A 144,179-nucleotide genomic window follows, 5' to 3' on the forward strand; every position below is an offset into this window, starting at 1 on the left:
TTAATATTCCCTACTAATATTAATGATAAGGGAGATTTAGCTGCATGAGTCTTCTGCATGAACATCTTAGAGGAATGTCAAAATCGCTATCCATGCATCTGCATTCAGTAAGACACACATTTGAACTGTGCTTTAGGGTGTTTTTTTTAAAATTATGCTGTGCCTTAACAAAAACGACACTGCAAAATATTGAAGATATCTTATGTAAAATATTTGTGTGTGAACAGTCACAAACATTAAACACACTAAACAACCCTGATTGGTAGTAGGGCAAAGCGCTCTTATCTATAAGACGCTGCCTCTGATGTCTCATCTGAACCCAACAGGAGAGAGCCAGGAGAAATCCTTCCATCACACACAAATGCAGTCCTTTGCACCCCTTCAAATCTTCACTATACGCATACAGCAAAGAGAGATATAGGTTACACAAATAGCCATGCTGGTTAGACTGGTTTATATGGCAATTTCTTAGGTAGGTAATCTCGGGGCAATTCAGGAGCTTTTCTTAAGGCAATTGTTGAGACATGCTGAGGTACACCACAAACTGTGAGTTATTGAAATACTATAGCAGCAATTTCCTTCTCATTTGGAGGCAATTTCATCCCAAGGAAGTAAATGTAGATGTAAAATACATTATTGTACACAAAGCCTTATAAAATCAAATCAGAACTGAAATGAGTTGTAGGTATTTTCGAAAATCAGCCAATGTGTACTATTTTATACAGAACAAAGTCAGTCTGATGGGAAATAGAGCACATTATTACAATTTTTCAACTTGAAGTGCAGTGTGGGATTCATTGTTGAGATGATTTGCAGGTATAAGACCATCAGACAGCAAGAATTGAAAGCTGCATTGGATATTCATTCCATCGGTAGCCTCAGATAGCAACAGGAGATACTGTTTGAATTTCGACAAGCACAGTGGTCAGGAATCATGCAACGTGATGTCAGTAAACAGTAAAAGCATTATTCAACCCAGCGACCCTGTGATTCCTTACACCAAAGTAAACGACAAGGGAGACAAAAGCGAGTCCAGCTTACTCGGGACGGAAACGCCTTGTTGCCAGGAGACAATTTGTACTATTGTTAATTTTAATTATTTGCTCCTTGATGATAGGCTGACCCAATGTGACAACAATAATGTAGCATAGACCTCAAAGTACCATGAATAATAAAGACCTACCCGTAACTCAGTTCAATTAAAATGCTTTGACATTCCTGATGAATAATTATAACATCTGTTGTTGTCAACAAGCTCCTCTGTCAGTTATTCAGCACATAAACACGACAAGAAAACAAAGAAAATACAGACAATTTATTTCAGTCAGCCAACTCATGTGGAGCAGCTGTATCATTTGAATACAGAATAGGTACAAGGTTTAAACTTCTACATTCTGACCTCATCACTCCCCACAACCATACAATAAGAGATTGGGGAGTGACAGCAGTAAGAGCCTTTACTGTAGAGCTCGGAAATATATGTATATTGTATTAATATTGTAATATGAGACTAGATATCCTCTTAGATTTTGGATATCGTAATATTGTGATATGGTGGTCTTTTCCTGGTTTTAAAGGCTGCATTAGTGTAAAGTGGTGTAATTTTCTGAACTTACCAGACTGTTGCAGCCAATCTATTATTTGCCTTTACTCACTTAGTCATTATATCCACATCACTGATGATTATTTATCAAAAATTTCATTGTGTTAATAGTTTGTGAAAGCACCGATAGTCATCTCTACAATATTGTCGCAATATCAATATTGAGGTATTTGGTCAAAAGTATCATGATATTTGATTTTGTTCATATCGCCCAGCTGTGTTATACTGTAAGCAGCATCTGTGTCCCTTGTGCTGGGACAAATGCTCAAAAATATCTACTATCCTTTAATGGAGATGTTGATCACCTGCAGAAGAATAGTTTGTAGTGGTGATATAAATCATCATTTAATTCAGCCAGATATACTCTGCACTATTTCACCAAGTGGGAAAGTGTTACTGCACCCCTTTGTGATTTAAGATGAATAAATGAGATGATTTTAATATTCCTGCATAAAATAAAACGGTTTAAAGACAAAGCCTTGTGCATACAGTCAGCTGCATGTGGGAGGAAGCTCCTCAAACTTTGCCAAAGTATTCAAAGTAAAACACCATTTATTCTGGCTATGAGACTTAAAAATCTTTATTACATGATCTTAACTTTTCATGAAATATGGGGGGAAATATGCAAAGAGGAGCCTCGTTTACATTTATTGTCATGTTTTTAGGACATCATTAAAACAGGTTAAAAAAAGAGAATTTGAGAAAATATTATCTCATTTTATTAGCAGTTCAGTTATGAGTTAAAACCTTTTTGGGACAGAATAATGGCAAAATAGTAAGCCATTAACCTGGTGTGCTGTATATTGATACAGAGAAAATATAAATCTACATAACACTGATATAATACATATTTATTGAAGATACTATTTTCCCCAACGTTGGACACAGATAATATTTGAAAACCATTATCTGATCTGAAAACATGCTCAGCCAAGAGATTACACAGTTGAGACAGAGCAGGCAAATTAATGAATATTGATTCAAGCCTTATGTCAGCTTTCACAAGGTGTTCAGTCAGCAGCTCTGTAATTGATGATACTGTAGCTGTGGAACAGTTTCAACATGAAAGTCCTTCGGGGAATTGAATGTTGACATTCCCTGTTTGTAATAAGGCATTAAGCCTCGTCTTGTCTGGCTCCAGTCATGGGGTTACACCATTCAATACAATCTTTGTTTGCAGAGCCAAAGATTGAACCACTAGTTCATATTCAGGGTGACAACATTTTGATTTTATTCTTGGAGGAGAATAAAGGTTTTTCAATTAATATTTTGGTGAGTAATTTAAAAATAATCTGTTAAATAAATCAGCCATCTGTTAATCACTTGCCGATTGTATTTTTACAGAATTGATTTGATTTGACAGAATTATTAAATTATCAGATAAGAAAACATATTTGGGCCATACTTCTCCAAGGTAAAACTATCTACACCCTGACTTTTAAAGTGGACCAGATTTCATTTAGATGAACCCTCAGATTTAAATGTATGCATTAGTGAATCTTCCTCTTGTCCTATTTTGCTTCACATTTGTACAAAGTTGGAGAGAATTCCCAGAGCTTTGACTTTAGCGAGAAAGGATTTATGTAGTCTGACCTGATAGAAAGTCAAACATGGACAAAACTAACCTGCTCTGTAAAGGTCACTGAACTTCATGGATTTTTTAACCACCATCGCCACTAATTTAGCAACATAGGAGAAAAGCCTCAAGTATTGTTGTGGTAACAATAACAACATTTCTTCAGACCACACAATCAAAGAAAGTGCAGCCTTCTGTTAAGTGTCAAATCTTCAAATAGGACAATACAATGTTGAGGCTCTAGGCAGCTGGGAAAACTGAATGGATAAACCAGAGGCAGGTTTTTGTTTGATTCTGGATATTTGCAGACTGATGTTTGGAAGACTAAACACAGTAAAAAGTCTAGTAAAATAGAAATGAAAGCAGTCATCTATCCATTTTGAGTAGATCTTTCTTTGGTTACACTTACACATTTATTTTATTTCTTGATACAATTTTGTTTATTAGTTAGGAACAGACTTGGATAGAATATTAGATGATTTTTTTAAAGATTTTGACCTTTTTTTATAGTGAGAGCAATTTCTGGCAATGACTGAGTGGACAGATATGCAAGCATGAAAGGAAAAGTGGCAAAAGCAGGCAGACTGTGAAATCCATTAATTTGCATAACATTATGCTTTGCTCCCCAGTGAAAATAAATTTGTGTTATTACAGAATGAAAAGGTTTATTTTATAACTTCATATTGTTAAATCATGTTTTGTAGACACTGTTTTATTGATTAGTTTATTGAAGTGCAGCTACTTGATGATTTTGGAGCATCATGAAAAGAATTCAAGCGAACAGGGTCAACAAGTCCAATTACTGTTTAACTAAATGATGGAAATGGTAGAACATGTAATTTAAGAAACACTGGAGCAATGGAGATGGATGGTGCAGCAATCTCAGAGAGACAGCATCTGGATTTTTCATGCAAAAAAGACCATCTTCGAAAAAGTGAAAAATAACAGAACATCCACATATTCAGACTGTTCATTAAGCTTAAAGGCAACACAGTTTGCAGGTACAGATGAAACAACAGTGATGCCACAGAGCAAAAAATAAGTTCTCCTCATCTAAGATTTATACCAAATGAAAAAGATTTCAAAGAGTAACTAATACAGTTACAGTAATGGAAAGGTGATAATTTAACATAAGATAACTGAGTTGCCGAATCACCCTAAAGTTTGCTAAAGTTGCTTTACAGAAATAAATCAATGTTACAGAATAGTGGTGTATTAAAATAATGCATGTTTTGTTATCACAAATACAATAAATGTGTCCCACATGGTGCATTTTATAAAGTTAAAATACAAAACAGGCAAAATATAATGGCAGCAATGAATTTGAGATAAATTATGATAATGATTTGAAGCAGGAAGGAAGAAAACAAGAGTCCCCAGAGGACATCAAAACATGGCCACCAGGACACAATCTAAGTCCATGACAACATCCTTTTAAGGGGAAGCGAAGTTTTTGGTCCAGATGTTACTGAACCAAATGTAATTATCACACCACTCTGTTTAAGCAGATGTTGCATCTGTTTCTGCCTACTCAACAGTAAAACCGTAAATCTGGAGTTACCGATTGATGTATTCAATCAACTTCAGTTTTTGAACCAAGTGTGTGTAAATGCCCTCAAACTAGTGAGTCAGCTTTCTTTGAACAATAGGTTTGATCACTAAAACATAAAGGGCAAATATAGAGGGGAAGGACACTAGTTGCACCATTCTAGACTGACAGGATACAGTTACATCAGGGTTTATCTGCTATAATTAATATTTACCATCTTATCATCCCCCCTTTTCATTAATGACCTTATTTACATTAAATGTCCTCTTCAAAGTGAGTGTATGTCCTCAGATAGGCCATTTTCCTAAATCATCAAAATCTTTGGCCCATATCCCAGAGTTCAGTTCTGTAAATGTTTACAAAAAACACTCATTCAGCCTGGCTGTTGCTGAGCCTGAGGTGAAACACACTGCAGTCATAAAAAAATGATTGACAAACAAAAACTAATAGGTCAAACTGCTGCAGGTGCAAACTGGCACATAAGAGTATGGGGGCATCAGTTTAGTTCATGGAAAAAACAGATTTTAAAATTATTTTTGTGTAGGAAGCAAAACAAATTCAGGAAACAGAACAAACTTTTCAAAAAGTTATTTAAAACTTCATTATATTAATAAAAAAGACGGTATGGCATTGAAAAAAATTCTGTATATATTTGGACATTGCCTGATTAGATTTTAAATGTATTGTTGAACATGTATGTGTATGTCACTCAACAGAGGGTCACTGGTCTCATATATTCTTTTTTATGAGTTTTGTTTGTTTTGTTTGTTTGTTTTAATTTGACAGCAGACAGTTATTGTTTATTGTGTACAGGCAGTGAGCGGGTGTGCTGTCAATGTATAAAACGTGCTCTCAAATTACAAATTCATGTCCATTTGTAAACCATGCCCTAAAATCGTAATATTATTTTTAAATATAATTATAATGGTATTATTAATTATTATTTTTCTTTTTTGAAATACTTTATAATTTTCTCAATTGTCTTCACCCTTTTTGACATACATTGTCTTGAACATTATGACACAAAATCTGGCTAACAAGCCTAATAAAAGCCTGGGAAGCTAATGTTAGCTGCTTCCCTGTTAGCCTCAAACTTTAAAGGTTGGTTTTAAAGTGAGAAATACAATAAATAAAACGTTCGGTAAAGAAAAAAAATGGGAAACATCCAGATGTTGTATGAGCTCATGGATTGCAAATCCAAGGGCACACTTTACAAATCCATGGGCATGGCTTCCTCATTCCAGGGCACGGATTATGAGTGTTTTATAAACCGTGTGCACAGATTTCTAAACTGTACAGATTTAACACATAGATCCTTTTTTTCTCAGCTGACCCCAGGACGGCTACTTCTCTATCTACAGTATTGTTTCTGTCTCACTGTCTTTTTGGTAAAGATGTTGCAGTCGCCATAAACCAGTTAGCTTAGCTTAGCATAAAGACAGGAAACGGGGGGAGTATGCAGCTTGGTTCTGTCAAAAGGTAACAAAATCTAACAAACCAGCACCTCTAAAGCTCATAGGCACATAATAACAACACTGTGACATTTTTACACTTCTGTTTTATACGTATTAAACAAACGTGTTAATTAGTGAGCTTGTAGAGGTGTCAGTGTGTGGATATTATTAACTTCAGATTAGCCAGGCCAGCTGTTCCCCATCTTTTTGTTAAGCTTAGCTAAATGGCTGTAGCTTTATATTTAATAGACATATATTAGAGTGGTATAAATCTTCTTATCTATTGTATTTCATAATAATAATAACAATAATCAAACTATTGTTTCATGTACACAGCATTGGAGATACATGGCTTTCACAGGTCGGAGAGTGTCTTAGTAGAAGCAGCTCATTTTTCACAGTTAGGGGCTGAGTGTATTTTTGTTCAAAGTGACACTACATCTCTAACACAGTGTCACACTTTTATCTGCAGCAGATAGTTTGCTGAAGTTTAAGGTCTAAATTCGAAAAGTATTGAGACGAGTCTATAAGTTGGGAAACTGCTCTTCAGACTGTTGGTTTTAATTTAAACCACCAAGGTGTTTTCAGTAAGCTAAAAAATTAATAACCAGACAAAGTAAAGACTTTTCTTCAACTGCGAGCAGACCTTGATACTGACCTGAAACAAATAAGCTTCTCAGACGGTTCTGTCAATGTCTACAGCGTGTGTCAGGAAAGGTTTACTTCCATGTCTTCTGCTGTGAAAACACCAATTCACCTTCACAGCAGATCACTGCTAACGCTTTTGTCTACCTGAGATCCACTGTGTGTGTGTTTTTTTTACTATACATCCTTCATAATATATCTAAAAAAAAGCCTCCTCTTGTATGTATTTCAATCTTTAGCCTATTTGATTTAAAGTTATCACAAAGGGACGTTCATTTAGACCTTTGTTGAGAAAACAGTCTTCATAAGGCGCTAATTGCCTGCTTAATAAAAATCCTTTGTTATATCCTGTGTGTCTCACCCATAAATAGTATATTTTGTGCTATCACAGTTTAACTTCAACCTTTCATGTTTCATCTTTTGTTTCACATACTGTAATGCATCTATTTGTTGGCAGATTTACTGTAAGTCTTTTTGTGGTTTTTGTTGCCCCACTGAAACGTTTTCAGGGCTGGGATCATCGTTTTCGTAGACGTAGAGATGTTTGAGGAATATTCGTAAGTTCCATTTTCATTCTCATCTTTTTATTTTATTCTATTTACTCTGTTTATTATTCATCACTGTCATTTCATTATCAGTTTAATCATATTTCTTTTCTTTTGAAAACATGTTATACATTTGCCTTGCCTTACCTTACATAATGTAATTACACATCAACCTTTGATTTCTCAACAATAACATTTGCATACACAGTTGTTATAATCACATTATTATCACATTATCTTCACATTATTATCTTTAATATTATCCATCTAACCAATTTTCTTTCAGTGATTTCCGTTTGGAGCGATGGAAGATCAAATTCTGGTCAAACCGTGGACCCTGCAGCTATCTTGAAATAAACATTGATGTTCCTTGTTCACAGCAGCAATTACGTGTTCTTCACAAACTATGATGTTTTGAAAAAGCCAGAGTTTAAATTTTTCCCAATAGCCAAAAAGCCAAATCAACATACTGTACAATTTAGTGCTGAGGACACTCAAGATCTGCAACTTTATAATGCGAAAATGTTGTTGTTTTTTTCTCTTACCTGCATTTGTTTGGTTGCTATGTGAACCTCTCTGTTGAAATGAGCAGGAATCTACAAATTGAAGTACAATTTCAGTGTTTGAAACTTGATCCTTCATCAACTCAAGCAGCATCTTGGTTCAGACTTATATTTTAATCAAGTAACTGGTGTCATTAATGCAGAGATTAATTAGGCCACATCTAACACGTACATGTCACCTATTTGTGCGGCGTACCTTTGAGTGTGAATCTGCACTTACAAAGCACAGCACAATTTTGCATTCCTGTATCATTAATAGTACTTGCACCTGCACACAGATATAAAAACATCTCCACATCCCTGCAGACCGAACTTGTTGACTATAATTTACAGCTACAGACTCCAGGTTTCTACTGTGACATGAGCACGATGGGTGACACCCTGAGCACACAGTGAACACAGCTCCATTAAAGATCCGAAAGCCATTTTAAACTTTTAAGTAGCACTTGAATCAGTGTGTTTTGAATTCTAATAGATAAACAGTCAGACTATCACACTGTGGATGCTTCAAAGAACACAACGTAACCGTAGAAAGAGCTGCAGTTGTTTTTGTAAAAACTGACAATAGCAGGAAAGAAAACATGTGCATTTTGCAAAGTCACAATTCTGTAATGCTTGATATTCAATCATGCAAATGTAATAACAGCAGGGAGGCATCACATTATGAAATCATGTAAACAACTTAAACATGCATTTGGACCTCATGCAAGAAACACTGGTATGAACAGATTCATTAAGTGGTATGTACAGGGATTAAGAAAATGTGTGACATTCACCAATTTCCTTGTACTCTTATTTTATTTTAGGTACAAACAACATGTATCTGTCATATGAGTCATGTACAGACTGTCAGTCTTTCTTCACAAGTGGAAAAACACTTAAGAGTTATAATGTTTTAATCTGAATACATTTCGAATATGATACCAAAATCAACCTAAATGTCATCGTCATGGTTTGCCACTTTACTTTACAAGATTTTATGATTATTATCAGCATATTTTGCAACTTAGACTTTTCAGTAGTCGTTAGGAAGATTCTTATTTCGACAGCTGCCTCAGTGATTTCACGCCAGTCTTGTGTTGAACTCCTTACTCTTTTGAAATGTTTTCCTAACCCGTTAAATTGATGCTCCCCCCTTTTGTATTTGGGGTTAGAGCTCAGTTTAGGTTATGGTAAGGTGTAGCAGAGATAACTGCTTGGGGTGCACGTTAATGTAAGGGAAACACATACCGACAGAGAAATAGTCTTTGACACATCACGGGTCTTTTGCATCATCCTAAGTTGCATCTGACAGTGTAACATTATCTACTGGAGGCTATAATATTCTCTTGTCTATTATCTCCGTGACTCATCCCCTTTGACCACCTTCCATCATGGACCACTTTGCTTTAAAGAGATTTTTCTTTTTTTTTTTAGTATCCAACTTCATGTCAAGCCAGTCCCTCTTTATTTTTCTCACAGAATGGCGTTGCTCTAATGGCACATTATTTGCAGTTGTACTAATATTTTCTAATTGTTTCAGGTCCATCAATTGGCACAGTACTAAATGTATTATTTGTCTGGTGTGCTGATTTCTGACTTCTTTTTTCCACAATTTTTCCACTCTTTGGTACATTTTTTTGAGTTAAACTTAACTCTTACCACATTTCATGAATGCACACCCACTAATGATAGGTTCTCACTGGACTGAAACGACTGATGTGTGCAGTTTAGAGAGTATTGGTTGAGTTTTGGTAAATCCGACTTGGAACACTTGTACAGGTCAGGCAAACCTCACAGAAAAAAGTAAGATTGATTTAGTATAAGAACACAATGTCCTTGCATGAGTCTTAATTTAAAAAAGGCTTACCCTTGTGCTATAAATGCAAATAAATATATAAAGTATCAATTCAGTTAAATAAATTACAAGCAACTAATGAATGATTTCTGATTTATGTTTATTATACAGCTAAATTAGCTGTAACATTGGTTTTCTATTAGGAAAAGCAGGTGCAGTGAGAATGGTCTCAGTCTTTCTCACGCTGCCACATTACCAAAAAAAATCTGTTGGTCCGGCTCAATCTGCACCTTTCTAATTCATGAAAATAGGGCTCTGCGTGGAAGAGGTTAGTGGTTAGTTATGCACATATGGTATATTTAAGCCCACATCAAATAAATCCTGCAAATTTACAAACTGACAAGTTAATACGCATGTTCTGACAAGAACAGACACGGCAATGTTATGTGAAGAAAGCGTTTCTTGCTGTGATCACGATCAGTGCCTGCCTTTGAGCTGTGTAAAAAGCAAAAATACAGTACAAACCATTTTGGCTTTATGGTTGCTCAGTTTAGGGGAATATAAGCATGAAAATGCATTAAAATGACAGTTGAATTTGAGTTGCTGTTTATCAGTAAGGGAATACTGCTGAAGTGTGACATTGTCAAATACTCTTCATACTGTCTGCTCAGTTGCACCACTTAGTTCACCTGTCTGTGGTTCAGATACACACTATTACGCTCTGCACTGTGTTGTACTGATGTGATGGCACTTCCTCTTCAGGTTCAGCCAACCTTCCTCAGACAAAAGAAAACCCTGTGACCCTGCAGTACCGTCTTCTTTTCTTTTGTCTTCTCCTCGCAGGACTCTGGGAGGCATCCAGAAGAGCTGTTGAACCCAGCTGAATACATGAGCTACCAGCGCGTCTGCAACATGGAACCCTTCCCTGAGTCTCAGCCCACTCAAGCCTACCCTCCTGTTACTTTCCTGCCTCAGCACTCCTACACGCAGAATCCCTCCAACGAGCCCATGTACTCCAACACGACCTTCTCCGCCCCTGGGCCACGAGCTCCGTTCACGTTCCCCAAGGAGCAATCTGTGTGACATGCCACACAACTGTAAGCTCTGCAAGAGGCAACATGATAGTGCCACAAACGCTTCATGGAAAACAAAGCTCTGCTGAACGGATTTCCATCCATCTACACCTTGCTTTTGTTTATTCTGTAAGCTTAAAACACGAGTGGCGCCCCCCCCCCCACCTCCCTGCCATGATGAAAGTGTCAGTAATTTGTGGCCCTCAGTCCCCTGTGTATTGTGCACTGCTTGCTCCACTGACGATGTCTTTAGGACCCCGCTCACCTTGTAATGTTAGCACAGCTGTCACTGACTTCCTTCCCTCACTACGAGTAGAACTCTCCCCCCTTACCCCTCACGTGTGCCCTTCATCCTGTCTGTTTTTTGATTGCTTCCTCACCTTTGAATACTTTGCTTTTTTTGCCAGCCGTCTAAACTGTGTACAGAATATGCCATTGTATCACTCAAGATGTTATTTTTCTTCTTTTTTTTTACATTTCCCACAGTGGTAGTGACCTTTTATAGCATTGTGCTTCTTTTGTTTGTTTTCTGTTTGTCTGTCAATCAAATGCTTGCTTCTTTGAAAGTCATATATACTGTATGTGTGATCGGGTGTGTTTTGGTGAAAAGTTTTTTTTTTTAAACTTGATTTTTAAGGCTAACTATCAATCTTTAATGACATGGACTACCCCTTTAATGACAGGGTTATTATGTGAATATGTGAATTGGCAGTCTCTCAGCTGAATCCTTCATAGTTTTGCTGTTATTAGGTTTGACTGGATATTTCAGATTATTAGAAGTGAATGTTATCCTGATTAGTTACGACAAAAAACAAAGGGCTTGAGATCCAACAGTATCTACTTTCTATTTATCTATACATTATTATCAGTCAATCCCGGTCATTATTATTATTATTATTATTATTATTATTATTATTATTATTATTATCTACATAGTTGCCAAAGACATTTAGTTCATTCAGTTTTTTTTTTCTCCATTGGCTTTCATGCCAGCATTTACATTTAACACTGTCTTGTTTGATGGGAACACAGTTGATTGGAAATGTGCTATACCTTCCCAGTTTACATTATCACTTACCATATACTGTATTTTCCATATCTGTATGTGAAAACTTGAGTTCCTCACGGAGGTTGGTTTGAGGTTCATTACATTGTGGGTTCTTTGTGTTTTGTGCAGCGTTATCAACCAACAGGAGTTGTTCTTTATGCAGGTGCAATATAGGTGAAGACAATCACATACCCGGGTTGTGCTGGGAAAAAACATAAACTGTTAAAATATTTTTTGAGTTGCTCTCCTCATAAATAAAGGGACAGGCTTTTTCAAGGACAGCCTACATGTTTAACATATTTAAATATTTTTTGAATATAATTTGTACAATTCTACTAATATAGCATAAAGAGTTTCAAATCAGTTGAAGAAACACTGAAGAGAAAAGCTTGCTACTGTATTTTTTTAGATAATGCTTAGTTATATATGATAGCACTCCACTTATTTTTAGAGTCAATTTTACACTGTGACTGTTCATTTCAGACCATATATAAGCTAATGTGCTTGGCGAACCAATTTCAGGATACTGACTCCTACACACAAGCCCTCTACACACAGCAAATTTGCATTAACTGAAAGTTCACATTTTTTGCCATGTCAGATGTATGTTTGGGGAAAAAAATAAAATAAAATACTTGTGGTTGTGCTCAATGTGAAAAAAAAAACAAAAAAACCTTGAGGTGTTGAAGGTAATTTAGTGTTTACTCTTTATGGTGATGGTTAACGGGATAGAGTAAAACTTGTGAGACTTTCTCCTGTGCTCACCTTGTTGTCTTGCAATGGCTTGATATGTGTGGTAGCATTTAGTTTAAGCAGAAGGAGTTTGTTATTTCTGTACCTGCTGTGTGAAGAAGAAGAAAAACACAGAGACACAACTTTATCTTTTGTGACACATTTACTATTCAGTAGATCCTTCCTTTCCATTATTATTAATATTATAATCATTATTATTATTATATTGTATGTAAGTGCTACATTTTAAGCAAGGTAAGCTTAAAATGCCATTTACATGTATTCATTTTCACTGTTTCCTCCTTATCTTTTCAGTCACATTGAATACGTTTGAATGTCCTGAAGATAATTGCCATGCTTGTTTTCACCCATGACCTTGTTTTGTGTTTTGTAAAACATTTATTTTTATTTTTTTAAACATATACATATATATGGTCCTGCAGAACATTTCTTTGGACATTTACTGTATATTTGTGGAAGGATTATACCTGAATAAATATTAGGGTTATATACTCTTTTTTCGTTGACCATGCTGGAATAATTAAATGATGTGACAGAATTTAACCTGTTTCTTTTTTTTTCTTTTTTAAATTTGGAGTTTCATTTGATGTAAATATTAACAATGTAATTTGATGTGTGAAAAAAAAGTCATGCAGTTTAACATTAAACTTCACAAACTACCCATGTTATATTTGTTATTATTCTATCTTCCCTGCAGTCGACACATACTGTATAGTATGTAATGATGTGATCCAGAGAGATTCATGCCAAATATGCGCCAAATCTGTCCTGCTGGCATCAATTATTAAACATAGCAGAGAGGCCAGCAAGGGAGCTTCACTGTGATGATCTGATACTTTGCTTATAGCAGCATTAATTCGCTGATGTTCTTTTCTAGTTTATGGGCCACAAAGGGAAGCACAGTAATTTGAAAACACAACATTAACACATCATAGTGAAGAATATGTAGTGCAGGCAAACTGTTGCTTTTTTACTTAGTCAGAAGACAGGGAGCAACACTGGCATAATGAAGATTCTTGTTTGACAAATGTAAGTTCAATTTTCACTGTCCTTTCACTGTGTTTCAGTCTCCATCAACTCCAGAAAAACTACCTGGCTCCTTAGTGGTTCACCACCAACTTGCTAAGTATGTCTATCTAATGTTTAATGCTATGAAGGTTAGACATAATCGCTTGATTGTAAATATGAAAATGTTAATTGATGCAGCTTTAAAGCCACAGTACAAATAATAATCACACTGCATTTTTAACCAAGACAGGGCCACAGATGGTCTTTCATTGCTGTTTTTACTGATAAAAAATTAAATGTAATGCTTAAGGGAAATGAGACACTAGAGTGCTTGTTGTGAGCTTCTAGCCATGTTAATAACTACATTACAAGTTAAATATGTCAACTTGTCACCTTCTCACATCAATGCTAAGTTCCCAGACAAAAGAAGTCCATTCATCAGTCATATCTGATTTATACTATATAAAAGTGTAATATCTGTTGTTGTTGGCCAAAGCCAGAGGAGTTCAAGTTTGGATGCCAAGCAGCTTGTAGCCTACAGCAAGCCCCCAGGAACAGAGCTGCACGAAGCAAGACCTGCATGTAAAAGACACCTTCATTTCCAGAGAAAATTTTTGTCCAGTTAAAGTCTATTACAGCGGAAATGGCAGTGAATTTCCTGGGTATTAAGCACATTCAAAACAACTCTGAATATTCTCTTTTTGATCTATTACATCCTTCTTGCAAAGTTCTACTATTCTCAATTACTGTAAATGATATAGATGTTTAAAACTGCAGTACAGAACTTTTACATATAATTAATGTCTGTTCATTCAAGCCCTTGCCAAACAAGTCCACACAATGCTGATTAAGCCTATCACTGCCAGGTAAATCTCTCTGAATTTCACAGTATACAAAGTTTTTAAATTTGCTGTTGGTGGCGACATTCCTTCGCTGGCTGAATGAATGCATACTGCCCTCGCTCTATGGACAAAGCACGTGAACCAGAGACCACCGCCAGCCAAGCAGCTAACTTCCGGTGAGCCCTCTGCTAATTTTAATGGGAATAACATAATTCATGCAGACTGTCTTCCAAATGTAGTCAGACCAAATTGGCCAAATTCAAATAGTGAAACAAGGAATTTTGCAACCGTAGTGACCAAATAGGCTATGGTGGTGTCTATGATGCAAGCATGTTGACAGTGTTTTTATAATTACTCTCACTGCCAGGCGGGGGAGACAAAAGTCCTGCACTCCAGCATTAAATACTGTAGGTGATCAGATAAGGATAATAGGCTTGCATTATCTCACGTAGGTGCACGAATATCATATAATTAAAATATCAACGTAAAAGGAAAAGTTGACTAAGTTGTCTCTAAATTTCTCTCATCAGTGTAGATATTTTCTAACATGTCAGCCTCTTCTAGCCAATGAAACGAGAAGAGAAATGTCTCCCTGCTTCTTGCCTTTGGTAGCCATGATGCATTGGTATTAGTGTCTCTCTCTGGCTGAGACAGCTGCCTCCCTGCACACATTGTTGGTATTAAAATAATATATATGGCTTTTGATGTGGCTATTGGTGGCTTTTGGACCTAATGGTTCAAACTGTGATAAATCAATGTAATAAGCCTGATGTTCAGCTCCAGTCATGGTGTGTGACATCTTTCTGGGTCCCCGGGTGTCACATGGCGTGTGCTTGTGGACATGTTACCACAGTGTTGTCCCTGGGAGTAGGTGAGTGGGATCTGAATCAAACAGGCTATTTTCTTTTAATGTGTATGGTTCTGTGTTATAGGCCGGATGCCATGCAGTGTGATATTGTAACTAAATGTTCTGCTTGGCTGAAATATGCTATTTATCTAGCCCTAAGACTGCACCTACAGTTTCACCCTGAAGAGGCTTTCCACTGTGCTCATGTTACGCCCTGAAAACAGGGAGAAATAATCACAAAAGTGATAATGCACGCACGTGCTCAGCAAAATACTCTTAACTGAACTCAAAATATTCCATAAACATTCTCTTAACACACAAAACATATTCTAACATTCTCACAACCATTTTAACAGCGTGAATCGCTGACAACATACCTGAAAACAGGAAGAAATAATCACAAAAGTGATAATGATGTTTCCTCAATAAGAGCATTTACTGATATGAGGAAACTACCGCGATTTCTCCTGGGTACTGTGGGCGGAGACCAAAACAATCGATCCCAGACTCGCAGATCAAGATTACCATGTAGATCACTGATAACACTATTATATATTTTACTTTTTTTACAATAAAGAATGGAATACTCAATGAATGAATTAAACATTTGTTAACATTTAACCGTTTTTTCCATAATATCAATTTGACTATTTTAACAATCTTTTAACACAGACAAACAGAATTTACTATTACACCCTGTTACACTCACATATGGCGCTTTTCCACTATACAGTTGTAGCACGACTCGGCTCAACTCGACTTGGTTTGGCACAAGGTACGACCTTTTCCATTACAAAAAAGTACCTACTCAACGTGGGCGGGGTCGTCATAGCACGGCTCCGCGAAACTGCCGTGACTTCGTTTTATACACGACACAAAACACATAAACAATGGTGGACATTGAGGCAGTGGTGAACTTGCTGCTATATGTGGCTTTTTGTGACACACAAAGCAAGAAAATTGAGCCGTATAGCTGTAATTATGGTTGTAACGCTGCTGCCGGTATTTAAAAATGCCGGACGGCTCATGACTCTTCCAGCGACAACTCTTCTGACCAATCAGTGGCCAGCAGTGTGTCGACATCACATTTTAGTACCGGCTTGGCTCGCTTGGAACCTCACCACAGCAGGTACTAAAAAAGTACCAGGTACCAGGTACTTTCCCTAATGGAAACGCAAAAAGAACCGAGGCGAGTCGAGGCGAGTCACGCTGGAACTGTGTAGTGGAAAAGTGCCAATATATGAATGTCCTTCATACCCAAACCACTCAAAAACTTAGAAACTGTGCCTTGTTTCCTTTTGTCTAGTGAACAAATATTAAGACCCTTTTCCATTAAGAGGTCAGTGCTATTGCATTATTCTGTAAAGAGCATTTTCATGTAATGCAGTCACTATAAGAGTGAAGAAACAATTACTCCATTCAAATCTTTAATTGATAATCTGATGATTTTATTATCTTTATTATAGACTTACATGTCTATGGGATTGAACTCATTGCCAATATCATTTCATTATTCTATTGTCAGGTTTGTATCATTTTTGGCTTGTGTTATGTCTCGTCAAATTTGTTAATGTCTTGTCTTGTGTCATGTGTTGGTCCTTTATGTTTTAATTTAGTCAAGTCACTCATGTCCCGTCCTGTCATGCACTTCCTGTTTTATTTTGTACTCACCTTTTCCCTCTTGTTTCAGATCCTCACTTCCTCCCTTTGTGTGCCTTCCCTCCGTTGTGATTGTCAACCCCGCCCCTGATTGGTTCCACCTGTGTCCCCTTACCTCATGTTCAAATAGTCTGAGGTCGTTACAGCTTGTTTATAAGTTATGAAACACTGTTTTGTGAATCATTAACCATCCTGACTAAATTAGTTTGACTCAGGGTGGTGTCCTTGTCTCCCTGTGACAAGTGATCTTTCTGAATGTTTGTATGAAAACTGAAATAACCATTGTTTGAAAGTTCAAATAGCTGTAGAAATCACCAAGTTTCCAGTTTAGGTAGCAAATAAGGAGATACTGTAGTTTGGAAAAGTGTAACAGTGTCTGAGAGGAAAATATATATTCAATTGAACTCTGGGGAATATTAAAAAAAGATATAGTACAGTATAACCATGAGTTGTGAGTGCTGCAGCAGTTTTACCCGAAGTGAATTCATTTAGTGGGAATTCAGGGTCAGTAAGAAGGGCCGTGTCAGCAACACCTACTGTACTGTACTGTACTGTGCACAGTGTTTGAAGAGTGATCAAAATAAAACTTTGCAAAATAACTGAACATTTTATCTAACTGCTGAATATTTTAGTTCTGTGCATTGACTGGTTACGTGATTGATTTGTTTTCATTTGTGTGTCAGTGGATCACAAAACTCAGTCATCAGGTTTTAAATTATATTATCTGTAGCTTTGAAAATATGGAGGAGTAAATGAAGAATTCAAAGAACTACTGATGAGGATGAAATGTTGTCACTGCCATTTAACTGTACATTTGTAACATTTATTGGAAAATATTATTAGTTGAACTCAGGTTTGTTATCATTTTTAGAAATACCAACAAAAACATGGAGAAATAAAAAGACAAGGGCTTCAGAACAACATATAAAAACATTGTCTTCATGATACCTGAAAGACTTATGTTGTTAAACTGGGTTTCTGTAGAGTGCACTGTGCTGTGAAGATGCAGCTTCTGTGTGTTGAAAAAGTTTAGTTTTAAATGCATTCTGGATTAACATGAAAATTTAACATGTTAATCTCTAATGTACCATGATCCTTAGTCAACATGTACAGACAACATTTTGCATTTTGCATAACTGATGTTTTCTCTACTTTACCTCTGCAACCTCCATGTTATTTCAAGAGCAGCTACACATTGGTAGTTTTCTAATGAGCAATTAATGCACATAACAAATGTACACTATTTCTGTAAAATGAGAAATTAGTAAATTGCTTCTGTAAAAGTAAAGAAGCAACCAGGGTTGAGTTTATCATTTTAATATGTGATTAACTGTGCTGTCTTGTGGAATGTGTTCATTACTATTCTTAAGCAGTTTATTGCTGCTTCCTTGCCTTGATCCATGTTAAGTAAGATGCAAATTCTGGGTGAATATGTGACCACTGCTTTAATCCTATATGCCTGTGTGTCCTGAGAAATGCTCGTGTTAACTACATTAAGGGGTCTGGTGGTCATCAGGTTCTTAACCTGTGTTGAGATAAGGTAAAGGTTTGGGGTCTTGGAAATAGCAGGACATGTTTAAGTGTTAGTTGATCATCTGTGGTGTATGCTATCTCCTTATTGTACAATAATATTTGTTTAATCTACAACCCAGCAGTGTTTTGAGTATTATTTCATCTTTGTGTTAAGTGTTTTCAGACAATTTCCACAACACTTCATTATTATTCAGGGTCTGTTTTTCTATATTGAAAACATTAATAAATACATTATACTTAGTGATTTACTAATAACTAAGAGGGGCAGTCAGAATAAACTGAACAACTGTACATTCTAATTAATTGTTATTAATCTACAGCCTAAGAAATTACCATAGAGTTGAGCATTACAAACAGTATTTGTTGCTAGGTTGTTTCCACCTCCTGTAGATTTTTTTCTTATCATAATAAAATATGTCTTTGTGTAAGTACAAACATCATGTCGTATGTTTGGGCAACTGTGGGCCAGCAGGTAGAGCCGGTGTCCACTTATCAGAGGATAGGTGCTTCGATCCCCAACGACTCCAGTCTGCATGTGGAAGTGTCCTTGGGCAAGATACTGAACCCCTAAATGCTCCAGATGGCTGCACCATCGGTGTGTGAGTGTGTGTGTGAATGGGTGAGCACAGAAACATTGTGAGCCGCAGTAGGAAGCGCTGTATCGCTCCTGATGAGCAGGTTGGCACCCTGCAATGAAGCACCTGCCATCAGAGTATGAATATTAGAGGTCGACCGATATGGATTTTTTATGGCCGATGCCGATACCGATGTTTTTGATATCAGCCTTACCCGATGGCTGATATGTGCTGCTGATTTTTTTGAGCCGATATTTGGAGCCGATATTGCTTTTTCTCCATCCATTTACATGATAAAAATCACACATGATAACAAATGTTACACGTCTCAATGTAACCAAAAAAAGAAACATTTATTTACAAAATTGACAAATGTACTTTAAGCAACAAGTTGTTTAAGTTTCTGCTCTAAAAACAAGCAACATGTTGCACCTACGTTTGGTGCATTATCAACATTAGCACGAATAAATATTCAACCACGCATAAACCATTTCTCCCATCTTACTTCAAGCTCTTCTTGAGGTGTAGCAGCACACACACCGCTGTGATGGCTGCTCTGCCCCACTCTCAGTCAGAGAGAGAGAGAGAGAGAGAGAGACCACTGTGCGCTGCACGTGCTCTCCAGCATCTCCAACAACACAGGGCTGCCTGTGTATGAGCCTGTCTGTAAATCAGGCCGAAAAAAAAAAACAAATATCGGCAAGATACATCGGCCGGCCTTAATGAATATGTGTGTAAATGTGTGAATGTTGGCACGTGTTGTAGAGCACTCTGAGTGGTTAATCAGACTAAAAAAGCTTTATGTAAGAGCAGTCCAGAGCTACATGATTGTGTGTACCCCATCAGAAATGCACACAACATCTTGTCAAAATATCTACTGTAAAATACGTTTCCAATAAAGGTCTCTGTGCAGAATAACACCAGTGTTTGACTTGATTTACTGAAATTGGAATAAAAGTCCCTGCAGAGGATGCTGTACACAGTCAAATGTTCTATATATAACAATGATAAAAATCTAAATTTGTAGTGCTGACCACAGACAGCACAGACAAAGACATAGGCCTACAGAAAAACGCATGTCAGCAATGTAAAGGCATGTGCTGGTGACAAAAAACAATCATAGCTGCAACAAATTCTCCTAAAACCTATACGAAGAAAAACATGACCATCACTTGCAGCCATCTCGTACGATTCTATTGAAATCATATAGTTGTGTTGTATATATTACTACAGAAAGTCATACGGATGTGTAACTAGAAGCCCTATTTCCTGATTACCATAGAACAGGTTAACGTGACTGCTTTCTCCTGAGATATGCAAGAATTGCTTGAGAACTCATCCAGAAAAGCCCACTTGATTGGATTGGGTGAAGTCTCCTGGAACAAATCCTTTGTGTCACTTTCATGTAACACGTAGCCGTGCTTCTCTTCCGCTCTTCCCTAATTTGCTTTGTCTTTCTAATATCTGTGTAACAGACATCTTAGTAACTCAGACTTTGGCAATACCAATTACAGTATGACATTAGAATAGTGCAACTTTCACAGTTAGATTAGCTGGTGTGTGTTATGGCATTAATATCAAGACAAAGATCTGCTGTAAATGCAATTTCTTATTTTAAGGTGGGTTGCTAAATCAGTGTCTGCAAGGTAATACCACACAATAGCAGGGATATCTGTTCAGTAAAATGCAGTCTCATACAACAACCCCTCAGAAATACTTGGACAGCTGATTCACCACCTGTATAACACATTACAAGCATCACAAGGAAGGCATATCCACCCACCAGTACCTTCCATGAGGACCCCTATGAGTGTTTTCTGCTTCTGCATCTTTATTGTCAGTGACACTGTTTGAAAGTGCCTTCTAAAAATGCAGATAACTATTACAAGAGTGATTCATGATTCTCATCTGCTACCGCTGTGATTGAATGTCAAGTTTAGGTAATTAAAAATAAATGTTTCATGTTAAGGAAAGACTGTGGTCATAGTGAAAAGAAAAAATATAGAAAACGACGGTGTGCAAATGTTGTTTCAGGTGTCAAGCCGTCCAACCATTTCCCACTGACCTCCTAAGTGCAACACATACCAGCCATGTCATGGGGAAACATGTTATTTGACACCTGTGTTGCACACTGTGGACATGACATACATACAGAAGAAATTGGGAAGGCACAGTAGCCAGGATGTTCTGATCTTATGGTCCAGTGAGATAAGGTTTCTGCTTGAGTGTTAATGCACTTTAAGAACAGTGGTGGCTCCTGACACTTTGATCATCAACACAACAACGCACTACCATTATGGCCTTACATAAAAAAATAATGGTTGGGGGTAGTTCTGACCCACATGCGTCATACACTGCATAAGTACAATATAATGCAACCTGACACAATTGCAAACTAGCCTCAGAAATAACTGTGTCTAGTCTATGTCACATTACAAGCTTCACAAACACTGGATACTATCGGCCTTTTATATTGGATTGTGTAAAATTGAGCAGGTTCCAGTTATGTTGTCCACCTCCTGTACTTCAGAAAATAAATAAAATTGCTAATAAGCTCCCTGGTTACCACACAAGGTGGCATAGCAACATGCGAAGCAAAGCTCAAGCATGCTGTATGGGAATTATGAGCACACCTGTAACATGTCTGTGACCAATTACACTTCTGGGCTCGAGGCACCCAGTGTGTGCACAGGCTTTAAAGAGACTTTTGTCACACCCCGAATCAAACACACATGTGACCAGGAGCATATTAAATGAACGTGAAGTGATTTCTCATTTTCTGTTACGTATTAGGATAACCGGGGAAAAGCATCAGTTGTGACAAGTGTTTAGCAGATGCATAAACAATTCCATCTCATTACAGTCTCCAATAAGCTGGACCAAGCAATTTCCTTTGAACACTTGACCTTTCAGACAAGCATATTAAATGCATCTGTTTTGCTCTGTGCACATATGTGTGTGCATGTGTGTGTATGTGTGTGGTGGACTATTAAAAAATAAAGAAAACATCATACTGTTGATGTGTTTTTTGCTTTTACTTCAACTTTAGCAGTCAGAGGTGATGCAGCTCATCTAAGGATGCAGGAAACAGGGACAGACAGTAGAAGCGGTGGCAGCAGCTCAGATGGGCATCAAGCTCATTTTTTCTCATCTGCTCTCTGCCATATTTTAATATTGTGTTAAGCTCATTGGGATGCATAGAAGAGAAAAGGGAAACAGAGATGAAATTGACTGATTCGCTGCCTTGCACAAATGGAAACAAATTCCATGTGACACTCTGCAGCAGAGAAAGATGGGCCTTTTCCTCACAGTGGCCACAATAAACATTATTCATCCTGCTATACATCATACCCAATCCCTATAGTAAAGCCCTTTTCCTTGCCCTAATCACATATTGTTGTAGAGCAGATATGGTAGACTGACTTTGGCTGAAGTTTATTGATACTGTGAATTAAGTTTTGCAAACTGATTCATATTATTTGGAAGTGTTTCTCTTGTCTGGCAATTCATATGATATGACAAGCCAAATAATGAATAGGAGATAACATTTTTTGGCCTGGAGGGAGGAAGCACAGAAGCAGAACAGTTAAATATCAGTGCAGCATGGGCCCATCAACAAGAATTGAAGTTACTCCTGAGGATCACGGTTACGACCTCTATTTAATGTCTAGGGGGTCACAGGGAGTAACATAACAAGATTACCCAAACCTTTGCAAAAATGTAAGTAAAACGGTAAAGTGGCTGCTGAAAGAGTAAGTGTAACAATGGATACAATTTATTTACAAAAAAAAAGATTAATGGAGATAAACCAACTAAAAAGGCAGAGATGTATCACCGTCAAAAACAGAGATTTTTAACAATAGCAACAAGCTTGTGCATCCTCAATTCCTTTCCTCGCCTCCTCTCCCACATGAGATGTGAGTGGATGATGCAAGGAAGAGAGACAAGGAGAGATGAGTCAAGGCAACAGGCATTTCACATGAAACATCCTTGCTTCGGAGCCGTCATTTTAAAGCGTCGTCAATTAAATTTGATGTGTGGCATAGCTGCATCATCTGTCCATTGTTTTGTTATATCCTATCGCTGTATTTCATGATCTCTGTCAGATGAGCATAACAGTGTTCATGACAATTTATACATTCATTTTCAATTTAAATCACAGTGTGGTATGATGTGACAGGAATGTACGGATGTCATACATTGCTATTTTTATTAAACACCCACACATGCTGATATACAGTATATATATATATATATATATATATATATATATATATATATATATATATATATAGGCTGATATACAGTATATATATATATATCCTTTACATATTTCATTGTGTGAAAAGTATGAAAAATACAATACAAATAAAAAGCACACCATGGTTCATATATTCCAGTTGTGTGTCATACCTCTTATATGTCACGGGTGCCGAAAAGACTTCCACAAAGGATACATCTTAGCTCTTCTTCTCTCTTCAAGATGCATGATAGGAATTGAAAAACTTTTTCACACTTTGCAGTAAAAAAAAAAAAGAGACACATTGTGCTTTAGGTTTTTTATATATCTGCTTCACATCATCGCCAATAGAAACAGTGTTTGATTATCTCCTCTATCACAGTGGCCATTGACAATCACCATTTGCTTCAAGGTAATCACGTCAATCTGTCAATCTTAATTTTTCCCAAAATCCACGATGAAGAACATATGTAGCAACATGTAGTACAGCTTGTGCCAGACTAACTAAGCTTTGTTTCTCTTTGTTGATGATGCGTACTTGTTTTGATGAAAATGCAACTTATAAAACTATGCCACATGTGATTTGTCTACATGACTCATGTTTTAATCAAGAAAACTACAAACATTTCTTTGGTGGAAAAAGAAAAACATGATGTGTGCAAAAATACAAGATAGTTACTTCTATTGATTAGAAGATGTTGGTCATACCACAAAATATGGTTTCAATCAGATAGTGAGTAATTTTCAATACTTTTTATTATTAACAGTGGCTCATGAAACAGACACTGTCCTTACTTCCCACTATCATCTGGAGGGGAGTAACGGTTTATAATAATGAGGAGAACACATCATTAGGTTACTACTTCTGAAAGTGTTTTTATTACCTCAGTGGTTGGCCAAACATTACAGTTTTTCTACTATCCTCTGTTACTCACTTAATCACATGCATGTTAAAACACAACCAATTTTCTAATTTTAAACAGAAAATGTCTGTTGTTTGGATTCTCTGGACAAATGGGTGTTCGTGTTGCCAGGAAATGATTTAATGTGAGACACGGGTATCAATTCGACCAAGGTACTGAGCAGCTGTGGTTCAGCTGTGATCGCAGGGTCGGTGGTTTGATCCTTAGCTCAATCTGCCCATGTGTCGAAGTGTGCTTTAGCAAGACACTGAACTCCAAGTTGCATCATTGGTGTGTGAGTGTGTGTGTGTGAGTGAAATGGTGAATGGAAGGCAAAAATGGTAATGCATTTGTATACCAAGTTCAAAGAAATGCTTTTAAAGTGCTGTCCAACACCTAATTTAATAGAGTACGTTGGACTTCAAGATTGCACAATGATGAGCTTGAAATTTCAGTTGCTGTCAATGACTGGAGGACAGTGCATTAAGCTTCATGAAACCACTGAAGAACTTTTTCCAGCTCTGCTCTGAGCAAATGAGCAGAACCTCTCGGTCTGCTCTAAACTCAGACTTAAACATCTAACTCCTGCGGACTGCCTATGCACAATCTGCTTTTTCATTCATGACCAGTATTGGATGATGCTTCCAGTGGAACTTAAAACCTGCATGTTAATTATTCTTTTTCCCATGGTGCAAAAAAAGGATATTGAGTAACCAGTCATGTCAACATTAAATTGATCAGATTTTAAGATGTTATGAGTTGTAATTCCATAGTTGTACTGGATGATTGTGCTGGTATCTGTATGTTGGTGTGTGCTCTTAGATCTGTCTGCATGATTGTAAGTGTGATAGAAACTATGTAATGGTGCTGCATGTAAATGAGTGTTTTATTATCTGGTAATTGTTCTGTGTTTACCTGCCCAGGGACTGCAGATGGAAATGAGCTAATAGCTAAATATGGCACAAATCATCTCCTCTCGTTGTGAGATTAATGTTTTTCTGCATGGTACTTGTTTAAATAAGACTAAAAAGAAAAAAAATGCAAAGGTTTGTCTTTGTGCCATTGCTAACAGATTGGGGGTAACTTGATCTATAAAGAGGCTGATTATGAAAAGGTTTCTTTTTTCCTTGAGAGGCAGAATGGACAAGTACTTCACGAAACAGAGAAATCTCTTTAATGGCTCTTTGTTTGGCTTTTTTATTTCACATGATATTGTCTCTGTTTTTTTTTTATTGTATTTAGTGTAATTCACTTCATATTTTTACATTACATTTTTATTGTTATTGTAATGTAAAGTTTGTATGCTTTACTAATGTTAGTTTGTAATTTGTGCAATCTAGTTTTGTACTGATTTATGTGTTGATTATTTCTCATATTTAGTGTATGTTTGTTGATTGAATTTGGGAATAAAAAATACAGTTCAAAATCCAAATAAATAAATGATGTTGGTTTTGATCTCTGTCAATGATGTGTTACTGTTGTCAGCTCTTATAATGAGTTAATTGTGTTTCCTTGTAAATGGTCCTGTTGTGTTTTATCTCCTAAACTACCCTCCTTAAGATTGTCAATCAAAGTCACAGACGCAGACATGAAGGCATCAGAAATGACACTCCCATAAATTTCTGATCATACAATCACCATTGGGACTTTCGAGGATTTCGTTAACAGAAAAGCCAGAGAAACTAATTTACACAAGATCAAAAGCATGAAAGGGCATTTCTGTGGAGAGATGATAAGCCTTCAAGGCCACTGCCAGAGCCCCAGGACAGTGCTCTGGTCTCAGCCATGTGGACATTTTCTCTGACCACCTGTGTCCATCATTGTCCAAGAGACAAGCCACGGGGATGCTTTAACAGGAATGCCAGAGCAACTGATAAACGGAGAGCACCGGTGAGGAGGCAGATAAACAAAACACAGTCTGAGATAAGCGGTGTGGGTAGGGTGCTGCATGCTATCGTGTAGAGAGAAATTTTCATACATTACACTTCAAAAGGTTGAAGCCCTCTGTATGCCTGTGTGTGTTTGAGTGTGTGTGAAAGCAAGACAACAAACAAGAGTGATTTTTCATAAATGTTCATGAGGCACAGAAATATTTTGTTTACTCTATTACACCCAATCTGACTATTATCAGACTGTTGAATAGGCATTCGGGGCATACTTAACTTACTAGTAGGTTCAGGAGGCTGTTATCACCCATTTATTTCAGTGAGCCAGTGCTGGTGGAGCCCAGTACGCACAGAAAGCCTGTTATCAGGCATGTGCTGTCACTTGACTGTCAAGTTTCTTTCTGTGACAACAAAAAAGGCTGACATTCCTTTTATTCCTAGTGAAAATGTAATATTTGAAGATAGTTTTGGAATTAAAATTCATTTTGACAACATTTCTAGCAAGGCAATTGCATTTTATTTTCATAATCTTCATTCAGTGAATGTATATGATGTTTAGTTTGTCAGTTATTACTATAGCCTGAACGTAGCTATTATGATGTCAACCACTGCATTGTGGACATTCATTTTGAAGTTTGGCATTTAGACCTTCACCATCTTGTTTTTTTGGTGACCACATTTGGAGTCAAGCATGGAGATGGGGAGGAACTCCACAGGGTTCAACTACAGCGCCTCATACACCACTGTGATAGTGTAACCGATGTATAAATAGGATGGTTTATATTTCACCAAAAGCCAATGTTGTATTTCTGTTCACGTTTTGCGGTTAGTTTTCATGTAAAAATCCCGATTTTGTATTTCTTTTGGGGAGCTTTTTTTTGTTAGTTTTATTGTTTTATTGTGTGACCTTTGAGATTTCGGCGACGTCACTTCCTGTTGTTTCGCGGTACTTTTCCTCACTCGGCTTCTAGCCTTGGAGAGGAGAGGTAAGACTGTACGAGTGTTCTTGTTAATAGTGTGTAAAAATGTAAAAACGCTAAATATAAGTACAAATTATATTTTGTATGGGTCACATATGTTATATTTTATTAGTATAATTTTTGCTCTAGTGTGTTTGTTTATTTTATTTGTCATGTACAGTACAGCACTTCAGAGTAGCGGGTTAGGTCGCTGTTTTTAAGCTAGCCTACCAGAGCTTGGAGATCGTTTCTGATGCAGTTTGTTGTTATGTACCTTTCTTTTTAAAGGTTTGCATTTCGAGACTGGTCATAAGAGGTCGCTGTACTGACTTTTATGTGTTTTACACAGGTATGTGAGTTCCCCTTTTTGTTATTTTGTCATGTTAAAAAATATAAAAATATTTCTGCGATTGCACAATTGATTGTATTTTGTTTTATTGATTTAATGTAACTGAATATAGTAAATGCTATGTCTCACTCGGCTTCTAGCTCTGGAGAGGAGAGGTGTGCATTTCGAGACTGGTCATGAGAGGTCGCTGTACTGACTTTTATGTGTTTTAGACAGAAAATAAAGCAGACCAAGCAGACCAGCTGTTGTCAGCATCTCATTCCTCAACACACAAACACAACGCAGAGAGTGTAGCAGACCGAGGTATAGGCCAGACCGGCTACAATAGCAACTTGTCAATCACAAGGTAGCCACGACCTAAATCATACCCTGCTTTATCGTCTATTTTACCCTAAATGAGACCAAAATTTACACAATGAACATCATGCTGTATTGAAGACTTAGAACTAGCAATTGAAACCAACAACTCGTAAGGTTTATTGAGGTAATAAATCAAGTGAGAGATAGAATAATTTTCTCATAGACTTCCATACAATCAGACTTCTTACTTGAGCCAATGGAGACGCCCCCTGTTGGCCATTAGAGATAATGCAGGTTCAAGGCATTTTAGCATTGGCCTCACTTTCAGCCCCGGAGCTACCTGTTTGATTATTACAAAGATTCTTCAGGTCTTTGTGTCGTTGCTATGTTGGATGCTATGGACACTATTGCTGAAAACACGTAGCTTACATGTTTGAATCATTATCTTTGCATTGTGTAGTTATCTGAGCTGTTTGCTGCTATTTGTGTTATTTTATGTAACTGAAATAACTTCACACACAACAGAGATAGCGGCATTTGGATTCAGATAGTTATGATTGCAGCCAACCAGCTGTAAACTGAAATGAAATGAAGCCTACCAATGCTGGATAAACCAAAATAACAGGAGCTGAATGCACCAAGTTCACCCACAGCACAATCCCCTTCCCTAACCCTAACCTGCTTTTCACTTAATTACATCAAATCTTGACCCATGGCCATATAAATGGGATTTAGATGGGGGTTATCAAAATGGACTTTACATTTCACTTCCCACATTTAATCCATGCACTTGTCACTTTCATATATTTCACCACACACTAATTTGCATAGTTAGAAATGAAACTGCTTATTTTTAATATTCCAGCTAAATACTAAACTTGAAATTATTTTAAGTTACCTGAAGCATGATGTGCTTGCATGGTCAGCAAATTTCGCCTGCTTCCCTAGGGATTCTCTCATGAGATTAGATCAGATTAAAAAGCTTTATTAATCTCCAGTGGGCAAACTCATTTGCCACCAAATCAACTAATACAGACAACAAACAATATAGACATTGCATTTACAGTACACAACAAATAAGTAACACCATAAAAATCAATTTGAGAGAAGATTACAGTTAAAAGGTGCTATGGATCTAGACCACAGCTAAAACTGTTCATTATAACAATTGGTCCACTGCAAGAACTACTGAGTCATTCAGTAGAGGAAATACTAGCAGCTTACTGAATGAGCTTCTGAATCCATTAAAAATAATGTGCAATGGATGGCCTTCAAAATATAGAACCACTTTTAGTTTGGCGCTTGTTCTCTTTTCTACAGTGACCTCACGTGAGTCTGGGGCAAGGCCAATCACTGAACCTTTTTGATCATCTTATTGATCCTGTTTTAATCATCCTTAGTGATGCTGCACTCCCAGCAGAGCACAGCATGAAAGAGGACATTGGCAAAGATTCCCTGATAATAATAATTAAAAAAAGACACAAAGAAGCGTCTTGCTTATAACAAAGGATAAGAGCTTCCTCAAGAAGAATAGTCTTGACTGAGCCTTCTTGAATACAACCTCCATGTTCTTGTTTTCAGTTTAATTTACTGTCCAGGTAGACACTGAGTTATTTGTAAGACTGGACAATTTCTATCTGCTGACCCCTCATTCTCACTATGAATACCTCTTTCTTTATTTGTTTGGTTTTCCCAACATTCAATTTGGGCCCACTAGAGCCAATCTGAAAACGTTTGGATTTGACATGACACCTGACTATGCCTATAGTAGGTAAAAAGTAGGTAAAGTAAAAAGGGGGATAAAAATGTGCCCTGTGGGGCTCCTGTTTTAGTTAAGATAATGTAGGTGTGTTATCAAGCCTGACAAACTGAGGTAGAGACAAGAGATAATCTATGACCCAGGCGATAGTTGTGTTGTGCAGTTTAAACTTCATTAATTTCTTGGCTAAAAGGTGAAAGATATTAGGGCTGAAAACAGTGCGTCATGAAAATAAGGTTAAAAGTAGGCCAAGTCAGATCCTTTTACCTTGAATGATTTTTTTCAATATTTTCCCACAAACAGAAAAATATACATGAATAAATAAATAAATTGAAATAAAATATCCAGCCTATTGAACATTCAAAGGGTTCTGTGAAGCTGTGTCTGGGCAAAGTCGTGTCCATGAAACTTACTTCGTAAAGGTCTTAACCTGGAGAGTAACATCATGTCAGTCTGGAGATGATACATGGCTCCTGCTTTCAAATATTAACCTCTGAACCTTGAACCAGATGCATATTTGAAGGCTTATCATTCAACAACAGAAGGGGCTACAGGCATAGGACAAGCTGTTAAAGAAAGCTCTTGACCTCAGATGACTTTTAGGTTTTAGGTTTAGTAAGCCCCTACTAGTCCATATATTTGGAACAGATGTGTGATGATAATGCCTTTTCAATAGAGCGACAACAGTCAATTGAGAGTCTATTATCAAGTCAGCAAGACTCTGACCTTTGATCCTTCTTATTCTTAGCTGCCTGTAATGTTGGAGATTGAGATATTTTACGCTAATTTACCTCTTTAACTAATTGTTGTGCAACTCTCTGAAAAATAGTAATAGCTAAAAGCCCACAATGTTAATGTGAAGTTAAACAAGCATTGAGCATCTCATTATCATCATTTATCACTTGGAAATAGGTGATTTCTTGCACAAGTCACACCACAGCAGTTATGATTTGAGTTGTGACACGAGTTTAGCTGTTGTTGCAGCTGTAATTGCTCTTTCAAATGATGGCTTTTTTTCTGACAGCTGTTTTGCATCTGTATTACTACTTTACTCAATGGTACTTTTATTGAGATTGATTTGTACAATGTACATTATTAAAATGTATTGCTGAATCATGCAGTGGAAAGATTGTACTAGTGAATCTTTTTAAATAAATATTTATCATATTTTCTTCTGTGGAATTTATCACTGATGCAGTGAGTGATTGTCAGGCTTTCATGTACAGCTCATGACAGGGTCTGCAGGGAGCCCAAAGAAAGGGAACATGCATCATTTCTCATTTTAGATTTTCTTGGGTTCTGTCCATGTTGTTGACCTAACTGAGGGTGTTCGGTACTGAAAAGACAGTGAAAGAGCAACCTTACAGGGAAAGAAATGTAAAAACCACACAAGGATCAGATGAAACTGTCCCCTTAACTCTATCTGTTCTTTCGTCACTCATCTTTTTTCCTCGGCACTCTGAAGTCCAAGCTAAGCCACCTTGTGTAAACTCTGCAGGAGCTCTAATTCGGATGACAATTCCACAAAAAGCTTTTCATCAAAGTTAAACTCCGAAGGTAATATTTTAAAAAAGCATTCATCCAACTATGCAAAAATATGAAAATCAGCTATACTCAGCAGCAGCAGTGGGGGAAAAAAGAAAAAGAATTAAAAAAAAGGACTGAATACTCTTCGCTTCAAATAAAATTTCTCTTTGCATCCAAGCCATCTAATGGACAGTTTACTATAAATATTGATCAAGATATTTGGCTCAGTTGATTAGTTCTAATGAAATAATTTACTAGCTTAAAATTAGTGATGTTTAAATAAAAGTGAAATCTCAGAACAGTTTTTTTCATGCAGACTTATAGAAGGCCACAGGAGGATGTATGTATAAATCCGTCACCAACCACTGTACCATGACCTTGCATTTCAAATCTGAGAACTGATGAATATAAATACCACACTGCACTTTATCACCTTCACATGACCTGGCTGTAAACCTGATGTAACTAACAAATGTCAAATAATGGTTATTTTCCAAGTCTCAGTGCTCCTATCACAGCTGTACTATATTTCAATTAACTTAATCTAAGAACCAGTGAAAACGTGATCATAAAAGTGAGGACTGTATCATTATAATGAATAAAAGTACTACTATCCAACTACAGATAATTACTAATACAAAAACCCTATCACGTTGCAGCTCTTTCTACACTATTCAGTTATAAAATGTTGTTTAATTTAATTTAACAGTCAACTGACTTTGATTTGTCATTTTTTTATTTAACTAGTTTCAGAATGTGTGTATCTTTCATTTTAGTATCCCCTGAAGTGAGGATATTGTACATGAGCATGTTCAGTATAGAAGATATTGAACCTGACTTCTACCTGCAAGGTTGACCTCTGACTATAGCTGTGAAAATTCAGGTGTAGAATGAGAAATGGTGATCTCTCTCATAGCTGCTATATCAAGGTTCCCTTAAGCAATGCCACAAGAGTTACGTTGCACCAGTGGAGCTCAGCAGCAGAAGAGAGATTGCAGAACGAAAGGCTAGGTAGCTGCCAGTGATGACAAATAGGGTGCAGGGAGCAAAAAGGATGCTTAATCATTGCTGGCTCGATAAGATGTTGTAATTTAATATAATTTGACCACATTACATGAACCACTGGAAAATGAAGTAAAATAGGTTTGATTGTAATGATTGTCAAATAAACTGCAGAAACAAACAGATCACCACAATATTATGTTTGCAACTTAGATTATTCATTCATTATTCATAATTACATGTGTAGATAATTATTTTTTATGTTGTCATACTAGCTCAAAATGTGTCATTCAATTACTTTTATATGTCTCAAAGCCTATCATGTTTCATAATTTTTTTAACCATGCCACAGAACAATACTGAGGTGATGCAGTTTTGTCTGCCGAGCGATCTCTCTGAACACGATTGTATGCACAGCTATGAGTCAGAATACAACAGAGCAGTTGAATGTGATACTGTTTAAGCATTAAAAAAGGAGAAAAAAAGGCTTGGGTAAAATGAATGGAGGAGAGGGCAGCCGTCTGTTTAGAGGATCAGCCTGGGTCAGTGAGGTGGTGACACTGGTCTGCAGCTGGTCACATTGTGGCTTTCCTCAGGTCAAATGAAGGTAGGTCATGTATTTAATCAATGAGCTGACTGAGGCTACTTTATGGTCAATAAACACTGTTATTGTCCGAAGGGAGAGCAAGACACTGTGATGTTAACCGATTGTGGCTCACACAATTCGAATGTGCTTCATGACGAAATACTTGTGTGATCATGAATACACTGAACATGCATTTAAAATGCATGAAACATTTACATGCACTAATTCTTTTCAGTAACATTTGATGTACTGTATAACTTGTACTTGATGGCCAGCATGATACATTAGGACACATTGGCTGCTGGATAGAGGTACAACCATTTACTCAGCAGGAGGCATTTCCACCTGCAGACAAAAAGCAGGTTCATACCTGCAGGTTTAGATGTTGCATGTGCGTCACTTTCTAATGATCCTTGTGAGTATGATATTATGGCCGGATGACCTTTAGCTTCACCAAAACTATCTAAAATGAGTCTGTCATGCCTTCCAACAGGGCCTTTGAATTTCTAACATTACTCCTTATTTTTGGGTATATGACTGTGCCATTCTTGCAAAAATAAATATTTTAAAGTTAAGTTTTCATTACACCTTCTATCCACAAATATGCAAACAGAAAAAAGACAAGCTTTATGATTCCATCTTTTCTATTCTCTCAGGGCCTTTTTGAACTTGAGTTTTCCCACTGTAAAGTTGTGGTTGAGAGCACTAAAAAAACCAAAACAGCTGCATACTGTGGGAAAAAAACAATCCCGCTTGCAACAAATGTGTTCAGGGCTATTAGAGACAGAAGGCTCATGTAGGTGACTCATTGTGAGGAAATCAGGCTGTTATAGGCAATAATATTTTATTGATCTAATATAAGGTGTTGGATAATGTCACTAGCAGCCTGTGCTCTACGACAGCTGCAGCTGTTAACTGGAACTGCAATGGAAATTTAAAAAACACTTTTAAAAAACAGAGGCTACTGTGCAGACAATAAAATTATCATTATTGCATTTTCACTGACAAACTGTGCATCATCTCAAATATGACAAAAAGATGTGAAAATCTTTGGCATTGTGTAACAGTGAAGAGCAATGACTGGCAGAGCAAGACAATAAAAAGGTTACTATTCTATTAAAAATCTGTCGGAACAATATCATCGCAACAGTGTGACATGACAGTGCAGCATAAAACTCACCACCATGACGGTGCTGGGATTGTTGTTGGCAAATCAATTCAATCTATACGTAATTCAACCCTAAAACAATAAAATAATGTTCAGTAGCATTCTTAATTCATTGGTGAATAAAATGTGTTTAAAATGTTACCATTATTCTTTTTTTCCATTGTATTTCATTCATGCATTGTGTCAAGCAGCACACATTAAGTAAAAGTTGTGACAGCCAAATGGGCATGTACAGCACACACAGTAGGATGGGATTATATACCCAACTGAAACTTTGACAAAGACTCCCTTCTGACAGCCACTGCTTTAAATCAAACCACTAGTCAGTAGCCTTTGGAAACTTAATTCATCATCCCCCGGATTAATCAATGAAACGAAAGTAGCCAATTATCCCAGTGCTGACCTGTTACTAACTTGTGTTAGCTTACGGTTAACTTTGGACTGATGGACAAGCAGCAACACGGAGCTGTTGCATGAATTTCAAGCCACATAATTGGTGATACAGTACCAACAATGCAGTATGATTCACTGCAAAAGTATCTGACTTTCCAACTGAGGCATCATCAGTGTCCCAGTGCAGAGGAGGCTTTTCATTACATTAACTGTAATATTATGAAAATGTAGCATAAATATATTATGCTGCAAACATTTTCACAGCAATGGTAATGTGTTTAGAATCCACCTCATATTTTTGATGAATTGCACAGATTATGTGATACAACTCATTTTGTGTCCATGATTTTTATAAATTGAACAGATGACCTGGTGATAAATAATAGAAAGTTTTCTTTGTAACATTCAGTTATTCAACATGCATACACTCATTCTAGTATTCGAGTATACCCTTAAAATTATATATTCAGTGTATCCCAAATATTCCTCCTCCTTCTTCTTTGTCTGTTTTTCTAAAAATGTTTTGCTTTTCAAACCTTTCCACCCTGCAAACCATGACAACCCAGTTATCTTATGTCAGTTAGCTCACCTCCTAGGCTGTTACTTTTCCCATTATTCTTGAGTTGTGCCTCTGTCATTGTCTCCTCCTGGCCACATACAAAGTGCCTTATGTCCAATCTGCAAAGACAAGAATTGTCTGTGTAACATATACTTGTGTGATGCAGAGCAGGTGGTGTCAAAATCAATATAATCAAGATCTTTTCAAATTTCCTCTGAGTCATCTCTGCCCAAAGAACTTGATTTCACACTCACAAAGCCAGTAACACTGGCAAACACTCACAGATGATAGGTCAGAGGGAAAAATAAGCAATATTGCCAATTTCTTTTTTTTTTCAAGTACATACTGGAAGCACCCAAAGGCTTCAGACACCAGTCACAACATGATGTCATATTGCAACACTGTTATTATCACCATAAAGGTTATTTTACTTGCAAAATGAGAATATGAGTGGGAGGGAGATTAATTAGTTATTCAAATGGGAATTATACAAACTACGTCAGGTGTGAGGAGATAAGAGAAGCAATAAGAAAGCATCCTGTGATCTGAAGGTCCATTTTATTGTAATATTAGTTGAGCATGTTAACTTAGTAAGTACAACTAAGGCTGATGGGAATGTAAGTAGAATTGAATACTTTTTTTTAAATCTCATGATGATACCAGATGAAAAGTCATGGGGTCGCCAAAGTTATCACAAATAATCCTGTGGGGGACATGTATGTTTGGATTCAAATATTATGGCAACCCATCCCAAAATTATTGAGATATTTCAATCATAGCCACAGATGTCAACCTCTCAGTAGCAATAAAGGAAAAATGAGGGGGTTGCTTGTCTGGGGATTGTGAATAACTGCACCAAATTTAATAGTAACCCATTTAATAAGTTGCTGATAGATGTTAAATGATGCTGCAACTGAGAGAAAGGTGAAGAGGAACTTTTCAATCTTCAGCCAGAAATGTCAATGTAGGTCTTAGAGGGCGTGATCCCCACAATGCTGAAACTCAGGCCCTATGGGCTGACAGTAGTACAGTTGAACTGGGTACAATATGTTCAAGAGGTCCATGTTAAACCCATGTGGACTGACTATATGCACTTATTATCCAGCCTTTTTCCAGTTACCACACTGAATTAGATGACAATAAGTAGCATTTCAGGGCACATTTATAATAAATTCCACCATGCCCTTATGCTCTTCCTAGCACCTTATATAGATTTGATATGTTGATGATGTTGAAATACATCTACTGAAATAACAATGATATCAATCAATGGTAAGTTATACCCAATGTAGTCAAGACCTCCATATTGACCCAATATTTCCCCTTTGAACACATTAATAAAGGATCGATGTTATTATTTCAATGGTGTTCAACCTGAGTGATGAATTCCTCCCTCTGCAAGACCCTGAAGCGTCTGTTTTGTGAACCCTGTAAAGATATTCTGACGGTATATAAAGTGAAGCGAGAGCTACTATATGAGTTAAAGGACATCCACTTCTTTCTCATAACATGGCCAGTATACTATATAATACCCTATACTCTAGCAGATTGACAAACCCTGCATTCGCAGCTACCCGTATCTTAAAAGGCACCTTCTCAGCACCCTGATGTCTTCATTCATGTCAGTCTCTATTGGCAACAAAGGAGCTAAAACAACATCACCAAGTCTCTGACACAGCTCATGCAATTAAATACACATTTTAACAAGAGATGAGTAAGCCATAAAAATAGAGCAGAGACCAGACAGTAGAGGACCTTTTTAATTAGCTTTTTGGCATGGGAACAAAATGTGTTGTGGCACAGCGTTGCTTTTAGCACCAACCCTCTTCTTCAAGCAGTTGGGAATGGAAGAAGAAGGAAGAGAAACTCTGAAAGCCAGAAATTTCAGCACTTAGCAAAGTAATCACTGACTCATTGGTATTGATCAACATCTCTACCAAGCATTGCAGATTCTAGCAGATATATTATGGGCACTTTCACTTAATGCACTTTAACAAACTCTGTGACACACTCAGAAGACTTTTTTGCAGGCCGAAATCAAGAGCTGACAGATCTCAGTGTTAGTCCAAACAGAAAGTTTCTACAGAAAGTCGGAGACTAAATGATCTCAAATGTATGACTGGATAAATGCATTTTTAACCCTTTTAAGGTATTCGGGTCTGTGGGACCCGTTTTCAGTTTTTAGCTTAAGAAAAATGATACAAATAATAATTTTTTCAAACTAAGATTCATTGGCCTTGGCTCATTTTCTGTGAGGAACATGAATCAGAATTTTTTTTCGATGACCCCCCCCCTGTATGCCCCCCCTACACATTTATATTACATACAGGGTCTTCGGGTATAGTCAAAGTGTGTAAAAGATCCTGTGCACCCTCATTTTCCCTTTCTTTTTCCTCCTCTCTGGGCCTGTGTGTGTGTGTGTGTGTGTGTGTGTGTGTGTGTGTGTGTGTGTGTGTGTGTGTGTGTGTGTGTGTGTGTGTGTGTGTGTGTGTGTGTGTGTGTGTGTGTGTGTGTGTGTGAGAGAGAGAGAGAGCGAAGGAGAGTGCGGGAACAGGTGCACCCTCCTGTTCCCGCACAAGGTTGCAAAATTGTTGCAAAATTGGAGTACCCAACACTATCTGCACCCACATTCCCACACATTTCACCCTCTGTCTTGCGGGAACTAATCTTGGGGACCTGACACTATGAATAGCTGTGTCAGCGTGGTTCCATACCGCAACTGATCAAGATTCTCTGTTCAGACTGCCTTACAATTGATTTTGGAAGAGAAAGAAGGTTTAGATGGTGATGCAGAGGATGAAGTTTCAGAGTGTGAGGATCACATCTCTGAAAATTCAGAGTCTGACACTGAGTTGGAAGAGGAGGATGAGCATCAGCCAGCTCAGAAGCTTTTCATTATTCTAGATTGTGGCCAGCAACAAAAAGAAGTGCTGTGAAGTGTGTGGACCCAAGATGGACAGAAAAAGTCAATATACATGCACCCAGTGCAAGAATTACATTTGCAATGCACACACGGTGAAACTCTGCACCTTTTGTATGGTATAGTCTGGTATGAAAATGGCCGTTTTCAATGGGGCTTATGTGTTGTTCAGACAGATTTTAGGTTAAATTTCTAATAAAATTCAAATAAACACTAGTTTTGGAAAAACTTCCTTCATTTGTACATGTACGTGTTGATTATTTTCTAGTTATGCCTGCTTTGTGATGCATTTTCTTATTTTGTTGCATTTTTTTTAAAAACTAAAAAAAAATGAGCGACATTTCTATTCATAAAGGTGATTTAACAAAGGTAAAGGGAACAAATTTAACATATGTGTTGTTTATATTACTTGGTATTGGGATGAAGTAAAGATCTGCTGAGTATTTTAACAAAAAAAGGTTTGATTATGTTGAATTAAAAGCCTCAAAATGCAATGGGTCCACCAGACCCAGCAGGACTCCCTGTGTAACAAAAAAACGAATACCATATAAGGGTTAAAGCCTGCCGGACACACAATTGTTCATTTTGATGCAGCAGTCTGTGGGCATATCAACTGTGTCGGGCAGACAAATGTGGTCCAGAGAGAGTTTTTTTTCCCCCTCCTCCTTCTTCTTCTTTTGTCACTGATATCAGTGATGTTGGACAAAGCGTTTCATCTTTTCTATCCTTAAAGAATGTATTAGTGTATTCCATTGGTGACTCTTTTCCTCAATAATATGTTTGTCAAATGTATCTTTTCTCTCTTTCCTCCTCTCACTCTGTTTTTCCCATGGTGGTTTGTAAGCAAACAGTGCAATACTGTGAATGTTTGCTCAGTGCTCCAGGTTAATGTACTTCATTAGAGGTTCAGTTTTGCATGTCTGGCTTAATTTAACAGGGCCGGAAAGCCTTGGGACAAATCTTCTGACATTTCAAGAATGCCAGGACCGGCATAGGAGGCTTATGTTTATGTGAACCCACTGAGAGAAAAGAGAGAAGGGGGTTTGAGAGAGGCTACGGCTTACTCTGCCTGTTAATGATGGTTTAGAGCCTAAGGAGACAGGATGCAGACGGAACCAGGGAGCACACAGCTGGAGTGGGTAGGTGGGTGGATGGGTGGGGGGAGGGGAGGTATTGCAAGGTAAAGCACTGCCAGGAGGGGGGTCACATCTCCCCCATACATGACAGCCGCAGTCATTCATACAGAGCCCCCTTTAGGTTTTCTAGTTTCCAGTGAATAATTTTTTTTTCCTTCAACAAATGCAGCACATTAAACATGGATATGTGTGTACAGAAATGTATCATATATACAATAAATAATACATTTAACATTCTGCATATACAGCAGACAGTACAGTACATAGGATAAGGCAATATGAATATTAGATGACTTGACAATATTTTCATGACATAGATTTTTTTGATGGGGCTCATTTAGCAATGTAATTTATGCAACGTAAAGTTATGCATGGTGTTCTTTTGATTTTCCTGCTAAGCTGGCATGAAGTGAAATAAGAAGCTAGGATAATTTTGAACACCTAAAGTCCTGGAATGTGTGGGTTGAAGATCATTTCTGATTGAAAAAAACCAAACAAAAAAAACACCAAAAACGAAACATTTTCTATTTCCTGTGATATTGGAATTAATTAAATGACTAATTGTACAATAAAAATCCTTTAAAACACACTGTGGCATATTTTCTCACAGATATGATTCCTGTGATATTGGAATTAATTAAAGGACTAACTGTACAATTGGCATCCTGAAAAAACACACTGTGACATATTTTCTAACTGACATGATAGCAGTTGACATCATCTCCGCATATCAGCCTTGACATTATACAATCTGTGCCGCTGGGGCGTTTTCATTATTAATACAAATGAACCACACTCACTGTTGCTGTTAAAAACATGCAATAAAAAGCTGTCATTATTGCATTTTTCTTTCAATGACTGTAGTGACCACAAAGCAGAATGGACAAGAAACAGCTAAATAATGGGCACGGTCAGTACAGAAAAAGGGCATCTTAGCTAATGGACAAACCTGGCTGCATAAAGATGCTCCAGTTACTTAATGTGGTGATGTCTTACAAAAGAGAACCTGCTCATTATTTCAACTGAAGGCAAAGGTTATTATTGTTATTATATGGAAATGTCTACCAGACCAAGCAACCCTCTCATTATGTGTTTCAATCCATCAGTATTTACATTACAAACCAAATTAGTTTTTTGTACAGTTTCTTTTTTTGTTGTTGCAGATCATAATGTGATGATGTTATGCTGTATATGATTAACATTTGGTTTGACTAAAGTCATAACAGTGGGAGTCCAAATCACTCTGGATAATACAGACATTAGGAAATCAGGTTTTATTGTTTGCAATGTTTCCAACATACTCTGTCAACAGTGTTATTTTCTTTTAGTGTGCATGTTAGTCTTAATTTTTAGTTCTCCAGTTCTAATGTGTTATCTGTTTTGATTATTAGTTATATTCTAATTTATTACTTTCATCTGATTTTATTTTACTCTGAGTATACTACTACTTATCTTATTCTCACGATTTGTAATGTTGAAGCAATATTCAAGGTAATGACATAAGCAAACTCACGCAAAACACATTGAAACCTTGTGTTATGATGATGACTAGTGGCGATTTTAGACCCTTTTTATGGGTGCTCAAACACCCCTAAATTTGATCTCAGCACCTAAAAATAACTAAATTACTATTGTATTATACTACTTTAATTATTTTGCGAGCCTGTCTGTTAGAGATGGGAAAACAGTTATGCTACAGGTTCAAATGGTTTTATTTTAACAGGTTTAATGTACTTTGGATAGTTCTGTCATTATTATTGTTTTTCCCTCAGGGTTCATTAACTATCTCAGGGTCCTCACTGTAGAAATCTGAACCCTTATTATTATACACTATAGTAGACCACTCTACTATGTATTAATATCCAAATTCTCCCACAGGTGTTCAATTTGCCAAAACTTCAGATTATGCCACAGAGCGTGATTGGTTAATTGCTTAATTGTACCATACAGTGCACTTGTGTGGAAATATCTGCATTCATTATGTTTCTCCACTCCTTTATTCAGGTTTATCCTTTAATATATCACCATCAGTGTATATACATATATATACAAATATATTGCAGAGTAGAAAATGAAACAGGTATATTTTAAGAAGCTATTAAAATGCAGTATAATTATTACAGGCACTAATCAAAGCCTAATAACAACCTGACTAGACTAGATTCAGCACATCACTGCAGGTTTTATAAAAGCGCCGCCTGTTTAAACTGTCAGTGCCCCTCCCACTGGTTTGCTCTGTGCTCCAGTGCTGGTTTGCCACCTCTGCTGTGGCACTGATAAGTTACAGGACATTTGTAGCTACTGTTGCTTTTCATGCTGCATGTCACAAACAAGCTGGCTGCCTACAGTCGGATCATTTCGCTGGGATGCACTGTGCTCAGAAACCTCCTACTGTAGTTACTGAGAGAGTCACTGCTTCACTTCAGTATACATGTAAGCACAAGTGTGTGTTGGCTTGTGCTTACATGTATATTGTGAGTTGATGTCTTGGCTGTGTTTGTGTTGTCAATTTAATCAGTGGGCTATGAAGCTGCAAACTATAGGCTGCTGTTTAATTGCTTCAGTGGAATTCTTTTTAGTGACTTGGAATTTGCTGGCTGCTCACTTCACATGTCTTTAGCCAATATTAGCTACCTGTGTACAGTGTTTGTATTGTGAATTAATCTCTTTCCTTTGTTGTTTGGCTTGTGCATGACAATATTTAATTCTTGTCTTTATTTAAATTGTGGAATATAGTCGTCATATTTGTATCTTCTCGGCTGAATTGGTTTTGCAGCTTTTTCTCCTGCAGATTGATGCCTGTACTATGTTCTGTAGTTCACAGTCAACAGGTGTGTAGTTGAGGATAATATTGCATATTAGCTTTAAAAAACAAAAGGGAACCAAATGTTGCACACAGTCAATTTAACACACCTGTAATTGTTTTCCTGGGCTTTACAGGAAACAGACTGGTAGTTAAATTAATATTTTCAGCACACGCTTCATATTCAGGTAAGCATTAAAGAAATTATTTCAAATCAAAGCAAGTTTATGTGATTGCTTACTTTATTATTCTTAGCATCATAATTACATCCAAACTGCTGAGTTCCTGTTCTGTAGTGTAGCGGCTGATAAACTCGGCTGCACTCATTTCCACCATAAGATATACTAACGGTCATCTGCTTTTTACCAGCACACCATCAGATTTTATAAGCAGAGATTGTCTGCTACACGCCATGAATTCTGCTCGTGACGTGTATTCTTGTGATGTGTGTAATTATCTCCTGCATTGCTGTCATGTTTTAACCTTCTGCTGTATATCAGGGTTAGTGCCTGATATCTGCTCGTGACGATATGTCTGGACATGCTTTACTTTACTGGATGGGTGTGGTCACATAGTGGCTGGGACTGGTACTTGGAGCAAGCAACACTATAACTATATAATAGTTGATGTCAAGCTGTGTTTCAAATTTAATTTTGGAGGTTTAATTTATGATCATCATTCACCAGCAAATCCTAAGCTTGTGTCTGCTTGCTGAGTGACAATGTCAGAACCCAGACATCAAATATCAAGTGTGATATTCACATAATAAATCTGTTCTGTGCGAGTTCGCTGACTGAAATTTTCATGAATAGGTATGACATGATAGAATTGCTATTATAAGGTCTGTTTTTTTTTCTTGAACTAAAAAGTGTCACTTATTTTACTTCATACTTGGTGAATTTACTTGGATATATGTGGGCGGCTGTGTGTTAAAACAAGTCTGTGATCTTACAAGACACAGTTGAGGGGATAAAAGCAGTTGTGTGAGTGGACGTTTCCCAGCCACTCTTTGATATTGGCTCTGGTAATACACGCCATTTGAAAGCATTTTTAATCACATTACGGCACACTGGACACACAAAAATCAAAAAAAAAATTCACACTTAAAACCAGTTTTGGCAGTATTCAACTTCCATTATGACACAAAACCATTATAAAGACATATAAGCAACATCTTGACATAGATACAAATAGGAAAAGGCTTTGAATGATGTCAAATATGTAAAGCTGTCATAATTTTTTTAGATCAGATGATTGACATCACTTCGACACAGTAACCAGCGCATTAAATGGTCCACTGTCCTTCTTGATGGCCATGAAGAACTGTAGCTAATTTGTAAAAAAGCAATATTCAAATGAATTTCACATTCTCATGTCCACTCAGAATGAGAAAATTGCAGCTTTCAGCCTTTAGTATGCAGATAGAGATGTCTGACTTTTTGAATTTCTCATGTTTTTTGTAAGCACCCATGGATCTCTTGTTAAGTCTCTTCTGGTGCCTGAAAATGAAGAGTGTTTACTCTGTATGCCTGCTACACAGCTGCATTTGAACAACAAGGCTGATCCTGATTTCCATTTTCCCCCTCACACAATGTAGTTGATTAGTATAGTTAGTCTCACATTACACATCCAGTAAGTGTAGGTGTTGTACCACATTTCTTACTTATAATATCTGATACATTTCTAATTTTGATTGATTTTTAAAAAATCTTATGTTGCTATGGAGTAGTGTTCATCATGATTATTAGATATTCTTCATTGCATTGTGTGACTGTGGTATCCCAGATTAGTGCAGCTACTTTTCATTTATTTACATACAACTTCATTTTAATTATGTGTGGTTTTATGGCGCTAACTCATGCAAGTGTTTGCCTAAACCATCAGAAGGTTGTTTACCTCAATCCAACCGATCGGGGTACCCGCAGACCCCAGAGGTTTATTTTGTGTCATCTCACAGGTGCTTCATTCTAATGACTTAATATTGTTATTTTCTGTTTCTGTTTTAATTAGTGCTTTTTAAAAAATCCAAACCTAACGGGGCCTTAGGGGGACCCCATTCCAGTCCAAATTATCCAATTCCACCTACATAGTTTTAATAGACAGGACTATTTATTGAGCTCATGTTTGTCATGGGTAATTCAAAGTGTCACATATTATCGGGGGGGCAGGGACAGTCTGTCAGTCATTTTGAAGGCTTTGTGGAGAGATTACTTGAGATAAAAAGCTGCAATCGGCATTAGAGGAAAGTGCTTATTTATGTTTTACACAATATGAAAATAAACTATAACTATCCTAAAATAAGAACAGTATGTTGAGGTTTTTTTTTTAGATTACATTAATTACATAAATAATAATGTTTTGTGTAGAAATAAGGGACATTTTTTTATATGACAGTGGTTTATCCTTCGGGTCCCCAGGGACCCCGGTCGATAGTCCATGTATGTTAAATATGTTGGAGCATGAGGGTTAATATAGCACTGGAATGAGGAGTGATTCATCTTTTACTGCTCAAGACCACCCTGGGTTTCTGCTGAATAACCTAGTACATTATATTTTAGCAATGGGTGTACAGACATCCCAAATAAATATTTCACACCTATAAATAATTCTATTTATTTCTTCTGCCTGTGAGGAACTGGTGCTACCTGCTTTGCAAGCTCTGCAGGCCTCTGTCACAAATCCTGAATAGTATGTGTGACACCTCAGACTGCATCTCCAGTTTAGACTGCAAAGTCAACAATGAGAAAACAGACAGCTTATTCTGCGGTAATACAATGGAATAAAGATTACCCTCAGGGCGTTCTCTGTTGTTTATTTTGCTTCAGTTTCCATAATGTGCCCATTACAGTAGTTCATCATTACGAATAGTAACTTAAATCTACAGAATACCACCTCCATAATGCTATATAAACATGAGGATAATATTCTCCATGCTGTTCCTGAATTAATTAGGTAATGCATTATTGAGGAAGGGGGGCAAGGTTTACCATGAGGGCTTTGTTTGATATTTTCTTAACCAGTTAGACTTTTGTTGTGTCCTGCAGTACAGTATGTTTTGCTTTTCATGTGGGCAATGGTGGGCAATGTTTTTGGCATGCCTCAGGGAGTCGCTTTGGTCCCGCTCTCCCTCTGTGGTTGATGATACTAATGAGGCAGTTTGTGATGATTAAGACCACTATTCAGTCATATTGTGGTGCACAGAGTGTGTTCCAATTACTTTATCTTACCTCTAGCTAGAGTAGAGTTAAATGTTGTACTTACTTTTCTCAAAGGAGTGGGAAAAGGGGGATAAACAATTCCCATTTATTTGTTTAAAGTCAATTGTAGGAAATGATAAGGAAACATTGAAAATTCTTGACTTATAGCAAAAGTCAGCAGGATTATCATCATTATTATTATTATTATTATTATTATTATTATTACATAATTATATAATAAGTATTATTGCCTTCTAAGTAAGCAGTGATAAGGGTGTATCGAGATTTTATAGGTGTGTATACTAGTTTTTGATTTGCAGCAGTCAAAACCAATGAGAATAATAACCATAATTAACAACAATGATGATGCAGCATTTATAATAAAATAATAACTTTGTCTTTCATTTTTATTACGTTTCATAATGTAACTACACTGTTTAAAGGGTATTAAAAAACATAAAAGGGGGGTTGAATTGTACGACCAAATTAGTTGGAATAAGTAAATTAATTATGAAATTTACTCAGCTGCAGGCAGGCCATTTTGAATTTTAGAAGTTCCTGGTGGTGAAGGTACCTTTCACTTGTCTACAACAGTCAACAGAAACCTGCCTAAGAATGTCAGACAGGTAATATGTCAACAGGAATCCAAAGATCTGTGATGTAAGTGTCTTGAAACCTGACAGACCAAACTTTCAAAACTCAAAAATCAGATCTGAACGTTGTTGTTTCTTTTTTCAACAGTTCCTTCAGGAATCTGATCAAATTCCGCTTTTCTTTAATTTATGATGACAGAAAATAATTCAACTGATATCCATCATATTTTGAATCCCATGCTTGAAAATCATGGCAGATATTCGAGTGGATACTAAACTGGTTAAAAAATTACAGTTCTAGTATATCTTGAAAGAAAAATAACAAGCCAAATTTTTAAATGGTTTCCTCAATACAAATATCTTTGAGCCCTGTAAAGTTCATGTAATTCAACGTCTCTTTGACAATAAACTACTGTGACTGTGAATAAACTGTGACAATGTTGTGTTGTACATAAGACACTGTTATTGTAAACATCATAGTGGTACAAACTGGGATACAAACATTCTGCCATTGCTCCTTTTCTGTCCTTAGAGATGTATCATGGGAAAAGGCAGTACAACCCTCCTGTTTTTATATTTAGTTTGACTCGAGGTTCTTTGTTTGCAGATTGTCTTGGCCTATAGGGCATCTGTGAAATGAAAGAGAATATAGCTTTGTAACACGACTGAAGTAGATTACAAAATATAGCAGAAAGTCATCTCTTATGAATGCAGGTGGATCTGCAACTGAACAGATGATATCTTGCTTATCATTTTCTAGTCAAACAGCTTTCTGTAGATATGAGAAAGGGTCCAAGTGATGTCAATCTAAGTATCACTTAAAAAAGAATCACTCATTTACAGATAGCACCAACTCCCCCAACAGAAAGTTAAGCTTTAAAGCTGCAACATTTAACTGTCAAGCACTGTATTTTTGACCTCTCACTTTTATTCCTTGCTAATTGAAGTTCAGAGCGGAGTCTCACAGACTCGCGGCAAATAACAGCAGGGGTGTAAGAAAACAGGAATGAAATGCCATTGCAAACTCCTCCAAAAATAACTCCCATTGTCTAGGTAATTACAATGGATGTGCTACAACCTTCAGAACTAAACACATGTACTTAACTAAGTCAATGTCTCCATTACAGCAAGCAATGATGAGGTGCACTGAAATAGATGTCCTACACATTGAGTAAATATCCTTTGTCTTCATCTGTACATTTGTCTTAGGCATTGAGTTGTGGAGCCTCACGCTATCAACTTTAATTTCACTGGCCTGTGTGAGGTTATGATATGGCAGCAAAATGGCACATGGAAAGAGAATACAGTGTCTTTTGAACTGAGTTTTGCTCTTTATCCAGTCCTATATTTTTCAGCCATAGTAGCAGAGGTTGTGTAACAGGATGTGGAGTTATAGGGTGTGTTGACAGCTGAGGGTCACAAAGAATTGTACAAGCTCTGACAAGTGTCGTGGGAAATGAGAAATGAACCTGAAAAGGAAATTAAAAACTAAGTGGGTGCTATATTCTGTGCCAAAAAACTCCAATATCATGAAGTGCACCACTGACATTCAAGGTGATTAAATCTTTGCTAAATAGATGGTGAATGTGAATGTTAATCACCCACATTTTTAACCATTTCTCTAGCAGTCCCCCGTGTATTCACTGTTCCTAAATCAATAACATCCTCCTGATTGAAAGCAGACTGTCGTGTGCTGGTGCTTTTGAAGCTACTTGAGGAGCTGTCCTTGGTGCTGAAAGCAACTAATGGTGCTGTTCCTCCTGGCATTGCTTTATTGGTTTTCATACAAGTGCATTAACTAAACACACACAACATCATAATAGTGTAGTGTGATTAGAAATGCTTTAGCGAAAAAGCTCTTCTAACAAGCTTTTTTTTTTAGCTTCAGTTTAATTGGAAAAAATAGCTGGCATTCCACACAAACATCAACTGGTGTTTTACCATGGCAGAGATGTTCTGTCTCGCACAAATGTTGAATGTGAGGATTTTCTGACTTCTCAGTTTTATGTTATTGTAAGTTAATTATCTGAGTAACAAGCAATTTGAAGACAAAAACTAATGCTAAAGTTGCTAAAGCCATTTTTTAATTACTATTTTAACATTTTATGACAATAGAAAAAATGCACTGTGTCATTTGTTCAGTAGTAAATTTGATTCTTTTTCATTTATTCAGTGTCAGTTCAGGAGCCAAAAATGAGTCTCTCAGACAGATCATCATTAGTTGTGTTATGTGACCTCAAATATTTGATGTCACTAAGGCAATATTTAAAAATGTCAGAGCTGGTTGTCATCATTAGACTTCAAGCAAATGTAATGTGTCTTGTCAGCCACGCAATGGAAAGAAAAAGCCTGGGAACATAAAAGAAATGGATGTCTGTAATAAGAGAGAATGGAAACGTGGACTCGACTGTGAACCTGTGTAGTAAAGGATCACAAGGCATGAAAGACCTATTGTGTTTATAAAGAAGTATTACCTTGCTGTATTCACAGCAGCATTGGAAATTACAACATATACTTTATTTTTTTTAATGTAACACAAGGAATAAATGGTCAGCTGTGATGCAGTGATATTGAAGGTATACCTTAAAAAAAATGTCTTAAACGGCCTCACTGACGATTGCACTTACTAAAATCTGTCTGGCCAGGTTGAGTTCAGATTGACAGTCCTTGTTTATCCATATTCTCAGTTGGGAGTTTTGAATGTTGAATTCCACTATGTTTTTGATGCAGCCCAAAACCATACTTATTATTTGATCAAATGTAGATCAGTCCTAGCCTGGGTATACCCATGCTCTCATTCAAGCGAGATTCTACTTCGCTCTGAAAGTTAGCGTGGCCACCAAGACAAAATCTTCGCCTGAGATAGGGAACCAATCACAGAACGGGGAGGCGGGCTCAAGACGATGACGACCGTAGAGCGACCCTGTTTACATCCAGCATGGCGGCCACGGAGGAGCAGCAACCGCTCAAAGCAGAAGTAGATTGTGTGCTGAATAAATTGGAAGGCAAGTTCACTTTGAAAATAGAACAACAAACTTGCGTTACATGATTTTTCCTTCATAAAAACGATGTGTTCGCGCTGCTCCCTACAGGCTCTGAATATGTCATTGTGTATCGTTGATATGATTGGCTTTAAGTTTGTCCAGTAGCGTACAGAAGCATTTGATCGACATTCCTTGATCCCGCCTCAAATATGAGGAAATGAATGGCTCCTCCCCAGACCCTACCTCAATCTCACATGAGTTTGAGGTAGGTTCAATCTCATGTGAGATTGAGGTAGGGTCTGGTGTTAGCCAGGCTAGGTCAGTCCCTGATTTAAATACCAATTTTGGCTACTTCAGACTGTATTTTCTGAGACAAACTTGTGACTGCTTGTGTTTGAACAATATTTAACATTTGAGAATGTTGGCCTTTGAGGACACTTTGGACCCCGAGTCCCACTTATTCCCTAATATCTGTAAGACAAACAACTACTTTAAAGTTAAAATGCATTAAAAGTTGTACAAGTATCGTTCCTTGTGGAACCCACTACAGGAAATGTATACATGCTGTTCGTCCATATTTTTATGTCCAATTTCTATTTAATTTTTCAAGAGGAACAACAATGCATGGTAATTACACAGTATACTTACAACAAACATAAACAATATACTTAATGATACATATTTGTACATGCGACTCGGATACATGCATAAATATTTATCTGTTCATGATGTCAGTATGTCATTTTCCACTTGGCCTATAACCTTGTAATCACAACTGCTGCTAACATATTGTCCACATTATCTGAAAAGAGTAAACCCCAACACATTTAGTGCTTCAATACATACCAGTGTAAGAGCATAACAGAGACAGAGCTACAGTATTTTCTTGATGTGGGAACATGAAGGCGAAGGAGAAGGCGTTGGGGCTTTGTACAATTACAAAGCCCCTGCTTTACAATTGGATGCAGACAATGAGTAAATTCTGCCTCCAAGGTTAGCTTTTGTTATTGATTCTTTTATTTTTGAATTACCTTGACAGCTAATAATATCAATCTCTGCAATGTATTTAAGACAAGGCAATACAATGTTAGTGTAAGGCAGCGACAAAAAGATACTGAATCACCTTATCTTTACTTCACAAAATGAACATATCTCGTGAAAACAAACTTTTCTCATTATAACATAAGTTGGTGAGTTGTTATTATGAGAAACTTCCATATTTTGTTAAACCAACAAAAAGATCCACTCAGTGCTGATATTGTACCCTATGATGGATGGAAAAAGTGAAAATGACAGGAATTTTGCTATCTATGCCCTTCAAAGAAAGACAACAACATAACCAAAACAAAAGTAGTGTTTTGTTATACAAATGAAATTCAGCTAATGTTTAAGGTAACATTTCTAACAATACCCAGCTGGCTTGCTACAGCTAGCTAAAAACATTTTTGATCCAATTAGTAAAATACTAGAAGCGAAGAGTCTAACAAATCTTTCTATTTCTGTTGGTTTTATCAGTAAAGAACAGATAACCACACATTAAGCAACTTAATCAACTAAACAGAAGATGTGGCTATCTTGTAAAACTTGAATTATATTTCTTCATGATTAGATTATTTATTACATTTGTTAGTGAAAATAGAGAGCTAAACAGAAATTACTTTGATTAAGGACCCAACAAATGATTCAGATTAGTTAAATTGCTCCTGAACTCAAACTGTGATTCATTTACAAGCATGAAATACTGTATATTATGTGTACTGTAACACATGAGTGGGCTACATCACTATACTCCATTTTTCAACATTGGCTTGACAAGTGTTACAATGTCCAAGAGTCTCCATTTAGTGGCTGCTGTCCCCCGATTCTATTGATTCCTACACGAGGACCGTCGACATCTTTGCCAAAGCCAGTATTGTAAGTGTTGACAATGGCCTTACTGTCCGCTCGGCTGAATGCTATGATTAGTAGACTCATTATATTGTCATGCTCTGATGCTCTTTTGCTCCCCATCTGCTAATGCACACAAAAAAACTCACAAATTCACAGGCTTGTTGGCACTCTTAAACGTGGCCAAGATATAACAACAAAGGAAAGGCAAAAGGGAATCATCATAATTAAGAATTTCTTGGTTTTCATCAGAGGAACCCCCCCCCCCCCTCACACACACACACACACACACACACACACACACACACAGACACACACACACACACACACAAAACAAAACAAACAAACATAAAAGCCTTTCACTGTGAGCATCTGGAAAACGGGCATTATTCTCGAATCACAGTCTATAAAGAAGCAAAACAAAAAAATTAAGAAAAATGGAAAATGATAGGCTGCCTGACTTTGTAAGGGCTGTTCAGTTTGGAAATTGTTGACTCTGACAAGGCCTTCGCTCTCCATTTCACCCAGTGGATCATTTGCTGTCTCTTCAAAAACTCTTACAGTAGCTGTTGTTCACACTCACCTCCACTCCCACTGCCTTCTTTCTTTCCGTTTTTTCTTTTTCTTTTTTTCTCTCTCTCTCTCTCGCCCTCTCTCCTCTCTCTGAGTTTCCGGCTATGTGAAGCTCATCACATGTTTTCAGGATGCTCTTCTGGCAAGCACAAATCCAATTTCTGGTGACTAATCTGCATTTTCTTTCAGCCTCTCACTAAACACTTCTCACCATTTGCTGGACAGAGATGGAAATAGTGCACACAGAGGGCACAGCTGCAAATGTTTAACCTTGCTTGCAGGTCCAATTGTTATGCTTTGAGTTTTATTAGCTGCATTTGCAAAGGAAGATAAGGCTTAGATGTGTGGAATATGCGCAAACTGCTAGTTGCATGGTGTCATTTGCATAGCTTTACATTTTTACCTGTAGGGTAAGAAATATATCCATCCTTTATTAATGGATGTCTTGAATGAGTCACAAACGTTATAGTTAATGTGAACCTATTATTATACTATCAGTATTTAAACCACAAAATTACAATAAGTGAGTTCACAGTGACTCTTTCATGCCCTCATGACAATAAAATGATATAATGAGACAAAATCAGTGAGATTAATATTTAGTAGGAAAGCAGGGGATTTTCTTGGCATTAACCATCACCTGACTGGTGGCTGCACTGCTGTTTTTGGTGGTGTCAGTGCCAATGATAACACACGTACAATGAGAGAATTTCAAGTGTTGAGAATCATGTCAGCTGAGCTTGGGGCTACAGCTTTTTGCTCATGATTTATTACCAAAGCGCTGCCACATTTGCCAATAGGAAAACACTTTCAGTAGAGTCATGGGGATATACAGAGATGGATGAGAGCAGAAATTGAATAACATTTTTCCTGTGCTTATACCTTACAGTCTCTCCAGCCGTCTATTATTTGTGACCGGGAAAAGAAAAGCAGCTACATTTGATTGATTCTTTATGCATGTTTGTTTTTGTGTGTGTGTGTGTGTGTGTGTGTGTGTGTGTGTGTGTGTGTGTGTGTGTGTGTTTTATTTGCACAGCATTTATTTTATAGTTAAAGTTCTGTTCTTTTTCTTTCAATTAGCTTTTTCTTCTATTTGATTGTGTCATATGTTATTGGCTATTGCTCTCAGATAGTATCAGAGCTGTAGCTTTTACCCGCTCTGTAGACCAGTATCACTTCCTTTGCCAATCTGAAAAGAGTGCGGTTCCTCTGTTGTCCAGAGACACTATTGTTATTCCTTGTGTTTTCATCACCACCCCGAAATTCTGCTTGTTACATCTGTCAGGCTCTGTATCATCCATCCCCTTTGTGTGGCTGTGTGTGTGTGACTATACAGTATGGGATGTTAGGTTATTTGTTGAGCTGTTCCTATCCTCTCTATAGATAACAATCTACACAACTCACAAACCACCAGTATTCATCCAGACACAAGGTTATAAAGACATTTATACAGTGGCAATAATTAATTTATTTCCCCAAAATAATAAAACATAATTTAAGACTTTCAGTCCTTGGATTATTTGGAGCTTTTGTGCTCAGCATGTCTGGTCAGCAAGGAGGGTGTTAAATTAAACATTTGATCTATCTGAAAGATTCTGCAGTCTTTAATAATAACTGTCAATATTTCCTTGGGTTTTTTTTACACTCCTTAGATGGATGATATAATAGTGATAATAAGAAATACCAAGATTATTGAATGAATGAATCATTGAATCCCTTTCATATATGCTGAATAATGCACTTACATCTCCTTTTACAGACTAAAATCAACCATAAAATTAGGACAGTAGATATGACTTGCTTTTTGTGAGTAGAGATAACTGTATAGGGTGTGAATTAAACTAGTTTTATCACCGTGCCACATTTGCAACACATGCAGACAAACTTGCTGTGATACCAGTTCCCAAATGCTGCAAAGAGACACAAACTTTTTTTTTCAGGCTTTGTGCAGTTTGTATTTTCCATAACTGTAACTTTGCATGACCATAGCACAACAAATCCTCTGAGTTAAATCACAAGATCTGTTGTTTGTTATTTCAAACACGCAGATTTCATCTAACGCTTGGATCAACAGAACAACAACGCTGCTTCCTACTGTATTCCACAACAGTTACGAATCAACGTTCCACAAAATAAGAGCATTTTCAGACAAGGTCATGGTTCAGATTTAGTTACTGTAGAAAATGACTTGGTGAGAGTCAGGATAAGTTCATGGTTCAGGTTAAAAAAACAACATTGACTGTCTAAAATGGACAAACCTTTATTGGTCTCTGATGTTTTGCACTGTTGGTTGCACAAAACTTGTAAAAGGACGACAAAACCTTTGACTCTGAGAATCTAGGACAAAAATGATTCTGTATTTTTGATATTTTATCAATTAAATGATAGTTGATTTGTGTAAAAATAACCAATAGAATCATCAGTAATAAAAATCATAATGAGTTGTAGCCCTACTTTTTCTCTTGTGTGTACACTGCCATGTATTTTCTGCCTTCAACAGCAGGAATAAACGAAAGAAGAATACGGTAGCCCTGATGGCAGCCAGGACTGATCATTAACAAACTGTGCACCACTGACAAAAAATTCTGCTCCTATCAAAATAATAAGGATATTATGGATTGTGTTGATTACCACTTCAACAAAATGAATGTGTCAAGCTGTTAAAGTTATTTTGCTACACTGGCGAAAACAAGCCTTATTTTAATTGATTGATTTTCTTCTTGAATTTGTTCAATTGTGCCTGAGTAAGGATAAAAATTCTGATTCTGTCGCTCTCATAAATAAATAAATCATGGTGATTAACTGCTTCGCAGACTGTGTTGAAATCTAAGTTGAAAACTGTATTGCATCTGCAGAATGTGAGCACAAATTGATTGATTACTGAGGTACTTTTTTCTCATCTTTGTCAAAACAGCTCCTTCCTGTGGAAGAATGGTTTGATTTGATGTAATCATTCCTAGATTTAACTGTAGAAACGAAGGAAATAAATGTGTGCAACTTAATAGTCAATATTTCAATACAGGAAACAAACACTATCCTGTGTGGGTTCTCAATTTGGTAACGATTGAACTGCCAGTTGTGAATGTGAGGATGTTGGTATGAAGCATTTAGACCACAGAACACAAGTTATTAAATTGTCTGTATGGATTTTATGCTGGCCGGCTAACTCTCCACTATGCCACACAGCAGCACTCCTATGGAAATGTGACATTTGCTTTGTTTCCCACAATCTAATGAGCCAGTTAACATTCAGTTGTTCACCCTAATTGACTCTTATGCTAACCGGATGGAGGCACAGGACTCCAAATAATTACGCTCTTTATGAGCCGATGTCTAATGAATTTAAGTGGCATATTTACCAGTCGGCTGGCTCTGCGTAGAAGCGACGGAATAACATAATGTCTGCTTTCAACTTAAGAGAGACACACAATATGTTACAGTGTATAGGTAGACTCCTGACGTTTTGAAGGCAATAACAGCTGTTACAACACATCCTGATAATGAAGCTCCTACACAGGTCGATTGTACCAGCACTCCAGAACGACCCATAGTAGCGTAAAATTCAACTTTCCGTGACTGCTACAATTATGATGTTTGATGGTGTGACAACGGTGTGGTTAAGGTTAGTGGTTAGTGTTAAAGAAAGATCATGGTATGGGTCAAAATTATCACTTGAAATGTAGTTAGTTCTTTTAACCTTCATCATCATCATCATGGCAAGAGTAATTAAACTGTAAGGTCATTAAGGTTTTTAAAAAATAATGTGGTTATAGACTAGAAGCAAACAGTAGTCTCCTGCAGCAAAGTCCTAATTTTGCCATCACACTAACTATCTGGCCTGCACCCCTGTTGAGTGTCTGTGGGATCAAATAACATCATTATGATCCCATAGGCATCCAGGAATTGAGTGAAACTAAGCAAGTAAACTAAGGATGGGGAGAGTATAGTGCATGGGGTTTTACTTTACTTTAGACTTTACTCAGTAATTAACAACAACAAAAAGTAACTTTCAAAATAAGCATCATATTTTATTTTAATGGTAATGCTTTTAAGTCACACATCTGACACATTTTAATATCAATGATCATTTTGACAGCTTTGCAAGTTGGCTGCAGAAGCTAACTTTAGCTTCAAAACACTGAAAAAGAAAGAGGATTTGGGTTTGAACCTGCTGCATGCTGTTTGGAGGCTCCCCATAACCTGTGTGGGTTTCTTCCCACAGTCTGTCTGTATTGTGTTAGCTTGGTGACAGACTGGCGACCTGTGTAGGCTAACACCACCTCTTACCTAAGGTTCAGCTAATGGATGAAGAATATAAAACATGCATCATCAGCCATTAATTCCATTTGTCGATCTATCAAATAGTCTGTTTGCCTGATTTAAAATATCTTATCAAATCTCTCTTAGCATGTTGTACTAATAAAAGGATGATAAACTGAAAATTTTGACAATGAACACAGTCCGGGCATGAAGGGACACTGAGATATCACCCTTCAGTCACAGAGACAACATTCCCTCACCTGTGACAGCAAGCATCTGCTCTACTGAAGTATCCTTGAGCAAGACAGACAGTGACTACCAGGCTCAGGGACGCTGTTATGTTTCTATGGCTATTGAAAAGATGAATTTTCTTTAAGAGTCCATAAAGTTGGGGATAAAAAAAGGAAAATCAGAACATCCAGAATGACAGCAAATTTCTCTCTATGAAGTAGAAGGGCACATTCATGAATGCTGAAGTAAAATGTACGCTCAATAACGTCCTTGTGTTTATATTAAGGCGAAATAGTACTTCATCTGTATTATTTTAAGCCCTTTGCTTGACATCCCTGTGCTGAGATGTCTAACTCACAATACAAAATATGCATGATCTATCTGAATTTAACACTTAATTTTCTTTTATATAACACCACTCCACTAATTCCATCTTTTTACAAAAATTAAAAAGAAACTTTAGCACGCAGGGCGAAAACTAGTACATTAGCTTTGATGTGTGCAACTATGAATAATAGGCTTTAAAGTCACATACATATTCCCTGCAGTAGACATAATTAAAACATTACTTTAATAAAAGCCATACATTTTCCACCCCCTGGCCAGCCCACACAGGTGAAGCAGACATCAGAGCAGGCCCGATAAATTTCACAAATATCTGTGCTGGGGCCATCTGGGGACGGCCCTGCACACTTGGCATTGCTGAGGTGGTGAAATCTTGGATGAGCTCCTTTAAGCATATCAGAGGACCCCATAAAGGCTGAGCAGAATGCTGAACACCTAAATGCTGCTTATTCCCTGCCTGCAACAGTCCGGTCGAGACGGACGACTGACAGCCGATTATTATCTGCTCTTAGGTCTCTGCATGCTAATGAGTCCATCAGTCGCTCATGAGGACAACTTCCCTCTGAATGTGGAGTCATTTAAAAAGGTGAAAACAGCCGAGGATCCTGCAGGGAAAATGATGTTTGTGAAATAAAGTTTTACATGTAAAGCAGCAGTCAAAGATCCAATAACCTGATCCAACAAACAGACATTAATCACACTTGATCTGTACGCCCCCAAAATGTGCTTACTGTAAATTCCAGAGAAGGTTGCTGTTTTCCTCTGAAAGTAAAGACAAATTACATAATCCAATATATGTATTGCATGCAACATTACAAACCGCAACACAGAATTAAATTTATCCTGTAGTCTGGCTGCATCTTTCTTCAGTGTTGATGAACTTCACCCTAACAGACCGAAACATCACATTTTCAGCAATAGCTACAGTACAAAGTAAAGCCAGTTAGATTGGACATTTAAGAAAAGGTTATCTGTATTTCTAAATGTCTAAATATTAGTACACTAAATAATGTAATGTCAACAATATACTCACAAGCTTTTTGGGTTTGTGGTTTACCAGCTTTAAAGCTCTGTGATAAATGACTGTGTGCTTCAAAGGTCACCAGGATGCAAAGTATTGTGTTGACAAAAAAGCAGCAAGGCTAGCAGATAGTTTTTATGTTACAGCTTACACTGCAAGTAATAGTCCTCACATGAATATAATCTATAAATTCTCCTCAAAGCTATTGTTCCCTATAGTGCCGGTCAGCTGGTGCTGATCTTACCTTAATCATGCAGCACTGTCTTCTATAAGTGAAGAATTGAAAATGTGAACAGCTGAGGGTTTGAGATGTGGTTTTGGGGGCAGGTGGACGGATCGGGAGCATCCTGAAGTGCCCGTGGGCATGATGTATTTCTTGCCAAACAGACAGAATGGTCCAGAGAGTGAGTTTTCAACGCCAGAAAGGTCAGCACCTACTGAAGTAATCATGGAGTCATTGGTATTTATCAACAACTCTATCTGTTCCCTCCAGATATATTACAGATTTTGTGCTATGGAGCAGTAAAAAAAAAAAATCTTATTGCCCCTGTAAGGCAGACTAATAGCAAAAGTTGAAGTAATGGTATTCGGCAGTGGATGCTAACCGTCTGAGGCAGCCGAGCTTCCTCCCTCACCTAATTACTCAGAGGACCTGTCCAGGACTCCGTGTCAGCAGTGACCTCACACTGATCCAATCTGACCCTTGGCCCACACAAGGAGGTCTGCATTGTCCCTGCCAGTCAAGAGGAGGTCAATGAGTCCCACCTTAATAGTCATCAGTTTAGACCGTCTCCAAGGGACCATGAATAATCCCCATCATTTATCTCACAGACAGGCCTTATACCCACAGCACAAGGATCCTAACGGCTTATTTAGCTATAAAGCTCTTATGTGGCCCCAACTGGCTACGCTAAGTGCTTAAGTGATAAATGAAGACATATTGTTTCATTCATATCAATCTTCACATTTTACTGATGTATTATCACGATCACGGTCAAGTGTAAGAAAATTCAGACGTTTCGGTTTACAGAGGCAATTAAAGGCAATTCCCATTAATGATTAATGTGTTGATTAAAGTTAGATTGAAACAATATATTCAATTTACCATGAAATGAACCAGATGCAAGCAGAGGATATTTATGGTTTTCTGTCAAAGCAGTGACGTTTGGGTCAATTGGGTCTTGAATTGTTGAAATTCATTATGTCAGTTAAGTATCTGACTACTTGGTTTGACTTGGTTTGGTACCAGGAACGACCTTTTCCATTACTATAGTACTTACTCAACGTGGGCGGGGTCGTCATAGCACGGCTGTGCGAAACCACCATGACTTTGTTTTATACACGACACAAACATATAAACAATGGAGGACATGGAGGTGATGGTGTACTTGCTGCTGTATGTGGCTTTTTGTCACACACAAAGCAAGAAAATTGAGCTGAACGTCTGTAACGCTGTTGCCGGTATCTAAAAAATGCCGGGTTTGATTCTTGTGTGGGACGGCTCATGACTCTTCCAGTGACGACTCTCTGACCAATCAGTGGCCGGCAGTCTGTTGACGTCACATTTAGTATCCGCTCGGCTCGCTTGGAACCTCGGCATAGCAGGTACTAAAAAAGTGCCAGGTACCAGGTACTATCCCTAATGGGAAATAAACAAAAACTGAGTAGAGTCGAACCGAGTAGTGCTAGAACTGTATAGTGGAAAAGCGCCATGAAGCAGCGGAGCTTTGGCAGCTAAAATGTGAAATACACTTCAGACCTTTGGAAAAATGGATGAAACTGAAAACACTTCGAATAGCCCAGGCTACTTTGGACTGTCTTTAGACTTTGAATAAAAAAACAACAATTCCGACTGCAAGGTCTATACTGTTCATACTCTATATCCATATTTATTCTGCTCTTATAATGTAAATTAATAAATAATGTTACTGTTAATACACTGCACACATCCTTACTGTAAACCATACCACCATTAACTGTATACTACTGTCTACACTGCACTATATGTCATATACTGTAAATTTTTATGCAACCATGTAGTTCAATTTTCCATATTTATTGTATATCATTTTGTCAGTATCAGTATTTGCTTTCTACCATGCACCAATAAAAATGTAACTGAACTTTTGTTGTGTAATTGTAACAATGAGCATGCACGGGCACTGCACTAGTTGGGACGAATGTTAGACGTTAAGCTCTTGAATCCAAAACTCCTTTAAAATTCCTGCCGCACACTTATATAAATTCACAATAGTTCAAATCTTTAGATTAAACAAACATCAAAATGATAAGAAAACTTGAGAAGTAATTTGGCTTTTGGCCAGTTTCCCTTTGAGTTGAAAGACTTTGAAGCTTTTGGAGCATAAACAGAAGCGAGCAAACATTCAAGGATATTTTAAACAGCGGTTCAACTTGTGAGACTTTGTGATTAATGGATAAGACTATACGCTGCCCTCTCAAGTAGAGCTCTGATTGCCTGCTGGATTTGAGAAGTATAAAAAAGAATATATTTGAACCTTCGTGTACCCTCTTCTTGCTTTCCGTGAGCCTTTGCTGTTATCAGTGCCTATCAAGGGCTTTCCAATGAAAGGTGTGATTTCATTTAAGAATCCTCTACATGTGTTTTAATGAATAATCAAGGGCTGCAGAGTGATTTTTGCTCTTTGGAGCAACCTCTCATATTTAGAATCCAATGTTAAACTGTATGTATAATCAAAGATGTGTGAGGGTTTGATGCTATCGGTTGCCCCAGCATCATTTGCTGCTTCACTAAACTTCCTCCATCTCAGAGCTGTTGTCTGCTTCAATCTTTGAAAAACCTAAATTTAGATGTATGTACTTCTCCATTTGATCCACGCTGTGTGACTTCTGTGTCTTTGTTATTGCAGTGGAGCGTGCTCGAGATTAATGGCTCTATTTCAGACAGTTATTGTTGTGTGTAGGATCTGTGTATAGGCTGAGTCATCACAGATAAGTGTGGACAGGCTGATGCAACGTTTGTTCAGACGTCCGTGCTAATTTAAATGTCACAAGATGGGTTTCAAATACAATCAGGGCCTATGTGTGTGACCACTTAAAACATGGAACTGTCAGAAAGAAAACAGTGTGCGTTACAATACCTTCTTTACATGCTGCATTTATCTTGGTGTAAATGTTGTATTTCTGAATGCTTAATATCAGCAAATAAAAAAAGTCAATTTGTGCATGTTTAGAAATTACAATGATAAACACTTTACATGTTAGTGAGGGATTTATCCGATGTGGCAGAAAACTGACAACTGAAAAATTCATATAAAAAGTATTGTCATCAAAAAGTTTCACTCAAAAAAAAAAAGAAGTCAAAATATTTCAGTGAACAAACACATTTTGATAAGCAATGAGTCAGAACAAGCCTGCAGCAGATTAATCAATACATTGTTAGTTCTAGTTGGTCCTGATGTGCAGTGCTCAAACAGAAGATCCACCTTTAATATTATCCAGCCTACACTCAGCATCAGTTTCTCTTTTCTGGTTGCACAAGAAAAGACATTTTAAAAATGTGACACAAAGGTCTTTGATGAAACAGGCAGATTCTGAGCACTCCTCTCGAGAGCCATTTTATTGCTCAGTAAATTGTTGTGATCATAGTACGGTCTGTGTTTACTGTGCTGGAGCTCACGATGACAGCCGGACAGTTAAACAAAGTATATAACAATATGATTGTGTCATGTAAGGATAAAGATAATTAAAGGTTTGTTTCCCGGGTAACCTGCTCAGGCAGTTAGTATGAACAGAGAGGAGGAACAATTGTTAATTACTTCCTTAATTGTAAGAAACAGCAGCTTTTTGGTGTGAATTAGTGCTGGAAGGATAAGTTGATTAATTGACAATTTATCAAGCCAAATGCCAAGAAATTTGGACATACAAAACTTCATTATACAGTATACTAACCTGTGTCAGACTGTAGCTCAAAAGGCAAAGAAAAAAAAGTAGTTCTGTGTGAGCTTATATTTAATTTTGTCAGTTACATTTAATGCATTACATTTTTGTATTAGTAAGCTGATCAGTAACTTAAAAATACTATAATAAAGAGTGACTTGTTAACTTTTGCACATTGTACTAAGTATGACTCTGAAGTGCAACACACCGACTGAGTTGTGTCTTTTGATGTGTGTCAATTGATACCCACAGCAAACACTGAATGCGCTGCTCAGACCGAAGTTATCGGGGTTCAGTAGCCGACACATCCGACCTGCAGAGAGAAAGTGATAAAATTTCTACTTGATGTGTTTCAAGGCTGGAAATAGGACAGCGGTGTATCCTGATGAGTTGAAGCGAATCATCCTGCGATTCTATGGATCAAGATACCACAAGTGAGCAGGTGCAAGTAGAAAATACTGAATGCGGGTGTTTTGACGTTCATCAGACACCACCAATGTTTGTTGCCCTTAAAGGGACCCTGTGGAGTTTTCTTGTAAACAAGTAAAAGTTATGTTTACATTGTGTTTCTTGCCAAACTTATTGTCTGTGTGTCCTTGAGGTCAAAAGTCCAAATTGTTGAATAATACATCTCCTTCCTTATAAAACATTTACAAAGCCAATATGTTAGTGTCTTAAAAGGTAGAGTTAGTCATTCTGGAGCAAGATTGTTAATTTTTTAGCTAAACACCTAAACAAACAGACCCCTCCCTTCTTGCTCATTCAGAAGCTTTGCCCCCCACCCCCCACCCCACCCCAAATTCATGGACGGACATTACCATGGCAATGACCACAGATAAATATGGTGGAATCCAGAGCAATGAGTCAGCTGTAGAGTCACTTCTGCCTGAAATATCATGTGAGCACCACAGTCCATCCATTTATTACAATTTATGCCTCTGTGAAAGGTTTCAATGGTCTCCATGGTAACCAGACGATTTCCTTCAGCTGACTTGTGTAGTTACATTATGTCATACTGACTGTGACTAATTAAACGTGGATGTTACAAGTTATCTAGAGTTACAGACCAAAATATCTATAAGGAAGTTCAGTGAAAACTGGAATCTCTATGGCGACGTTAACAGCACTGCCCAATCACATTACACGACAAAATAATTAAGTCTGCGACCTAACAAAATTCTCCAGTTGCACTAAATGAAAGGAAAGTTTCGAGCAATACAAGATTCATATCTGTCAAGTGACCTGCCATAAATCAGCCTTAAAAGCTGGAAGGCACTGAAGATGTCACACTTGGTTTAAAACGCAATCTGATCCTGTAACTAACTCCCTTATTGGAGAGTTTAATACCTTCGACTATTTATTTGAATTTTTTAAGGCTGTTTCAGTTTTGTTTTTGGTTATCACAATAATTTATTGAATTGTATTCCAATTTTAATTGTGTTTGATTATAAGCTGTTTGGATAAGTATAATGCAAAAGTCAGCTATATTTAGTACTACTATAGCATTAGAAGTTGTTTAATGTTTCACTGAATCCAGATGATGTTCACTTCATATCTCATACAAGTTTGTTAAAGGAACAAAGAACACAAGGACCTGTTTGAGTTTCACTCGTAAGTCAGAAAAAAAAAATGTTTCAAGTATTCAAACAGCTTTTATTTTAATATCTGAAAGAACAGACAATCAACTCTTTTCTCAAGCCTCGTATCTCTTCCATTTTGTTTTGGCAGTACAACAGATCCATACTGTATGATTTTCTTCAATCAGGGAACAGTACAAAGTTTACCCCTGGTGAGTAAGCACAAAGCCTCCAGCTCCTATGTCTATTTGCTCCCTGTGCTGTGTTCCCCTCCTTCAACCTGCTCCCACCGGCACGCTGCTGACGAATTTCATTACATTTAGTACACAAGTTTCACTTGCTTCTACGGTTTCCCAGCCAACATGTCCCTCTATTTTTCCACCAACTCTTTTCAGTTACACTCACATTGCAGACCCCTAAGGTTGTTTGGTCAAAACTAATTGGACAGTAAAATCCAATCCATCCAAAAGCAAGGCTAAAGATTAGGAAAATCCCATTAGCATATGGTCAGGGGTGACTGAATTTCAGTCCTGTTTGAACTTCAAATGTCATCCCACTACCAATTACATTCCAAATTGCAATTTACCTCAGTTAATTACCTTAATTAATATTCAATGGAACACCAAAAAGACTCCTACTAGATTTGTTCCAGTTTTAATTTAACATATCACGGCTCATAATCTGGCCATATACGATATGCATCTCCGTCACTGCACTTGTCCACTTGAGCTACCCTTACATTAACATATTCTGAGGGTGAATTAACAAAAAGGAGAGAAAAACACTTCATGCACGTTCATTTTATGACTGAAATGAGTACGAGATCCAAGACAGACGAAAGGAAGAAAATATAAAGATTATAATTCAGCACAGTTTCTCAATGTATCATTACATTACGGCTTTAAATACATAGTTAATCTGAATCTGTTGAGACTGCGATTAGTAAGGATCTTTTGGATGATTCTAAGAGACGGTTGGGGATGAAAGAAAATCGTTTTTTTAATGAAAAATAGCTCAGATAAACAAAAGCAGACATAAAAAATGCAGGGAACAATATACTGTAGTGACATCTGTAAAATAGCTGCTGCCAGAGCAGCTGAGTGTTCGTTCAGCCTTTTTACAGGTGACATCAGTAGTCAGTTGAAAGCTCTGCCACTTTAAAAACAGCAGTTCTCTCTGGAAATTAGTTCAAACGAGCAGTACTTCCATTTCATGCTCTCCATTTGCTGCCTCTGTCAGCTCTCCAGACACTAGTGCATTTTCTCTTTCTTCTAAGCTGATGCTTCTGCAGGTCAAACCACTGACCTTCACCATTACTTGCACTCGCCTCCACTCGCTGAAAGACCGGTCATTATTTCAATCCATAACGTTGGCACATTATTGATTGCAAATGCTATTAAAAAACAATGCACTGTAAACATACAGTACACTTTCATTTCAAACTGATATTTTTTAACAATGATACACACTTAAAACAACTCAACATGGACTATTTGGCGGGTGCTACTATACTGCAAGTAAATCCCAGCTTCCAAAAACCCCGGGTTATGGGACTAAATGTGTTAAATACATAACACACATTTCATGACTTTAGGGGGGTGCTACAACCTGTCAGCTTAACAAATAAGGGGATTATGATTAATACATTATTGGGAGCTCTATGTATCATTCAGAAAATAATTTGTTATTTTGTTTGTGATAGTTATTTATTTAGATTAGAACTAATTAAGACATAAAATATCCCAAACAGGTTGGGAACACATAAAGTTGGGAGCTAATCAATGTAAATAATTTTTTTTTTTTTAAAACTACTTTAATCTGCTCATTTTTCATGTGTGTGTGTGTGTGTGTGTGTTGTTTATACCACCTTCAGTGCTCGTTTTGTCTGCACTAATAGAAAAAAATCGTCATAAAGTCGTCATAAAGTTTTTTCCTTTCTTTCTTTCTTTCTTAAAGTTAATTTGACCCAACTACAATTGTGTGCTGTAATAAGAAAATCAAGCATCATAAGTTATAGTCACATTGCTGGTGGAAGTTAATAAATCATACTTAGGGTCCCACAGAGGCTCGTTTCGGACCTTTTATGATTAACATCGCAGTGGGTGGAGCTAAAACAACTGACTACGGTACAACTCTGAGCGGTTCTTGACTCCTTCAACAAAACCATTACTGACAGGAGATGGGATTCTTTTTAACTTGCCATGTCTATCTGAATAACATTTTTAGTCAACACAGTATTCCATTACTGCAGGCTGGTTTTAATCTTGACATGTTGATTGGTCAAAAAGCATTCATATCTCTTCTGCTGCGATTTAATTAGCTGCACTGGAATAGAGGTGTGAAGCAAGATTAGCAAAAAAGGGAATGTTTTGATAACTATAATTGCGGTGCATTTAGTGAGTGAGCTCTTAATTGACCGGTTCCTACTTTCAGTTATCTGTGGTGTTTAATTTGAGGCCATTTAATTATTGCCCCCACACAAAGTGTCCACTTAAATGTGTCAAATGAAAGAAAGCAATCTCACATACCAATCATTCCAAGTGTCATTCAGATCTTTAAAAAAAAGGTACATTTTGAATCTAATTTTGTAAACTTGTTATTCATTGAAAGTGGAAAAAATGTTTAGGGTAGTCCATTAACCAGGTGTGGTGACTGACAAGATGAGCAAGTAATGGCCATGGGTCAGGCTGACTGATGAAGGAGGAGGAGGAGGAAGAGGAGACAGGGATTAAGTATAATGACTATGTGATATTTTACTGAAAACTGATTGTGTACAGAAGAAAAAATAATAAACAATATATCACCTCATGTTCCATAAAACAAATAATGACAAGCAGTGAAGGATGAATATAGATGACCAATTACTGAAGTGCAATTACTAGTTGAATATTCATAATGTAAATAATTTAACATAGTTAATTCAAAACTCAATCATTCAATTCAATAAATCAAAATGTGAAATCAAATAATATATTGCATGTAATAAAAGCAGGATAATCAAGCAACTCATATCCCATACTTCATAACTGTTATGTGTGAGTGAGTAGACATAACCATAAATGAAATTTTGCGAATAATTTCAATGGCAGAGCAATGAACGACGATTGTAAATCAGAGGAGACTCGTCCAAAGAGGTAGACGAGGTTTTTCCTCCAGTGGTGTTTTTATATGTAAAAAATTGGTGGGACATGATCCACTTCAAATAAATGAGCTACATACCAGGAGAACTACTGATGCATTTTTTAGAGCTTGACCAATATATCGGTCAGCTGATATTATCGACTGATATTGGCCTATCGCAGATATATCAGCTTGAGAAAAATAGGCAGCATTTTATGTACATTCGATCCTTTTTCTTAATTCATGTTTAGTATATATACTTAGCCTACATTTTTCCACTTTAATGTTTGCTGATTATTATGTTTGATGTACTGTTGGTGTTTTATGTGTGTCTTGTAAGGTGTCCTTGAGTTCTTTAAAAGGCGCTTATATTTTGTATGTTCCTTTTTTATTTATAGTAATTTATAATTATTAAATACCCAATAAAAAAAATCTCAATAAAGTTAATTGTTAAACTGCAAAATATCATACCTCCATTACATATGTTTGTCACAAGTGTTTGATAACCACATTTGAGGGATCACTGCAATAAAACTGTTTAGGTAGGCTATACATTCTGTATAAGATCATGGGCTGATTGATATCAGATTTTTTTAGTACTCCCTAATATTGGCATTGGCCCTATAAATCCCCAATCAATACCTCCCTAGATTTTTTAGCACGCCATGGATTCATGCATTGCTCCACAAAACACTTTTAATGACTGACTCGTAGCATGTCTTGTACACACACACAAAGAGAGAAAGAGAGAGGGCAATTACACAAGTTACATTACCACTGTCACAAGCCTAAATTAAGAATGTAATATTCCATCATCATAAGCCCACACAACCAAGCTCAGAAGAAATGAGCCATAAGCAAACAGAAAAGAGCTAAACACCCCTGAAGGCCATCATTTTAGGGACACTAATTCAACCTGGGACAACAACCTTAACAGATAAGCTTGGACACACTGACTCATCACCATCTATATCAATCAATCCAGCACACCAATATGGCCAATGCACCACAAAAGCAGGATGATAAAGTATGCTTTCACTCACCAAAGCTGATGACTCACTGGAAGAGAAAGACAGCAAGCCAGTTCCATCCATCCACATCCATGAGCTTGATGAAAAAAATTAGGCCAACAAATCTTCTTTCTGGGAACTGCCATCTTGCTTGTTTGAGCTCATGTGGAGCCAGTTGCATGAGGCAGTGTGATGGCGGCCTGCAGGACAGCCCTTCATATGGTCCCTTATTAGAAAATAAATTATAACTTGCAAATTGTGAACTGCTTTTAAACACATAATTAAAAAATTGGTAGGCTACCAATGTATGTAACGTTGTTACTGTGATGATGAAGTACCGCCAATTTTTTGGCGATTTCAGTCAGGTTGAAAATCGCCCAGATTGCTCTCATGTCAAATCAGTTTTTTTTTCAAATTTCAGTCGTTACAATGCAATCTCTATGGGTTCCAGGAGGGCTCACCCTAACGTGCCTTTTGTCATATGTAATGTGAGGACAGCCGGAGTAGCCGCCGCGAGCTAGTCACATTCAAGGTCAGCATGGCATGTATATGGAGCAACTCCATCATTTCAGTGAAAGAAGTCCCTTTCAGTCGTTGTAGTAACAAAGATAAATTGGCAACAAAACAATTAGGACCTCCGAGACCAAATTTAAACATTAAACAAGTTTCTACCGGGGGGGGGGGGGGGGAGTCATATAACCGGGATTATTGCGTAGCTGGTACAAGCGGAAAACATGGCTAGCAGGCTATGAAGCAGCAAACGCTTTATTCTGCTACCCCTGCACACAAACATGAGTTCTCTAAGACCCACATGGACAGTTGCCTGAAGTTTTCTGCGTTTGGGCATGTGAACATCGCATTGCGGCTGGATGAGAACTACAGGCTAGCGGTTCGTCATCACAAGGATGAGGTGAGCAAGACCCGACACATCCTAGCCCACCTCATTGACTGTGTCAAGTTTTGTGGAGTGTTTGAGTTAGCCTTAAGAGGCAAAGACGAAAGTGAGGGCTCCAAAAACCCTGGCGTTTTTCGTGGCTTGGTTGACTTCTATGCTCTGTCCCTCGGCTGTCCGCGCTGGATGGTGGCGTGCGATGGTGTTTCGGTTTAACTGGTGACCATGTTATCTGGTGACTTGGCGAATGCGTCTTCTGAACATGACTTAACTTATATAAATGGTTAGTGTAACTTAGATATTAAACACAGATGAGCATAAACTACAGTTAAAGACTTTTAGGAGGACACCTACATGAAAGTCACCAGTTAACACGGTCACCAGTTAAACTGAAACAACGGCGGCCTTAAGGTTCATTAACAAACAAATAAAATGACCAACAACTACAAATGCAGTGGGATGTTATTTAGATACCTCATCCCCATGAAAGAAAGACAACATCAGATGGGGTGAGTCAGAAATACCTTCTCTAAGTCTCTTTGGTGCTAATTTCTTCTGCTATGTGAATTATCTCCTTAACAAGAATGCAGCAAAGAGATCATATAATGTGTAGGTAATTTGGACACTGAAGCTGTTGAAGGTGGTTGTTCAGTCACCTGTTGATGATGTGTGATTTGTGAGTGCACGAAGTCTGTCTGCTTGCTTGCTTGCTTGTGAGAATGTATTCATTGTTTGTCTTTAAAATAAGTCTATATTGAGCAATAAGCTTAAAGTAACTAGAATAGCAACAGGGTTAACACTGTCAGCTTGGTGGGCTATTTTTTTTGTATGTGGTGCATATGAGTGTGTAAGTCATGTATTTGATACATGCATTAATACTTTTTGATGTGAACCTACACTTATAGATCTGTGATTGTTTATGTTCAGTCTTTTTAGTATTCAGCACTGATCTGTTCCTGTATCAGATTATAAGCTCTGTTGTGCGTCATATTTTTCTATATACTAAGAAAACACAGGAAACACGTGTAAATCATGTGATATGTTGTCTGTTTTTTGGGTAAAATGACATATCTAAACCACTCCTGGGTTAAAATGAGCCCTTCTTTGTTTAGAAACAATGGGCCAGATGCAAGAATATGTTCGTATTTTTCTTCTTAAATCGGTCGTACTTTTTTAGTGAGGTGGAATTTACGAGTGTGCCACGTCGGATTCGCCAAACACTCGTATCACCAGGAAACAGTCGTAAATTACCTTCGTAAACATGATGAATCCCACCTATTCTAAATGAACGCGCGTTCCCGAGAATAGTAAATTAACATGAATGACGCCCCAAAAATACCAAACAAGGTCAGACGACCGGCAGGTTGTGGAGAAGTTCCATTCATGAACTTTACGAACTCTCAGACTGAGGTCCCGCTCTCAGAAATAGATCAACAGACACACATATTATTATTTAGTGTTAGTGGTGGAATTAAAGGTCCTGAGAAAGACAAAGAATGAGGAAAAATTACCCTTGCTGTGAACGCTGTCTCAGCTGTTGCTCGCACCATCACTGAAATAAAAACAAAAATGCCAGGAATTATGCCAGGGGATGTCATCAGCCAGGGAGTTAAACTACAGTATTACTTTGATAAGCAATATTTCAATTAAATGAATAAAAATGATTAATAAATAGTCAGTTTATATTGTGGAAAAGAAGCTGTGGACAAGTCGCTTTGTCGTTTCAGCCGCCAATATTTATATTGTAAGCTTGCATTATATCATAGTTTCAATTGTCAATTTAAATGACTGATATATCTACCTAAATTGTTAAATAGCCTACTTCTTTATACTAAATAGCCTAATAATTTTACAAACAGAGTAATGTCATCATGAGTATGGATTCAGAAGTGCAATTTAATGAACAGGACATAGTATATTACACTTGCTCATTGCCTACATCCCCTGTAGTTCGCACCCATTACTCAGGGGTCTCTAAAATACTGACAATATAATAATCGCTCAGCCTGCGGATCGACATTATTCATTTCTCTGTTAACAGTAGGTAACATCACTCTGTAGTATAGCTACCGTATCGTGCTTGGCTGTATTGTATCATACAGTTTGAGTTCCCCCAAAAGACATGATATCGTTGGCACACTGTCATTAGACAATTAGACAGTAACAGTCATGTTTTATTGCTTTGGAGGACTGCAGGTTGGTTGTGTGTGACAGGTACAACAGGTCTGCATCACTCATAAATTTTGTAAATCCAAAATACGATAAAATTGGTGAATGCGGCAAATCCTCGTAAATCACTCATACGCATGGTTTAAGAACGAATCTGTGTGTACGAGTGGTTCTTGCATCTGGCCCAATATGTGCTGAATGTCTTTAAAGGAGATAACTCAGCAGGTCATGCTATAAAATATATTGGTGTATGCTGTTTTAAAATCTTCTTTCATGTGCCTCGTTTTTAACTTTGAGCATCTGCCTCTCTAAAGGTCTCTGCACGGCCTGCATTTGAGCATAAGAACATAATTTGAAACATAAGTAAAATAGAGATAAGTATCCAACTAGTGTAAAATAACATAACATTGTGAGTTGGTTTTCCTTCTGACCTCCCCAATTTTTTGAGTCACCAGTCACCACTGTTAAAAAGACATACTTCCAGTGTCTGTTTTCATTTATAAGTTCACACAGTCTACATTTTGTGCTACTGTCCATTGCCTTCGTGTAGTAGAGTGTGCACTCACTACATGCTGCACTTGTTGTGCTCTCCTGCGTGCAATACAATTTCAGTCATCCAAACTTTAAAGGAATTGTAGAGATCTGTGGACTTGTGTTTTATTCTTGGATGCACACAGTCTCTGAGTTTGCAGAGCAGTGAGGTTGAGAAGTCGGGTAGGTTTGGTTTGTTGAGCTGATCAGCAGACATGACGGACACCTGTCTAAATAATTTCGCCCAGCTGTGCCACATAATAAAAGGAAGTTGGGTGGTTTTCGTGAGCTTTTTGACAGAAAGAGTTTGTCTCTTTAACCAAAAAGAAACACAGATATTTTTCCACATACACAGAAATTATCCAGGGTTATGATTGATATGAAAGCTAAATTATAATGGGAATATAACTGCTTTCAGTGATTGCAGCAGAACTACATCTGATTGGAATGGAAATATTACATGGTAGGCTGTATTTCAAAACTGAGTTTACATTTTTTTGACAAAAGACTATTGACTAAAATGCATTACACAAGTGCTCTCATCTGCAAATGCTTTATAGTATTCTTTAAACTTCACACTTAATATTTTGCCTGATAGGTATAACCGTAATACACCATGGATTCATGTCAGTGTTGATGAATAAACTAATTTCTGCTGGATTTAATTTGCCAGCCATGACTGAAAAAAGTAAAGCCACTTTAAAGTCCCTTTGATTGGCCACCTTCAACTGTTTCAACATCAGTAATGTACTGTGATAGTAGAACATTTACTGAGAGAGAATTTTGGAGCCAAGAGCAAAAGCGTGAAGCTTTTATCCAGCACCTGTCCAGCAGAACTGCCATCAAACAGTGAGAGAGTTGCTGCCTTCATCAGCTTGTTTAAGAAGAAAGTGAACCAGAAACTGACATGGACATTCATTAACAAATGGCAGTTTTTCCCCAGTTAATGAGTAGTTGGTTTACCAGGGGAAGTCTTGTGTTCTCCCACTTTTACTCTTGAGTTTGTTAAATTGGTAAAGAGGGATTTTATATGGTTGCACTCTTACCTTGCCTTCATAAAACCATGGTCATACACTCAATATACCTTTTCACTTATTCGTACTCATGCATTGCTTGGTACAGTTATGTTCCTCTGTGGCCCAGAAGGCATGGCGTGTGTAAGGCTTCCTTATCTCTTGGGAAAAATAGTGCAGCTCAGGCCTCCAGGGGGTCAAATACTGATATAGTATAGCAGAATAGGTTGCACAGTGACCTCGGACACATCAAGAATAGAAATGCAGGTAGGATGAGGTGAGAGTACACTGACTGTAAATCAGGAGGTCCCACAGATGACCAAAATGCTGTGAGCAGAGCGTCTCTAACACCGCAGACAGATCCCAAAAGTAAACAAAGCCAGTTGTACGGCAAAGTGCTGAGATGGCAGCTAAAAGCCAAGATGATCTCATATCAATTTCCTGCTCAAAAAATAAATCCCCTCCCTAGTTCTGAAATTGAAAGAGGCAGGAGTTTGACATAAAAAATGTAGTAGTAAAAAGTTCAATTTCCACCTTAATGTTTTTTACTCTTCATTTTGACCAAACGCTGTGATGCTAGTGAGGTGTCCCAGTATTAGAAGATAATAGATGGATCCAGCTTCTCGTGTAAGGACTTACTGCTTTTCTCTGCTCTATATACATTTTAATAGAATATTTTTGGTTGTACGGACTTTGTAATCAGACAAAACAAGGTGTTACTCTGGGGATTTTCCCCCATTTTCGGAACATTTAAAGACTAATTGAACAAGTGATATTTTAATCCCAAAAAAGAAAAGAAACAATAAATGAACTGATTGTGAAAATAATTGTTGGATTCAGTCTTGGAATATCTGTTTGGCTAGTTGTACCTCCTGTTCTAAAGCAGGGCAGATCATGTCGCTAGGACCTTTAGTACAATACTTACTGCAGGCTATGTATAATTATAACACAAAAGGTACATCTCAGTAAGATGTAACACAACACTGTGGAACAATCAGGAGTGAATTGATGTCTCCATCTTAAGAATCACCTGGAAGCAGAAATAGGTAATCAACTCACACTCGAATCTTTCTGTTCACCACAGTATACATCCACACATTCATTGTGGCCTCAACACACAGACAGTCATTCCAGCCATTCCATCCATCCATCCATCCATCTTCTTCCGCTTATCCGGGGTCGGGTCGCGGGGGCAGCAGCCTTAGCAGGGAAACCCAGACTTCCCTCTCCCCAGCCACTTCGTCCAGCTCTTCCCGGGGGATCCCGAGGCGTTCCCAGGCCAGCCGAGAGACATAGTCTCTCCATCGGTCCTGGGTCTTCCCCGGGGTCTCCTACCGATGGGACGTGCCCTGAACACCTCACCCGGGAGGCGTCCGGGAGGCATCCTAACTAGATGCCCGAGCCACCTCAACTGGCTCTTCTCAAGGAGCAGCGGGTCTACTCCGAGCTCCTCCTGGATGACCGAGCTTCTCACCCTATCTCTAAGGGAGAGCCCAGCCACCCTACGGAGGAAGCTCATTTCGGCCGCTTGTACCCGCGATCTCGTTCTTTCGGTCACTACCCAAAGCTCATGACCATAGGTGAGGGTAGGAACGAAGATCGACTGGTAAATTGAGAGCTTCGCCTTTCGGCTTAGCTCTCTCTTCACCACGACGGATCTGTGCAGAGTCCGCATTACTGCAGACTCCGCACCGATCCGCCTGTCGATCTCCCGCTCCATCCTTCCCTCACTCGTGAACAAGATCCCGAGGTACTTGAACTCCTCCACTTGGGGCAGGATCTCATCCCCGACCCGGAGAGTGCACTCCACCCTTTTCCGGCTGAGGACCATGGACTCGGATTTGGAGGTGCTGATTCTCATCCCGGCCGCTTCACACTCTGCGGCGAACTGATCCAGTGAGAGTTGGAGGTCACGGTCTGATGAAGCCAACAGGACCACATCATCTGCAAAAAGCAGTGACCCAATCCTGAGGTCACCAAACCGGAACCCCTCAACGCCCTGGCTGCGCCTAGAAATCCTGTCCATAAAAATTATGAACAGGATCGGTGACAAAGGGCAGCCCTGGCGGAGTCCAACCCCCACCGGAAACGAGTCCGACTTACTACCAGCTATGCGGACCAAGCTCTGACAACGGTCGTACAGGGAACGGACGGCCCGTATCAGGGGGTCCGATACCCCGTACTCCCGGAGAACCCCCCACAGGACCCCCCGAGGGACACGGTCGAATGCCTTTTCCAAGTCCACAAAGCACATGTGGACTGGTTGGGCAAACTCCCATGCACCCTCAAGGATCCCGCAGAGGGTGTAGAGCTGGTCCACAGTTCCACGACCCGGACGAAAACCACATTGCTCCTCCTGAATCCGAGGTTCGACTATCCGACGAACCCGCCTCTCCAATACCCCCGAATAGACCTTACCAGGGAGGTTGAGGAGTGTGATCCCCCTATAGTTGGAACACACCCTCCGGTCCCCCTTCTTAAAAAGAGGGACCACCACCCCAGTCTGCCAATCCAGAGGCACTGCCCCCGATGTCCATGCGATGTTGCAGAGTCGTGTCAACCATGACAGCCCCACAACATCCAGGGCGGATCTCGTCCACCCCCAGGGCCCTGCCACCAAGGAGCTTTTTGACTACCTCGGCGACCTCGGCCCCAGAGATAGGAGAGCTCTCGCCCGGGTCCCGAGACCCTGTTTCCTTACCGGAAGGCGTGTCGGTGGGATTGAGGAGGTCTTCGAAGTATTCCCTCCACCGATCCACAACGTCCCGAGTCGAGGTCAGCAGCACACTGTCTCCACCATACACAGTGTTGACGGTGCACTGCTTCCCCCTCCTGAGACGCCGGATGGTGGTCCAGAACCTCTTCGAAGCCGTCCGGAAGTCGTTCTCCATGGCCTCACCGAACTCCTCCCATGTCCGGGTTTTTGCCTCAGTGACCGCCGCAGCCGCCCCCCGCTTGGCCTGCCGGTACCTGCCTGCTGCCTCCGGAGTCCCACAGGCCAAAAAGGCCCTATAGGACTCCTTCTTCAGCTTGACGGCATCCCTCACCGCCGGTGTCCACCAGCGGGTTCGGATATTGCCGCCACGACAGGCACCGACCACCTTGTGGCCACAAGACTCGTTGGTCGCCTTGACAATGGAGGCACGGAACATGGCCCACTCGGACTCAATGTCCCCTGCCTCCCCCGGCACATGATCAAAGTTCTCCCGGAGGTGGGAGTTGAAGCTCTCTCTGACAGGAGACTCTGCCAGACGTTCCCAGCAGACCCTCACAATGCGTTTGGGCCTGCCAGGTCTGACCGGCATCCTCCCCCACCATCGGAGCCAACTCACCACCAGGTGGTGATCAGTTGACAGCTCCGCCCCTCTCTTCGCCCGAGTGTCCAAGACATGCGACCGCAAGTCCGACGACACAATTACAAAATCAATCATCGAACTGCGGCCTAGGGTGTCCTGGTGCCAAGTGCACATATGGACACCCTTATGTTTGAACATGGTGTTCGTTATGGACAATCCATGACGAGCACAGAACAATAACAGAACACCGCTCGGGTTCAGGTCGGGGGGGCCGTTCCTCCCAATCACACCCTTCCAGGTCTCACTGTCGCTGCCGACGTGGGCGTTGAAGTCCCCCAGCAGAATGATGGAATCCCCAGAGGGAGCACCCTCCAGCACCCCCTCCAAGGAGTCCAGAAAGGGTGGATACTCTGAACTGCTGTTTGGGCCATAGGCACAAACAGTCAGGATCCGTCCCCCCACCCGAAGGCGGAGGGAGGCTACCCTTTCATCCACTGGGGTAAACTCCAACATACAGGCGCCAAGCCGAGGGGCAATAAGTATCGCCACCCCTGCCCGGCGCCTTTCACCAGCGGCAACTCCAGAGTGGACGAGAGTCCAACCCCTCTCGAGAAGCCCTTGCTATGCGTCGAGGTGAGGCCGACTATATCTAGCCGGAACTTCTCCACCTCGCGCACCAGCTCAGGCTCCTTCCCCACCAGAGAGGTGACATTCCACGTCCCTAGAGTTAGCTTCTGCAGCCGCGGATCGGACCGCCAAGGTCCCCAGCTCACTTTGCACCCGACCCCTTTGGCCCCTTTGGTGGGTTCACTTGAAGGGGGTCCCATGCTTTCTCTTCGGGCTGTGCCCGGCCGGGCCCCATGGGTGCAGGCCCGGCCACCAGGCGCTCGCCCTCGAGCCCCACCCCCAGGCCTGGCTCCAGGGGGGGGGGCCCCGGTGACCCGCGTCCGGGCAAGGGAAACAGAGGACCATATATTTTACTCGTCATAAGGGGTCTTGTGAGCTACGCTTTGTCTGGTCCCTCTCCACGGACCTGTTTGCCTTGGGTGACCCTACCAGGGGCATAAAGCCCCCGACAACTGAGCTCCTGGGGTCATTGGGACACGCAAACCCCTCCACCACGATAAGGTAGTAGCTCAGGGAGGGTTTGTCAGAAAAATAACAGGGTTTTGGCTAATCAGGTTTAGCTGCCAATCACCTACACTCACTATCTGAACCAAGAATTTAGCCTCCTCAAATTGCTACTGAGGCATTTTTATCTATTTGGCTTCACATGACAGGGACATCCAAGCCTGCTGTTATTTTCATACTGCTGACGGAGCTGGCAGCAAAGCAGGAATGGTTGGACAGTAGCATTCCATCAATAGGACAACGATCAGTGTCAGGTTGAGAATAGGTACGTTGATTTAACCGTGTCACCATGTCCAGTATGTGATAGAAACAGGAGAGAGCCTTGATGGGAAATGTGACGACTGCATCCTCTGGCTCAGAACTGCTGGTTAAACAGCGGAAGTGACAGACGAGGAGGACATGCTCCGGCAGGCAAGCCGAAATTGAATCCTGTCTTGGTTAATGCCTCTGAAATGATGCGTCTCTTGCACTTTTGTGTGGACCTGTTTAGTTTCTCATCCTGTCCCCCTTTCATTTATTACACAGAAGCCATTAACATTTCCGAGTTGTCAGGTAGACTAGAGCCATGGTAATAAGGAGTTGGAAGTTTGGGAATAATCGTGTTGAAACTTCAACAGTCCGTTTTGTTGAAACTGTCGCAGTGTGGTCTTTCACACCTGATGGAGTGTCTACTTGGACAGCCATTGCTTATCTATCCACATACTGCATACAAATTAAGCAACCAGCCATTTACCTGTATACCAGTTGTTCTGATGAATTTTGTGTGATTTTATGTAAATCAGTTTTAATTCAGCCAACCTCTTCAACAAAGAAAACAGAGCGTAGGAGCCTACATGCAATTTATGTATGTTTGATTAATTATTATGCAATAATTTCGGTTCATATATAAAACAACAGTTTTAGAAGAAACTGAAAGTAGTATTTTACAGGTTGATCTATTTAGTTCATATTTGCAGTAATGTAACAAGTTAATTGTTTGATTGTAATTACAATTTATGCGGATATCTTAAAATGAAGAAAATGTCATTTATACTACATTTGTAATATTTGTTAAAAGATGATTGTTATTGTTACTATATAGTAACTGCCCCCTTATGGAAGATTAGGGGAGGGGGGTGTGTGGTTATTAAGTGGATAGCAAGGCATTTGGAGAGTGGAGCCACACAGTTTTTTTAACCTCTCTCCTTTTCTCCTTTTTAAATAATTCTTGCTATTTGTATCAGTAATAACTTTGGAGAAAGACAATTACTCTGTATAACTTTTTTTGCTGTTGTTGTTTCAAAGTAAATCGTCAAATTTATCAAGTGGTCCTTTTTAGAGTGTCAAGCTATGGCTTCATTCTTCTAAAACCTACACAGAGAAAACAAAGCTTGACATAATAAAAAACTATTTGTGTCAACTTGAAGTTTAGTTCACAATGATATAAAGGAGGGAAAATGCTGATTGGCTCTGTGTTCCTGACACCAAGAAAAATAAGATGGTTTTATGCAACTGTTTTTAAAAGGCTGTCTTAATGTTTCAGGACAGACACCTAAATAAAAGCTTGTACACTTTCTATACATTTTTGGATGGTTAAAAATAATAAATGTGTTAGTGTCAGGCAGTAAATGTCTGCAAATTGTTTTTCCACCATATTTTTTGAAATAATTCAATTGCACCATACGCTTCTTTTATAGCAGCATCTTTCACATGTACGTCCTTTGAAGAATGAGGAGAGGGAGGATGACTGGAAACAATCTCACGATAACGTAGGGTGTTATCATGCTAGCACAGTATGTGAGTGAAAATCATTAGTATCCCAGTGATATTAATGATCTTGTGAAATTTTTTAGCAGCAGCGCTTTTAATTTTGTAGCAGTGGTGCGCCGCTGCAGAATGAATATAGAGGAAACGCTGCGCCCAGTGTGATTTCAGCAGCAGAGCTCACTTTCACTTGAAACAGCCTGTTACACCTGAAACCGAAGAATATTGGTCAAACTGAGGTACCTTTGGTTGCCATTGTAATGGAGTGATATCGGTTTGTTACCAAAATTATAAACAGCCAGTAATTCAAACATGATAGTTGGTATGAACATTATTACTTGATTAAAAGTTAATTAATCTAGCAAAAAGGCTTCATGGTAAAGGCATTTCAATCAAAAGAAACCTTAGCCATGTGACTTTTTTTTTTTTATTAATTAAAAAAATAATTAATTACAGGCTGTACTGTGGAAAGCAACACATGGGCATTGTGATGCCATACAAGCACACTTTGGTGCTTGTGTATTATATAACAGATGTTGCCTTAATTGTGTCCACCCAACTATACATGATTCCCTGCAAAACTGCCTGAATATTTATGGTAGCAGCATTATATAAATAGCAGTATACAGTATAGCAAGTGTCATTTTTTTTATGTATTTCAAATTGAATTTATCTCACCAAACTTTGTTCAGAACCTGCTTTTGCCCTCTCTCATATCTGATATATGAAGAAAGATGGCTTTCTATTTGCAATGATTGCATGTGGCCCCTGTTTTCATGAAAATCTTATCATCAAAATGCAGCTGTCACCCGTCTTCTAAATAACCTGCCATCTCTCGAAAAACAAACAATGCAAACGTGGGTTTTTAACTGACACAATCCCCACTGAAAAGACTCCGCTCCAACTCGTGTGACTAAAGTATTATCGACACACGGCACGGACGGTGATCTGTTCCAGTCACAGAGATGATTGAGGAATCATTGTCCACCTGAGTATTCAGACTCGGAGTTGATGCTGTCACTCACTGCCTGTCGCTGTCGATTACACATGGGTGTCGAGAAGTGTGAAAATCCAGATGTCCCATGTGGGGCTGGTATGCTCCTGAATGTCCTTGCCCAAAGTCAAGCAAGAACTGCAGCTGTCTGCTCCGATGAGATGGAAGACAATTTTGCTCTCTCATACCTGTGGTTGTATTTAAAAAAGGAGTCTCTGGACACACGCTAAACAGATTTTAATCAAGCCATAGGGGCCAGACAAGTGAGTTGAGTAATTTTATGAACTGCACTGTGACATTTCACATGTCTAATGCTTAGTCATCTGTCTTTGTAATACCTGCTGCTGCTGCTGCTGCTGGCAGGCACTGAAGCGGACAGAATAATGAATAATGAGAACTTACACTATTTCATCTCGACACAATTTAGACGATGCTTCCTAACACACACATACACGCCCACACAGACACACACAGACTGTATAGAGAATTATTTTTCCTTCTGAGATGTTTTTTTTAATGTTTTGGATTAACAGGCCTGAGAGGGATTTCAGGCTCTATTCTTCCTGGTAGATTCATTGAATCCAGCACTGCTGGTCCTCTGAGATATTGTGCTGGAGCTCAGAGGAAACGAGGCACACCCACAGGGCCCATATTACTATTAAAGACAGTGTTAGACTTAGGGACTGTTTTCATGTTTGTTTCTCCGAGGGCTAAAAGCATCTTCCTGCAGAACTACACAGGTCAGCAGGGGCTAAAGCCAGCTTTGCATTGAGAAAAGCACCTCAGGGAAGATTGGAAGCGGGGATATGTTGACACACAATTCAGCTCTCAAATGGAAGTATTCCATGTGGTGAATGCAGAAATGCCGACACAGCAGACAATAGGGGCTACTCCTCTCTTTTTATTCATGCACATATCGCACTCCATTATACACAAGGACAGATGAGGGGTATAACAACATTCACACTGATAGATGTTTAGAAAGAGACATATTTTATTGATATACATGCTCAACTGTAAACTGTAAGCAGTGAAAGAAGGATCTGAATCAGTCTCACTAACATCCTATGACCGGTTTCAGCAGGCAAGTGGCTCCCTTATTTTCAGAGAGTCTTGAATATTAAATAAATGGCAGCAATTAAACATAAGTAAGGGCCAGGGTTGAACTTGTAATTTAAATAGAAATTTGTGATTGCCTGTATCAGATCTGAACTGAGGCTTGACCACACTGATGAAATGACTTTTTTGTTTTATTCTTCTTCCCTTCTTGGTATTACAGTTAAAAAATGGTGTGTATAATTTTGAGACACTAACAGAAGACTAATGTCATGTATTATATTTATATAAAACATATTTACCAGCCAGTTAGTGTGGAAGATAAGTAAAACTCACATGCAGCATTACACTAATATGGATGTTAAATATTTGTCTTTTGTTTGTTTTGCCTCTAATGAAAACAATCAGACTGAAGTGGATTGTCAGGGTATACATTTTCCATTTAATGCTTCATGCACTTGTATCTGCAGTGTGTGTGTTAATGTGTGTGTTCATTTTAAATTTAGGGACCTCTGTTGCATTTTTTAGTAATAAATTACTACTTTTTAACATATAGCACACAACAGATACTTTAATCAGTTTCTATCTATTTTACTGCATATGTTCATTCAGCCTCAATGTCAACTTTTAAAATGCCACAATTCTGCAACTTTATTTCCTGTTTCTGAGCTAACACCAACTCAGAATCTGCTTTTGTTGAATTGTGTTGGAGAAACTTGACAATCTTTCCAAAATAGTTGCTCTATTTTTTTGTCAGCTTGAAAGTCAGAAGCAAATTCCTAGAGGTGGTGTCATCATCTGTTCAGGTATTTGGGGGTTTCATGTTGATGCCTCAGTGATGGGGGAGAATTAATTATTTATTTATTGTACATCCTACTTCAGAGACCTTTCACTCTTGGCCCTGACATACTACAGCAAGTGACACAAAAAGCCAGAAGCCAGATGTAATCACCAACCAAGCTGTTTTGTTTTTTTCTAACCAAAAACATTAAAGTTCTATGCGAATTTTCACAGATTTACAACATAACTGAGCGGAGTTGTTTGAAACGTGGTTTACATCATCATCGATTAGCTGTTCGCTATCTTCAGGTGAGACGGCTGGTGGAGTGACAGCGTTGCCACTCTGTAGATCTCAGTCTCGAAGGACTATCACCGCTTTCCAGACACATCCTGATAGCATCTGTGTTTGTCTCTGGCCTACCACAGATCCCGACCTTCTATCAGATCCTCAGCCTAATCATACAGTCCTTCTGCCTTCAGCCCTCCAGCACTGGGTCCCAGGAGGGCACTTTCACCGTGTTGAAGGGAAAACAGTTTAAAGCGCTTTCCATTTGCCCCCCTATAGGGAGGAGATTCTTCTTTGGGGAGGTCCCCTCACTATAATGGTCAATATTATCTGTGGTGTGTGCTGCTGATATTGAGTCTTGGTAAATTTCAAAATAATCATACAGTGGCGAGAATCTACAGAACCTGCACTGAAATATTGGATTTCTTTTTGGTTCCCTGTAACTAAATCCCAAAAGCTGAGATTTCAAAGTTTCCAGTGTGAGTCATGTGACTGTTTTAACATCCCAATGAAAGCATATTATTCTCAGGCTTAAACATACTGAGAGTCTATTGTGTGAGAACTTACTAGAGTTGTGTGTGGGATGTGTCCCCATGGCTCCAGCTCTCGATTTATTGGACTTGTATTGTCAGATACTAAATAAACTGACTCTTTTTTTAGGCATGGGCCTGTACTTACCCACAAAGAAAATGTCTTTTCACTGTTATTATAGCAGTAATGCTTTGTGGTTGGAGTGTTTGAGTTCTTTCAGTATGCTCAAGTCCAGACTTCTAAATATTGTATTTTCGAGTTCTCCAGTACTTGTAGTAGTGCTTATTTAGCTCATAATAAAATAAGCATTATTCCTGGTAAAAAACACCTTTTTCACAACACTTTATTTTAAAATACACACTCCAGATATCAGACGTATTTTCCTTCAGAACATAGGATAAGAAAGATCTCAGCTTCTCACCATCATCTGACACTCCACACTTTAGTCTCTTAGGTCTATCTACATAGAAGCAATAGTATAACTGCAACCAACGCATTGTTATTTTTTTAAATGTGGGAGCAAACTTTGAAAGATATATAATTGTATAGATTGTAACTTAAAACATATTTCCTGCATTTCTACACCAACTGACCTCAACCAACACTAGTCTATATTAGTTAGGTTAAGGTGCTCTGAAAACCAATAATACATCAAGAATAGTGTATAAATGGGTGGATCAGTATAGGAAATGATTATGAGAAGAATGTAGTCTAAAATGATTGCAGTTTGCAGGCTACAAGGCCATTGCCAGGGTCAAACCAGGACAAATCATTTATATAAATGTAATAGCCTTACTACACATCACAATATGATTTCCATAATTAAACCCCATTCAAAATAAGAGTAAGAAAAACTACATTATAAAAAATTACAATATATTCACTTATCATGCACCAAAAAATGAACTTCCATGGCCTCTGTCATTTCTGAAAATGTCAACATGTCACAACTTGTGAACTCGGGAGCTTCCGAAGTTGTAAATAACAGAAGTCAGTGGCGTTCATATGGACTCTTATTGTGACATAGTAAATATAACCCCATTTGAAGGCAGGATAGTGCACAGGTTTTTAGTCCTTAACATTTCAGCACAGCAGCGAGGCAAGCGCCTACAGCTACGGTTATGCCCGAGGGACCAACATGTGTCAGTCAGTCACCACCTGCAATGCTTAAAGCAGAGTTGTCACACAGCACATAAGTGAGTTTTCAATACAGTTTAAGGTTGTAATGCTTCTATTTTTATCACTGGCAGCTAGTCTGGTGACATATAAAATGTTACGCACCAGTACAGACCCGATACATATCGATCACGCACTTTGGATTTTATGCCAGCACTGTAGAGCCTTACAAAATATCATTCCATCTGCCTCCATCATTTTTTTTTTTATAGTAGTAACATCAGTGGCAAAAGTCACGATATCGATAGCATTACAAATGTTATCCATATTTATAAAAATGCTTTAGAGGATATGACTCGGTAATCCATTTTTAAGTTTCACTTGATGCACACTCTATCTATTGTATCCAATTGATGTGATCCAGCCAATTAACCACTAATGGACAACTTCTTGAAATGGTTCATGCTTTTAATTCGTTCTAATCAGTGTAGAGCCCTTTTACTGTGACATCCACTGTTGCGTTGCCTGAGCATTAAAGGTCATGAACTTTTTAAACGAATAGTTTGACAGAAAAGAAGTGGAGCTCAAGGTTAGCTTACTTGCATTTATATAGCTTTTATAGTTTTCTGTAGCATCTCCTGGTCTTTCTCAGTGGATGGAGTTTGTTCTGTTGCCATGGTGAAAAAATGAGAATGTTGTAGTGAGCTGCAGTTGAATGCTCCAGTAAAAGCTAGTATCAGTTGACCCATTGCACTGTTGTTTGAATATATTTTAATGCAACATGTACACAGGATGCAGAAATATAGTATGAATATATAAACTCATCATGTTTCACACTTTATATTATATTACATTTTTTGTCTGTTGTCATGATGATAAAGTAAGAAACCATTTAAACTATGAATAGCTATGACTGTGTTCAGACTATGTTTCCTGCAGGAAAAGACTAAAGCAATTCTTTAGTCAAAACTTAATTAATAACTTTTCAAATCTAATTTAAACCACAGGTGCTCTGAAATTGCAGCTCAGTCAGATGGCCAGTCTTACAGGGGAGCCAGGTCAGGCTTAGCTCCCCTAAAAGAGACCTGAGCCCCCCCTGGAAGCGGCAAAATGTCTAATGTTGCACTGAATTATATGATAAATATATATATATATGTCCTGTCCTTGATTATTTCAAATGTATTGCTGTAATGCAAACATATTTAGTCAGTGTCGATAAGGTTTGTAACTTGATTTATACACATGGTTTCTGCTGCTTTCATCCTGCTTCGTGTAATTATTGTATGTGAATTTGGTGTCAGATGAGATTCTCAATTCTCAATGAGTGTGCTGCAATCATGTCCATGCAGTGTTGAGTACTGGACTGAATCTCCAGCCAGCACAGTCCAGCAGCCCCTTTCATAACTTTTTTTGTGAATTAAAGAGTATCACTTTACTTCATTCACTATCACACACCTTAGGTTTCACAAAAAACCCACTATCCCTTTGTGATTATTCCACATAATGACAATGTTATCTGGAAACAGGCTGAATGTTTTCACTAAGTGGTGTGACTAATTAATTTATTCCTTTGTAATATTTGGGGTGGCAAATAATAAAGTCTCTCACTTATGACCAATGCATCGGCTACAAAATACTGACTTAACCACGGAATGAGCTTAACCTCTGAGGATTAACTAAACTTTGTATGTAAGCTATGCATTTAACCCCTTGCCTCCGTCCCCCCCCCCCCCCTTAAAAAACTCCCCAATAAAAGGCCAGAGTGTAATTCGAACACTGCTGACCTGTCACGACTCACTAAAAAGATAAAAGAGAGCCCGGAAGAGAGCAGATACAGTATCTTTGTAAATTAAATTGTTCACACTCACAGAAAATAGCATTAACAGATGTGAAGCTCTTATGTTAACTTTTTACTGCAGCATTCACTGTTTGGTCAGAAATGGGGCCGCTTCTTCAACCAATGTACGAGTCCAGCACCATTGATGACGATCAATGTTGTAATGACAGCTAATGATTAAACTGTCCAATCCTGCTGTTTCACTAGTAAATTACAATGGTAAGAGTCAGCCTTAAACTTGTGAAGAGAATGGCTTTCTGGGCCAAGTGACAACTGCAGCTGTAGCTCTTCTAGTGGCTGTTAGATGCTGACGCTAGGAAAACTGCACTGAAGTGCACTGAATCTCCTCTCCTGAAATATGAAATAAATGTATTTTTAACCTAATGTTAGCACCTCAATTGCTTCTTCTCTAATATTCATCACTGCATTGAGTGAGAGACCTTCCTCAATTAACATGAGGAAAGGACTCTCAGTTTACCTTTTGAGGGAATTTCCAAACCAAGGTTGAATACACATGTATATTCTTGAGGTTTATGTTTATGTTTTTATGTGACGTTACTGGGCATAGCATAGCAATAGCAATAACACATGGTTAAACACAAGATTTCTTCAGTTTTGTCAATGTACATGCACTGATTTGGTTTAATGTTATTCACTGAGTTTACGTTTTACGTTCACATGGTAAGGTTATTGAATAGCTACACTGCTAAGCTGATGTTAGTTGATGCTTCACACATGTGTCATAGGTCTGGACTTTGCACTTGCATGTAAACTATCTACCTCTTTTTTAACCAGACACATTTATTCTACACTCTCTCTTAAACACAGACACACGCAGAGAGGAAAGTCAAGGTTCCTGCTTTATATACACTTTATAGACTTGTTAGTTTCTGACCTGGGAGGCAGAACAAAGAAACACACTCTCTCTCTCTCTCTCTCTCTCTCTCTCTCTCGCTCTCTCTCACACACGCACAAACACACACACACACACACACACACACACACTCACACTATACACACTGCGGTCCTGGCGGTCATCTTTGATTCCACCATCTCGTTTTTCCTTTGTCAGCCATATTGTTTTATAGTTTTCCTTTGTTTACATTGCCATGTTTTGTTTAGTTGCTATTTTTGAGTCCAAGTCAACCATTTTTGTTTTATTTTTTTCCCTTTTTGCCAAGATTTTTTTCATAAAATGCTTTTGAATATACACACTGTCCATTTAATGTTTCTACAAAATTTCTGATGTCTATGCCATTAAACTCCCAAATCCTTCAACCTTTACTAGCTATTGCTATGGTAAATTTGGTTGTAGTTATTAAGTTAATTATTAATCAGAGTCCAAAATTAATAGATTAGTATTTTATATGACTCTATCAGTGACTTGGTTATCTCTTCCCTTCTTTAAGGATGGTACCCTGAGGTAGATTAAATGTAAATTAAATTGTATTACATTATATGATTATTAATTATATCTAATGATTAATAATCATTTTTGATAGGCAAATTTGATCGAAATGTTCCACAACAATGGTGCGAGATCCCTACAAAAGCATACTTAAAGCACTCAGTATATAAAAAAATTATAATAAAAAAATAAAAAAACTGGGAAAGAAATAAAGGACCCGCTTGCAGATGGATGAAATATTTATTTAGTATTTCAGTGTTTTATTACTGCAGTTTCATTAGTTTCTGGCCAAAATATTGTGTAGATTTCTGTTATTATAAAACAGTTAAGCATGTTGACTTCTTTTATACCAACTGTAAAACAGTGTACTGCAAAGATTAGTTTATGGTGAGTATAGTATGTAGTGTGGAATTGAGACGCAGCTGGTGTTTAGTGCTAATTAGCAAATGTTTGATGATGATGATAAAATTATATTGGCTATACATCAACATTTTAGCATTTTCATTGTGTGAATGTTAACGTTGTGAATGTGGATGTCAGTTAACCAGACAGCTTGAGAGCACAAATGATAAATTATCACTTTGGGTAGCTGCTAATTCAAAAGTCACAAGATTTGCATGAACATTCACTAAAAACAAAAACAAAAATCCCAACAGACATCAATGTAATTATGGCAACCATTAACCATGTGAAGAGAGACATTATAGAAGCTGTCTCACTGGACTGTACAACAAAATAAAAACAAAACCTTGCATGATGTGCTGCAGAGAGGAAAATAAGAACACATTGAAGTTCAAAGTCAGTGTTTCAAGAAGCTTGGACAGCATCTGTACAAAAGGGCTGTTCAGTTTGGTGTGTAGATTACAGCAGGAATTGAAATGGTTGTCAAAACAATGTTTTTCCGAAGCAGCTTGATTGGGTGGAAAGAGGTTAGAGAAGACACACACACATAGAGCGGAAACACAGGTAGTCAGCACCCACACAAACACACACTCACTTACATAGAATCATACAGACAATCATAGCGTGATTAAATGCAGTGATGTGACTCCATAAATTGTCTTTTCCTGACATTACCTTCCTTAGGATAGCGCTGACCTATACTGTCCCGAGCTTAATTCACCTTCCCAGCATGTCTCAAAGGCCAAATTATGCCCTTGGGGGAGATGAAAAAAAGACTCCAAAATGCATCATTTAAGAGTATCCTTTTTATAAAGCAATTTTCTCAATCCTAGTAGCACCATTGTTCAAAGTATAGTTATTTCTTGAACAACCAACCTCACAGGAGACTGTTGAAATGTATTTCCACTACAAAATCCTTGGCTTTATTTGGCACTCCAAAAATCATACATATAATCACTCTGGAAGGCATTGGTGAAGGTTCCTCTGTAGCACACAGCAGTACATGCAGAAACAGTAGAAACTAGCTACGAAGGGGGTTGATGAAAACCACTGTCATAAAAGGTCTCTTGATAGTTGGAGTGTTGAAGTGTTGGAGGGTGAATATGTTGAATATGCGAGCTGTACTCTGCAGACCACTGGAAAGATAAATTTACATTCAACATTCTTATGACAACCATAATAGCGCATGCATAATGTAGTGCTAAAACAATTCATCAATTAGTTGAGTTACTTTAGCTCATTCATCAAGCAACAATACCAGCTTACTACCAAGCGCACAATACCAATGCTAACATGCTGATGTTTAGCATGTTCACCATCATATTTTAGCATGCTAACATTTACTAATTAGCACGAAACACAAAACAAAGTTCTTCTGATAGGAATGTCATTATCATTTTTTGATCCATTTCCAACTATTTAAATGTTAGGATTGGGTGATTTTCTCTGTTTTATTTATTAACTTATTATTTAATTTATTTTGATTTTAGCTTGGTTTAAACAAAATAAGCTAGTTTAACATGTCAGATGTTGTGCTGGACATTTTTTTTTTAAATTTCGTGACATTTATACTGACAGTCAATTCATACAACATACATCAAATAAATGTTGGATTTATCGATAATGAAAATACATGTTCACCTTTTTTATCAATATGCAGCTATGGAGTGGCACAAATCAAATATATTATTTACTGGTGGAAGTGCTGCAGTCAGACATCAGAGGCTATGCTAACCGGGGAAGCTGCATTTCACTACACTCCACCACACACCAGTCAGGTTTCAGATGTTGAGGTGCTGATCTCTATCTCAACTGTGTCACACTGAAGGTTGAATTTCGCTCCGGTTCCCATCAGAGCTTACGGTCCATTGAAACCAAATGGACACCCATCATCTGCAAGTGTAAAGAGGGTAGCAGCTTCCCCGAGTGAAGGAGCTCAAGTATCTCTACTTACAGGACTGTGCAATGATAAAAAAGGACCATGAGATTCAGCAGCAGTTTTGCACATCTGTTGCAGACTTTATTTTAGATGGAGGTTATGAAGGCAGCTATAAGCAAACTTCAGCCAAGTAATGCTTCAGACTAAATCAGTTAAATAAGAATGGGCTTAAAGAAAATTAAAAAAAATTGGAAATATCATGTTGACTCCAAACTTCTGGGGTCTGAATATGTAAGATGAAGAATCAATATAAAAATGGCTAATCATCTCCATTAGATGTTGTAAGATGTTGTCATTCTAACAGGAGCACTTCATGATCAATTTTTTTCAGAGGTCATCATCAGCATCACACTTCTAGCTAAAACGTGTTCATTTTTACCTTCAATGAATAAAAAGACTATTGATCTGTGAGTGTGTGTGAGTTGTGTTTGTTTTGATCTTTACTACAACTGTGCACCCGGTACTGTGTTCAACATTTGGAGCTGTGCGTGCTGCTACTGGTGGAATGAACACAGTGTCTGCTAGTGTAGAAAAAGTGCAGGCATCTATGTTTCTTTTAATCATGAATTATGCAGTACATTTTTGTTATTGTAAGTAGGGCCAATACTTGCATGTGTTTGAGCCAAGATTGTCGAATTGACCCAGTAGTACTTTTCTAGAGGGTCACTGCTCCATTCAAAGGGGACCATAAACAATACTTTGAAAACTGTCAGAATATTAAAGTAATATGAGAATTATTATTTTTATTATTATACAAAAACAGCTCATGTCAAGCACAGCACTCACTTCCATGAACTAGCTCATTCAAGCTTGTGATTCCTTTCCCTACAATCTGCTAGCAAATGACAACTAGTCCTATCATCACTGCAAAGGCGGGAAATCTCAATCTAAGCTCTTCTCCCCTTTGGCCCCTCAGTGATGAAACGAGTTGCCTTCAAAAATCACTTGCAAGAATACTTGCGTCCTTAATATGATCATTTTCCATCTCTCAGTCTTTCGCAGACTGTCTCTCTCTCTCATGAAAAAGAAAAAAAAGTTTTTCCTCCAATGCACTTACATTACTTCAAGCACCTGCCAGCCGTGTTGCACTTGTTTCAGGTGGAATGTGGAGCTGAACGTTGAGGCACTTATTCTCAATGGGTTCTCGTTGATCTGCTGCAACTTGGAGTGTTCCTTTATTTGAAATGTTTTTGGTCAAAAGAGTCTGCCAGATGAATAAATGTGAATGTAACTTATTTTAGACATATCATTTTAACATTACTTTGACTACTTAACATTAGCTTTTCATGATTCTGACCATTACATTTAAGAGTGGATTATATTTTGTGGTGAATATGTAGTTGCGTGGTTGAAATTCACATCTGACAATTAAAGCTGAAGATATCAGATATTATCTTAATCAATCTAGCTGCTGCTCAGTCCTGAATGTCCAAAGATCCTGTTTAAAGTGTTTTAAATGATCAAGAGGTTCATGTAATCTTGTTAAAAGTATGACGGACTCTGAATATTGTCTACTATCTGCTAGCGTTAGCTGTCATTCAGTATTCAAAAGCTATCCGGCTACATGCAGGACGTGTAAATGTTGTGTCAGTCAGTTAATTCAAAGGCAGCTTTTCACTGACAGACTCATCACTCTGTTGGACTTTTTGAACACCAAAAAGAAGCAATCCTCTTTAACTCTATTCAAATCTAAAAGCTCAGAGTGGGGTTTTTTTCCTCTCTAACAATCACTTTGCAATTCAGCTTTACAAGGAAAATCTATACAGCTCATCCAACCTATAAAAAAAAGAGAAACCCACCCTCAGCTTTGATTCTGCCCCTGATTTTATAGAGGACAAATGCGTGCAGAGGGGTTGTGGTGACAGGATATTTTATGTTTTAAATTGTGCTCTGGACAAAACCCTTCAAACAGTATGTAAGCCTCAGATTCTTAAGTTGTTTTTTGTGTTGTTTGTGTGTGTTTAATTCTATTAGAGCAGAATAATTACTGCACTGGTTGATGGACAGAAAATGTACCTGCAATTGATTATCAGGGCTGAAAATGCTTCCATGAGAGAGTGCAAAGTCATTACTAAGAGGAGGAGGGGACATTTCTCTTCGTTTGCTAACATTAAAATTACAGTTAGACTTTGCTGTCGGCTTCCCAACTCATTTTAAAAAAGAACAGAGAGAGAGCAGCTGTGGTTGAGTGAGCTACAGAGTGAACGAAGAGAGGGAGCGCTGGTAGTGAGAAAGTCTGAATCAGACGTTATCAAACATTATTTTATGATACTTTCACAGTGGTTATGTTCTACAACATAAAGGAGCGCGCCCACACTTCCACTCAGCCCTGCAGCGGTGTTTTGCACCACCTGTTTCGGTCTGAATAAGGCCTAAATGTGTTAAAAGCAAGTCACATTGTCACAGCACAGGTAGTAAAATGTTTTTGTTGTTAGACCTGTGGGATGTCAGCTGCTAAAAGGCCACAACATACGCTAAATGCCTTGATTGCGAAAAAAAACCCAAAAAGAAGACGGCTCAGCCTGACTTCCTGCAGTCGTTTCACTCTTCCCCTGCAGCGTCTCCTGCATTCGCTGTATGTTTGTGCCACCAGCTGATGTTAACTTCAGTACACTTAGGTTAACAAATAGACACAAACAGACTAAATAGAAATATTTGAAGGATGATGGTTATCTTTATTCCAACAAGAAACAGCACACTTGTTTTCTTCTGCCCACTTTCTCTCTGCCGTCAGACTGCCACATATAATGCAAGACCCACCTTCTTGAGGTTGGCAACTGATCAAAACACAAACGATAACGTGTAAGCTACACCAATTCTCGCCAGCATCATCTAATTTTTATACAAAGTGATACTTAGGCCACGTGAATAATTTGAATGATGCTATAATCACATAAAATAATACATGTAGGGGCTTTTAATTTATGATAATGGAGCACCGTCATGATAATAGTGAATGTGATGGAGCATCTAAGGGACTGATTTTTTGAGGATCTCTTACAGCACATTTGTTCTGAACTGAACTCATTGAGTCATATTTTGAAGAGATTGTTCCCCTTCTATCTCTCTTTTGTGATTTTTTTTTTGGTCCTAATAAATAGACACTTTGTTCCACTTTTGTTCTCAAAATAAGATAGAATTAGACAAGCACTTTGCAATGAATTTTGATTACATACCTCTCTACATGTAATCTTTTGTTCGATGTAGTTGTTATGAACCTCTTACCTGAAACGATGCTTGGAAATAACTTTGTCATATTATAAATAAATCATGCCTTTAAAGCTTTGCAATGGAACAATTCTAAATGCATCTCTGCAGGTTTAGGTATGTGCCAGACATACTAAAATGCCTCCATTTGTAGCATCCTGGAGAACAAAACTATGTGTGCCAGTGTTGAAAATAATATGTTTGGCTCTCATTGTTTCAGCCATAATTCAGGCTGTCCTCGCGCTTTTCAGCAGCTTTACCGCACATCCAACTATACCGCTGAGATTCTGCTTGGAGGTCAATCTGTAATGCAGACTGACCAGCGGTGATGTGGGGCTCGGGTTTAGGTTCAAGCCATTTTGCCAGGGTCCTGCTGGGTCATCTCAAAGAGGAGCCAGAGAGAACCTGTAATCCTGGAGAGCTCCCGTTGGCCTCCATGTCAACAATCACAACACACAGGGGTTTATCTCTCTGCATGAGTGGATGGCAGTGATTGGGTCTGCTTCAGTGAGTATTATCTCGGCCAGCTCAACCTCTCTTGAGGGGAAATGCGCCTCCTTATTAGAAATACAATCAACAAACGAACACAGCAATCCACAGGCATGTCCATTATCGGCTTTCCCATACATGTAATTGGTCTCGTCTGCCTCAGAATCTCAGAGATTCTGTCAAGACTTAGTTCTTTGTGTTGATCTGGAAGTGGAGAACACAACAGGATTTCAATAATTTCCCATTTCAATCACATTTAACTACAATAGGAGTCATTTTTCTCGTATCGATGAGCACAACCAGGGGAGTCATGCAAGCCAAAATTCTGGGTGGGCACAGGAGATCCTTCTCCAGAAAAAAAAACAAAATAATGAAGCAGTATTCTGCAATTTGATATATATATATATATTCAAAAACTTTGGGGGGATTATTTTAAAACTTGTTGTTGAAAAAATCAGTTGTTGTAGTTCACTAATCACCCACTTTATATTAAGGTAGAGATTTCCATGTCAATTATTTGCGGTGTTACTGTTATTGAAAATGACTTATTCTTGCTTATTCATTCACTGCTTATTCTTCTTCTTGATGAAGAGCTAAATCTTCTCTGCTTCACCCAAAAAAAAATTGAATGGGCATAAACTCACATAAAAAGAAAACATCAACAATGCAAATTAATTTAGAGAACACAGATAATACAGCCACAGATGAAAGGTACCTGCCATCATAGTAATAGCTGTATTTTGAAACACAATGCATTGGAAGCAGAATGAGCACAGATGAGACTGTGTTGACACCTGATAGCAGTATCTGCTCCACTGCCAATAAAAGCTCAGACTAAGCAGTGGTAACCTATTTTCCAAACTGCTCAGCTTCCTTGAAAGCTCTATCCTCACCAATAGCCTAAGTACTGATAACCTGTAACCACATTTACATGCAGTGATGTAACTAGAGAGAGAGGGAGAGGAGATCGGGGGGCAATACTTTAATAGCCATGTGTAGGATTGTCATGCCAACTTTAATATCTGTCTGCAAGACTCCAAAAATGAAGTCCTAACTCTCTCCAAGTTCACTTCCTGTTTCCTGTCTGCCTGGGCTGCAATAACCATCAGATCAGCCCTCCTTTGTGTCCCGCAGTCTGTTCAAGCCACAACTAGCTAGCAGCTGGATTGAGGAATTGCTATGAAAGCCAACTATCTTGCAAACTATGCCTACATTTCTAAAAAGCAAAAAAGTATGTATTACTAATTGCAAAAGGGATTGATACTCCACTAAGCACTTCAGCAGCACAGTGTAAAGCTGTAGCTTACATCTCTTCCAGCACTCCAGCAGAGTGCTCTGTGTGCGTGCATAGCTGCTGTTACAAACCAATTTCATCCTGCAACTTATGGAAGAAACCAATAGTAAAGGGGTATGTGACTTTTTGAAGTATGATCTATGACAGAGTACATTTGACACATACTAAATAATATAAAAACAGTAAAAATGTCAGATATCCAAAACCCAGTTGAATGAGCATGACATGTCTGAGTATGACAACTGAGAAATGCATGAGATGGAGAAAATGTGATACCATTATGCTCTAGATTGCAACTGCATTTGAGATTCACTGACTACACTTGTGATTTCTTGGGTATCAGCTGGGACTGGAGACCTATAATGTTTACTACAGATGCGATTTTGAGGATCCCCGTCATACAAAACATACGCAGGCTCCAGCAGAATGAAAAGTCGGTGCATTGATCAAAAATAAATAAATAAAAGATGCACTCATAAATACTAAATCAACTATAAAATGATTTCTTTGCTTGTCAGTGAGCAGGGGCGACGCTGTCGCTGCTGAGCTCTGTGACAAGTTTTTCAAAAACAGGTGCGTTGAAGCGCTCTCGAAGCCCCACTAACAGGAAAGAGAATCCATGCAAACATGCTTACAAAGAGTAGATTTACAATAAACAGTGGATTGGGACCTGTCAACCTGGAGGTAATTATAGATGGAAATCAAATGTTTAACCCATCTGCTGTGCAGGGTTGTTAAGATGACTTACAGGTGTTGGATCCAATCCTTTCTCTCGGTTTTAAAAGAGGAGCTGTTATATGGGCTTAACGAGACTGTGTGTCTGATGCAAAGCAGGCAAAATTAATTGTGTTCATTTGCATTGAAGGATAATTCAGTTTATTTTTAAATGTTACTTTTTTATATATTGCAGTCCATGTAACCCATAGCTGTTTAACAACATTTCTTATAAACCTGGTTTTGACCTGATGACACATTTTACAATCTGAAGACCATGACACAGAAGTTCTGTTTCAGGGCTCAGAAACCTCAGCTGTAAAACGTAGTATAGTTTACTACTTCCAAGTCCCAGATAAGCCTATCTGGATTTATTTTACTACAGTTTGTTAATAAGAGGCAGAACAGGAAGTCAGAGGAGTTCAGTGACCCTTCTAAGACATAAGTCCAGTTGTGAAATATTTCCTTATTTGATGTACTAACAGTGCTTTGTGGTCAAATCCATATTTTGTCAATTTCAAGCTCAGTTTGTTGCAAAGGGAAGGGTTACCACTTAAATTATTTTCTATAATATGGTTTTGATGAGGTCAAGAGAAGATGATTTTAACATGTACACCAGTGGGGTCTGTGGGGCCTTTAATGAAGGAAAGCCTGTGTCAACGAACAAAAAAGGTTAGTACAAAAGTGAGAGAATGATAAAGTAGAAAAATGTGAAACATAAAAGGAAGAAAATATATTTTCTATTAAATATCAATTATATAGCACCAAATCACAAGGCACTTTTCACATTGAGCCGATCTAGACCGTACTCTATATATTTATTTAAAGATATATATAGATATATATACATAAAACATATATTTTAAAAAGACTGATCATATGAAATATCTTACTGCAGTGTGTGTTTTATACACTGTGAGATAAACCGGTACAGTGATAATACTGTTCTTTATTTTATCCAGTCGAAACAAACATTTATACACCAGATTTCTTATCAAGGCTGGGCATGCTGACAAACACATGAAACAGAATGATTACAAAGCCATCATCTTAATGACAAAGACTGCATACTGCTCTATTTATATAAAGAGAGCTGAATTTCACAATTTTTACAGCCGAGTTTTGTGAAGAAGCAAAAAGAAAGTATTAAGTTTGTGAATCTTGCCAAGTTAAATTCACTTCTGACACAAGAGCAATGGCCAAACCATACAGCAGGAATAAAACTTGCCAGCCGCTGTCAACGGGGTAAAAATATGAAATTGGCCTTGTCTTATCTTACGCCAACAGCATGAACACAAGGCTACATCTCACCTAACTCATATATTCCTGTGATTGTTGCACTATCGGCGAGTTTCTACCTCACCAATTCTGACTGTCCTGCAACAGCGTGGCGTTATGTGCTGACTGAGTCATCTTGAAACAAATGCAGAAAAATAAGCTTCACCTGAAGGGCAGAAGAAACTGTTTATCCTCCAGGCATTCTTCCACAGAGATAACATGAGCCGAGTTTTGAGGATGCAGGAATATTATACAGCGGGAATCCATTTAAGGTAAGGGCGTATGTGGTGAAAGCTGTGTGTGCTGCACTGCTTAATCCGAAAGAGATAGCTTCATTAATTGTGTGCACCCCCATACCCCCTCTCTCTCTCTGTTGCCAAACAGGAGTGTTGAATAAGTAATGAAAGTTGAACTGCTGAGTGACAGGATTTTAACCTCACCTGTCTACATCCTGGGTGTGCTGAGAGGCCTCTGAATGGATCAATCCCATCAATCAACACTTTCCACTACTGACAACATGTTGCACCGCTCTAAATGGGAATTTGTCAAGATAGAGGTTGCAGGCACTCTGGGGTCCAGGTATTTGTTTGGTACAAGGGAAAAAACACCATAAATATGACAAAAAATATATATAAATAAAAATACCTTAAATATACAAATGGTAAAATCAGAGCATGTATAATATGATTTTATACTAAAAGGTTAAATGAAATTGCTCATAAGCAAGAACTGCCAAGCACTAGTTCAGTGTATCCAAGCTGGCAGACTTAAAATGTAGGAGTTTTTCTATGTCAGTAATGGATAAGAACAACATTTATAATCCCTTGGCAACATTAACCCTTCTGTGGCATTTATGTTTTTGCACTGTTTGCAGGTCTGGTGGACCAACAACAATACATCCATAACAATTTATTTAAAAAAATACTTAGATGTTGACTTTATTTCAGTTACAAGCCATATAAGCAGCGTATATGCTTAATATTTGCCATTTGAAAAGTGCAATTTGTTTTTTGATAAAAATGTAAATGTTGTTGTTTTTTTAAGTCGATTATAATCAAGACATAATTAGAATGAACCATGTTTATCTTGAACAAGTATAAATAGTTTTCATTGTGATTTATGCTTATTGCTTTGAACTGCACAAATTGTAAAGAAAAAATATACATAGAGTACTTCACGGAAATTCTAAATGCCCCATTGCACACATATTGATGCCAGTCTACACAACACATGAGGGACTTTTACTGTGTGTCAGTGTATTTCTTGCACTTGATTCATGTATACTGTGTTTTCCTGTCTTTCTGGAGGCCACACACATTGCAGTGCTTCCTTTTGTTGCAATGGGCTGCAACCCAGAAGGATGAAAACACTTAGTTCAGGAAGTTTACTAACAGGAGGAAAACAGAGTGAAGCTACATAGCAAACCTTTTTTCTTTCATTTTTACCATGTTTACTTGTTTTCACCTACATTTCCCACACTTTCATTGCTCTCGGGTTCTGTGGACCCGAACACCACATGTGCAATGTAAATGTATAGTGGCGTCTTTTAAATGTTTGTCCACAGAAAATAAGCCAAGGTCAATGAGTCTCAGTTTGAAAAAAAATTATGAATTGCATCATTTTTCTTTTAGTCAACATTGAACATGGGTCCCACAGATCTGAATACCACACAAGGGTTAAAACGTTAGATTAGTGATCAAAATAATGTTTGAAGTACAAAAAAGAAGATGCTTTAATTGATTTGTTTGCCCTGATGGATAACATGACTACCAGATGACCACAGAGAACAATACATAGGCCTAATTAGATGTTAATTACATTACATTTGTAATGCAGTAATTATTCTTAATAGCTTTAAACCAGTGTGAGTAACATCAATATGTAAGCTAACATACAGTAAATAAAGCAAAGAAAATGGATATTAACCATGATCATTTCATCATTTACTAACCATGTTTTTTTTTGTAAAGTAACCTGGATGAAAGAATCATTTTACCAGGAGGCAATTTAAAACCTAAATTTCTGTAGAATTTAATCTCTTTGTGGGTTGTTACTGTGAAACCTGGCAGTAATGCCGCAGGCTGTGTGTCATGCCAAGTAGGAAATTCTGCCGAAATTCAGAAATCGTAGAAATCTCAGGTGTAAAGGTTAGAAATGTGGGCTTGTAACCAGAAGATCATCATTTCACATTCGCTGCAGGCTGAGGAATGCAAAGCTGAGAAAGTGACTCAATGAAATCCTTATTTACTTCCAAAAAGGTGCCCTTGAGCAAGGCCCAGACAGACAAGAACATCCTCACAGTATTACATTTTATTATATTCAATGTATTCATTTATTCTATAAAGAAGAGCTGCATTTTCTATTTAAAAGTATCTACCTGCTTGGTACTAACTGACTTCCTGGTTAATAAAATCTCACATTTCTCAGGATGACTGTCAATAGCTCCCAGAAGAAGGGAAGACATGAACATGAACAGGTGAGATAGATCAATCGTATAAAGCAACCATTTTCGCCTTCACTCTATTGTGAACTATTTAGGTTGCTGTCAGATGAGACATTTCTTCCCCTGCTAAAATGAATTTCTGCCTGTTCTGAAGATTGATTGATTTAAAAGATCTGCACAAAAATCTTGAGTCTACAAAGAAGCCTCTGGCTTCTTCTGGGGGGAAAAAATTAATTAAAACCTGTCAATCACTGTTCATGTTTCAATAACTGAAAGAAAATCTGCAAATCTTTTTTTAGGTCAGAGTCACATTGTGTCATTTGTTTTTTTTAATAAGTTGGACATTCCAAAATCCCAAAACTTGGCATAGCAAAGCATCAAACACTTTTGATTGATAATGAAATATAATTTAATGTTACTCTGGCATTTTTCAACACTAGTGTGGAACTGAGTTTTTACAAATGGGTCCAGGGCCAGTTTTATACTGCTGTATTACAGGGGGGCTGGTAGAAATAGACACCTTGGGCGATTAGTAACCCAGAGGTTAGAGAAGCAGAACAGTAGCCCACAGGTTGCCAGTTTGAATCTATGGCCAGATGGCACCAAACATGGCAAAGTGACAGCTGGCAACTGGAGGGTTGTCAACATCAGATGCAAGCTGTTTGACAATTAATAGCTAGACTGGACACATATATTGCAGATATCTGTAATCCAATTATTCTTAGTCATAAAGAACATCCTAGGACAGATTACGTCATTTTTGCCATTCCTGTGTATTGGACTTTCAATTTCAGATATCCACAATTACATTTTTGGTATCTAGAATGATATTCTGGATATCCGAAATACAACTCCCATTTCAGATATTTCCATTTCTCCCCCAATAAAACCTCCCATTTCAGATATCTACAATTTCCAATGTTTACTTCAGATATCCAAAATGAAAAACCATTCCAGATATCCATAATGTCATTTTTACAATCCAAAATACATTGCGACTAGAAAACATAATGGATATCCACATCAACAACAACTATTAAAATACAATCTCAGATTTCTATAGAATTATGTCTAGAAACAATGTAATTGCACATATCCACAAATGTATTGGTGACAGGTAGATAGTATGCGCTAGCTATATGCTATATTGAGTATCCACAGTCATATTTTAGGTATCTATTATAGCATTTCTGCTAGTCAAAATTATATTCTTATTCGTCAGAATAGCAATTACAGACATGCACAATGGCATTCTTACTAGTAGAAATTGTATTTCAAGATATCTAAAACTTTATTTCTCCCAGTCAAAATTCAACTAAAGGTATATTTAAATGCTTAAAAAGTGGCTGTTTTAACAATCAACCTCCTCCACTTGCTCACAATGCTCTCTTTCAGAGGCTCAGTTTAAAAGCTATAATGAAGATACTGATACTGATCACCCTCGTTTGGGCCACCCAACCGAGGTTGATCAGTCCCTGACTTTTGTCACAGTGGCACAGTGCTCCATGGATCCCCCTCCACAGCCATAGCAAGGCCTTTTCAGCAGCCTCCACAATGCTCTTTGTGGCTCTTCTGCACTGCAGTATTTTTACTCCAAGGAGTTTGAGAGTTTGCTGTAATGAATGGCCAGCAAAGCCAAGAAACCAAACTTCTAATAGCTCACAGTGGGCCTCCAGCCATTGCTCCAGCACTCTGAGACAAGATCTGCGTATTTAGCCTTTTTGCGCTCACTGACTTATCAATCTGGTCTTCCCAGGGGCATTAAGTTCTAGCAGGACCACTTGCTTTGTAGACTCCGATGTTAACACCATATCTGGGTAGAGTGAACTGGTTGCAATGTTTTCTGGGAACTGGAGCTGCCTTCCTAGGTCGAATTGGAGCTGCTAGTCCAGTGCTGTAGAAAGAAGCCGTCCTGCGGAGCTAGGCTGATGTTGCGCCTTCTCTCCAGCTTCAAGATCTCTAGGATAAACACAATGTGTTTTTGTTCAGAAACCTAAATGTTATAATGTTTAATTTGTACTTATTTATGGATCGTTTATTAAATTATTATCTTTTAGTCAGTCCTTGAAATTGTTAGATACTTACTGAACTTGAACTGAACACATTTTCAAGACTAAAGTAACACAATATGACAGTCATGAATCCTTAATTGTACAACACTGATAATATTATTATAACAAGAGAGGAACGCAAGTCAATTTGCAGATAAAATCGCATGCAAATGTGTCACTGCACAGTGAAGTTGAATCCACAAAATATCAGCATAGCCTCCTTGTCTGTAAAGACCAATTAGCAGAAGTCAACAATGGTTAACTTTTAATCATTTGTAATTGATAGTCTAATAATACATCTATTCAATCCATTTCTGATTATTGATATCAACCTCAAGAACAAGAGAGTGAGAGGAAATTGCCAGAGTGATTGAATGATGCCAGTGAAGCTCTTGGAAAATGAGTAAGACAGAGAAGAGAGACCAGGAGCCTCTCGAGATCATCAATAACCCTGACGGTGACCACGGCAACACTGTCCGAACACTTCAACATACCTAAAATATTATCTCCAGGCTGCAACATCTACTTGAAGACATGCTTCACCCCACCTCAAAGTTGATTAATATTGATTCTGCATTTGAGCAAGCATGTGTGTCTCCTCAGGTGGAACCAAATTACTCTAAAAAGCACCCCAGAAGGGCTGTGCCTCTGGGAAAATACTGAAAACCATTACTGGGGTAGACTGGGAAAATAAAACTAATTTAAAGCAAATAAACAATAATAAAAAGCCTCCTGTTTCAAGCAAAGGAGGATCAGTGAAGAATAGCCAAAGAATCCTGCATGAATGTAGAACACCAGATCAATGTTTATGTTGGATTATTCCCTGCTAGTTTCACTTCATAAACATGTACAACCTATGGAAATGATAAAAGTGGCAGCACCTCATATACACACACACATAGAAGATTGTGAATATGTTAGTGTGTGTTACCCTGTGCTACCTATAAGCTGCTTATCTCACTGCTGAACCTGTGCTTGTGCATGAAACATCACTCTGAATATCTCTCCTGCCGCTCTATGAAGTTATTTGTAACTTTTATGTTCAGATAGCTGCTTATTATCAGCTAAATAAGTTGGCCAGCTAACAATTAAACTTCAACAACAAATCTCACTGCAGAGCTGAGGCACCAAATGTGTCTTAATCAGGTTATTTATTTACATTTTCCTTTTTTACTAGTGTCTTTCATCATATTTTCATTATTGAAATGACGAGTTGACATAGCCTGCTCTCCAGTTTCGTTGTACTTTATAATTCATGTAAAAAAATGATAATCACGGAAATGATGGTGTTTTGAATAACTGTGCTCCCTACACATTATAAAAACATGCAGGAGGCTAAAGGCGTTTTCAGAACTGCACTTTTTAGTCCAGTTAAATCAGACTCTGGTTTGTTTTGAGCAGATCTGAACACAGCAATCTTACTCTGATACGGAACAGAACAACCTCACCAAGACTATAATATAACTGGAATATAATCTGAGCTCGATCTGAGCCGACTATTAGGTGCACTCCGCCAGTTTGAGCTAAACAGTTCCTGTAGGCAGGTGCTTTGCATACTGGGGTGTGGATGAGTGAAATTAACAGTCGCTAGCAGCTAGCCAGAAAATTAATTGAAGTCCAACCTGAGCAAGTGCAATGAAGAATGTTGTATTTGGCCAGAGGACCCTCTTTATGACCTTCTTTCTGTGTTTATGTCCTTGCTCCCACCCGAGACACATCTGACCAATAAGCAGAGTTAATGTTTTCACATAGCTTGTAGTGATGTATTTTGGCTCAGTTGGATTTTCTCTGTGTGAAATAAAACAGAACTAAGAGGAAAACACACCAAATTTACCAACTCATCCACTCATTCACACCAGAGCAAACAAACTATAGGTGTGAAAACGCCCTAAATTGCAGCTAGGTGTGCATGTGAGGATGCATGGTTGTCTGTCAACATGTCAGTCATGAAATTTATAGACAGAAATAAAAACAACTGGATTATAGTTTTACACAAGCTGCTTCCTGTGGGTGTCATCATCAGCAGATCTGTCAGACAAGAGTGGAGGACAAATGACAAATGTGATCTGTTATTACTGCTGTAATTCAGACTGAGCCAAAAGTGGATAATCCGGGTCAAATCTCATCGTGAAATTGACTGTCATCACGTATGCATTAATGCAAGCCCACGCATATCAAATGGGACATCTTGAGGAACGATTTGACCACTCATTTCGAGAGTCTGATTATCTGACAAGAAATCTTCATCATGGCAGAATCAAACAGCACACTAGAGATAAATCAGACACAAATTCTCATTTATCGTTAATGCAATCAAAGGGCTCCCTCTGAACAGAGTCCCGAATCAACATTTGGGGTGAGGAAAAGGGAATCAAATGTTCTTCGGTTAAAGTGTGGTAAGCCAAAGGAGATGGTGTGCTGAGACAGGCAGAATGAAGACCCAACTCTGAAAGCTTTAACTGATTGGTTATTTCAGCAGAACTCTGCAGCACGACAGGGAGATAATGAGCTCTCTTTGATCAGAGGAGCATTGTTGTATATGATGATGATCTTTGTGTGTGTGTGTGTGTTTGTGTGTGTGTGTGTGTGTGTGTGTGTGTGTGAGTGTGTGTGTGTGTTTGTGTGCATGCGTGTGTGTGTGTGTGTGTGTGTGTGTGTGTATGTGCGTGTGCCAGCAACAGTGCCTAATGAATATTCAAGAGTTTTCTGCAGTAATATCCCTGAGGAGCAGCTGGCTTGTTGTTACACACACAGGGGAGCATGGCCACGCACCTTGTCACAATCACATGATTGTCTGAAATACCATTGGTGTTGTAGCTCATGACAACGGCCTTTAGAGGTAACTGTATACAGGACAGGAAAAAGAAGCAATCTAGCAGCACAGAATATCACCTGGATATTATAAAGATAACTGTGTATTATCAATTTGAGATGTTGTGGATGGCTGAAACAGAAAATGATAATTGCATGCTAATTACTTTGTAATATGTATCAATTAATCATTTACACATAAACAACAATGCTTAAACAGTCATCACTCTCCAGTTGAGACATTTGCAGGAGTAATTATTTTTGTTTGAGTTTGCTAGTTAAAGAAAAAAATATGAGTTCAATTGTATTTTGCCTGTTTTATTTACTTGTCTGCTTTCGTAAAACATCCTATGCCCCCTTTTTTCTTTCATGAAACCCTCAGGGGGCCAACCGCTACAGTAGATTTATCTACTGAATGCAGCTTCCTTCTCTCTTTTTGCAGACAATAATTAATCCCTCATTTATAAAAAATAATGCTGCATAGAGATAAGTGAGTGGTCTGGGAGTCATTTGGTATAACCTCTGTTTCACACAGCCCAGAGCCTATTTGTTGTGACACGTGAAGTTGCTCTCATTGCAGCTTTGTTTTCCCTGCACAATCACTCTCTACAGAGGGTCTGCACACACTCTGGACCACCTTTTATCTATTAAATCCACTCAAATCACATCCAATGCTTGTAAACACTCCATGTCTCCAATACTAGCAACATTATGGCCTTGATTTTTTCTGTTTATAAATACGTTGTGGTTATAATTTTAAAAAACAACAAAAAAAAGGTGTCATATTGCTGAGTCCTTTGAGTGTGTGTCCTATCAAAAGTCTTTCCATGCAGTAACTCCACTCGACCAAGACCATCCATCTACATTTATAATGTGCATTTAATAAGAATTAAATTGGCGGGTGGATAGATGTGGTTTGAGCCGTGTGATAATGACAGTTTGACTTTTAGTGGCTTTGATATGTGGATGACAGGCGTCTGTAAGGCCAAATGGAGCCGTTCCACCAGCATCTGTTAAGAATGCTTCATTGAGTTTACAATTAGTAAAGGCCACGGTTCACTGCCAGGCTGTGTGACCACTGAGAGTGGGCAAAGCCAAGTGCCTTTAACACATTTATCACAGAGTGGGAAGAGTTGGAGTGTAAAACACTCAGCGTGGTCTTTCAGTGACATTTTCTCAATATATTCTTTTTTTTTAATTAAATAAATCAAAAAACATTAAATCAACAATGTGTTACTCCATCGCTGTAATATTTTACGACATGCGTTTGTCACCCGGCCTCAAGCCCATTGGTTCCCACTGAGGATCTAAATCTTTAAAATGGGTCATTTTTTCAAACCTAGGGGATCTAGCTCTCAGGAATTATTACACAGATTGAAGTAAATAGTGCATTTGTTGGTGACTTTATTCAGGTGCGGTTTAATACAGATTGGGTGCACAGTCAGGTGACTTTTCCCTGTTATAGCTGTATTGTCCCTGTTATAGCTGTATTGTTGAAATATATGTCAGTTTTGTCACTTTTTAACTACTTGTGCTACTGGTATTTTACATTTTAGCATGTCAGGGATACACTTTTTTTTTTTAAGTGCACTGCTCCACAAACCAATGTACAGGTAGATTAGTTTTTTCCAGCTTTTGTCCACCCCTCTCTTAGTAAGACTGCTTAATGAAATGCAGTAAAATCCATGCCAATATTCCACAATTACGACCTGTTGCTACAGTGGCCACTGTTGAAATTACACTTACTAATTTTAAATGCAAAAAAATGAAACTGACTTCATTCTACGTTTAGAAATAGTAGGCATGTGTTTGTGTTTGTGTTTCCCCATCTTGAAAAGATCACATGGATGAAATGCAACTAATGGTTGTGGTTATAAAGAGACAATTTTAGCTTTGGTCCAATCTGTATAGAGTTTGAATGTTTGGACTGTGGGAATAAACATGTGCACCCAGAGAAATCACACACAAAGATTTCTCTCTGTAATTGGATGCTCTGAATTGCCTGTAGGTATGAGCTTGGCTCCGCTTGCAGTTTCAGCACTGCAATGGACCACTGACGTGTTCGGGGTGTTTCCAAGTCTGTTTCATTACGCATGCTGGGATCAGCTCCAGCTAACTAAATAACTAGATTTGAAAAATGGATGGATGGAAAGTGCCACAATCAGGGAGTTTTCTGACACCGAAGCAGCACCTTGGTCACAGTGTGGAAGTCAGAATGGTGGTTTTATTTTCAGAGTGTCTTTTATAGCCACTAAAAGCTTTAGTCATCTGAAACCAAAGTTCTTCCACTTGCCAGACCTCTTGAGACTTTTGAGATGTTTTGTCTGATTACATGAGTCAGAGAGCAGTGGTGATGAAAGTTTAAATACTTAATGCAGCTGGTTTACTTGTTTTTTGTTTTGTTTTTTAATTTATGTGGCAGTTAAAATGTCTCGGTGTAAATTATTTGCACTTTTTCATACCATGTAAATACTGTAGCACAGTAACCACAGTGCTGTGTGCAGTATGTCACATAAAAGCTGTTGTTGTTACTTATTTATGTGTAGTATTGTGTTATATGTTAATTATTACAAAATAATCTAAAGTTTTCTCAAGTTAACTAATATTTTTGCTAAGCCAAACAGTAACAGCAAGGTGACGGTGCTGCCAATGTCTTGAAACAATAAAGCGGAAGAGGATTGATTAATCAGTACGTCTTCTTTGTGTATGATAATAAGAGGGGCACATTCACTTTGTGTCTAAGCTTCAATAAGATAAAACATTTTGTTTTGCCGTAATTGTGATCACGAGAAAATAATTATGCACTCTGAATGTGTAAATGCAAGCTTAAATTGAATGCTGTGATTTATAATTCCATTTATGATAATCTCAGTTTTTGTTTTGTTTGTTTTAAATCAATTTGTGTCAGCTCTCAGCTTTTGTACCGACTAATGTTTGGGGTTTGAAAAGAAGTAGTAAGTAGCTACGACGAGTTGCCTGACTTCTTTGGAAATCAAATCTGTTTACAGTTGTTCTGAATGGCCTTCGCAGGCAGAGTGGGGAGACACGGTATTGTATATAAACAGGGTTAACAGTGCACATTTTAATGAAAAAGAGAGCTTGAGGGAGAACTTCAAAACCTGGCTCCTTTTTTAAACTCTTCATGCCCGGCCAATCATGGTGTGAAGCGGATGTGTCAGATCGTTGGTTTCGGAAAGTTACAGTCGGACACAGCACCCCGAATCATAAAAATGGGGATACCAGCAATATACTGGTGCCTTGAAGCCATATAAAACAGATCACAGTGAAACCATGTTACTTCATATGTGTTGCATATTTGCGTGCATGTAAACACATTTTATCTAATGTTTAATGCTAAAAAAAAAACAATGTTAAAAACTGTAAGTCGGTTTGTGCAGTCTTTCATGTGTCGGCACAGGGACCTCTGTTTGTATTTGCCATGGGTGTATTACGGAGTTGTATTAATGTGTTTTTGCATGCTGTTCTGTCTCTCAGAGGTCCATTATGATCTGTAGGACCTTATTCATAAATCCCTCCTCCTTACAATTCCAAAGAGTGACCCTGTGAGTGGGGAGAAGTGCAGCATACGGAGGCGCCTCCCATTTCAGCCTCCCCGCTGACACCGAAACCAGTCAAGTGAAACCAGACCTCTCCATGGCGAAAGCAGAGAGCAAGCGCTTCATCTCTCACCTCAAAATCATTATTACCTGATTAAGTGTGATTAAGAGAAGATCATTAGCAGCTGCATGTCCTGTCAGTAATGATTACTGTGATGGGTGCGTTAGACCCAGTGAGCTCATCTGCAGGCTTAGCCACTTTAATGATTAGGGAAGCATTGTTTAGCAGAGCTCTTGGATGAAAGGTTGACTTGCTATCGTCTCAGCAGAAAGTCAGAGTGAGGTGAACATCCCACAACTGCATTATAATCAGCTAAATTGTTCTACAAGGGGGATGACATTGAACAAATTTTAACTCCAATTCCTCTGCATTGTAGACTAGTGTTCAATCTATTAGGCCTATTTATAATGTTGGTTCTTTGGTTATTCACAGAATTAATGCGGGGGAAAAAAATCCCATTCATATTTGGATTAGTTTTAAAAACCTGATATTGCATCTACAGTTGTAATTGGGGAGATTGTGTGTGTATGCGTATGTGTGTGTGTGTGTGTGTGTGTGTGTGTGTGTGTGTGTGTGTGTGTGTGTGTGTGTGTGTGTGTGTGTGTGTGTGTGAGCACAAGAGAGCACATGTATTAACATCTGAGCATGTGTTCAAAGAGACAGAAGATGAAAACATTTCCCATCATATTACTTTCTGTAAAAGAAAAAAAAAGGTTTCACAGCCTTGTCTTAATACTTTCTTCTTCTTCAACTCTACCTTACTCAAATTGGCTTGTTCAGCAAAACTGAGGTGTGAATTCTATTGCTGAGGTCGGTGCAAAAGTTAATTTGCGGAGCCCGATCAATGACACTGTGTAATCACTAAAACAGGACCTGGAGTCACATGAAAAAACACACTTGACTTTCATCTTTAACTCCATCTTAAATTATTTTTTCTAATTTGATTTCATATGTCAGCTGAATTATGGAAGAGGTGTAAATAGATCCCAAGATGCACCTAAGTGCAAGTGCCTCAGGAATTTGACTGCAAATGAAAAAGATTCAGCTCCCTGCGCTATAAATATCTGGAATGAATTATCATTAGTGAGGAACTTTGCAATGCAGCGATAAATGCAAATTACCTTGTGCTTTTCATCGGAAGCTATCTCTACTAAAGACACTGATGCCAAGTTAAATTGGTATTAATATTCCCTTCTGCACATGATGTACATTAAGTGGTGAAATGTACAGTAGCATATATAAAGATAGAGTTTATATGTATATGTACTTACCTGTCAATGTGGTGTGCGTTAAATATTCTAATGCACACCTCACTGACAGGTGAGTTGAAGTCATCTGGAAAAGACTGAACTCCCCCACACTGACAGAATTAATACATTCATGAATGCAACCTAATGTTTTGCTCACAGACCTTTACATCAGACGAGTTATGAAATGCACATGTGCACACAATAAACAGTTGTCACTTCATCATATAAATTACCAACTTCCCACACATGTTGTCCATATTAACTTTAGTTCAACATCATGTGACGTCATTCTCTAGCATTGCTCAACTGGCCGTTATTTAGGCGCTGATAAAAGGGTTTGCAGCAAATGGTGTGACAAGAAATGATCAGTGATTATTGTTCCTGTTTTTATAAATGTATTAATCTTACCAATAGATTGATTAGGTAGTATGGAAACATAAAGAGAAAGGAAGAGGTATCAGAGCTAAAAATTATAAATGTATAATATTAAAAAAATTCTGATATATGGAACCAAAAATAAAAAGGTGTATTTGAGACACTGAAACACACTGAAATTGAGAGAAATTGATACAATTCAGTTTCCATTAAAACATTTCCATACATTTCGATAATTACTTTGTTTCACCTATTAACCTAAACCCTTAAGCCTGTAAAAGTTTGTGTTCCCATTATAATAAAGCACACAGTTTAATCAGGCGGTTTTCTCTTCAGACCGTAAAATTGTTCTATTAACTCCTGTCTCAACAGGACACAACGTTTGTTATGTCAAAGTTACCAGAAAACTGAACTGAACTAACTCAACACCCTGAGAGCAACTATTTAATATTAATCTGTTTCTAAATACCATCATTATTATTAGTTACTTACAGGCTCCCTTGTCAAACAGGTCAGTCAAGTGGTTTAATCTGATCAAGCAAAACCCCCTATTGTCAATATATTGTCTCTATATATTAAATATTTCTTCTAAATGATTTCTTTCTCTATGAATTACTTCCTCTAATGTAATTACAGCATTGTAATTATGTGCTTTATGTCGATAAAAGAGTAGTTTAAACATTTTTTTAAAAGTGAATCAACAGGCAGGTCCTGAAACAATAGAAACCTAACTGTACCAGTTACCATGAAATACATAGAATATGGTAAAAGAACTGGTTGGCAATATGCTGTTGATAGTTCTGAAGGTTCAGGTTTTTCATGTTTCGTAAAAATAAATCTTCAAGTATCTGAAATAAATTCAGTTGCCCTGGACTCAGCTTAGAGAGGAGAAAAAAACAAAAAAGGGATTGATTAGTTATTGATTATTCAGTAAAAAGAATGTTAATATCCTTTTCAGTTTTATTAAGAATCACCTGTGAGCCCCTGAAGGATCCCTGAGGAACCCCAGGCAAGCAGCAAATATTGCATCACATTACAGCGTGAGAGGAATTGAGAGCATCAAAGCCTACAAATTATACTTGATAAAGTTAACATTGTATCTATTTTCTATATAATTATATAATTTCATTATTTGACATTTAAAAAGTTGATGTACACACAAGCACTAATCAGTCAGAACAACTATATCAATATGTCAATTTGGATTGAACAAATAATCAGAACCTCCGAATATGACACACAACTAATGTTCTCATTACGAATATTATTTAAATTTGATCTAAAAAGCACAGTCCGAGTAGAGTTGGAGTGTAAAAACAAGGCCAAAACCCCATTAAATTTGTATCATCGGCTTTGAGTTGAAAATCATTGGAAAGTTCATTTATGTGTAGTCGGAGAGAAAAATCAATTTCAGATGCTGATTCTGTTGATCCCCTCTTTGTGGATACAAATAGCCATCAACAGAAAGGCAGGCAAATCATGCCCTCGAGACAAGGCTGTGCTTAGCAAGCAGCTAAGACCGAGAGGGTCTGCAGTAAAAGCCCACACAATCTCTCTGAAAGAACACTGTATTGAGTAAACACCTTCACAGGCCAGAGTGTTCCTGCATTTTTAGTTTGCACTGGTTTGGAATTAATGATCAAAAAAACGTCAGTGTAACCCGCACTATCAAAAAATAATTAAGCATAGCAGAGAAATACAAAAATATTAAGGATATTATGCTTTTAACGAACCTGACTAGTAATGTCTAAATTATGTACATGAATGCATCTCCATCCTGTATTTATACACTCAGTTCATCTCAGAAGCATAAAACCTTGGTCTGTAATTTAATTTTGCTGCGTTCACAGAGAGGGACTCGATACAAGCGTAGCATTTGAAAATACTGATTAAAAGTATGACTGTGCACTGCTAAAACTGCTGCTGTCAGAATTTCATAGTTGTTTACATAACTGTAGCTGATATACAGCGACAGCACAGCCATTCATACAAAGTGTGATCAGCGAGGAAGAGGCTGCTCAAGCAGGGAGCATCAGATAAAGATGCTTTCATTGAGGAATTGCATGGAATGCTTCCAAACAGACAGTAAGATTGGTTTCCAATTCCTCCCATCAGACAAATTGAGCCCAGTGGCCAATTATTCCCATTGCCAATTAACCTTGCAACCAGCCCCCTCTCAGCCCCCTGCATGAGTCAGCCTGCCAAATTTGCTTTTGCCTGTCACGTTGACACCACTGATGAAAACAGACAGGAAAGCTTTGTGCCTCCACACAGATTGAGCTAAATATCATTGTGTAATCTATACCAGCTCCTGCAGGGTTTATATACTGTGTTACAGGGACACTTTGAATTTGTGGCTAAGATGCAACACCGACTCAACTTAAGGGGAACCTGAGAGGCAACTGCAGGAAAATTACATTGTTTTTATGTAAAAACTTTGTCAAATATAAGCTTACATTTGTAGTAATTTACCTTGAATGACTTTCAGGCTTTTACTTTCTTTTTCTTTTTTTTGCTGTTAAAACCTTTGGTGAGGAACTTAATTGCCCTCAGTGGGAAGGTTTGTCTTTGGCTTCACCTCTTGCAGCATAAATAAATTTAAAAAAAACATGACTTCATGATATTCTTGCTTTTAATAGTGTATGTATAGATAAGCTGCTGCAGTGTCACCTACACACAGAATATATCTTTTTTGAGACTTTCCTATTTTCACAATGCAAACAAAACATGTTGACTCAAGCAGAGGTTATTATTGTTAATAACATCACATCAGAAAAAGCAGCAGCGACAAGGAGCTCTATTAGTTTGTCTTCACAGCTTTCTGACATTGTTGTTGTTGCTGTTCAGTCTGCTACTGACCTTATTTCACATCATGATATTGTCTTCCCAACGCCGGTGGGCTTAATTGTATCTTAGGGATGTATTTCTCAGGACAGGCACAACCAATACTCTTTATAACAATGGGTTAGGGTTAGGGTTAGTATGTAGAGATAGTTAGTTTGTTAGGTAAAGTCAGATTGTTTGGTGTTTTTGGCTGATTGGGGACAGTGGAACAATCTCTAAACATAGCACTGTCAGACTTAAATATCACCTTTATAAAGTTATGGTGAATGTGTTAGTAAACATTCATACATCCAGCAGACACAGAGAAACATAAGCATTTATTTGGAGTTGTGCATGTGGCCCCTTGATAAATGTAAGCTCAATATTCACTCTCAGTTTAGCTCCAATTTTCATCTCTACTACTCAGAAGTAGGGTTGGGAACCAAAAAAAATAAACAGTTCAAAATTATAACCCAATCCAAAATGCCAAGAACTGTGTAACCATTAAAAAAAATCTAATTTCGGTTGTGATAATCAGTTTAATGATAAGCACTTATGAAACAAAAGGATACATATCTGCAAGAACAGCGCTCTGCCAGGACCAGTCTGCGTCACGTATCTACGCAAAATTATGTTGATTTGTTTTTGATACAAGCATGCATAACATCACATCAATAGTAAAAGCTGGACTGCGGTAAATGCTCAACATGAAAGTGTGGCTTAACTTTATTAAAGAAAATTAAGCAAAGTGCTATGCATGTGGGAAGGTAATCAGTTGTAAGTCAGGTTGCACTTCTAATTTGACCAAACATTTAAGGCAGCACATCGCTCATCTAAAAGAATGTCTAGTGTTTGATGTCCTATGGTCTCCTTGCGCCAGTGTGTCATCAGCCAGCGTATGCATGTACTGAATTCCTGTTGTCAATAAGCTAACTTTTCTTTTTCTACTTTTTCTTGTCGTTGAGCAGCATACAGGAACTCCTCAGCTACATTGAGACTAAAAACAGTCCTCTGTAAAACAATACAAGGGGTTGCGTTGGTGTGTGTTTAAAGTGTCGAAGAGACAATAAAATACGGTCCGGTGGAGTAACAGATTGCATTTAAGGGCTTATCAGAAAAACACAGCACAGCAGTTTGTAATTATCACAGACTGGATTTTACAACTCTGGAAACGTATCACTCTGCATTCTGCAAGCACGCATTTGGAGCGTGTCTTTGTCCTCGAACTTCCAAAAAACAGTACGTAGCTATGGAATCGAGTGCAAGTGCAAAGCTGTCCGCTGATGAAGAATGCGGAAATCATAAATTGGCCTCAACAGTGACGTAACACTATATCATTGAGGGAAAGATGTGACAGTAAGTCGAAACACACATAGAATGTTCAGTTAAAAATGTATTTATTTGGTAATTTATAATACAGCCGGCGTCTTACAGTGTTACTTCCCATCATTTACCATGTAATTTCCCAGAACTTATATTGTAACTTCCTCATATGAATCAGTTTATTGATTATGTGCAATAAAAACAAATGCATTTGCCCTTTGCTCATGGCAGTGATGACGATCATTTTTTATGCATGTGGGTTTGGCAAGCAAACTTCCCCCACACTCCAGGGATATATTAGGCTTATGCCTTTGACTTCATTGTATGAATTTGAATGAGAACAAGTCGAGAAATGGGTCTATATTTATGAAAATTAGCTCCTATAGCAGCCATGTTGGTTCAACATTGCAGCATTTCATAACAGGCAGCAATGGAGTAGAAAGCAAACACAGCTCTGAAGTGCACAGCGATGGAAAGCTTGTATTGCTATTTGAGGATAAAAAAATAACAATACAGTAATGAAAGTGTTTTTAGTTTTTAGTGTTTAATGTTGTAATGTTGCAGTCAAGGTCTCAGGCGGAAGCAGGACTGTTATTCAATAAGCAATGTCTTTATTTTCCGCACTTGACAACAAAAACGAAGCAACATAGGTTCACTCTAGTAGGCTGCCAGTACATTCTCTATGCTGCTACAAAAAACTAATACTCTACTGCAATATACACATTCAACAAACAGTTTTCTCCTTTTGCTTCACAACTAGATTTTTTCTGACTCAGCAGCATAACCTCATGACGGGAGCTATACAGCACATCCACAAATAATAATGCATAAAACACAAAATCACAAATAATTGTATCCTGGAAAACATTTTGTATCATAGACATCGCCTGCATAGACATGAATACTTGTGCAATTGCAAGTTAACCAATTAAATAAACTACTCTTTAATTATATACTTTTGTTATTTAAATTTGACCTCTTTAACCATATTGGAATTGAAACTGGGAAATCCAACCCTACTCATAAGGAAATTATTTGACTCTTTAGCAGCGAACAGCAGACTGACAACATAGTGGAGCATTTAGCAGCAAAACAGGAAGTGCACAGTAGGTTTATTAGAACTTTTTCACTGAAAACAGCTGCCTGCTGCTGCTGGAAACTGGGTGACTGAGAGCGCTGAAAGTAAACCAAAACTGTAAAGTTGCTCCCCATAAAAACTTAAACGATGAGCTAAAAAAAAAAAATGCTCCACTAATCTGAGGGGAACTACAGAGTAGAGTAATTTTTTAGTTTGGTCACCAACACCTTTCACACAGTTTATAGTCATTTATTTAATTTTGGATACAAAAGTAGTGATTAGTGCAGCTTTAATTCAGTGCTCATACAGTAGATGCAGTTATAAAACCAATGCAGTTAGTAAAGAAAGGTGTAAGGACACTTATTCTATATTCTAGTTGAAATTACACTAAAAATACTGCACAGTTAACACTGAGATTTGGCCTGACACCATCTTCACCACAGCATGAAGACACAGCAAAGAGCATCTTTCTTTAGTCCTCGCTGAACACCTTCTGAGCTTCTATAACATACTGTATATTTACTGTACATTTCTCAGTGCAGCACAACATGTATCTTCATCATCATTAACTCTCTGCTCTCGCCCTCTCTATCTCTGGGAAATCCTGGCACCTTTGTGTTTCGTCTTCATCCAACACACCAGGGAATTACTATTATTATGCCTGAGCATGGACCACCCACTCTTGCTTTCCTCAGATTAACATACAGTATTATCCATCTAGTTTTTGCTCACTTACAATAAATGAGAAGGCAAGACTTTTGTGACTTGGTCAAGAGAATTTTAACAGTATTCAACACGGTTAATGGACACACTGGCTGCTGTAAAAATTGACAAGAAAATAAGTGGGGAAAAAAAACTTTCAGCCTTTAGCTGGTGCATTCAAAAGAAGCAATTATATGTATTTGACATTACATAACCATAATTACATTTTCTTATCCAAGCATGCATCCTGTTCACACTTTATGCCCTTTAAAAGTACATTGAATGTACACTGAGCAACTAAATTATACAAGTAACCCTGTGTAGCTACTGGTATTCAAATGGTATTATATTTGGCCAATCACAACACTGTATTTCAGGGGTGACCAATCAGATTTCAGACCCTTCAGTGACTGTAACAGCCCACTGCTATTACTGCTATTCATCAGTTCAGTGTATTTATCAGGCAACCTTTTATTCCACTCTAGGCTCGGATATTGTCGTTGTGGAGAGTGTGTGTGCAGGTGATCTGCAACTCTCTACTGCTTTATACACATTGATTGTATATTGTCTAGAAAAATAGATACAGTAGAAATGCAGCGAACAAATACTTAATAATGTTCTAAAGATTTACCCACAAAGGAACAATAATTCCACAAACAATGTTTTTTTTTTTTTTTCCTCAGGAGCCCGGCAGAAGCAGCAATGTAACGTTATCTATTAATATATTCAATTTAATATTATCTAATAAAAGCACTGTGGATCTCATTTGTTCAGGCACTGAACACTGAGGCTTATTACTGTGAAAGACAGTGGAAAAGGTTTAACAATTGCACATGGAATTTGTCTTTTGTGAGCACTTCACAGCTTAAATTTCAGTTTCATTTCATAACTTGTGAAGGTGCAGATTGTCCTAAAGTTGTGTCGGGAATATATATCTACAGTCTAATCAATACATTGGAGCTGATGAATTAGCAAGCCATCATTATCACAAGTACTCTGGCTTTAAATGAGAAGAGACAAGTGTTCATTATTTCTATTGAGTTGCTAAATCAACCCTTTTTGGGCGGATGTCGCCTATATATCTTTGCAAGCATTTTTACTGGAGCAAAAGCAATCCAAAGATACAACCTGTTAATTACAAATAACACGCTATTTATAATTCAAGCCTATAAATAATCTCCCAGCATGGATTGCTATGAGCATTGTTTTTAAGTCTTAGTCTTATCTAAGGATATGGATTACAAAATAGAGAATTACCTGCTAAGAGGGTTTTTCTCAATGGGAGGCCTCAGATTTAACGTGTTTGTAGCTATTTCATTGTAGTTTCATTATTTCAGTGAAACTGACGGTGAAATCAACTTATTCTACCAGAAAAAAGCCGAGGAGAGTCAATATGTGTGGATTGCGTAAATACAAAATATCTGAGCACTTTACAGCAACCATGAGAGGTTTGGGAATTTATTTTGTTGAAAGGACAACGTATCATAGCAACATTTGTCTAGTTTCTGAAGGCTCCATTGGAGGCACCGCAATCATCTAAGGGTCATGACATCATCCCACGTCTGTATTGTGACTGACATAATTGTTCATAACCACAAAATGATGATGTCATGCTGCGTACAAAGCCTCTAAACCCTACAGAGCACAATCTCTCTTCATTCTGCTCTTTTGAATTTGCTTTGTAGGTGTTTAGGGTTTAGAAATGCCATGCCAAATCTTGCCAAACACTTTCTCCTTCCTGTTGGCAAGAACAATGTGGAATCCTTGCCATGGCAGGAAAGCATATTTCACACCCATACACACCTACACATCAAGTGGGATAGATTAGAGACAAGAGGCTTAGGGCATGAAAAGCACAAATAATATTTCTTGGAGCATTCCCATACTGTATCATGCTTGCAGTTCTCAGATTCCTTTCTCACCAGCCTCATGCATTTGCCTGCTGTGCTTTGTGCAAGCTGAAAGTACAATGCACACACACTGCAGGGCATTCACAAAGAAAAGGCATTCCATAGACAATGCTTGGATACTTGAAGAAAGCATTACAGTTTTAACATGTCAAGGCAAGCTTGTGTGTTTACTGACCCGCAGTGCAAGAAAAGACGCCACATTCTTGGATGGCTGGTTAAGGAAGCGCTAAGCCTTTTCTAAGATGAACCCTGGGTTTAGTTTCACACTCGAGAATCCAAATCCATCATTAACTTGATGGTTCCAATAAATCAACTCTAATCAAGTTAAAGGACAATAGTGTTATAAAGATATGCACCCTGCAGAGCCCTTACATCTTGTAATAGTACTCTAATAGTAATTTAATTATTTTAATATGTCCTTGTGAAGCCCACATTCAAGATAAAAGGTAATTATCAAGTCCAAGAACACTCAAGTCAATACTTGTGTCCTTGTGGAGAACGTGCTTCCTCAGTTATGTTGGAGAGAACAAACTTTTGATGAAAGTGAGAACAGAGAATCTCATGGCAGTTCATTAATACTTCTAGGTGCCTGTTTTAATGGTTTGGTAATGCAGATAACAGCTCACTGTGGACCCCATGCTGGTGTCTCACGTTAATTGGTAATGCTAGTCAATGTCCAATGTATCCATAGACTTCTTGGATCTTTATTTGTACAAGAAACATGCTACTATAGAGCCTGTGTAATATGTAACTAAGACAAAAAAAAGAAGACTTTCAAAGATGCAGACTTCTAAAGAAACTGTGATTCATCAGTGATTCATCTGCCACCTACCAAGCAGTTTGAGAAGCTTCAAGAAGCACAATCCAAAAGTTTTAAAAAGAAACATTACCTCATACTAACGAAAATTCACAGTTCGGTATGTACCTCAGTTTTGGGTATGATTTTGGTACAGCAGGGGGAAAAAAGGATTGTATAAAAAAAATTTTAGTCTTTTATTTTTTTTTTAAAGTCAACATTCAATAATGGCTCATTGGCCATAATCATTAATGAAACAGTAAAGTTATGCTGTAGTAGAAAAGGAAAACAACCTTTTTGTTTCTGCTGGGAGTCAGGACGTGTGCTGACAGCTGTGTTATGCTGATTTGTGGTATATAAAGTGGTTCAAACTAGCTCCACCTCCAGCAGCTACAATAGTAACATGCTGCTTATACACTGATGCTTTAGTATTAATAATCTAATGATATCATAAAAATATGTATAATATATTGAAACATGTATGTTAAAAGTTCTTGTAACTAAAAATTGCAGCTGCCTTATTTTAGCTGGATTTAGTCTCTTCCTTGTCTGTTTGATACATGAATTCCCTTAAACTTAACTTGTGCAGTCTTGGGCAGAGCTCCCTCAGGGAAGAGATTTAAATCTCAAGGGACGTCCTTGTTAAATAAAGGTTAAATTAAAAATATATATACATTAGTCAGAGGAACCCAACCACTTTTACTTACATGCTTTTTAACTACGAATGTTTCTATTGTTGTTCTGAACAGCTACACTCAGGGGCGGGGTAACTAACCAAGTGGATGTATAATGTAGAGACTGCAGATAGACGCAGATAGCACTGCCAAAATGTTCCAGGTGGAACTTGCACTCTAGAATTATTGTTCTACAAATTGGACTAAGTGGATTATTAAACTAGTTTAACAGTAATTGTTTGGGTCACGTTTGGGGAACATATTCTTCGTACAAATGCATGCATTGAACCATTACGTCCGCATCATGACTAATATTATTGCATTATATTATCATCATGTAGATCTGCTTTTGCTATTCCATAAAATGTTCCAAATTGGGATCACGATGATATTATCACCCTTTATATAACTCCTTACTGTAATGAGCATAGATTAGCACAGCGTTACTTTTTCACCTATATGTTTAATAATAACTTAAGTGCCATCAGTGCTCTCAAATTTAGCTGGGGTCTGTCACTCTTCACCTGAATGTGAAAAAGCTTGAAAGCCTGGATCTACAGTAAACCGTGACCTGCACTGACGTGGACAGAATGAAATTATCTTTGACTTTGTCTTTGAAGCCAGACAATCAAGTTTAAATTTTAACTAAAACTTTCTTCATAATAAATAATCTTCAGATAAAGTTCAAAAGAATAGGCTATTAATTTTTTAAATCTTTTTAGAAGTCTCAACATTTTCTTGCATCACTAACTTGTGTCCAAGCAAGCCAAAGCCAAAGTGTTTGTTATGAGTATATCAGTGAAAGTAGTTTGGCACCGATCAACGGCTTAAAGGAATTGGCTTGCAATTTTTTGGTACTTTTCTTATTGTCAACAAATCTCATGTGCAGAGCCAAACCAATCATCAAATGATCTACTTGCAAGTATTGTGCATGTATCCAAAGCCTGAGATAACACATTGCTCTGTGCCGTAGACCTCCATTCTTGTCCAATAAATATTAAAAACACGTTGCACTGGGTGGGGGTTACCATAACTTGTTTAGAAACGTAAATGCTAGGTCGGATCAGTCGGCGGGGTGAACTCTTGCAAGGTTAAAGTTATGGTTAGATTAAAATCTCATTAGAGTTTCGCAAATCTTTCTGACTGATTCAATCTAGCACCAACTGTTTAGATATGAATCCAAAGAGTAAAATAGCAAAAAGATAGTAACCTGCCACTGCACATGAACAGAAACACTGTTCTGTTTACAGAGTTTACTAGCTTGTTGTGCTACATATTACAACCTTTTGACGTTGTACTAAATCATACATTTCTCAAAGAATTTCAGTTAAAAGAGCCAAGAAGTTACGTAAAGTTCTGGAGATTAAGTAAACAAATGTCCTTTATTCAAAATATCAACTTTTCAAATACATCCTTACATGTTTGGGCCAAAATCCAGACTGAAATATGCAAGGAAGCAATGCGAGTCTGTAAAACAACCTTAGCAACCAAAACTGCGTTGTCAGTTGTTTGTGGGCTTGCATGAATAATGCACAAACGGAGCAAAGCAAGCTGAAGCCCTGGCTTTTGACTTTCAGGGAGCATTTTTTACACGTTCACCTCAAATTTTGGAAGTTTGACCATATTTAAAGATTTAGACATCCGACATCCGACATCATGACGGTATAAAAATAACAACATCATATATCAAGCATATTATGTCCCCTTTAATTGTTCATTGAAATCTAAATCTAATGAATTATCATCTATTTTGAGTCGAGAATTATGAATGAATAAATAAGTGAAGCTTAGAGGACTGACCAGGTCCATTGCTTCAGCTAGGGGACCTTCAAAGGGTTTGTGGGTGCAGTAAATCATTACACTCAGCATCACAGATGATCAAAGGCAGGTTAACCCTCCCGAAATAAAAACATCACTGGACGATATTAGTCCACCCGCCACATGGTTTGTTTTTTCACAGTATAATCACAGAGCGCACAGTGAACTACTTAAACCATCTTAATGATTACCCACGTGATTTACACAACTTACCATGAGGCAGCAGTATACAGCATGCAGTCAGTCATTATTTATTTTGGCTTGGCCACCCAAAGAGCATTAAAATAACATAAACCATGCAGGAAGTTGGTAGCTAAAAATACCTTTAGCTACCAAGTGTGCACAATACTCCAAAAAAACACACATTAACACCACACATGTATTTATCCTAGTGTAAAAATTCACACTTTTCAACATTTTCAACAAGCAAATAAACTGAACAAAAAGCTTAGGTTACTTTTTATAGATTATTCATAAATGCTAATCAGGGGTTTGAGGTGAGATCTCCAGAGACCACTCTTATTTTGCCTTTATCCACCAGTATACAGTTTAGACAGTACAACTGACTTGCCACAGATAAGATAAGGTAGGGCTTTTACAGTCAAATACAAGTCATTAAGAAAGTCTTACTCTTATCTTCAATCTAATCATTGTCTAAACATAACTCTATAATAACCCTCAGATGATTTACTCACCCCAGATGTATCAATCTGGCTCCAGTTAATGCTATTGTCACAAAAAAGAACCAAAAAACAATACTGTATGTAGAGAAATTATAATTTATTTGATAAATACAATGTGTAATTACATTTTTAGACAATTATGATTTACATCCATTTTAAAATACTGGTGCTAACCGATAGAGTCTTCCCTTATCACAGCGATCCCTAGACTCCTGAGACACCTTTTATGAAGCAGCTGAAAACATTTTTATTCAGACAGGCTTTTGGTTACCCTGTCTGAATAGTGGCTGCACTTTATTTATTGCCTTTTCTTGTATGCTCACATCCTCGTCTGTGTCTTAGAATTCTCTGTCCTCATTTGTCTGATGTAGCTGTGATTTTAACTTTGTGTGATTGATATTTTTAATAATCTATTTTTCATTACGTAAAGCACTTTGTGTGATACATGTTAGACCAGATGTACAGAATAAAGGACATGTATGCACAAATATAGTTCATTTGCTATTCTTCATGGACTAACCAAAGAACTTTACACATTATGTTAGACATTATATTTGTATTCACTACATTACAATATATAATAATATAAAACATACACTGTGATTGACGATTTTATGCATACCATACATGATTTTGTGCTCGCATGAGAAAACACATTTAGCCCAATTATAGTGTTGTCCTCTAATAATAACATTAATATTGGTATGAATAGGGGGGACATTCCTACCAATATTTGGTGTGACTCAAATCAGACCAAAAGTGCGACCACTAACTGGACTTGAGACTTGAACATTACTTTTTATTTCATTGTTATATCCTGTCTGGTATCCTCCTGATTGTGTAATGTATTGTGTTGTGTCTGTGTTGTCTCTTCTATTTGTATTTTATCTATTTATTTGCTGTATTTTCTATTTGTATTTTTTTTATTTTCAATTAGGGACTACGGATGCAAATTAGCAGCTTTGCTATAATCCAGCATGTTTACAGAGATATTTTCGATGTTCATTAACGTGCACTGTCCCTATCCAAAAATAAAGCATTTTTTATTATTATTAATGAGGGAATAAGAGTTAATAACACACCTGGATCATAAATTTAGCCTGTGTATTTATATGCAGGGTCATCCTGCAAAAAAAGATGAACCAGGTGGATTGGCCTACATGTAAGAGCACATTCTTGTGGGTAATTTGTAACACCAACGCTGAGTTTCTGTTGTTTGTTTCTCGCCAGCGTGCCAGCAAAAGATAATGGATAGTTTCTTCTACCAGAATTATAAAATACTCTGTGTGTGTATTACAAAAACAGTTATGTCATGTTTTGGCAACTTTATATGGATTCATCTGTTGCTCCAACTCGACTTCTTAGATTGTATTTCATTATCTCCCCGGTAACTTAAACAACAGCCTCTTGCATTGTTTTAACACAAGGCTGATTTCAGCCTGAATACTGCCTTAGAGATGTATAACACAGAATATTATATTCTTAGGGGCTTTAAAAAAACTCACTTTCTTTAGTCTTAAATCTTCGCAGTTTTATGCTTCTGGCTCTTCTGTGTTTACCCATCATTTTCAGAAAGTTTTTTGTGGGCACTGGAGGTTTAAATTAGCATTAGCCCCAAGGTTAATTGTGTAGGAAATAAGGGGATTCTTTAATATAAATCAGCTTCTCTTGCATCATGAAGTAATTGTCATGGCCCTGCACTACAGTTTATTAAAATTACCTGGAATCTCCATAAAGTGGTGCTTCTTCCAAAGGAATTTCCAGGTTGTTAAATATTCTCAGAGGAGGGAAGCTGAAGAAAAGAATAGTGAGTATGTTTTATGCGGTGTATAAACCGGTATCAAGAAAGTGGTCAGACTCTCCAGGTCGACTCAGACATTCAGGCATTTATGAAAACAGCTGTGATTAACTGTAGAGCGTGTTACAATTCTGTGAGTGCTGTTTGAATTTCGGTTAGAAAGGTTTTCCAACTATGATCCTGCTATTTTGAATAAAATACTTTAAAATACTTTCGTCATTGAATCAACAAGCGTGACAGGTGGCAGTGAAAGAAGAAAATGGAAATGTTGATTTCTTTTCTATCATATTATTCTCTTTTGGGATCCAATTTAAGTTCTGTCAGGCAATAGATGAGATGAAATTGACGTTCATTTTGAAGACCAGAGATATACAGATAGCCAATCAAAAAATGAATGTTTCATTGCTTTTTTTCTCTTTCCTTTTCATTTATACAGCTTTAGCATTTCAGCACACTGGCAGACAAATTAGACTTCCCACTCAGAGTTGTCTCTTTTTTTTTTGCCTGTTACGGAGGTTTGGAGGTTCTTTTTGCACTTCACCTTAACGCTCCACAAACTATACATCACACTGACATCATGAATATCAGTTTGTAACTTTGTGTTTGTTCAGATATATATTGCTGAAATCCAGCCTGGGTAGCATAATATGAAAAAAGTACACGTTATCTAACATGCTCCCATGCAAATCCAAAGCCAGACCATGTCAATTGCATTTGACTGTCCATCAGTGGGTTAGCTGTCAAATCACCTTATTGGAATAAAAAGCATTGCTAAAATTGTGAATATAGAAAGAGACCAGGTGTACAAGGCATGGAAAGATGTTAACACACGTCAATTAAGTGTGCCTCCCACCTGTGATAAGAGCGTAGATTCATTTCTATTTAACAACGGAGGAAATGAAAGTTCATTGGGCAATATTGTTGTGAAGTGCAGCCAGATGGGACAGGTTTCATAAATAGTAACAGGGGAGGTGAAAAAAAAAAACGAATCAGCGGGGGGAAATTAGTGCGTCACTCCCTGACAGTTTCACAGGACATTGTAAAATGTAACGTCCCTCGGGTGAAGCGATAATAGGTTTGTTAGATTACCTTTTGCCTAACCTTTCTTTAACCTTTTACTTAGGAAAACAGCCCCATTAAAAGTAAAATTAACTTTGTTTTTCACAAAGTGTAACTCAAATGAATTGCCCTTGTGAAGTGCTCGCATTATACGTTGTAAAAGCAGAAATTACTGACTTTTAAAGCAATTGTGTAGTTTATTTGGAGTATTAGGTAAACCAGCTCCTCTGATAACTTTCCTCAGGCAAATCAGGAGGCTTTATCTAAGACTTATTCAATTTAGTGTCTAAACAATTGCTCTCCAAAGGCTATAAATTCAACAACAAAGGAACAGCAGTGCTGCTTAAATATAAAGTCCTTTATATAGCAAAAAATTAAGAAGCAAGTTTGGTACAATGTCGCTTTTGGAGCTAAAATTGCCTCGATAATGGCTCTTCTCATGTTTATTTCATTCTTTAAAAACAGAGTCTTGCACTCTCAAATTGCTTCATTAAGTTATAATGTAAGATATTTGTAGTTGAGTATGTGACAGTCAGTGTAAATGTGAAAATTGATGAATAACAATCTGTATTGGTTAAAGCGTGTAATAAAGCTTCAAAATACTTAGCTATATGGCAGGCTGAAAATAAACTGAGACACTTCTATAATGAAAAGGAGGCGTCGAGGAGAGTTCAACACCTGACAGCACATGTTAGAGCACAGTTAATTACAGCCATACATTTTTCAGAGGTAGAGGTAGTTTGAAATCTAAGATGGTGAGCGGAAACCAAAAAAAACAACTAATGGCATCACGGGCCAGTAACTTTTTTTTTGTTTTGTTTTGAAAATCATTAGGAATGATTTGCTCTCCTATGCATAATGAGCCGGAGTCGTTGCCGGCAGTGATCTAAAAAAGCAGTGGTGTGCTGGCTTTCACTCCTCTTCCTGCTGTGAACAAACCACAGCAATTAGGAAAGGCAAAATGCATAATGTAAAAAAGTTATTAATGGTAAGATATATTTAGACCAATGGAACCTCTTGCACATAAAGGCAAATGTTCTTTTTTAGCTTCCAACGGAGAAAACAATTGAGTTAAGTCTGAGTTTCTAATAATCAGTGAAAAATGTGAAAACAGATCCCCTCATGGTTTTGTTGAGGGAAGGTTTATGTGCCTGTAGCTAAATTCAGAGGATGTATAACAATGTAAAAAAAAAGTCAAATTTTTACTCCAAGTTTGGTTACTGTCACTTCCTCTTGAGATGTAGAATTACACTTATGTTAAATATAAATGAAGTACAGTAACAGCTTAAATAGAGCAAGGGAACCGGGCTCTTTCACCGACATGATATTCATGTGACAATATCCTACTTTTTTTCTAATTTATATTCAGCAGATTAAACAGTAATCAAACCTTTTGGTCCCACAGCGCTCCTATGCTGTAGCCTGCAGGCTCAGTCATTCTGTACCATTCAACATACTGAAGTATCACTGCTGAAGCATGATGTTGGCTTAAAGAAAAACTTAAAAAATTAAAATTAAAGTATTAATTACTTGATCTGCTTGCATTCTTCCCAGTATGTGAAATAGAAGTCACAGAAGAGAAAAAAAACTGCCCTGTAAAAACTCTACATTCAACATCATCTTTGGTTTATGATTGGTCTTAAATGAGTTTCTTGAATTTGATTTGATTTATAAGCTAGATGTCTATACTTTGCTGGCATTTGTCAATCTCTCGTTTCCCGCAGAGCTTTGTTTCTGCTCGAATTGTCAGATTGGCGACTTGATTATTGCACAGTGAATTGCCAGCGAAAGCAGCATGGCACACCCGATATAAGTAAACGCAATTAATTAAAATCCTGGCAACACGTTCTTTCCTTCCTTGTGAAGTAATGGTAATATATCACTCAGTTGGATGCAGCATCGGGAGAGAGAGAGAGAGAGAGAGAGAGAGATAGAGAGAGAGAGAGAGAGAGAGAGAGAGAGAGAGAGAGAGAGAGAGAGAGAGAGAGAGAGAGAGAGAGAGAGAGAGATTACTTCCTGACAGTGCACACCCACTAACCTATCTCATCAGGGTTACATTGTGGAGACCCAGCAATCTTCTGCTGTTATAGAAAATGAATTGGGATGGCAGTGCAGCCAAAGTAGGAAATCAGGGAGGGTAGGTGCATCTGACAGTTTGTAAAGAAGCGGCACGAGAAATCACAAAGATCTCTGGGCCTTTGAGCTTCTGGAAGACAAAGCCTGGATATGTGATTGCAATCAAGGGGAACAATGTTGGGTTGTAATAACTGGTTGGATATCATCTGCTCCTCCCAATGTTTGCGAGATGCTCCTGTCACTGACAGTACACTCCAGAGCTTGATTAGGAGTGTCCGGGCCGGGGCAGATGGGGAAACATCATTTCACTGTAACTGCATCCTAAGCGGCAATGACTCATGACTGTTGTGCTGTCCTGCGTGTAAACAGAGAAACTTGCGGAGATTGATGGTTGTTTTGGTGCCGGGTGGTGGTAATAGCAGGCTATCTCAGGGCCTGTCCAGATTCTATTCAAACAGATCCCTCCCTCAGGCCTCTAGATAAAAATCCCATCATGGGCGAAGGTGAGGACTGTGTCGTCAGAAAGCCTTTTGTTTGCTTAGCTGGAGTCTATGTAATACAATTTAGCTTAAAGTATAGCACATTTCACAACCATCTGTATGTAGTGCAGGATTCTATTGTGTCTTCCATGCTTCAATTGATTTTGATGATAATGGCTTATATATCATTTCTCTTGCATTTATCTCGGCATAATTAATGTGTGTAATTAAGATTTCCATTACAACAGAGCAGCTGTTGTTAGCTTCATGCTGATAATGGATTTAGATCGGACTAAGATAAATTTGCTTTGTTGATTAGGTTAGGAATTGTTCAGCTGTTTAGTTTTAACTTTGAGCTTCTTGCTTTACGTTACGTGAGCAACCAATCATGACATGACAGTTCTCGTTGTTTTTGAGTGCCTGACTGCTGTTGACGAGATAAAGATTTAAAGTGGATAAAAATATAACTCACACTGCAGAAAAGTGATTGAATGTACACTTAGTGATGTAACTCAATGTTGTTTTCTTGCAATGAGCTTTGGCTGGTGGATTATTAGCTGTTTGTTGAGGTTTAAGAGGTCATGAAAGACGCTTGACATTGCACAGACATGACAGGTTCCTTACTATGATTATAATAATAACTGTGAACTACTTTAAGGGCCTGATTTACTAAAGGTCTGCGTGTGTAAAAACGTGTGCAAACTTGACATCACCTGCAAAAAATGTGCAAGCTGATCTACTAACGCAGCGCACTGAGGTTTGCATCTTAAAACTGTGCAAGATAATACGCACTGTCCATTTAGTATGTTTGCCATAATGAATATGTAATATGGGGCGTTTCAACCCCAGTGCTAAAAATACAGGGAGGAAAAAATGCAAATATGTTATTTAGCACACGCATTGTGATTTACCAAACTTGAAGGTAATTTTGTTGACGCTAACTGCGACTATAAATAATACCTTTGAAGGGCAGGTATTAACCGGCTGCGCACTGGGCACAGATGACTTATGTTACTGTGGTGAGGAGGAGACGGAGGCACAATGACAGAATACGCACAGGACGGAGTTTTTCCACCTGTGTTAATCATTTTGGAGTGGAATATTTTTGGTTTTACTAACAGCATTGACTTTGTCACAAATACTATCCCATATGTCGGTTTTTCTGGTAATATTTGGGTTTTTTTTATAACTCAATATATTTGTTAACCTCTTCCACTAGAACCTGATCAAATATCATTTTGCGCTTGCAGCTTTCTGCTCGTCCAAACTCTCCATTCAAAACCCTCATTTAAATACAGCTGTCTCCACCCTGTTGCACCTGTTTTCATTTACGCAGTTATTCTTAGTAGATCACCCGCAAAACGCACGCCAACAAAACGCCAAATCTATTGCACTGTGCATGCATTTTAGTACCCACTATTTGGGATCTTAGTAAATCAGGCCGTAGAAGTATTACCCAGGTGACTAAACTCCTAAATTATTTGTTTTTATCAAAAGTATGTTATTTTGTAGTCAGAAACAATGTCAATGATATTTTGTTAATTGTTGAATGGAGGCTTATGTCAGAAATGTTTCTTTTCTCTCTGTTCTCTCTGAGTCGGCGTGTTGGTGTCTGTGTTTGATTGACAGCTAAGCTGGCAGGCCGAGGCAAAAAGAGACAAAGGCCCTGTTTACACCTGATCCTATCACAAGAGGACAGCAGAGACACATTGCCGTTCACATCTGTCTTTATTATGCATCTCAAGCTGACCACTTGTGTCCAGATTTTATTGCCACCTACGTCACTTCTGCTAGAAGGTCAAAGGGCCCCGTGCACAGTTATCACACCAGAAAAGTGCCAGATTAGTTTTTAGCTAATAAAAATAAACTAATATGCATGTGCAGGCTATTTCAACTGTTCAGATTACGCCAACCACATACATCTGTGCTCCTTTTTTTCTACCATTCACACATGCTTTTACCAAAAGAAACACACATTTTCTTTGACGCAGACGCATCAGGATGCATCAGCGTTTACACAAAAGATATGTGGTCAAATGTGTCCCAGACCACCTCGACAAGTGGTTTGAATTATCAGATCAAAATTCATCATGGTGGTCGTTTACGCTTGTATTTACCACTGTCCACTTGTGATCAGACCACCCGAGACGCGTGTTAATGCCAGGTGTAAACAAACTAGCACTGTATGTAGCATTCAAGTCATGAGCAGACAGTGTTTTTGTTAGGAGTGGCACATAAGCTTCTAAACAGACTGATCTTGATATTTGTTTAAAGTATTACAGCATTCACAAAGCAGGCTTGCTGTTGCTGAGAAAAATACATGTAATTTAATTCAAGTTCATTTACATGTAAAGTATATATGCATCACAGCAAATGCACAAGCAGAGTAGACACAGGAATAATGAGGTTGTTCTTAGACTATATAAGCCCCACAGTCTGTATCTGTGTTGCATTTGAAAATATAGTGCAGTCATGTAGATGTCAATGTGCTCACTTGTGTGCTTGTGCAGCATGTCAGCTTACATGAGTGGCCTTTTATGTTTCAGATGTAGACTACACTAAGTCAGTGTTCCCTTTTCATATTGTAATGGAACACTGCTGTTTGTCATCATGCAAATGTATGTTCAGTTTTTGTGTTCTTGCATGTGATGTTGTTCCTCTTCTGTGCAAAAAAAAACCTGCCTTTTTCCCAGGGTGTTCTCCTGAACTAGTTTTCCATTATGCATTATTTGTGTATCACATCAGGACCCCGGTGCCTTAGACATAATTGATTCTGAGGATGAAAATAAGATTTATTTGACAATCTAAATGCATGTGTATTCACTAGTATTCCTGATGAGTTTGACTTGCTGTTGGAAAAACACACTCGTCACAAGCTTTACAACACATAATATCCAAAATAAAATGTTCTTTCACAATATGAGCCATTCACACCCTGAAATACACAGAAAACTTATATTTAGCTGTCAAATGCTGTCAGTCCAACTGACGCAAGGATTTAGGAGTGTGCAAACACAAAGATAAATACAAAACTGTATGTGTGAGGTGAATAATGAAGGGTTTGCCGTAACTGTCAGGTTCTCCCAGATCACAGCGTGAATACAGGAGATTATTCCTGGGGAAGTGACATGCCGGTGACATGCAAATCTGTACACAATTACTATTATACAGACTTCAAACGGACAGTGGGAGTCATAAATCTCCAACAATGCAGTCACATTCAAGAAAACAGTCAAATGATATTATGCTCATTAATACCTCAAATGTTTTATTCAAAAAGTTTTTCATAATTATTTCAAAAGACGTGACCGGAGTTTGTACAAGAAAAGAGACAAATATTATTCAAATGCAGTAACTGTATTAAAATACTGTACTAATATCACAAGTTTCACAGCAAGCACTGTGCTGCTATTACTGACTACTGTAATGTATCCAAAACCTGAATCATTTCAGCAGTAAAGGACTTTAATGTACACAGCAATGCCATTACATTTGTGAATGATAACACCAGATCTTCCAATAAAACCTGCAAGTTCATGATATTTGAGAAGACGAGGTGCTGGATTTAAAGAGTTTCTTTAGAATATTTTGGTTTACAGAAGCCAACAGCAATAATGGGTTCAGACCCCTAATGCTTAAGATATCAAACCATTATCTCGTGATCTAATAAATTATCACATGATGGCAGTTTTATGAGCAGGCCTATTTACTTTCTCACTTTGCATATGTTTAATGTTCCCACTGCTTTCTATCAAGGCTCAGAGGAATGACTCCACACTCAAACTGAGCTTAGAGAGTTAGGTTGTGAAAAGTGCTGCATGGAGGCTGCTATCATTGGATAGTTTAATTTTAATTTAAGTTGCCTTTGACAAATTATTTAATATCTCAAGATAATGTAATGAAATTGTTATCTATGGATAACAGATTTTTTAAAAAGTCAATATCCGGCTTCACCTAGAAGACTACATAATAACAGAAGCAAAATGCCACTGAAATGCCACTGCCTTGTAATGAATGAATGTGTGATTTAATACTGGCTCCTTCACGTCATAACGTCCACAAGACCACCAATGCTAATATTTAAAGAACTACCTGGTAGTGAGCTATTCTAATAAATTAAAATTGTGTCCTTTTAGGGGATCAATTCATGCATGGTATAGTATTACAATTATAGATCGACCTTTAAAATCTCTGAGGTTTCTCCAGTAAGTACATTTTAACATATATTATATTTCTGTCTATCAAGCAGTTGTGAGCTTTAAATGATGTTGAGCACACTATAGAAACGAGATGTTCTTCAGGGATGTTTCTTGAATCCGTGATCCAAAAAGTGCCTGTGAGAACGTTACAGTTTTTAGAGCCCATTAGATTTTTGTTAATGAATTTTTTAACAACCTGTCCAATGAAATATGCATGAAGTACATGAATTACAATGTCTTGTAAATACATATTTTTCATATTTCCTGTCTGACTGTTACATACGTTTTTGAGTACCAATTTATTAGTGTACATGTTTATCATGTCAAAGGAACCAGTAACATTTGCATCAGTTTAAATGTATGCATCTGTACAGGGGAATAATACAATATTTGCACAATTATATTTATATAATCTGGCCTGGTCAGTAGATCAGTAATTAGCTGCACCAGCTGCCATAATTTTGCCTGTGTATAATATAAGCATTAGTTTGCACCACACAAACTAGTTTTTAATTAACACTTACATCTACCAGTGACAGCCCATGATGACAGATGTAACTGTTACACGAGATGTAATCAAATGACAGAACTAGCTCACTACAGTAGAAGAGGAGATAGGAAATAAATAACACATTTCATTCAACTTCAATCACTGTCACTGTCACTGGAGTTCAATGTTTGAGCTTCACTGTGCAGAATGATGTAGCTACATGCAGAGTTTGACACTGTAAGGCTGTTTTCACATTCATCTAACTTAAGAAGGAGAGTTTCTGAGTTAAAAGCATGCATCTATTAGCATGATTTGTGACATCACAAATAGCTCGGAGCCAAATGTGATCCAGTATACAACTTACACAAGTGAGATGTAGAGACTTGAAGCTTTCAGTGCACAAACAGTGAATAGACTCAACCATGCATTAGGAGACATCTTTTTGAAATGAAAGATAGTTGTATATATGTATATTCTGGATTTTTTTTTTTTTTTTTGTGGAAGACATGTCAGACACAATTGTTACTCTAAGCGGAGGATTTTTATATGTCATAAAATGTGTCTGGAGTGCATCCTTATGAACAATACCGGCCGTATTCACTGACAGGTGGCAGGTAGGTAGTTAATTTCTGCAGGTAGGTCATTTTGTTCCCTGTATGTAGGTGTTTCTGACCAATTTTGCTCACAGTATGTATTTTCACTTAGCCAATGTAAGACTTGTGAAAAGGTTTAAGTATATGAATACACACAGAACTTACCAATCTTGGACTGCTGGACTTTTCTAAACTTTAATAACCATGATACTATAACATTAACTACAATAAGTGTTATTTAGTCAGATAGAGTGCTACATACTTCAGCTAACAAGCCAACGCAATCAATATCCTTTCAAACATTCATGAACAGTCAAAACAACCAGTACACAATATCAGCTGGCATGCTACAAAAGAAAAAAAAAAAAGAAACAAACAATATGTCAATCTGTAAATAAATCCATATACCAACAAACTTACTGTTACACGAACAAAAGGCCCCAGTGAGTGTGCTTCAACAAAACAAATTGTTCAAACCTTTCAGCACTCAGTGGACTTACAGTCGCTGTTTGCATGACCCCAGTCTGTGTGATTCCCACTGCTGCCTCAAAACACTGCCTGTTCCTCAGATGTAGCTTTTAATAACAACTTATTCTTTTTTTTAGAAATGTATTGAGGACAAACTGAACTTTACTAAACGTCTCTCTAAAGAAATAAAAGATCCACACATGAGCGCAGAGAAACCTTTAATTTTGAGAGTGTTCCTCCTAGTATTAATCTGACATCTCTGCAATTCAGTTCCTGACTTGAATTATTATTCCAGTGACATTTTGCACTTTCTCATGAAGGTAAATAGTGAGGGAAATAAAGAGGCGAGACTAAGTGCAAAATTGAGACATGCTTGAATGAAAACTGAATGAGACCTGGAAGAGTGTTCTGGTGACCTTTTCTAATTGAGTGGTGCGAAAGTTTGGATAGGGTTATTCTGTAGAGCCAGGGATGACATTTACATGCACACGAGGCATTAGATTGGTCTTAGATTGGCTAAATGGAATCCATACTGTATTGAAAGTAGGTCAGATACAAAAGGAGGATTCAGCTCCAATAGTGCTCGAGCACATTGTCAAGGCAGGAATAATAAACTCTCTTATGTTATCATTAATAACATATTTTTAAAAAGATTTCCCACCAAAATATTTACATTCCATATTTAATAATAATGCAATGCTCTCATTTTTCCTGATTTTCTGAGCCTGCAAAAAACGGGAACTCCGTGACGTAGTGGTTTGCCCGCGTGACCTTGGCCCCTCCCCTACTTTATAAGACAGAGAGGCTGCTCTCCTCAGTGGTTAACCTGCCTAGTGGCGAGTTATTGTTACTACATCTAACACTACTACTACAGTCTACACAGTTTGCCAGTTAGCCGCCGAGCTAGTGTTGCGATCTAGAAATATCTGGGAAATTATAAACTTCACAGGTATTATAATAGGTGAAGCACTTACATGAAAATGCATTTTTATTTTGTTTGGTCCAGATATTTTGTGCTTATTATGCTTTATTTCATTGAGTGTAATATGACAGTTTTACGACAGTATATGTTATGAGTCGGCACGTAGGTGTGCGACAGTCGTGAAGTTTAAGTTTGGTTTTTGTACAGATACGATATTGCTGTTTGAGCTCCGGCTGCAGTCTTTTGAAAAACTCTTATAAAAAAATAATGCAGAACCGGGAAAACAAAGTTGCCTAAACGGAAGATGGAGTCCTGTCTTTTTAAGGGTGCAACATAAACTTGGTGTTTCCGCCCGGTCTGGAGAGTTTTTCATGGAAATTGAACGGCGAGTGAAAAAAAAAAAAACAACAACACGCTGCTAGCCAAACATGCTAACACACTGAGACTGCAGTGTACCAAAGAAACAGTGGAGGTAAAAGACTTTTATCATGGCTGAAACAAAAATGTCATCTGCGTGGGAGAGTTTATTGGCGGAGATAGAAGAAAAGTTATTAACACTGTCAGCACCGCAGTTAACTGAAGCTTGTGCATCACTCACTGTAAACGTCAATGATAGTGACAGAGACTTACCTCGTAAGTTGAGGAGGCTTATCCTGCAGCATTTAGAAAGTGAAGATGTTACATCACTGGAGGACGAGGGGATGTCTTTGTTAATGACGTTTTATGACAAGCTTGATGAAATAAAAGCGGAAAATGTCAGCAATGAGGGATTTCAGGCCAAACAAACAGTGCTCCAGCACCGCCTTGTGGGGGAAGACAGTACTGCACCCAATTATCGGGATGAGGAAAGAGAGAGCATTTCTGCCCCAAATCTAACTGACACAGTCACTGTCCCGGTCAGAAACCCTGCATTTGTCCACCCACTCTACAGAAGAGATTTAAAAATAGTGGGACAAATAGGAGAACCAAATCAAAAGGACAAGTTAGGATATGCAAGCCTGGAAAGACAAATCCAAAGAGCTTTAAAGAAGGGATATGATGAGGGAGAAGTCGTGGAGGCTGTCATCCAAGCCATAGTCCCAGGAACAAAACTGAAGAGCTATCTGGAAAGCAGGGTCGATTTGTCATTACAAGCTCTCAGACAGATACTACGGACTCATTATATTGAGAAGGATGCTACAGAACTGTACCACTCCCTCACTCGTGCAGTCCAAGAACAAAGAGAAACACCAATCCAGTTTTTGGTGCGAGCCATGGACCTGAGACAACAAATCCTCTTTGCTTCAGAAAGAGTAGAGTCTGGACTCAAGTACAGCTCAGAACTGATCCAAAACCAGTTCCTGCAAACAGTGATCACTGGCCTCCATGATGACACTATTCGAGCAGATTTAAAGCCATACCTACAGGACACAAAGGTAACAGATGAAATCCTTTTGGAAATGATGACAGCTGCATACAGCCTGGAAATGGAAAGAAAGAACAACTTCTCAGCTGCTTCAAAAACAAGGATGATAAAAGTTGCAGCAGTAACTGAAGAAAATGAGAAAACTGGAGAGGAAAGCTGCCTGCATAAAACAGTCAACAAGAACAAACAGAGTGAAACACGCAAACGTGACATACTGATGGAAAAGGTTGACCAAGACAACAAAGCCATATGTGAAGCTATCCAGAGCCTCACCACTCAAATTGCAAGCCTCAATCAGACTCCTCTTCCCCAAACAATGAGAACAAGTGAGCAGCAAAATCGGAAATATCGTCCACAGCCCAGGGCAGCAATTACCAGACGATGTCAGCAGTGTCAGGTGTCCAACCCTGAAGGAAGGTGTGGCCACTGTTATAAGTGTGGCAGCACAGAACACTGGGCGGCAGGTTGTCGTTTCAAAAACATCTGTCACTACAAATAAAATTGAAACCCAGCTACCTTCTGGAGAAAACATGGACAATGGTTATAAGTTCAACCTGAAAGCCCCACTCACTAGTAAGCAACAGAAAACGGCAAAGCTGGTAGGGAGGAGGTGCCTTGTTCGAGCCTCCCTTGGTGGGGTTAATACCACAATACTGTGGGACTCAGGTTCACAGGTGTCAATTGTGGGAGCGAACTGGAAAAGAGAATACCTGCCAGATGTTGAGGTGAGACCAGTGAAGGAGCTGCTCGACGAAGAATTCGATCTCTCAGCAGCAAATGGAACAGATATTCCCTATGAGGGATGGATTGGAGTTGAATTTACTCTGTCCAAAAACGCTGTGGCTGGAATGAGTGACAAACCAGTCCTAGTCCCGATCCTGGTTGCTAGCAGTGACCTTGTGCGCCCCATCATTGGGTTTAATGTGGTCGAAGAACTAGCACTGACTAACGACACCTCTGAAGACTGCATCCCACCAGGTCACATGGTACAGAGACTGTGCTCAGCACTAGAAGTGGGCCGCAAAACCGCCAGAACTGTCTTGTCTGTGTTAAAAAAACAAAAGCTTGAGGACAGCCCCCACATAGCCAGGCTGGGCAGACGACCTGTCACCATACCAAAAAACAAAGTCATGGAAGTGGAATGTGGCCAGCTCAATAAGAGAGTGCTGAGTGGGTCACATGTAGTGCTTGAACCAAATCAGGAGGCGCCATGGCCCACAGGCCTAACCATAAGAGAACAGTTGATTCAGCTCCCCCAAGAGGATAAAGGGAAAATAGCAGTGACTGTTGAAAACTTAACGGACAGTGATATCATGTTGTGTGGCCGCACTACACTAGGCTGGTTGCATGGTGTTGATGCAATCTACCCACTGGAGACAAAACCCATGGAGGGTCAGGAACCTCAGTCATCAGACAGCAGTGTCGCATCTCCGGTGAAGCAACCCAGCCATGTGCCACCTGGTGAGTCCTGGGACCCACCCGTTGATCTGAGTCAGCTGTCCGAAGACCAACAGCAGCAGGTAAAGCAGATGCTCAGAGAGGAGTGTGATGTTTTTGCAAAGGATGACTGGGACACATCAAAAACTTACAGATGGACATACAGCTAAGAGATAACATCCCTGTACAAAAGACATACAATGCAATCCCTCGACACCTCTACCAAGAAGTGAAAACACACATACAGGACTTGCTCACCAGGGGTTGGATCCAGAAGTCCCATTCTTCATACTCCTCACCTGTAGTGTGTGTCAGGAAGAAAGATGGAAGTCTTCGCTTGTGCATAGACTACAGGTTGCTGAACGGGAAAACACTGCCAGACCGTCATCCGATCCCTCGGATACAAGAAAACCTGGGAGGCAACTCCTGGTTCACAGTGTTGGACCAGGGGAAGGCTTATCACCAGGGTTTCATGAATGAGAAAAGCAGACCCTGCACCGCATTCATAACACCATGGGGACTTTACGAATGGGTCAGAATACCATTCGGGCTCTCCAATGCACCAGCAGCCTTTCAGCGCTACATGGAAGGGTGCCTGGGGGACCTCAGAGATGAAGTTTGTGTCCCATACTTGGACGATGTGCTGGTGTTCAGCCACAGTTTTGAACAACACATCCAAGATGTGAGGCGGGTGCTGCAGCGACAGAGGCAGTGTGGCATTAAGTTAAGACCAAAGAAATGTGACTTTTTCAAACGTGAGGTCTGTTATGTGGGCCGGATCATTTCTGCAGAGGGGTACAAGATGAATCCCAAGGAGGTGGAAGCAGTACAAGCCCTGAGACATGAGACGCCAACCACTGTTCGAGAAGTGAGAAAACTGATGGGTTTCCTCAGTTATTACAGACCTTACATACCAGACTTCTCAAAAACAGCCAAACCGCTGTACGAACTGCTGGCAAAGCCGAAGTCTGAGCAGAAGCACAATCAAAAGAAAAAGAATGGTCGCCAATCTGCTCAGCTACCACCATCACACCCAGTTCATTGGACAGAAATCCACCAAGAAATACTGGTCAAAATAGTGAGTCAGCTGACAAACCCACCTATCATGGCATACCCAGATTTGGAGAAACCGTTCATACTGCATGTGGATGCCTCAGAGGAGGGCTTGGGTGCAGTTTTGTACCAGCGACAAGATGGAGCACTCAGAGTTATAGCTTACGGGTCCAGGACGTTGACAGCGGCAGAGAAGAACTATAAGTTACACTCTGGCAAACTGGAATTCCTGGCCCTTAAATGGGCCGTAACAGAGCGCTTCCGCGACTACCTGTTTCATGCACCCCATTTTACTGTGTACAGTGACAATAACCCACTGACATACGTCACCAAAACAGCAAAACTCAACGCCACCGGACACCGTTGGGTGGCAGAACTGGCTGATTTTAGTTTCACCCTCAAGTACAGACCTGGATCAGCAAACAGAGACGCGGATTTCTTATCCCGGCGACCAAAACCCATGGAGGAGATTATGCAGGAATGTACAGAGGAGTGTCAGCAGGAAGTCATTGAAACTGTGGGAAGGGCTCTGGACAGAGAAAACACAGGAGAGATTAATTGGATTTCTGCTGTAACCTGTAATACAGATGCACTGCCAGAAGAGAGCAATATCTCTGAGCCAGTCCAGCCGCTAGCAGTGGAAGAGGTCAGAGCTGCTCAAAATGCAGATCCAGCTATAAGCAGAGTTGTGGTCCTGAAAAGAACACATGTCCACTTAAAACATAAACAGAAGCTGGCAGAGAATGAAGCCGTCCGACAGCTTATCAGAGAGTGGCCCCGTCTGCAGATTGATGAGGATGGGATCCTGAGGAGAGAGACAGTGTCCAGAACGCAGCTGGTCGTTCCTGAGTCTCTGAAGGCCATCATTTACAAACACCTGCATGAGGAGATGGGACACTTAGGTGCAGATCGAATGGTTGCTCTTGCCAGAGAACGCTTTTTCTGGCCCAAGATGAGGCAGGAAATGGAGCACTACGTTACACAGGTGTGTCTCTGTGTCAAAAGGAAAAAAACCTAACAGAATAACCAGGACGCCAATCCAGAGTATTGAGACGTCTGCACCATTTGAGATGATCTCGATTGACTATCTGCACTTGGAGAAAAATAAGGGAGGTGAGGAATACATACTTGTGGTGGTGGATCATTTCACTAAGTATGCACAGGCATATGCAACAAGGGACAAGTCCGGGAAGACTGCAGCAAAAAAACTCTTTGATGATTTCATCATGCGCTTTGGTTTCCCTTCCAGGATCCACCACGACCAGGGAAGAGAGTTTGAAAATCATCTCTTTCACAAACTACAAAGTTACTGTGGTATTCGCCATTCCCGCACCTCTCCTTACCATCCCCAAGCCAATCCTGCAGAACGCTTCAACAGGACGTTGCTGGGTATGCTGCGCACACTTGAGGAGACTCAGAAGTCGAGGTGGAAAGAACACCTAAATAAAGTGGTGCATGCCTACAATTCAACGGTTCATGAATCAACAGGGTTTTCTCCATTCTTTCTTCTTTTTGGCCGTGAACCCACCCTGCCAGTCGACTTAATGTTCCCAAAAAGGGGAGGAAAAGAGAAACAGTCACACCCTGGCTATGCAGAGGAGTGGAGGGAAGCTATGCAAGACGCCTATGCCATTGCAATGAAAAATATGAGGAAGTGTGCAAAAAGAGGACAGCAAAACTACAACCGGCGCGCATGGAGCTCCACACTTGAGCCAGGTGATCATGTCCTGGTGAGAAATTTAACACCAAGAGGGGGTCCCGGGAAGTTGCGGAGCTACTGGGAGGACATGATTCATGTCATTAGAGAGAGAAAGGGTCCAGTATACGTGGTTGAACCGTTACAAGGAACAGGAAGAAAAAGAGTGTTACATCGCAACTTACTCTTACCATGTCCCTACCTGGTGGAAGAGCCAGAGGTCAGTGACCCCAACCTGAGAGAGAAAGACAACGGACACAAAACAAAGCAGACTGTGAAAAGAAAACAGAAAGCCAAATGTGATACTCACCTGACAGACACTGACAGTTCAAGTGAGGAAGAGTATCAACTGTGGACATCAGCAAGGAGCACAGGAATTCTGCCCTAGGATGGAGACACCAAGAGAGCCTGAGGAGGCACTCGTGCCTGAGGAGAACCCTGAAGTGGAGCAAGTGGATGAGAGACACAGGATGGAGACAGCAGGATAATGCACCTACTGCTGAATCTGAATCGGAGGATGAGCAGAGGGATGCTGGAACATGGCGGGAGAGACCAAGGAGAGCCCGGCAGGCCAAGCGCATCTACACCTACGACCAGCTAGGCCAACCAACCTTCCAGCTTCTGAAGACATCTGCCATCAGTGTGAAAAAACCCTCAAGAATCAGCCATGACCTCTCTACCAGATCATCATCCATGTATCCTTTTTTATACAGAGGGAAACAATAAAAAAAAGAGGCACAGACAACTGAATAAGTTAAGTTTAACTGGCTAGTTAATATAATGGCCTTTAATAAGGATTTTAGTTCATGGTGATGTAGTGTTACTATCAGTATTAAAAACACATGTTACTGTAACATAGAAACAGGTAATCTGAAAATTCATTTGGGTAAAAAATGAGTACAGAGATGGGTTACCAGCTGAGCACATGAGTGAAGTTAAAGCAATATGGGAGAACATATTGTAACTATGAAAAAGACAGTGGATACACTCATTGGGATAAACTAGTTGAATGAATGGCATTGAAATATGTAGCAACATAATGTCAGGTGTATATGGTAATTTCCTTGTCCCTTTGTGAAGATTGGGGGGCCCACCAATACTTCTATGGACGATGCACCTGTCAATACTAATGGACTATGGACACCTAGTCTTGTGTTATTGCCATAAGAGTTTATAAGAGGGAAAAAAAAGAAAAAACTGAGACACTGAAGAGAAAGGGTACAACCTAAACCTGTAATGAGTGATGTGTGTTAAAATACTTACCTGTTTACTCACCTTCCACCAAGTGTTCTATTGTTGGTAAATGCTTTTGATTATATTGTCATAAAATACAAAAGAAAATGTTAGGCAACATTTTGTTTTAGTGGGGGAGGGTGTTGCGATCTAGAAATATCTGGGAAATTATAAACTTCACAGGTATTATAATAGGTGAAGCGGGGGAACGTGATGTCGTCACCCTGAGCAGTCGACCGTTGCTGAGCTCCCGCTGCTACTGAGCTATATGTCACTATTAACCTGATTTTAAAAAATAACAACCTTACAAAAACTTACTTAAAAGCATCCAGACAACACGCCGAACACAAAAAGCCTCCGAACCCGCGGTAAATATGTCTGCTGAGGAACCAGAACCGAACCAGACCGCGGCAGCTAGCGAGGATGCTAACGTCACACCTGCTGTGGACAACGAAGCCCTCGCTATGGAAATATCACAATATGTCGCTGAGAGAATATCAACGATGATGGAGAAGAAGTTTGGAGATCTCTCAGCCACGTTGGAAAATATTGCTACACGACTGGAGTCCAACACAAAACGTATCACCGAAGCTGAGAGTCGCGTTTCGGACGTGGAGGACAACATGTCGGCCATGGAGTCCAGGCTGAAGGGACTGGAGACTAAAGTGCGCGCCCTGACTGACAGGAGCATTGACATTGAGGGACGCAGCCGCAGGGACAACATTTTAATCTTCAACCTCAAAGAAAACGCGGAGGGCCGACAGCCGGTTACGTTCTTTGAGAAATGGCTGCCTACACTGCTGAACCTGGAGACCAAGCGGGGCATCATTAAAATTGACCGTGCCCACAGGTCCCTCGGCCCGCCAAAGCCCAACCGGCCCCGCGCAGTGATTATCAAGTTGCACAACCCGAGGGATAAGATGAGGATCCTCGCCGCGGCCAGGGAGAAAGGACCGCTGACACATGAGGGACAGACCATATTCATCCGACAAGACCTGGCTAGTGGAGTCAAGGAAATGAGACGTGCGTTTAACGGAGTGTGCCAACGACTTATTGACATGAACATACGGTTTTCCATGCGCTTCCCCGCTACCCTGAGTTTCTCCCACAGAGGAAAAAGTCACTCTTTTCACTCACCGAAGGATGCGCTTGCCTACGTGGACGGACTGAGCTGAGCTAGAGGTGATGTAAAAATACGCGTGTTTTGCTCATTGCAGACATGGTCAGATCTTTCATAATTTGTGAGAAGGTGTGTTAGATAAACTTTGTGTGGTTAAGTTAATTCTTAGCTGTTTTTTTTGTTTTTTCCTCTCACTTTATGCTGCAATTCACTACAATTAACGTTGATGGAGAGCTCAAGCTGGTTGCCAAAATATAACCATGTTAGTTTGTATGGTTGTGATCTTTTTAGCTCGTGGTGAGCGGGAGAGTGGAGAAGACTTTCTTTTTCTTTTCTCTTTTTTTCTTCTCTCTCAGTGATGTTTTTGCTCGGTTTCACGTGCCCCGCTAGTTGTTCAACGCGCCACACTATTGGCCCATTCCGGGTTAGTGGGTGGTGGGGGGGTTGGGGAGGGGGGGTGTTCTGGGGATTCTTTAACTGGGTGTTTGCTGGGATTTCATCGTTTGGGGATGAATACTTTGTTCATGATGTTCAGTCATGTTTATTTACTTATGCCATCATATATCTGAAGCCTTCCATAAGATATTTCATGGAGCTGTCCATTTCTCAGCCCATTTGTGGTAAAAACACTGAGCCCCTCTGCCCTGTCACAAAGCTCTCTGCTAGATTACTCAACATTTTACTTCTTATCTCTATTATGCTATGAGTGATCTCAGAATAGTTTCCCTTAATGTTAAGGGATTCAATAATGTCATTAAAAGGCAAAAGATCCTTGCTTTTCTGAAAAAGGAGAAAACACAAATAGCCTTACTGTCTGAAACTCACTTAAACGATTTGGAACATCTCAAATTAAGGAGGTCCTGGGTGGGCCAAGTGTTTTACTCATCCTACAACACAAATAGCAGAGGTGTAGCCATATTGATCCACCGTAGTCTCCCGTTTACCTTAGAGAAAACCATAAAAGATAATGATGGTCGTTATATCCTTATCTCAGGCTGTCTTTACGGGGAACAGATACTCATTGGTTGCATATATGGCCCAAATTCATACGACTCTGCCTTTTTCCCTAAGCTCTTATCTGAGGTCTCATCAGTATCGACCCCATATGTTGTATTAGGGGGCGACTTCAATTGTGTGCCTGACCCAAGCCTTGACCAGTCCCCACCTAAACCTAGCCCAATCCCTCGGAAGAGCCTCAGACTAAAAGAGTTCTGCCATGATTTAGAACTGTTTGACACTTGGAGAATGACCAATCCCAGGGAGAGAGATTTCACCTTTTTTTCCAATCCCCATCAGACATTTTCAAGAATCGACTTTTTCCTGTCGTCCAGAGTGGTTTTGGATAGGGTAAAGGAGTGCTCAATTGGCATATGCTCACTCTCTGACCACTCTCATGTAAGTTTGAGCATTTGTCCTCCTTATACTGACCCCTCCTCTCGCCACTGGAGGATGAACCCCTTGCTACTGAGCAGTCCTCCATTCATTGATTATATTACCGAACAGTGGAATGTTTTTATTGCTACTAATAAGACTCCCGATGGAGTATTATATCATATACCACAGCTCAGAAAAAGGCTGCTATGAAGGAACAACTTAGCTTAGAAAATACAATACAGCAGCTGGAGGTACAATTTAAAAGTGCACCCTCTAAATTTCTGTCTAAAAAATTGGAAGCAGCTCGTTCGGCCCTAAACCAACTGCTAACTAAAAAGGCTGAGTCAGCCATCTTTTTTGCAAAGCATAGGCTCTATGAGTCAGGAAACAAACCTGGCCGTCTTTTAGCAAGATTGGCAAGAGGTAGAACAGAGTCAAACACGATACCATCACTGCTGGATGACAATCAGGTTAGACACTACAAAACCAAAGACATCAATAAAATAATGCGGCAATTTTATCAGAAGCTTTATTCATCTGAATGTGAGTTTTCTGAGGAGAGGAGGAAGGAGTTTCTCGATAAGGTGTCCCTCCCATCCCTGTCAGAGGGAGAAAAAGAAAAATTAACGGCACCAGTGACTGAGAAGGAGGTCCGTGCAGCCATAGCATCCCTTAAGGGTGGAAAGGCACCAGGACCTGATGGGTTCTGTCCGGAGTTCTACAAGAAATTGACTCACCTGATAGCCGGACCACTTACTGACATGTATCTGGATTCTTTTGGGACTGGTCACCTCCCCCCAACGCTTAATCTAGCAAACATTACACTTATCCTTAAGAAAGATAAGCCCCCTGATATCTGTGGCTCATTTAGGCCCATTAGCCTTATTAATGTGGATAGTAAGTTGCTATCAAAATTGCTTGCAACAAGACTGGAAAAACTCTTGCCCTCTCTAATAAATACAGACCAAACCGGATTTATACAGAATAGGCTCTCCCTCACAAATGTGAGGAGACTGTTGAACATCATACAGTACTCAAGTAAAGAAAATCATAGAGGACTTGCTGTATCTTTAGACGCTGAAAAGGCGTTCGATAGGGTAGAGTGGGAATACTTATTCGACGCCCTTGGGAGGTTTGGGTTGGGGGGGGATTTTCTTAAATGGGTTAAGATACTCTACAACTCTCCACAGGCCTGTATTGTAACTAATGGCACACAGTCGTCGCCTTTCCCACTGCGTAGGGGGACGAGACAGGGTTGCCCCCTGTCTCCGTTGCTCTTTGCGCTAGCACTTGAGCCCCTAGCGGAGGCTATTAGACAACACAAAGACGTACATGGGATGTCGATAGGAGGGACAACCCATAAAATTGCACTCTATGCTGATGACATCTTGTTGTTCCTGACAAAACCTGACATATCAATCCCAACTATTCTCTCAATTATCCAGGAGTTCAGCTCATTCTCAGGCTACAAGATCAACTATGGCAAATCAGAGGCTATGCCATTGGGCAGTCCGACTGACCTGGCTTCACTTGCTAACTGCCCCTTTAAATTGTCCCCCGCAGGCTTCACCTACCTTGGGATAAAAGTCTCACCAGACCTGACTGAGCTGTGGAAGCTTAACTTTTCTCCCATAGTGACTAAAATAAAGAAGGACCTGGATAGATGGCACGACCTCCCTATATCTTTTATGGGGCGCATTAGTTTAATTAAAATGAACGTATTCCCCAGGTTATTATATCCCCTACAAATGTTACCCCTGTGGATCTCCAAGAAGGTCGCTCTTGATATAGAGAGGGCATTTTCTAGATTCATATGGCATGGCAAGAGGCCGAGACAGAAAATAAAAACATTACAGCTACCCTCTGACAAAGGAGGCCTAGGCCTGCCAAACATAACTCATTACAACTGGGCATGCCACTCACGCTTCCTATGGGAATGGTTACATGCTCATCTTGAATCCAAGCCCTGTCTAGATTCGTGGTCCTCTTTGCCATCCTCGCTGTGGAGCTTGGTCATGAGCGATAAGAAAAAGCTACATAGGGATATCAAGAATAATCCAATTATATACAACACTATTAGAGTGTGGCAGGAAATTTGTAAACATCTAGGCAGAGGAAGTTATGCCTCATTCCTGACCCCTCTTACGAGGAATCAGGATTTCCCCCCAGGTCTCCATCCCAATATTTTTGACAGGTGGCACGGCAACGGGGTGCGTGTGATTGGAGACTTATATGACAATATGATACTAATGACTTTCCAACAATTGCAGTCCAAATTCAGTATCCCTAAAGAACATCACTATGGCTTTCTTCAGGTTAGGCACTACGTTGGATCTAAGACCCTACCCCCTCTTGATCCAGTCATGTATAGTGAGGTTGAGAGGTTCCTCATCTCCCGAAAAGGTCTCACCCGTTTTATTTCTTCCTTCTATGCTCTACTATATTCTCTTAGCACAGGCGATATCACAAGCATTGCACAGAAGTGGGAGAAAGATCTTGACACAGAGTATATTGAAGATGACTGGCAGGAGGCCATTAAAGTATTTAAATCTACCTTTACATGTAACAGACTGAGAGAGACACAATATAAAATACTACACCGTCTACACTTAACGCCATACATACTAAATAAGATGGACCGTCAGATTTCACCTATGTGTAATAAGTGTCATAGAGAGGTTGGAACATAGTACCATTATTTCTGGCAATGTAAATTGATAAAAAGATTTTGGGGTACAATCTCGCAGGAACTGAGTGGTATTTTTCAAGTAAAGATGAGGAAGGACCCTGGCCTTTTCATCCTCGGCCTTCCATCAAGGGAGGTGACTTTAACCCATTTGAAGTTCAAATTATGCGACAAATTATTATTATTGGCCAGAAAATGCATTTTAATTAACTGGATCACTGATAAACCACCTACTGTTACCCTATGGTATAGGGAAATATTCCGGGTCCTCCCCCATGAAAGACTTAGTGCAGTTGTGAAGGGTAATGAAAGGTCCTTTAATGAAATGTGGGCTCCTCTGCTTAACTACCTACCTGACGAATTGACTCAGCTAGTGAAGAGGGGCCAGTCTTCCTTACAATGGTCACGCCCACCTGAGATGATTCCTTAAGTGTCCTTGTTTGCAGTGTGGCATTTACACACTACCATATTGTTTTGTTTTTGATCTGTTTGATTTATCACTGCTTACTGCGTAGGATGCTGATATGACTGTGACTACATTAATGGGTGAAATCTGTATGTACGCGGAGCAATATGGGGAGGGGCACCTATATGTGCTGTGAGGGTGTATAGGGGGCGGTCGGCTGGAAGAATTGATGGATGGCTATACTGTATTTTGTTTTATTTTATTTCATTTTATCCATTTCTGTAACTGACATGATGGCAAATTGTATGTTCTGTGTCTTTGTTGAAAAACAATAAAAAATGTGTTCAAAAAAAAAAAAAAAATAATAGGTGAAGCACTTACATGAAAATGCATTTTTATTTTGTTTGGTCCAGATATTTTGTGCTTATTATGCTTTATTTCATTGAGTGTAATATGACAGTTTTACGACAGTATATGTTATGAGTCGGCACGTAGGTGTGCGACAGTCGTGAAGTTTAAGTTTGTTTTTTGTACAGATACGATATTGCTGTTTGAGCTCCGGCTGCAGTCTTTAGAAAAACTCTTATAAAAAAATAATGCAGAACCGGGAAAATAAAGTTGCCTAAACGGAAGATGGAGTCCTGTCTTTTTAAGGGTGCAACACTAGCCGCTGAGTTAGCAGCATAAAGCTCTCAGACAAAGCGTCCATGTTTCAGGTAGCAGTGGTGACTTTGATTGACAGGTGATACTTGATAGGGGGCTGGGTTTTAGCGAACTCGGCGGGCACGCCCACAGTGTTTGGGAGCAGATACAGAGGCTGATTTTTACACAACTTTGAAACCTAACTTCATATATTTGGCGATTTTTTTTAATCATTCAAATTTGGCAGGGTGGTTAACAACACACTTTTCTGTGGTAAACTCAAAACACATATTTATTCTTACTTTACATGGACTTTAAGTATCATAC

The sequence above is a fragment of the Scomber scombrus genome, chromosome 5 (assembly GCF_963691925.1).
Source record: "Scomber scombrus chromosome 5, fScoSco1.1, whole genome shotgun sequence".
Taxonomy (NCBI): domain Eukaryota; kingdom Metazoa; phylum Chordata; class Actinopteri; order Scombriformes; family Scombridae; genus Scomber; species Scomber scombrus.